At 45.3% G+C, this 144,179-nt stretch overlaps 1 protein-coding gene across 1 annotated transcript; it reads right to left on the reverse strand.

Annotated features, from left to right (window-relative positions):
- Window positions 1–15,408: 15,408 nt before the first annotated feature.
- Window positions 15,409–83,649, reverse strand: GALNT5 (polypeptide N-acetylgalactosaminyltransferase 5). The gene is made up of 10 exons (XM_063933700.1): window positions 81,658–83,649; window positions 37,134–37,300; window positions 35,393–35,512; window positions 34,490–34,625; window positions 32,046–32,165; window positions 28,168–28,285; window positions 25,640–25,963; window positions 22,269–22,349; window positions 19,574–19,735; window positions 15,409–16,530 (listed from the first exon to the last, which is right to left on the reverse strand). The coding sequence occupies exons 1-10, from the start codon at window positions 83,280–83,282 to the stop codon at window positions 16,390–16,392; spliced, it is 2,994 nt and encodes a 997-aa protein (XP_063789770.1). The 5' UTR covers window positions 83,283–83,649; the 3' UTR covers window positions 15,409–16,389.
- Between the last annotated feature and the right edge of the window lie 60,530 nt (window positions 83,650–144,179).

The following is a 144,179-nucleotide window of genomic DNA, read 5'->3' on the forward strand; positions in this document are numbered from 1 at the left end:
GGTGGTGTGGATGGAAATGGTAGTTTGTGGCCGAGAGCTGGGTAGGAAGGGGCTGCTGGTAGTCAGCAGCCCGGGGCTGAGCCATGGCCCGGTGATCCTCGGGATGAACGTACTCCGACATCTCGACCAGCTCTTGTTCCAGGAAAATGGGCCACAATATTGGAAGAATCTTGGAGTCCGGCGCCCTGTCCAGCAGGCTCTCCAACAAGTGGGGCGACGGGGGACCAGGGCCCTAGGGGCTATCGATGAGCACCTGGGTCTTTTGAAGGTCGGTCACCACCAGCGCCTGGAGCTGCCACCTCGCCAAGAGGTCCTGATCCCTCTGGAAGTACGGACTCATCAGAGCCTAAATGGCATGGAGGTGATGGTAGAGCCCACTGATGTGCTGAGGGTAGGGTCTGGAGTGATGGTGGCACGTACCGTGTCAGTGGTGACCGGGGGGAAGGTCTCCGTCCGCTTTTGTAATCTCACCGATCAGCTTTGCCGAGTCCCGGCTGGGACAGTCATTGCTCAGGTGGTGGCGATTCACGAGGATAGCATTCAGGGTATGCGAAAACTCTCCCTACAGCCGGAGGCTTCCGAGGCATGGGCATTGTCTGTTCAAGTGGAGGAGCAGGAGGGGGCCTGCCCTGAGTGGAACGGTACAATTATCCGTACGCAGATGGACGTGTCGCTGGAAGAGTGCGCGACCGGGGACGTAGCCAAGCTGGACCAGATGCTCTGGAATCGTCAGAAGGTGTTCTCCCGGCATGAGGAGGATTTCGGGTATACGGAGGACCTGCAGCATGAGATCCGCACTGGAGACGCCCCCCCGGTTCGGGAGCGGTATCGGCCGATACCGCCCCGGTTGTACCAAGAAGTAAAGAGCATGTTGCGTCAGATGCTGGACAACCACGTGATCCAGGAGAGCAAAAGTCCATGGGCTGCACCCATTGTCTTAGTCCGGAAGAAGGACGGGACTATCCGGTTCTGTGTGGATTACCGGAAGTTGAATAGTTGCACCGTCCGGGACGCTTACCCTCTCCCTAGGATCGAGGAGTCCCTAGCTGCACTGGGTAATGCAAAATTCTTTTCGACCCTGGACCTGGCCAGTGGGTACTGGCAAGTGCCGGTAGCTCCCCAGGATAGGGAGAAGACCGCATTCGTTACTCCCATGGGGTTGTTCGAATTTTGCCGCATGCCGTTTGGGTTGAACAATGCGCCCGCCACATTCCAGCGGATGATGGAAAGGTGCTTGGGAGACTTAAATTTTGAGGCTTTGCTGATTTACTTGGACGACATCATCGTGTTCGCCGCGACCTTGGAGGAACACTTTGCTCGACTCGACATGGTTCTTCAGCGGTTGGAGGAGTACGGCCTGAAACTCAAGCCCCGGAAGTGCCACCTGTTGAAACCCAGTTTGGAGTACCTCGGGCACGTGGTGTCACGCGATGGGGTGTACCCAACCCCCAGCAAGGTGGCGGCCGTCCAGGAATGGAAGGTGCCCACCACTGTCACGGAATTGCGGGCATTCCTGGGTTTGGTGGGGTACTACCGACGCTTCATCAAGGATTTCGCCCGGATTGCGGAACCCCTACATGCCTTGCTTCGAGGGATTGCGACCACGAAGAAAGCTGCCCTGGAGACTTGGGGAGAAGCGCAGAACCTGGCCTTTGACCGACTGAAGGAAAGTCTCACGGAAGCTCCGGTGTTGGGGTACGCAGATTTTGAGAAGCCCTTCGTTCTATACACAGATGGGAGTCTGCAGGGGTTGGGCGCGGTCTTGGCTCAGGTTCAGGATGGGCAGGAGCGGGTGATTGCTTACGGCAGTCGTAGCCTGCGAGAGACCGAAAGGAACCCAGACAACTACAGTTCCTTCAAGTTGGAATTGCTGGCAGTGGTGTGGGCCGTGACCGAGAAATTTGCGGAGTACTTGACCGCCGCTCACGTGGATATTTTTACGGATAACAACCCCTTGGCGTACCTGGAGACCGCCAAGTTAGGTGCCTTGGAGCAACGGTGGGTGGCCAGGTTGGCCAAGTTCTCCTACAAGATTCGCTATCGATCGGGGAAGAGTAATACCAACGCAGATGCCCTGTCTCGCTTTCCAGTGGAAACCCCCGGACCTGGTGGGGAAGAAGATGACTGCGGAGAAGAAATGCCGGATCTCACTCGTGTGCGACAGCCCGTGGGCGGAGAGTTGTGTTGACAGAACGCCCAGACTGCCTTACTTAGGTACACGGAGACGGACTGGGCACAGGAACAGCAGGCCGACGAAGGTTTGGACCTCATTCGACAGTGGGTACAGAGGGGTCATATGCCATCTCACCGGGAGCAGGATGGGCTGACCGGGTTCTGTAGGAAGGTGGTGCGTCGTTGGGACCAATTGCGGGTCTGCGCTGGTACCCTGCGGAGACAATGCTACTTGGAACAGGAAATGCGTACTGTTGAGCAGGTGGTCGTGCCAGAAGCCCGGGTGCGGTCAGTGGTGGAAGAGGCGCACGAGCAGGGGGCCCATTTGGGACCCTATAAAACATACCATTGGTTGAGACGCCAATATTTCGCCCCCCGGCTGCAAGCGGTCGTGGACCAGGTATGTCGCGAGTGCAGGAGGTGTGCGGTAGTTAAGCCGCAGGAACAGCATGTGCCCATCCAGACGATCCGGACCAGTCGGCCGCTGGAAATGCTGATGATCGACTACGTGTTGATCGGGGAGTCAGTAAGTGGACACCAGTATGCCCTGGTAATGACTGACCACTTCACTAAATTCACGGTAGTGGTCCCCACCCGAAACCAGACTGCGGAGTCAGCAACACGAGCGATCGTCGAACATTTCATTCGGCAGTACGGTTGTCCCGAGCGGATCCATTCGGATCAAGGGGCCTGTTTCCAGGGGCAGCTGATGGAACGCCTCTGCCAGCTTTATGGCGTTCAAAAGTCCCGCACAACACCTTACCACCCGCAGGGGAATGGCGCCTGCGAGAGATTTAACCGGACTCTGCTGCAGATGCTCCGCGTGTTGGAGCGAGCTGAGAAGCAGCGATGGCCCGAACATGTTCAGGAACTGGTCTGGACTTATAACAACAGAGTTCATCACACCACGGGATTTTCCCCTTTTTTTGTTGTTGTTCGGTCGACCAGGACGGGAGGCACACGACTTACAACTGTCCGGGACTGAGGAGGGAACGCCCCTCGCCCCGGCCGAATGGGTCGAGGACCATCGCCTACGGCTGAAGGCGGCACACGAGTTGGCTGGGAGGCTGATCGCAGACCACCAGCATCCACCTGTGAGGTCCCACGAGCCTGGGTCGCTGGCCGTGGGCCAGCGAGTGTTGGTGCGAGAGGTTCGCCCGGGTGGGAAACTGTCAGAACGGTGGGAAGTTACCCCATACCTTGTTCGCCGTCGCTTGGCCCCAGGTGGGCCAGTGTACCAAGTGGAGTCCACTGATGGGACGGGACGCCTGCGCACGTTACATCGGAGTAAACTGCGACCTTGTCCGTTCCTGGATCCGGTGAGCGGGGCTGAGTCCCCTGTAGCGGAGGACGGGGTGGGGGCCCCTGCCTGGGAAGCTCCGGCCCCTCTGTCAGATGAGGAATGGTGGTCGCCGGTCGAGGAGAATCAGCCGGAGGAGGCATCGGAGCCTCAACCCCCAGCCGATGTAGTTGCCTCCCCCCTACCAAGACGCTCTCTGCGTTCAAATAGGGGCGTCCCGGGCCCTCGCTACGCGGATCCGAACTTTGTATGGTCGGATTCTTGCTTTGTGGGGACCACAAAGGACAAAGGGGGGGGAAATGTGAAGGGGATTGCCCCCTTCTCCCCAACGTCGCGGCGGGCGGCGGCGCGACGGGCAAGTCCCAGTCTGGAGGGGCTTGCATCCGAAAGGATTCAAGCCCCTCCAATCACAGCGGCGACGGGAGAAGAGCTCCAGCGGAAGACAGCAGGTCCGGCGGCGGCAGAGCAGCGGAAGAAGACGTCGGCGGAGCAGAAGAAGACATCGGCGGTGCGGGAGAAGACGTCGGCGGAGCCAAGCAGGAAGGCAGAAGACGGCGTCTAGCGACGGAAGTCCGGCGGAGAGTGCTGCAGCGTGTGGAGAGCAAAAGAGCTAACGAAGCTCCCCGCTGCAGCCTCTCCCTCCGCGACAGGTAGGTGGCCCTGGGCCACCTCCACTTATTTATAAACCCTCCCTAGAGCACCAGGGACAGGCACTAGGCCTGCGGGGAGAGTCAGGCCCTGTCGGCCTGTGCGCCCAGTAGGCAGGCTCCGGCCTGTGCCCACACCAGGCCTCCGGCCTGTGCCCACACCAGGCCTCCGGCCTGTGCCCCTCACCCAGGCCTCCGGCCTGTGCCCCTCACCCAGGCCTCAGGCCTGCGCCCCTCACCCAGGCCTCAGGCCTGCGCCCCTCATCCAGGCCTCAGGCCTGCGCCCCTCACCCAGGCCTCAGGCCTGCGCCCCTCACCCAGGCCTCCGGCCTGCACCCCTCACCCAGGCCTCCGGCCTGCGCCCCTCATTCAGGCTCCTGCCTGCGCCCCCTCCGGCTGGAAGTGGGCTGTGCAGCAGCTCTTGAGGGATCAGTGGCTGTTGTTTGAAGCCGACCGGCCTCACGCGGTGTATGGCCCAGGGGATTGGAAGTGTGGAGTAACGTTCCCGTCCCACACGTCGCCATCCCCCGGCCGTCGGGAGTGGGCCATCGTCTGCTCCAGACCCCCGTCCTTCATTGCGAGCCAAAGGCACCGGCCGGTGTCCAACATCTGGAAGGTAGGACTGGTAAATCGGGGTAGACTGTTGGGCCGGGGAATTGTTCCACTGACTTGCCGGGTAGTGAACGTGATTAATTAGTCCGGTCTCTGTTTGATTGGGGTAGAACCAGTAGCCTCCAGTTTAAGTTAGTTTGTTTAGGCAGGCGTAGTTGGCTGTATCGTTGTTAGCCGTAGAGTAGCCTGCAGGTAGGGAGGCTGTTCTTCTTGCCCCAACAGGAGCGGAGAGGTGCGACAATCAAGGTGACCCGCAAGTTGGAAGTGAGTATCACCCTGTGCCTGTTTGTCTGTCATTCCCCCCCTGTATACCGGTCGGGAGGGTTTGCTCGCGGACGCGAGGACCCCCCTCTCACCACACAATGTGCGAGAGTGCGAGTGTGTGAGAGTTGGGTAGCTGAGGCCTATTGGCCAGTGATGACCTTCCGCCCAGCCGGTGAAGGTCGCGGCTACCCCTGACGTGTCCCGCACTCTAGGCGGAGGTCGGGCGTACGTCTCATCCGGCATATCCCTCTCTTTCCAGACCCCCGTCGTCCGCGGTGAGGTGGTGTTCGCGCTGGTGCCTGGTCCGGAGAGCGGAGTCCCTACGCATCTGGATATCGTCTGTGACGGCGTTGCACAGGTGGGTGAAGTGACGACACCTGCACAGCGGCAGGCAGTACATCCTTGTTAGGCCGCTCACACCTGTTCAATGTGATTGTGGGTGGCAAACTCCCTGGAGGCTAGATAGTGGATAATATAATAAAGCCAAGCCCACCTAAAAAAAAGCAAAAAGAAAAAGAAAATGCAATTGTAAAATCATCCAATTAGCAAAGTAAAATATATATATTTTTAATTTGGTTTAGTTACAGACTGAATTATGTGTTTCATGGCTGTTAAGCTTTCTCTCCTCAGCCAGAAGTAATGTGCATATTAAGTAACTAGTATGCAGTAATTGGTTATTAATAATATATCAACATAACACTGAATCTGTTAATATATTATTAACAATCAGTGCATAAGCAGCTGCCTACCCCAGATGCACTGCACAATCACTGAAGCTGAATAACTAGCTGAGCCAACTCCCAGAAGACTGAGTCCCTCCCTCCATGAGTCCAGCACTGGTCTGCCAGCACTGAGTCTCTGGCAACTCACTGATCATGTGCACTGTCTCTGCAATACATTCCAATACAAATGAGTCATGATTCATGTGCCGAGACACTGACTTGAGACACTCCACTGAACTGAGTCATGTGTCTCAACACAGTTCAGTGAATCACTTTGCCCATGACTATTCTGCAGCCTCCTCTTCCTCTTATCACTGCAGTTAGGTTATGTGGGGGGCTTGTCTGTTCTCTGGCTGAGTGACTGTGAGTGATGTGTCACCTAGCCATTGGAGCACAGCAGACGCTGCTGGGGGAATTCCAGCACTGGTCAGGAAACTCCTTGGCATTACAGGGCACTGGGCAGCTCAGCAGCTGTATTTACACAAACGGTGCTTGTCCGAGCCAAGACAGCCCCATAAGGACCAGACACCAGTCTGGTCCTGCATTTGCTCTGCCCCCCAATGATAGTGGGTGGAGCTCTAAATCACCAGAGATTTACCCGGGCCCCCACCAGGCCAGCCCTAATCTGACTATACAGTATCAGACATACTTGCCTACCTGACCCTCTCCATGAGGGAGAAAATGCTCTGTTCCTGGACTTTCCTGGTAATGTATGATTGCCATCACCTGTGGTGAAACACCTTTCTTATCAATTAACTAGCTCACCACAGGTGATGGCAATCATACATTACCAGGAAAGTCCAGGAACAGAGCATTTTCTCCCTCATGGAGAGGGTCAGGTAGGCAAGTATGGTATAGGACCACATATAACATACATACAACCAATCCTGGCATATATTGCTCTTGCCCTAGCATAATCTGCAATATACATAGTAAAAGGCCTATAAGGTAACTTGACGGTATTTAGAGAACCTGGTGTCTCTTAATTGTTTATTTAGTAATACTGGGAGAAGATATCCTTTAACTAAAGTAGTTGAAACTGCAATATACAGTCTACAGATTATGCTGCCTCTGGTAAAGAAATTATATATCTACTAAATATCATAGACCATTATTTTATTTTTTGCTGGTTTAATTGTTCAAATAAAGGTTAGAGCTTCCTACAGGACAGTACAGCAGTTATTGAAGATTACAGGTCTTTGAAAGCTAAAACCTTCTACAAAAAACAACATATACAGCTGACGAAAGATGGCAATTATCTCATGTCCTCCAGTAAGAAGAACCTTTCTTTTCTCACTATTAAAAATCAAAACTGCCCCTGTCTTTTGTGTTCCTTTTGTTCTCAAACAGAAATCATGCCTTCTCCGAGCTGCACTGAATGGACAATTCCGCCTTCTGGTAGCGGAACAATGACATCTTTGTTTGTATTAGAAGCTTGTTTACAGTATTTTGGTAGTGATGTGGCAGGCTATGGAAAATATGAGTGTGCTGTGCAGTGCACACTGCTATTATTCCTATCACTGTGTTCTAAAATTGCTTTACATTCATGAAAGCTGGTCCACTTGTAACTGCTAAAAACTAAATACAGAATTGCTGTAACCTATACTACCCACACTGTCAGCTTTTAAAGAACAATTTGTAAAAAGTTGTGTATATGAACATTGTTTCATAGACAAGTGAATCTAAAATATTTACATTTTCCTACATTGGTTGGGGATCCGGTCTGAAGGTCGACACTGTCTAGGTCGACAATGTTTAGGTCGACCACTATAGGTCGACAGTCACTAGGTCGACATGGATGGAAGGTCGACAGGGTTCTAAGTCGACATGTGCTAGGTCGACAGGTCTAAAGGTCGACATGAGTTTTTCACATTTTCTTTCTTTTTTTGAATTTTTTCATACTTAACGATCCACGTGGACTACGATTGGAACGGTAATCTGTGCCAAGCGAAGCGAAGGCACCATGCCCGAAGCATGGTGAGTGAAGCGAGCCATGCGAGGGGACGCGGTGCACTAATTTGGGATCCCGGTCACTCTACGAAGAAAACGACACTAAAAATAAACCTCATGTCGACCTTTAGACCTGTCGACCTAGCACATGTCGACCTAGAAACCCTGTCAACCTTCCATCCATGTTGACCTAGTGACTGTCGACCTATAGTGGTCGACCTAAACATTGTCGACCTAGATACTGTCTATTTGATGAACCACACACATTGGTTGTACGGGAACCTAACATCAGTGCTAATCAACATCCTGCACATGAGTAGACAGGCCACTATCTCCTAAAGAGATTTTGGTGAGTAGCTAATAAACTGATGATAATGACAGGGGACTATGGGGCAGATTCAATTGTTGCGCGCTCCCCCTGCTGGGTATATGTAGGAATGGGCGTCTGAGCTATTCAATTGTTTCTCTGATAGATGGACAATCACATCTGCACAGCAATCAAAATTTTTCTTGCAACCTCTGGAAGTGCAAGAAATAACGTGTTACCCTTTTTTTAACTCCTTTAGAGCAATGTTAAAATGAGCTGAATGGAAAATATCAAAAGAGGATCCAGAGATATTTGTAGTTGTTTACAAAGATACAAAATCTGACTAAAAAATAAGCAGAAAATAAAATAAAAGCAAAAATGTTATGTTAAATCTGTGGCACTCACAAAGCATTAAAGAGAGAGAAATAACATACAATGTGATCAAACATATATACGCTACTGTGTAGACAAAGTAAAGCACCAGAAACGTTGGATGGTTGCAGTCTCTTTAAAAAGCAACTAGTTAGAATTGATTTCAAAGCTGTCCTTGAGGCTGTATACCCTGACTAATACCCCTTTTCCACTAGCATGGCACGGGTCGCAGCCGTGTCGCCTGACACGGCTGCGACCCGTGCTACAGCCCCCTGCAGACAGCGCTCAAACCCGGCAATTGCCAAGTTGGTGACGCGCTAGTGACGCGGCAGGGGCGGCGCTGGGAGATCACATGATCTCCCAGGGCCGCCCTCCCTATGCAGGCGACACGGCTCCCGTTCACACTAGACAGCTAGCCGGGTTGAACACGCGTTCAACCCGGCTAGCTACCAGGGTAGGATTCCCGGATCACTTGATCCGGGAATTTGCCGGGGGACCCGTTTCCACTAGGGAAAAACACGGGTAAATGCGCGCCTCCGCGCATTTACCCGTGTTTAAAAAAGCTAGTGGAAAAGGGGTATGTTTGCATTATTTAGTGTTGTCATCCTGGAGGCACAGAAGCAATGTGGTGTTCCTGCAGAAGGCAAGCCATTAATTGACTCACATCCAGGGCAGTAGAGCGCCTCGATGGGCCCAGGTACTTTCAGGGGGTGTGGCCTAATCACAGGAGGCGTGGCCATGCAACTTTAAAAAAAAATACAGAAAAAATGGTATTTTAAGTGCCTCCCTGGCCACACTGCAGCCCAGCACTCAGCAGCGTGTGTTGGGATGAGGAGAAGAGCTGCAGCTGCTGCTGCCAGTTAAGGAGGGGCACTGTGCCCTCCCTGGGCCCTCCATCAGACCTGGGCCCGGGTAATTAGTACCTTCTTCCCCCCTCTCTCGGCGCCACTGCACACATCTGCTCACAATATGCCTCATTCAGTCTGCCAGTACTGGGCATACAGTCCCCGTCTGCTCTCAGTGGGCCAGATGTACTAAGCCTGAAAAGTGATAAATATCACTGTGATAAAGCACCAGCCAATCGGCTCCTAACTGTCATTTTTCAAACACAGCTTGTGACATGGCAGTTAGGAGCCGATTAGCTGGTGCTTTATCACAGTGATATTTATCACTTTTCAGGCTTAGTACATCTCCCCCCATGTGTGTTAATACTTAGATGGGAGACCACCTGGGAACACAGGGTACTGTAGTGTAAAGGCCCCACTGCATGGCAATATCATTGGGCCTAGTACTTGGCTACATATGACAATCATTGTGCATCGTTTTATAGATTAACTTTTTACCTGACACATCTCATCTCCCAGTCTTTATACTCTTTTATGGGTCCACAGTGCTATGCACACAATACTGTCCTACTTTTAAATTCTAATACACATTTGTATATCAAGTATACTACTTTCTTATTCTTACCTTTATTCAGACTCTCATAAGGAAGGGATACCCAGCCTCCCCTGTGCCTGTGCTGTTCTTTACTGACAGGGGTTATTGTGAAACACCATAGTGAAAGCAGATACAATTGATTTATCCTTCCTTCATCTGGAACTCCATTCCACCCTTGGTACTCTCACCCACCCATTCACTACCTTGGGTATATGGTTGGGCAACAGATACCAAATGAAATACAGTGGGTTCCTGGGTACACTCTTTTTTGCCATACTTTTCTACCATGCAGGGCGCCATGGCCATGTGTGAATCTACAGCAGGACTTTTTCAGGTATTACCAGGATTCTTGTCTTTTGGGAGACCCACTTGATTGGTTACTTAACCCTAACATGGATTTACTCCATGGGTCACCATACCCATAATTCGCCAGATTGCGATCATGTGATTATAATTGTATATATTCATTTTACCTTTCACCTCTTCACTTTATTAAAACAGCCAAATACAGTAATAATGTGATTTGTGTATATCTATTTATCCAGGACCATTGTAATCATTCAAAACTTGGCTGTGACATAGTCACATTTTATACACTCTATGGGTGGTATTCAAATGATATATCACGCCCAATCTCCTTTCTAAAGTGATCCCCATTATCGCGCATATCGCGCCCGTAGTAATCAGGTTTAGCTGCGTAAATGGTTGGGTGCCCTCTCTATACCGGGTGTAGCGAGCTGAAATGATTATACCACGCCCGTCAGGAGAAACAGAACGGGTGTGAAAGGGGGTGAAAAGAATTGAATACCGTCCTATGTGTGTATATGTATCGTATATTGATTTACTTGCTTTATGTGATGGTTAATGCTTGATTTTTAAAAATTATATTTGAGAACTATCTACATTTTGTAAGAGTGCCCCAACACCTTCTTTTCTCTTCACAATTTCCTTGTGCACCTCTTCCCTGGGGGAAAAAACAGCCCTTTGTTGAAAGCACCAGTAGGCCCCATAGACCAAATCAGTGGTTGAAGTGGGAATTTCAAAGTAGGGGTATGGAAAATTGAAGGTTGCAGTAGGTGGTTACATAGGGAGGGGGCAGGCACAGTAGGTGGCTATTCATTTTGTCCAAACAGCAAAAATGTGTTGATTTTAATTGTGTTCAGCGGTGCCGTAACTAGACATTTTAGCCCTGTGTGCAAAAAACAGCATCGGCGCCCCCCCATATACAAATAAGGGCCAGTGCGCATCGCAGGCGTGTGCCAAAAATATAGGGGCATGGCTTCATGGGGAAGGGGCGTGGCCACCAAGCTCCCTTTTACACATTACGGCAGGCAGCTCCCTTTTATACATTACGGCAGGCAGAGCCCCCTTTTACACAGTACGGCAGGCAGAGCTCACTTTTACACATTATGGAAGGCAGAGTCCCCCTTTTTTTATACATATGGCAGGCAGAGTTCCCTTTTTTACACATTAGGCAGGCAGTCCCCTATTTTACACATTAGGCAGGCAGAGTCCCTTATTTTACACATTAGGCAGGCAGAGTCCCCTATTTTACACATTATGGCAGGCAGTCCCCATTTAAAAAAAAAACCATTATGGCAGGCAATCCCCATTTAAAAAAAAAAAACATTATGGCAGGCAGTCCCTCTATTTACACATTATGGCAGGCAGTCCCTATAAAAAAATAAAATAAAACCATTATGGCAGGCAGTCCTCCTATTTACACATTATGGCAGGCAGTCCCCATTTAAAAAAAAAAACATTATGGCAGGCAGCCCCCCTATTTACACATCATGGCAGGTAGTCCCCATTTAAAAAAAATAAACATTATGGCAGGCAGTCCCCCTATTTACACATTATGGCCGACAGTCCCCCTATTTACACATTATGGCCGACAGTCCCCCTATTTACACATTATGGCAGGCAGTCCTCATTTAAAAAAACAAACAAAAACATTATGGCAGGCAGTCCCCCTATTTACACATTATGGCAGGCAGTCCCCATTTTTTGTTTTACACATTATGGCAGGCAATCCCCCTTTTATGGGAGGGAGAGAGAGAGAGAGAGAGAGAGAGAGAGAGAGAGAGAGAGAGAGAGACTCACCTGTGACCTGGCATCCATCTGCTGTGTTAATTAGGCAGGCTGGCTGCAGAGGGAGGCAGAGACCGAGGAGCTGGCTGCAGCGTTCCCGCGTCCCCTGCAGAGGTGGTGGCTCTGTCGGGAGACAGGCGGCACTGTGGCAGTGCTGGGGGGAATGCCGAATGAGGAGCTCACAGTCCTTCCAAAGTGGCAGCTCCGGCGGGCGGCGGATGAGAGGCAGCAGCGCTGTAGTGAGTAGTGACACGAGGCTGAAATGGCTGCGACCATGCTGGGGGGCGGGGGTGTGTGTTTGGGTGCTGCTGATGGTACGCCTTCAGTGCAAATGCGCTGTGGGCAAGGCACCATCGGCACACACCTAGTTACGGCTCTGGTGTTCAGTAATCTCAAACTCATGTATCTAACAAGGATGACAGGAATAGTAAGCATCCAACTACATAAACTGGATCTGTGTTAAGGGGGCTACACACTTAGTGATTTTTACTTATTTTTACAGATTAGACTGCTTAGAAATTAAGCACACATCGCTCCGTGTGTAGGTGTCAGCGACAGCGATGCGCAGTCCTGCGCTTCGCTATCGCCGGCTCTAGACTTGGCATGCATGCATGCCAAATCTAGGGGGTAATTCAGACTGAATCGCTGCAGCTGCAGTTAGTTTTTGGTGTTTCTCTTTTTCGTAGCCTCAAGTCTCAAACATTTCCTGTTTACAAGTATACATGTTTGAAGAGCAAACATCTGTCTGCACTTACTGCTCCATAACCTATAATTAGCAGTATAGCTGAAAATGTATTTGCCAGGAGACTGCTGAGAAAAGGCAAAAACACATCAAAACAAATCAATCATATAAGTATTAAACTAACAGGTACGGATGGTGTAATTGTTAGCATTACTGGCTCACAGCTCTAAGGTCATGGGTTTGATTCCCACCATGACCCGAACTGTGTGGCATTTGTATATTTGTATATTCTCCCCGTGCTTACAGTGGGTTTCCTCCAGGTACTTTGGTTTCCTTCCACAATCCAAAAATATACAGGTGTGCATGTAAATGGACATACTAGATGTACCATGTGGTTCTTATCTGTCATCTAATTCCATGTTTCTATGTAGATAAATGGTACAATCATGTTTGACAGTTGTAGCTATTTACATTTTTTCTCATATGTGGCGCAATGAGTTTGCATCACCTAGACCCAGCAGTGAAAGCAGTTTTATTAGATGAGCCACATGAGATGTGAGAGGGATTGTGCACTCAGAATTTGTACCCCAGCGTCAAACTGTGAACCAAAGTTTTTATTTGAAAGTTTTGAAAAGGCTGCTTCACAATTTGAGGAAAAAATGTCCAGATTTTTGGCAAACAGATGACTGGTTCTTCCATCATGATAACGCACCTGCCCAAAAATGACATGACACCTTTGCCTCACCCACTGCAACATTTTTTATTTCCTCGGATGAAAAGAGACCTTAAAGGAAAACGTTTTGCTGATACTGAAGAGGTGAAACAAAACCGGCAAAAGTACTAAAACGAAGATGAGTTTAAAAAATGTTTTGAGAAATGGAAAAAACATTTAGACAAATGTGTTGATTCAAGTGGAGAGAATTTTGAGGGTGTCTGAAGTTTCAAAATGTACAATTAATTTATTCATTAATCATGAATTCCTGTTTCTTTTGGGTACCCCTTGCATATCATTTATCACTTCAATAGGTAATAGTGACATCAGTCCAGGACTGGCCAACCTGCCAGATTGGCCAGGCCTGCATCAGTCGATCAACTAATTAGGAGCTAGCTTTAACACCATAAATCAATCAATTAATTCTTAATTAGGAACTAATGATAGATGCCTTTCAATTTATTAATCAATATGTTGCAATGCATTCTCACAAATATTGGTCAGCCCACAAAATGGCTGCCACCTCCAAGGTGACAGGGGAAATTTAAATTGGTTTCAGAACTGTGAAGGCCAAACTGTACAGATCATAGCTATGGCACTGTGTTTCTATATTAGATTAACAATAAGCAAGGCAGCTCCTCTTAGCCCTATAAATGTAATCCTACACTATTGTGAAAATTGTGTTTTTATCAACGTTATACAGAACGTTCATGACATAAATTCAAGCAAGTACAAATTCTGCTTATATAGTATATTTTCCCTTTTAAATAGGTTTTTCCTGCAAGTTAAAAGATAAAGGTCACATCAATAAAATCTAGTGCTAGTTCCTGGAAATGTATAGGGCTGACTTCTAAAGAGCTCTTTTAGATGGTCCAATAACTGAATAAACAGCAATCAGCACCCCCAGCAGCCCAAGATCCCTTTTAACCACTTCAGCAGTATAACATAAACAGCTGAGCTTGTTGTCTACTAACAGTTAAAAACTGTAAATTATTTTCCAGGGCCGCTTTGTTGCTTACCAGAAATGGAAAACAGTCTGGATGTACCTTGAGATACAGTACTATAAATATAATCATGACGTGTTTACTGTGCTGGTAGTGATGTGAATTTGTATACTTCTCTTTATAAATAGTAAATTGTATAGACCAAAGAAGAAAAAATAATAATAAAGAGATTTGGAACCATTGTCAGTGCTGTTATCAGTATTGACAAGTAATAATATTTGCAGGTATAAAAAAAACAATTCATAGTATTTAACAACTCAACCTGAGGAGTGATTGTGTCAGTGTCTTCTGTGAGCTATTGCTTTAGGTCAGTGCCAGATCTCCCACTAGGCACGTGCCTATGGGCAGCACCTGCTGGAGGCAGCGGGATGAAGGGGGGGGGGGGGGTCGCGGGACGTGGCGGGGGGTGGGGGAGGTAGGGGTCCTGCATCACAGGCTGCGGAGGGGGGTGTCGCCGGTGGGGGGATGTAGAGTGGTAGAGGGTACCTGCTGCCGGGTCCCATAACAGAGGCTTCCTAACTGGGGCGGAGCCAGAGACTGAGAGCGTATCAGCACACTAGCAGGAGCAGGTCTTGAAAGTGGCTCAGGAGGAAGCTGACAGATCTGTCGATGAAGGGGAAAGTGTGATGGTGGGGGCAGCCAACAATGTGGTGCCTAGGGGCGTCCTGACCATAAAATCCGCCACTGCTCCTGGTTCACCATTTTTGGGGAGCAGCAGCAAGCTATAGCGCTGCATTGTATTACTACTTGTTAGTTTCTGAAGAAAGGTACAAGTTCCATATTTTAGTGCTGATGCATTATGTCATGGTTCCTGGGCAACTCTAATGAACATGCGCGAGCTCCTGAATAACCATGAGATCTAATTGTAAAGGCTGGTATACACAGGAGAGATGTGTGCTGAGCGAACGGCTCATCATCGTCAGAGTAAGTGTAGCATCATCCTCAGAGTAAGCGTAGCATCATCCTTAGATGGCGCTATGTGATCAAGTGAGGAAAAGCTGGCTATAGCATCAGTGTTTTTTTACAGAAGCCAAAGGTGCCGTTGGAGGAATCCCTTTAATCCCTGAATTTGAATTATATTCCCAATCGTTAATATATATATATACCTAGAAAAAAACACAATGATGCCTCAGTTTAGTTTAAAAATGTACAATGCAACAAACATGCACATTAGGCTACAAGATCAGTAAATGAGGCTTCCGATCTTTCAGTTACTATATGTCCATTGTTTTTTTCATGTGTCCAAAAGGCATTCCCCACCTTTAAAGAAGTTGATTGTATTGTTTTGTACATGCCCTTCTGTAGGACTAATTTTGTCTATTCTTATTTAGCTATGTATTTCTAGCATCAGTCACAGTTATTTCTTTGTCTTGCCCTTGAATATGATGCAGAGCTGCTGTCTTGATACACTTGAAGCAAATGCAACATAAAAGATAAAGAGGAGATATGATGTATTCCAGGGCAACAGAAATAACAAATAAATGCTTTCCATTTAGTAAAAGTTGTATGAGTGAATAAAAAAGTAATCTCAATCCAGACCCTCCCTGAAAATGTTACATTTCCTTAACAACTTTGAGAATGCTATCACTTACAAAACACAAGTTATAGATAAATAAATAACTTCCTTGCAGCTACTTCAAGGAACATATAAACATTACCCTCAAATCCCCACTGTAACAAAATGTACCCTATAGCATAAAAATAAATCAATGAAAGTATGGCACCCCTCATTATTACTAAGTATTCACACCCTTAATATTGGTTTCATTTTTCATTCTAGAGACTATCCTGTAGTCTTATGTCAAAACGGAGTTCTTTTCTGTAATGAAAATTCTTATGTTTCCCTATTTTCCAAGTATAGTCCCCCCTTTTTCTATTGAAAATCTGTTATTGAAAATATATAATTGAAGTCTAAAAGTAGTATAGTACAGGGTAGATTTTATGACCTTTTTAAACCTGAGGTCACATGGTGTTCCACTTTTTAATTTCCCATTTCTGAGAAACCTAGTCTGAACTAAATGTAAAAAAACAAGCAAAGTCAGTCATTATCTTGGCCATGTGACTCTTATTCTGTGTTATAAGATATATAACTTTCCTCTGTGATAGCATTGTTTTCACTCAACAAAGTACTTCTCAAATTGCCATTTTTGTAGTTTATTTTCAGGCTTGCAAATATCTGTTCGTATTCTTCTGAGTGAAGGATCCACCTCCAGACATGTTGCCTGCTGAATGCTTTCTAGAACAAGGTGGTTTGCCTAGAACAGAAAAATAAACACAACGATTGGTAATAGTGAAGGAAAACAAAAAGTTAGATTCCGCATATCAGTAAGTCCTTCTAACAGGGAAGGTGGATAGACAGAAACTACGTATGCCTTATGCATCAGGCTTACTGACCTTCAGGCTGTCCTAAGAGAGTAGTAAGGTTGGTGTAATTTTTAGCATTACTGCCCCACAGCACTGAGGTCATGTATTTGATTCCTACCTTGGCCCTAACTGTGTGGAGTTTGTACATTCTCTCAGTACTTGCGTGGGTTTCCTCTGGCTACTCCGATTTCCTCCCACATTCCAAAGATATACTAATAGGTTAATTGGCTGCCAACAAAATTGATCCCATCATATAAGTGTGTGCGTGGGTTTAGTATGATTTACCGACGGTCATGATGCCGGCCGTGAGAATACCAACAACGGCACCCTGGCGGTTAGTATGCTGGCAGCGGGGTGAGTGCAAAGAGTCCCCTTGTGGGCTCGCTGCGGGCTCAGTGGCTTGCTGCACTGGCCAAAGGTTCTATTCCCATGCTATGGGTGTCGTGGAATATCCCGTTAGCCAGGTTTCCGGCTTTCGGTATTGTCAGCAGTCAGGATTCCGGCATCGGTATCCTGACTGCTGGGATCCCAACAGCCGGCAAATTAACTGCATACCCATGTGTGTGCACATGGGCGGACTAGATGGGCCAAGTGGTTCTTTCTTATATGCCATCAAATTCTGTGTCTCTATGTCCTCTCCCATATCCGAACCATAACCGTTCCACTGGTGTCTAATCCTATCCGGCCACTACCATAGCCTAACTCTAACCATCCCACTGGTGACTTTCCCTAACCGTCCCCTCCTGTAGCCTAACCCTAGCCGTCACCTCCAGTAGCCTAACCCTAGCCATCCCCTCCCGTAGCCTAACCTTAACTGTCCCCTCCCACAGCCTAATCCTAACCATCCCACCGGTGCCTAACCCTAACCGTCACCTCTCATAGCCTAACCCTAAACATACCCCAAGTGCCTAACCCTAAGAATTCCATGGGAGGTCACATGGTAGTGACATCATCAGAGGTCCTTTAGCCCACTTGGATCTAGCAATATGGTGCTGTGGGTAATGATGAGGGTTATGTCCATTACTAAACTCTCTCAGCCTATTTAATGAACCACTTCAGTACTCAGTCCTTGGCAGCATTAAAAAATCCCCCTGCTCTGATGGGAGATGTCCTTTGACTTAGCCACTTATTAAGGAGGGTTCTGTAACCAATATAAAGTTCCCAGACTGGCGCCTCTCCTTGGCCATAGAAACTTGTGATTGTACTATCATTTAGTGGTGTAAAACAGCAGTATTAAGACTAAGCTCCTTTAGAGGGACTATGACGTTAATATGGGAGTGATTGATCTCTTTCTAGTTTTAAAAGCACAGCTTTCATTATTCTAAATTTAGAGGCCCATTTATCAATGAGTGATAAAACTTGTTGTGAATGATAAAAGTTGTTGCATATGACAAATAGTGCTCCAGCCAATCAGCTTCCAGTTGTCATTTTTCAAACACATGACAGGGGCTGATTTTGCACCGGTAAACATTGTCAGTCCTGGCACAGGCCATGCTGTATCCTAACAATCAGATTCAGGAAGTGAAAGCAGTGTGTCTAACAAAGCACAGTACAGCAACCACCAGATTGGGCGCACAAGGCTGGAGAATGAGGAGAATCTTTGCAGCAGCCAGTTGTAGGGATAGTACAAAGTGTTGAAGCAGCACTGAAATCGAAAATTACTCAATCAAGTTGAGTACCAGGCCCTTTGCTACACAACTGCTGGATTGATAAATACGTTTTTGGCATATATCGGTGGGAGGGGGCCTGGACGCAACACCCTAGCTTCTTATAATAGGATGTGCTACCTTGCTGGGACTTAGAGGGTAATTCAGACTTGATTGTAGATGTGCTAAATTTAGCACATCCACGATCACTTTCACAGACATGCGGGTGGGACGCCCACCACAGGGCTAGTCCGCCCCGCATGTCTGGCTCTGCCCCCCACCCGCACAGGTACAAAAGCATCGCGCGGCGGCGGTGCTTTTGTACCTGTAGAGTAGCTCCATACCAGCGCAGCTCCTGGGCAGCCCAACGCCGCCCCCCCTCCCCCGGTGAAACGCCTCTGCCTTTTAACCATCTACAGCACAAGCATTAACCCCTGTATCACCTAGAAAGTGGAATAAGCAGATGCTGTATATAGAAAATCCACTTCAACCAGCCTGGAGGCTTTGCTCGCCATGCTTCGGGCAAGGTGCCTCGCTCTGCAACCCCTCAAAAAACTGTGTTGACCATATGTGTGTTGACCATTTGCACCTGTCAACATTTTGTACCTGTCGACCATAAGCTCTTTCGACCTTTTACATGTCGATCTATTGTTTTCATTGACCTTTTGACCATGTCGATCATTAGTGGTTACCTAATGACTGTTGACCTTTTCATGGTCGACACCGGCTCCTTCACCCACCACTTAGGAGACAATCATGACTCTTTCTCCAATGTTCAGCAGTAAAACATGCCTATGATATACATGTTGCGCTGGTGCTATAATATTTGCTACCAGTTTATATTTTAAATAAAAATGCAATGAAAAGAGAGAATGGAGCAGGGAAGATTAGTTTATGAGCATAGATAAACGGGGCGAGATTGTTGGTTGGGTCTCTTCCAGCGCAACTACCATACGCATAAACTGTGAGAGTGAGATACCAGCTGAACAGCTGTGCCAGAGCTGGGAAGGCAAAGGGTCCTCAGATGCCCGGTTCTACCAGAGCATTCAGCAGAAAGTCCAACAGGCAGTGTTTGCTCTGTTTATCTTAATTGAGCTTTTGCTAGACAGATTACACTTCAGGGTGAAGCTGGGCTGATTGCCACCCTCAGGGCTAGCAAAGAGGCGTTTACATGTAAAAACAAATACTCCACTCTAGATCGGCGAGTTTCATTTGTGGGAAATGTTCACTTACTACCTGCTCCGATATCTGTTTACACACAATATGGCGTTAAACGTTATTTACTTACCAGTGATGGCTGGAATGATGTCAAGGATTTATGTAACCACCGGAGTCCGTTGTTCGTATTGTCACACAATTGAACAGCTAGTTTGCCTTTCACATCCGTAGGTCCAATGCAGAGATCCTTCTGTTCAAGCAATCTTAACCATGTGAAATTAAACTGCTGGTTCTGTGGTAAAAATCACATGAAATACTGTATGTATTTACCAAGCAAACTAATCAGAGAGAAACTTTACTTTTAGAACCAATTGATGATATAGGGACAGGAAGGACTGACGAGACAATTGTTTATGTAATGAAATATACTATACGAAGGCCAGACCTGTAAATGTGGTCTCTACACTACAATAAGTACCACACTGCTCAATGTAACACTGAAAAGAGTGGAACCTTACAACGAATTGCCCTTGCTTTTGTCTCAGCCAGTAACAGTTTTTATTTGATGAAAGATACTGTATGAAGACAAAATCTTAAGATATGGGGGGTCATTCCGAGTTGATCGCAAGCTGCCGTTGTTCGCAGTGCAGCGATCAGGCTAAAAAGCGCAATTTCTGCACATGCGTATGGGCCGTAATGCACACGCGCGTCGTACGGGTACGAAGCCCGTTGTGATTGTGCACAGGTTGTAGCGAAGTTTTCAGTCACACTGACGGCCGCAAGAAGATTATCAGGAAGGGGGCGTTACTGGGTGTCAACTGACCGTTTTCAGTGAGTGCTTGCAAAAACACAGGCGTGTCTGAAAAAATGCAGGCGTGGCTGGGCGTTCGCTGGGCAGGTGTATGATGTCAAATCCGAACAGGAATAGGCTGAAGTGATCGCAAGTGCTGAGTAGGTTCAGAGCTACTCTGAAACTGCACAAACTTTTTTTGCAGAGCTCGGCTGCACATGCGTTCGCACTTCTACTAAGCTAAAAAACACTCCTCAGTGGGCGGCGGCATAGCGTTTGCAATTGTACGGCTGCTAAAACTAGCTAGCAAGCGACCAACTCGGAATGACCCCCATGGTTTCTGAAGTACAATACGTAGGGATATTTACAGAGAGGGACAGTTCCGAGGTTTAGTATGGCTTCCTGTTTACGTGTTCCCTGTTTTCGTGTTTTTTATTTTATTTTATGTTGTTCTGATTGTATGCTGTGTTTTAAATATAATGGTGGGCATACACAGGCAGATAAAATGGCTGTCAGACCAACAGACATTTTATCTGACACTGCAGATATCACAGTTCTACACTGAGATCGCTCACAGTGCATGTCACCTGATGTCGGCGCTCCGCCCTGGGGAGGAGAAATTTCCCCATTCCTTCCCATGTGAAATGTCCGCCGGTTGGGTGCGGTAGGCCATACACTGCCCAATGCAGACGACATGACACTTTCAACATGCTGGAAGAGCGGCCATGTCCAACCAATCTATATTACCGGATTGGTCGCCCGCATACACACTGCAATTATCTGGCTGATCCGCTGCTATTGAGGGGGATCAGCTAGGTAATTGTAGCGTGTATGCCCAGCATGAGAGAGGGAAGTCATTTCTGGAGGTGTCCTGTATTGCTGTATGTAAACATCATTATGCATATTTAATAAAATGGTGAAAAGTACACAAATGTGTATTAAATTATTACATTTCAAAATAAACAAAAATGTAAAATGTATTCCTACATGTCACAGAAATGCACATAGCACTATTCACTGTTATGGCTTACTGACTGGCTTAAAGAGCTGAAGGAATCCCAACTTTTAGATTTAAATACCAATTAAAAAGTGTATTCTAATAGTATACATGAATATATCAATTTCAGAGCATAATAATATGACAGGGTCATATAATGGTAAACTTAAAACTGGAATGGTCTGGACCCCGCAACTCCAGACTGGATTGGCTCGCTGCAGCAAACTCTGCCACTCTGGAGCTTGTAGTGTGTATCCCCATCCATCCCCATCCAAGGGGTGTCCCGTCTGGGGGATGCTGAGACAGGGAGGGAGAGATTACAGCCTTCCTGGATGGTCCGGACTGTTCTGGCTTTTACCCCATCCCTGGTCCATACGGGCAACTATCTCACAGTTTTCTTGGTGACAGCTGTCACAGACATCTCCCTGGTCGGTACACCCCACAGATGGGTATGCGCACTAGAAGCTCTAGAGTGGCAGAGTTTACTGCATGGAGCCAATCAGGCCCAACGCGTCGGGGTCTGTGTTTTACCCAATCAAATCAACATAAAAAGTTATAATCCCATGGTTATATAGAACCAGCTACCATATTCTCAAACATCTTTAGAGAACAAGGGTCAATGCTGTATTGTAGAACCCAAGGTTGCAAACAATGGTTCTACAATCACAGAGTAATCATCAGGCTACTAGAGGCTGCTAATGTTCATCCCCCTAGAGCTAAATAGTTAAACCACTGGTAAATCTAATTACAAAGATGGTCTAAAGTGGTGTGATAACATGGCAAGAGATGGAATGGACACAGCACTCTCCTGTGGCCTACTTCTGGTCTTCCTTTGTATTGGCCCAGTTTCTTCAGGGACCTGAGTAGTGCAGAGGGAGGTAGTGACAGCTGAGAAATTCCAGCATTCAGAGAGGAGGTTAAGGGAGCAGAGATTAATTATCTAAAACATTGTTTAATAGATGTCAGTAGTCTTTAAGGCACATTGTGTGTGATGGATTGGTGACATCATACGTTCCTATGTATTAGTTTATGCCATACCTGTTTACTGGCATCACAAGAGTCGAGGACTACAGTAGAGTTTTGCAAAGAAAGACATTTGCTCGATTCAGGGTTTATTATCTAAAATGAAAATAAAAAGTTAAAAGTTTAACATATATTACTTGTACTATATACAAAATATCTATGGTTTTATTTAGCAGAGAGTTTTAGAGCTTTCGTGTTTAAAAAGTTGTCCTCTGGTGCACTCTAGTGGTAATTACAGGAAGTAACTGCCAGCCATCTGCAGGAAAGTGTAAAAGATGATGGGCCAGGTGTCTAAAATATTGCACCAAATCGCACGTTTGTAACTTGCTATTTTTTACTAAAAATCACTCATGTAATAAGGTGCAAATTTTAAGGTTAAAATGGAATGCGCATGCAATTTTTGGTGATTTTTTAGTAAAGGAAACATGCGATTTTTAGTAATAAAAACATGCGGTTTTTGGTCATGTTTTTATTACTTAGTCAGAAGCATGCACAGATCAGTGTGATCCGTGCATGCTTCTGTATGGAACACTAAAGAAAGTGTTAAAAAAATAAAAAAACAACGTGCAGGTCCCCCCTAAAAGCATAACAAGCCCTGGGCTCTTTGAGCCGGTCCTGGTTGCAAAAATACGGGGAAAAAATTGACTGGGGTTCCCAGTATTTAAACACCCAGCACTGGACTCTTGGACCGGTCCTGGTTGCAAAAAATATGAGGGACAAAAGAAGTAGGGGTTCCCTGTATTTTTTAAATCAGCACCGAGCTCCTCTAGCACCTGACGGGTTGGTCGTCTCCGGACCAAGCACCGTGCCGGAGACGACCAACCCGTCAGGTCACTCGCAGGGATGCAGCCGAATTGTGTGAGTCGGGAGTAGGAGAACGCACGTCTGGCAGGCCCCGCCTCTACGCGTTTCGTAGTTACTTCGTCAGGAGGTTTGCAAACCTCCTGACGAAGTAACTACGAAACGCGTAGAGGCGGGGCCTGCCAGACGTGCGTTCTCCTACTCACGGCTCACACAATTCAGCTGCATCCCTGCAAGTGACCTGACGGGTTGGTCGTCTCCGGCACGGTGCTTGGTCCGGTCTCTGATGACAGCAGGTCTGGTGTGTTGCCTGGTTGATTCTGACATGTGTTAAAACTGGCCCAAATAGTGGGTCTCATAGGGTACGGGTCTCTCATTATTCATGAAATGTCCATTGTTACCCGTTGTTTGAAATAAATTTATCTACACTATGGGCGCGTTCTCCTGATTTTTCTTTCCAGTTACACTTGCTCATGGAGTCCTGAGCGGCTTTGGAGATCTGCAGCGGTGTTAGGCACACCAGTGCAACAGCACAGAGATTCATTTACTGTGAACTGAACACCTTTACCTAATCATCACCAGCGCACCTGTACACTTTCTCTCCAGCAAATATATATATATATATATATAGGGGCCTTCGGCTGTTGTTACTTCTATACATCACTTACTTCACTTGAGTCTTAAACCTGCATTATAATATAGGAAAGTATTCTGCTAGGGGTTTCCCTTCTCATAAAAGGAGCTCTGGGACAACTACATGGCATACAAGCAAAGTTCACTTTTTAAATGGCAGCAGAGTGAGTATGTGTAAGCAGGAGGGTCAATAACAAGCTGCATCTCTTGATCTCTTGACTGGTTCTCCAGCTCACATACTAACCCTCATACCTCCATCTCTCCCAAATTTCTGAGGTATCCGGATGAAAGAGAGACAATGTATTGGTCACCAGTCAACAAGTTGACACCAAATCGTTGACATGCATTTGGTTGATAGGTGCAGAAGGTTATTTATTATTTATTATTATTTATTAGCAGTTTCTTATATAGCGCAGCATATTCCGTTGCGTTTTACAATTAGAACAACAGTTATAGAACAAAACTGGGCAAAGACAGACAGACAGACAGAGGTAGGAAGGCCCTGCTCGCAAGCTTACAATCTATAGGGAAATAGGCATTGATACACAAGGATAGATGCTACCTGTTACATAATGGTTCCCCAGATTGCTAGGTTCTTAATGGGTTGTATGATATGATAACCCAGCAATGTTGGAAGACAAAATGTGAGGTTATGTGGACTGTACAGAGGGGATGTAACTGGATAGGGAAGCATTGAAGGTTATGTGTGTGGGTCTGAAATTTGGTAGGCTTGTCTGAAGAGATGAGTTTTCAGGGAACGTTTAACGGTTTGGAGACTAGAGGAGAGTCTTATTGTGCGTGGGAGTGCATTCCACAGAGTGGGTGAAGCCCGGGTAAAGTCCTGTAATTTTGAGTGGGAACAGGTAATACATGTGGATGAGAGACGCAGATCTTGTGCAGAGCGGAGAGGTCTGTTAGGGAGATATTTTGAGATGAGTGAGGAGATGTATGATGGTGCAGTTTGGTTAATAGCCTTGTATGTAAGTAAAAGTATTTTATATTTGACACGGTAGAATACCAGTAACCAATGGAGGGACTGACAGAGTGGATCAGCAGATGTAGAACGTCTGGCGAGGAAGATTAGCCTCGCAGCTGCATTATAATGGATTGAAGTGGTGAGAGCCTATGTCTGGGAAGACCAGTAAGGAGACTATTACAATAATCAATGCGGGAGATGAGGAGTGCATGGATTAGAGTTTTTGCAGTGTCTCGTGTAAGATAAGGGCGTATTTTGGATATGTTTTTAAGGTGCATGTAACATGATTTAGAGACAGATTGAATGTTGAAGGTTGACAGATGAAAGGTAGACGATGCTTAAGGCTAACAAATACAAATGGTCAAAAAGTTCAAATGGTCGACATGATAGTCGTCAACACCTAAATGGTCGACACGTGTGTTTTGGGTTTTCACATGTTTTCTCAACATTTGCTTGATTTACTGTCCACAGAGATAACTACTGGGAATTACTACCTGTGGAGAGTGAGGCGATGGTGGTCACATAACATGAAATATACAAAATAAATAAATAAATGTGTCGACCATTGTCATGTCGACATTTAGACCCTGTCAACCTTTTGTACATGTTGACCCTAAGCACTTTCGACCTTTTGTACCTGTCGACCTAATGCATTTCAATCATTTGGTGTCGACCTAATGACCATCGACCATAATATTGTCGATCCATTGATCAACACCCAATTTCTGGGAGGAGAAAACGTAGGAGCCCTGTGAAAATATCTGGATGGAGCAGGGCAAAGGGACACATATGTATATCAATGCTTTATCTGAAGATGGCATAGTTTCATTTCTGAATTTTATACTGGACAATATGAAAAAAAATCAGATGAGAAAAAAAACCACACATAATCAATAATAATATTAATAATTATAAAGCTCATTTTACACAACCACATAGAAACTAGCATTTACATTGAATTTGGACTGATACTTACAATTCCAGTAGCTCTGACCAGAGGGGCAGCCAGATCAGGATAGACATTGTCTATGTACCACTTAAAGCTTTTGCACTGGAGCCTCTTTCTAAGTTCCTTCTGCTCAGTCAGGTCACCAATGTTTGGAAGTTCCCGTAGGAGGTGAGCACCGTGACCGTAGAAAATCTCCTTATATTCATCCAACCAGACTTCTGCCACACGAACCAGGTTTCTCTCTACAGTTTTTACACGATCCTTAGGGAAGGAGTATGGGTTGTCATTCCTGAAGATGTGTCCCACTCTGGAGCAAGGGATGATCTCGATTTCTCCTCCACACATCCAAATCTAAAGAACAGACCATGCAAGATAAAAACTGTAACATTATGTAATATATTAAAAGTGTCCTTCATTTAGGTCCATGTTGCTCAGACCTGGAAAATCCGAAATGCAACCTTAGTAACTGCATAGTGCTGAGAAGTGTTTGTGCTCCACAGGCCACAGGCTATAAAACTACTTTCTGGTCACTATGATGTCCCACTGCCCTATATATCTCCTGCAAATGCTGCATGAATGTGTGTAAATATGAATTAATCCTTCTCTTTCATTTTTTTCTCCACATTCAGCCACTTACCCACATGTGTCAGTTCCATCTCTGGAATATTGCCGTAATTCAACCCTTCCTCTCCCAGGACTCTACCCAAACACTTGTCCACTCCCTTAACTATTATTTTGACTATAGCAACCTTCTTCTCTCAGCCTCTCTCCTCTTCAGTCCCTTCTTAACACTGCTGCTAGACAGATCTTTCTTTCACACCACTCTGTCTAATACAGTATGTCCACTGGCTGCCTATCCCATACAGAATCCCTTCCCTCACGTACACAGGTCTTATCCTCTTCCTCTTACATTATCAACCTTACCTGCCAGTACACTCCATCCCTCATCCTCTGGTCAACCGGTGTCTGCCAACTGTCTGCCTCACTGATTACCACCTCTCACTACTGCCTCTTTCAGAACATTCTATCAGAGGGGCATATTAAGGGAGGAATAAGCCTGTGTGCAGACTCTGTCTGGGCCCCCTCCTCTCTAGCCAACTGCACTGAAGACTCTAGGCCAGTGGTTCCCAAACTTTTTTGAATCACGGCGCCTTAGAGTATCAGAATTTTTATCACGACACCCCTAGGCCAAAAGTTTCATATTGGGAAATTTATAAAAAATATGAAATTAAGTAAATTATGTTTATATGTCATAGTTAGGTTCAGTTATGTGGTGAGGGACAAGATTTGCTTCTGTTTGTACACATATTTTATGATAGGCAGCCACAAGTACTAGTTTTGCCTATTACATGGGTAATAAATATTTTGAATTGATCCTGGACCACCAACCCGAGGCACCCCTGCAAGTGTCCCGTGGTACCCCAGGGTGCCATGGCACACAGTTTGGGAACCACTGCTCTAGGCACTAAGGTCACTAGGGGACCCTAGTGCTGTCCCAGAGTCTAGTGCGCATGTGCAGGTCTCTGGGAAAATGGCGCAGTGGACATTTTCCCAATGATTTTCCTACTGCATATAAGTGAAATGCCGGGAAAATGGGCACCGTGCCATTTTTCTGGTGATATCTGCAGCCTGCTGCTGCTGACAAGAGACTAAGTATTAAGAAAAATGGGTGGAGGGTGTGCGGTGTGGGACCCTGGGGACCATACACACCACACACACTGCACCCACTATAAATATGCCAGTGCTCTATCAGACTCTCCCCCGCCTCTATTACTTCACATACAGTATTCCCTCAAACTTCAGATTCACCCGATCCATTCTTTCCCTCTCACCTCCTTATTCTCCCTTATATCTCCTATATGCCTCCATTCTTTTCCCTCCCCTTTAGAATGTAAGCTCACATAAGCACGGCCTTCCCTAAACTTGTATTGTACTTTCCCCTTAAACTGGGTACACACTATATAACATATCAGATGATGTTGCAATTTTGCGGCGAATCTCAACAACCATTGTATACTGTGTACCCTCAAATCTACCCAATTTATTGTTTGATGAATTGTGTGATCACGTTGTCCCACTGGATGTCCTGCAGGTCCAATGGGATGATTACATGTCCGACACGGTGCTGTTACATGCAGTAGGTAATGATACATTGCGCAATTATACAGCTGATTGTGCGGTGCATGCGGCAGTGTGATATATGGTTACATTGCGTCGCTGGGTCGTATCATGATCAGGTGTGTACGAGCTTTAGTCTGATTAACCAAGCTGACAAGTATACATGTTACTATGCCTACACATGTACTTACATATATATATGTAATATTTTTACTTTATTTACCCTGTTTTGTATCATTTCTCTGTGTGGCACTGCAGAACTTTGTGGCGCTCCTATACATGAATGCTAATAATGAGATGCATTTCTATACCCAGTTTTACAATTAATAACACAATTTTTGGGGGTATTCAGGATAACATTAACTTAATAATACTTGAAACAGATGTCAAAATAAAAAAATTACAAATAAAAATCGTATATTTTTTTAAAGGAATACCTTAAATGATATTTCCATATTTTCTCCTCCCCAAACATCCAGACCAGGGTCATATGTACCAAGTTCATAGAAATATTTCTTATCAATGGAAAACAGTCCACCAGCCATAACTGGACACCTGAAACATTAACAAAATAAGTATAAAAGTACTTGTAGAAATGAATACTGGCCCTCATTCCGAGTTGTTCGCTCGGTATTTTTCATCGCATCGCAGTGAAAATCCGCTTAGTACGCATGCGCAATGTTCGCACTGCGACTGCGCCAAGTAACTTTACTATGATGAAAGTATTTTTACTCACGGCTTTTTCTTCGCTCCGGCGATCGTAATGTGATTGACAGGAAATGGGTGTTACTGGGCGGAAACACGGCGTTTCAGGGGCGTGTGGCTGAAAACGCTACCGTTTCCGGAAAAAACGCAGGAGTGGCCGGGGAAACGGTGGGAGTGCCTGGGCGAACGCTGGGTGTGTTTGTGACGTCAACCAGGAACGACAAGCACTGAACTGATCGCACAGGCAGAGTAAGTCTGGAGCTACTCTGAAACTGCTAAGTAGTTAGTAATCACAATATTGCGAATACATCGGTCGCAATTTTAAGAAGCTAAGATTCACTCCCAGTAGGCGGCGGCTTAGCGTGTGTAACTCTGCTAAATTCGCCTTGCGACCGATCAACTCGGAATGAGGGCCCCTGTGCAGTACATTATGCAAGTACAGTATGTATGAATTTTGTTTCATATACCAACCCGTATTACACGCCAATAGGCCATGCATACAGCAGCCTGCCCCATCCCTGTGCTGTTGTGCTGCCACTTTGCATTTTAGATGGAGATCTTGTTGTACAAGAGCAAATCAAGATGCATGACATGACTAAAGAGGAATTTGTGCTGCGCCTTGACAATCCTGCTCTATATAAATCACTTCCATAGGCTCGTTTAATATACAAGGGTGGTTCAATAAGTAAGATAACAAGATCTCTCACGTGAGTTATAAATATTGCCTATTACATTCTAATTTCCCACTAGGCCAGAGTTGGTAGACCACTGCTATTAGACAGTGCCTCATATCAATCATACTGTCCCAATATCAGCTGTAAGATGGTGGGACTGGGGGAAACATGGTCAAACATTGAGGTGCGTAGTGTGATCATGTTCCCCCAGCCCCACCAACTACCAGCTGATGTTGGGAGAGTATGACTGATATGAGGTGCAGTCTAATGGCCGTGAGGGGAAGCACTGGTCTACCTGCTCTAACCTGCCGGGTAATTAGAATGGAATAGAGAATATTACACATGTGAGAAGTCTTGTTACCTTTCTTGATGAACCACCTTCATATAATATTGGAACATACAAATGAAAATAAAAAATAAAATTGATGTGAGGTTCTTCACACAAAATATATAGACTCTCTGTCTAAATGGTTGGACCAGTCAACTGATTGTTCATGTAGGAAATTTACATTTTTCCTATGCTTCTGATTGGTTGGCTTGTCAGCCAATGAAATAGTCACACACTGAAAATCCCTGTCTCATTTATTTAGGGTGGTAGTCTGGAAAGAACAAATCTGCCAGCAAATATTAAATGCAAATAGCTGGATTGCTGGTCCTTTGCTGTATAAAAAAGTACACTTATTAGTAAGGCAGCGTAATTACACCATACTATCACTACACACCCCATGGTCATTCTGTTCAATGGTGGAGATCCAGCTCCACCCACGGAGCTTTCATCTTGTGCAGTTTGCTTTGGGTGGGGAGTGACCATCAGAAATAGACTAAAACAATATTTAAAAAGGTATGTAAAATTCTAACAAATTAATTGGGTTCCAAGTACAAATAGAACCTTGTGAAAGTAATATTAAACCTACCAAATTAAAAAGTGATAGGGTCCCTTCCATGAGTTGGTTGCAACCTAATATGCTCCAAATGACCTTTCTAGCTCAATGAAATATTCTTTCCTTTCTTAGAAACAGATTATACAGTAGGGCAGCGATGATGAGCACAGCTGCACACAGAAGTGTTTCTATTGTGCACATTGTAATTAGGCACATAATGCACCTGCTTGTAATCTCTATCACAGAGAATGCACCTCTATTTAAGCTATAAAGGTGTAGTTAGAGTACGAGTGAGATCATAATCCCTACATTACTGGTTCTGCAGTTTACACTCCGCTCCTCCACATCTCCATCCCACACCCTGTCCTCTATTTTCATGAAAGAAAAATAGATGGTGTGCTAACAGAAAAAGGAATATAAGCAGCATACATCCATTTCTGTGCTCCCCCTAAACAGTATGACCATAGGCGTATACCCAGTGGTTGGAGAAGGCTGGCGTACAGTGGTATGCAATATCGCCACTCAAGGGCGTAGCCAGAACTTTGTGGGCCCCATATCAACATTGTGAAGGGGCCCCTATCCCAAAGCTTCTAGAGTGACACTTCTCTGCAGCAGTTGTTAATTTTATGCCCTATAATAGTACCCTAGTTCCTTTTCTGAACCACAGTAGAGCCTTATTTAATGTTATGCCCCATAGTAGGGCCCTAGTTTCTTTTATGAATCACAGTAGTGCTTAAGTTCACCCTATGTCACATTTCAAAGCTGCCAGTACACATTATGCAGCACAGTACCCCCAATTCACATTATGATATTCTGTATAGTGCTCCCCATTCATATTGTGCCTCATTACAGTGCCTCGGTTCATATTATATAACATTAAAATGCCCTCCAGTTCATTTTATGCCACACTACAATGAGCAGGTCCAGGGACATACCTAGATATATTGCAGAACTTAAGGAAAAAGTTTTAAAGGACCCTTACATACCATCCAATGGTGAAAAATGTATATGACATGTAACTTTAACAGGGAAGTTGGGCCCCTATCAGCTCTGGGCCCCATAGCAGATGCACTGCCTGCACCTATGGTAGCTACGCCCTTGTAGCCACTTCTTCTATTGATTTGATTGCAAAACTAACAAATCCATTTGACTTACATTTTTCATATTACCACTTCTGAATTTGGTCTTTGGTCATGGCATGTGTATATTGGCAATCATTTTATACATCCATCAAATTTATGTATTTAGAACATGATTCTTGTTTCTTTTGGGTACCCCCTTGTATAACTGTGAAGCCTTTGACAAATTCAATTGTATCACTTCTCTGCCAAATGGATCACAGTATTGGACACAAGTGATGCCATCTCTAAGTACACCCATAATTGGATTTGCTTTTAGCCATTCGTGGGCCCAGTTGAAAGGTATCAGATAATGGCTCCCCAAAATCTGAATAGCACCAGGGCTAGGAACCTTGCCCTTAAAAATTGGAATAATACCAGATCTTGGAACCTTGAGGGTGTATTACCGACCATAGTAGTGTCATAAATATGCAGCATAATACAACAACAACAAATTTCTTGACATCTACATGGGTACACATTTTTCTGTGTCTTAGAACCACATTGTGCAAGTAACTCTCTTGCAACAAGGAGACCCTCTTCATCATATCCATGATTTAGTGTCTTCCTAGGACACCAGAGGGCTTTGGAATCATCTAGAGAGTACAAGTGGAGGTGTTGCCTATACAACCATTCAGATTCCACCTATCATTAATCTTGAACATTCTATAAAATAATAGCCAGAGTCTAATTGGTTGCTAATATGTTACACCACCACCACTTGTCCTCTGTAGTGGCTTTGATCATTTTCACCCCAAAATGCGAGCTCTTCCGTGTTTTCTTCCATTCTAGCTCCATTACTGATGAGTTTAATTATGCCCCCCCCCCCCCCCCCCCCCCCTCCTGTTCCACGCCTGGTGGGCATTTAGCAATCTGCAAAGATAGAAAGCTTGACAATGTATTTTGTGGGTAGAATATGAATGTGACACCTGATTACCTTATTGGGTCCATTTCTGTCATGTGGTTTTTCTGTAGTTCTTCTCTAGGGATCGGCTTCCAGCCAAAGTTCATCGGCCATGAAAATATACCTCTCTGGAAGTTGTCCACAGTCAGGTAGCTGGGATTAAAATCATTAAACGTAACAGCGTAAGAATCAGATAATCATGCACCCTCCAATATGAAATTGGATCAATACACTTTGACGCTGTGACTAAATGTATATACTTTATTTCTGTGGGACAGTAATATATATATTTTTTTAAACCCTGAATATGCTACATTAAATTATCAGAAGAAAATTGCAGGTATAGAGCAAAACTTTAATAGTTTATCATGGCATATGATAGAACAGACATAGTATGCAGCATTTAACTCCTTTAAAAGGACATTAAACACAAAGGTAGACTGTATGGGGCCTGATTCAAAGGTTGGAGCAAGCCAAATAAAGGGGAAATTTACTCCAGGGACACACCATATTGCATTGCAAAGGATGCTAATAGATTCATTTTTTGCATGCAGGGAAGCTCTCTGCACATTTTAAATCCACCCCACCTGCAGTGCAATATGGTTTTATTAATGTGCAAATTGCTTCTTACTTTAATCTGCTATTAACTCTGAATCAGGCCTTATTTTATTTTTATTTTCACTACCCACAGAAGAGGCAGCCATTTTTATGGAAGAAGTGAAAATAATGAGACTACAGACAGTGCTCCCAAGAGCAACCTTGTGTCCTAATGTGGCTACTTCTTAAGGGCTCTCCCCATAACTTGTGAAAGCATCCGTGACAGAAACTGATCATTAAGTCCATTTTTGGCAGTTATTTTGTGGGCTAAATACTGATTCATGCAAACACCAACTATCAGTTTATCATGATCTAATGATATCAGCCCATCAGCTAAGTTGTATAAACTAACTAGTGCATTGATTTTCAGTTCAGTATTGGGCAAAAGGACATACAGTAAGTTTCACCTAAAAGAGTGCACACAAAGTGGCCATATTTTCGCTTAAAAGCAGTAGCAGTTACAGAGGTGAGGTAGCGGCACAGTTCAAAATTCAAATAGGGGAGCCACACCAACTGCCAATAAGTCCCAGCAGGCAATGTTTGGCAGCGTCTGAAGTGGCAGTTGGTGTGGCTCCCCTATTTGAATTTGGGACTGTGCTGCAGCCACACCTCTGTAGCCGCCACTGGCAGGCTGAAGAGCGGGGAGAACCGCTTCAAACGTAAGTTTCTCTCTCTCTCTCTCACCCCCCCTCCTCCTCTGCCACCTGCCTAATGTATAAAATGGGGACTCTTGCCTGACGGAATGTGTAAAATGGGGCCCCCTGCCTGCCGCAAAGTGTAAAATTGGGACTCTGGCTGCCTAATGTGTAAAATGGGGACACTCGCCTGCCGTCATGTGTAAAATGGGGACACTCGTCTGCCGTCATGTGTAAAATGGGGACACTTGCCTGCCGTCATGTGTAAAATGGGTGCGTAATGTGTAAAATGGGGACTCTTGCCTGCCGTAATGTGTAAAATGGGGACACTTGCCTGCCATAATGTGTAAAATGGCAATTTAATGTATCAAGGGCATTGCGGTGTATGGCATAATATCACTTTTTTTCCTGTGGTCGCCGTGATCGATGCAAGGTCAAAAACTGGGGTGTAAGGTAATCTTTGAGGCCACGCACATTTTAATGAGACCACGCCCATTTTATCAAGGCCACACCCCCTTTCCGGGAGCATGCGCCTGAGGCGCACGCATACTTTTCTTTTTATACTATATAGGGGGGGGGGGCGCATTTTTTTTTATGTTAATAGGGGCGGGGGCGGGGAGGGCACATTTTTTAATCTCACACTGGGAGCCAAATTGGCTAGAAACAGCCCTGGAGAGACATGAGACCGAACAATGCAGAAGAGCTGAAGGCTGCTATTAAAGCATCCTGGTCTACCTTAACACCTTAGCAGTGCCACAGGCTGATAGAATCCATGCCACGACGCATTGAGGCAGTAATTCATGCAAAAGGGGCACAAACCAAGTACTGAGTACATATGCATGATTATACTTTTCAGAGGGACGACATTTCTGTATTTAAAATCCTTTTTTAAAAATTTTATTTAATATTCTAATTTTCTGAGATTTTGGTTTTGGGGTTATTTTAAGATGTAAGCCACAATCATCAAAATTATAACAAATAAAGGCTTGAAATATCTCACTTTGCATGTAATGAGTCTATATATTAAGCTGAATTATTGAAATACTGTAAATTAACTTTTGCACGATATTCTAATTTTCTGAGTTTCACCTGAATATGATAAATTGGAACTTTTATAGTGTTTGTGTTCGCTATGAAATATAAACAGAGGCTATGATAATTGTTATACAGACTCTTTACTATGGTTATATAATGATTTATCTTAGCTAGAAAATGCTAAAAAATTATAAATTAATGAAACATTACCTCATGTCATTACTATTAATCACTTCAATTACTGGACAAGCCACCTTCTTTCTGTTTATTCGAACTTGTTCCAGGAGAGGTTCAAGCCATCCAACATTACATTCTACATGTGAGTCCAAGAATGTCAAAACATCCCCTATAAGATTCATGGAAAGCTTTATTAGTCAAAGATAAACTTTAAGAGGGGCTAATGGAAAGGCAAATAGTTTAATGACCATTTAACTAATACACATAGCACACCATAGGTACAAACATGCATATATCAGAAAAAGTTAAACAAAACACACATGTAGAATTTAATAAGAGATATTGTATACTATATCTGGCATAATCTCCAATAACAATCTTAAGGGCCCCATACACTACAACGATATGTCTGAGGCTGAAGTCGGAGGCGATTTCCCTTGAACTCTCCCAAGAGCTTCCCTGGAGTGGTTCCATACGATTCCATACGATTTGGTACATTTTGCATGTGATTTATTATTTTGTTATTATTATTTATTACCAGTTATTTATATAGCGCACACATATTCGGGCAGCTCGGCGGCGGATCGGCCAGTGTGTAGGGCCTATTAGATTTGGGTGTGGTGTGTTCAATCTGCAATCTAATTTGCAGTGTAAAAATAAAGCAGCCAGTGTTTACCCTGCACAGAAATAAAATAACCCACCCAAATCTAACTCTCTCTGCACGTTATATCTGCCTCCCCTGCAGTGCACATGGTTTTGCCCAACTGATAACAAAATTCCTGCTGCGATCAACTTGGAATTACCCCCATTATACAGAAGGTTAGTAGGTACTGATCATATCCTTGGATTCTAGTGAAATACTAAACATTTCAGAGTAACGTTAGTCCACACAGGCTCCCAAAAATAGCTTACACAAAATAAAAGTGTTGTCATTACCTGTTGCAATATTTGCACCAGCAATCCTCGCTCGAATTAACCCATTTCTTTCCTTTAAATGTAGAACTCGGACCTTGGGAAATTTCAGTATGAACTTATCCAAGTCATCCTTGAGGTAGGCTGGATAAAGCAAGATACAAAATAGAATAAGAAAAACTTCCAGACTTATCACTGTCATCTTTGAGTGAAGACGACAATGACAATCTCATTTTCAACACTGCCACATATAATTTTCAAGTGATGCTTCAAAAAACATGTTTGTAGAAAGCAGAAAATGAATATAAAAGTGCATGTGGTGGGTGGCAAACCCTTTCACTAATAAAACACAAAGAATACACTATACTGGGGGAGATGTATCAAGCCTTGGAAACAGATAAAGTGCTGAAGTTGCCTATAGCAACTTCTAAAGCTGGGTACACACTGGCCAATATAACAGCTGTTCAATTGAATGTCCGATATATTGTGGGCATGACGGTGGGTGTGTACCCCTGATATGTCTGTGACCGACGTCCTTCACAGACATATTGCGTTGGCCCTGCAGCACAGCCAATGGCAGATATATCTATTCTGCAGACATATCAGCGCATCATGCTGTGTGCATGGGCAGTCAGCTGACCGCACGTACACTTTCTGCAGATCCCGCCAGTATGTAACAACACATGTAAATGCCCCCCCCCCCCCCCCCCAGTTCTGATGCCAGGCATGACACATCGGGGCGATGATTGGTGTCTAGGCACTTACCAATAGTCAGATAGTTTGGCGGATCAGCTGTACGGACGATCCGTCGTCCTAGTGTGTACCCGGCATAACTGCCATTTTTCTAGCTCAGTCTTTGAAATGATAGTTAGGAGCTGATTGGTTGCTCTCCATACCCTTGCTTATGTTTTTCCTATATTTTTGAAATGTATGTTATTCAGTAAGGGCCTATATATCGTGAGCCTGTCGGCGGATGTGTACTCCCAATACGCCTGCAAATGATGCCATTCACAGACATATCGCGTCGGCTCTTCAGATATATCAGCGCATCTGGCTGCGTGCATGGGCGGCCCACTGACTGTCCATACACTTGCTGCAGGGGGCTGACATCACAGCTGCATAACCTGACCGACACATCAAGCGGCCTATCGGTAAGTGTATGTAATTCATGGTTTGTGCATCTTTCTCTAAAGAGATATATAAAGCAGTGTAAACAGTGGATAAGTGGACGAGTATAGATGTTACCCATAGCCAGAGGAGTCACTCACCGCTTTTGTACCCGATGCGGCAGGGGCGTGGCTTTGCAGGGCGACCCATGGGAGGGGCGTGGCTTCACAGGAGGGGGCATGGCTAAGCATCCCGACCTGCATTTTCGTCACTCCGGGGGTCCGGGAGTTACGGCCTACCCCCGGAGACTGGCGTGTCTGCAGGGCACGCTACTACATGGTGATAGGAGCCAGGTTGCTGCATTTAATATTACAGTGCAGCACTCAGCTCCTGTCACTGAGCAGGAGCTGGTACTTTGGTGTCACCCCTCAGCGGATGACACCCGGGTGCGGGCCGCACCCCCCGCACCCACCTTGTGACGCTACTGCCCATAGCATTAACAACTAATGAACCAACCTATCTGTTAAAGAATATACTTGATAAATGCTACCTTGAAGCTAATTGGTTGCTACTGGCAACTTCACCACTGGTCCACTTCTTTGCACTGCTTTTTACATCTACCCCACAATTACAGATCTATGACATCTCATGAGATCACCTCTTGTGCTGAAGTCATCCACGAGAATGATCTCTTTAATAAGATGAGCTGGAGATCGGTTGAGGACACTGAAGACAGTGCGGATGAGTGTGGACCACACCTCGTCCACAAAACAAATGATAATGCTGGTATTCGGAAGGTCATCGTGGACAAGTTGATCTGAACACCTGAAATTAAAATATGATTGGTTTCTATGGGCAACACCACCATTTCTGTTTGCATCAGTTTACATAAATGAGACCAACATGTACATATCTATATATAAACTTATATCAACCATTAGGCTTTAGAATGAATAACAATAATTGCAATAAACACAAAAGTAAAATAGGTATACCCCTGACAGCAGGGGCGTATCTAGAGAGGTGGGGACTCATGTGCAGTCTCCGGGTGTGGGCCCCCTCCTCTCCCGTTCCGTAGCCGGCAACACTCTGTCTGAGCACTAGAGACTCCGGCACAGTGCCAGAGTCTACAGCGCATGTGCAAGTCTCCGAGAAAATGGCACAGCAGGCATTTTTTCAGAGACCTGCCCATGTGCTGCAGCTCTAGTGCTCAGACAGAGCTCTAAGAGTGCTGCTGCGGCTGCCGGCTACGGGACTTGGTAGAGGAGGGGACCCACACCCGGACACCAGAAAGGTAAGTATATAGAAAAAATGGGTGCAGTGTGTGCGATGTGGGCCCCCTCTGGGCCCAGGAGACCGTGTGCACCGCACACACTGCACCCATTATAGATACGCCAGTGCCTGACAGAGTTATTTAAAACTAGCAAAAAGCTAATTTATTGACTTCACTAATTAATTAACAACATGTCATACCTTATAATATTTTTTCAGGATAAATTGGGACAAAATAAACCCTGTTTTAATCCTTCCATGACACAAACCAAATTCCCACAGCGCATGCGCAGGACTTCGAAAAAATGGGTGCCGCACCATTTTTTCAGAGTCCTGTGCATGCGCTGTGGACTCTGGCACTGTGCCAGAGTCTCTAGTTCTCAGAGCGCTAACAGCACTGCCGGCTACGGGAGAGGAGGGGGCCACACACGGACACCGATGGACACCATAAAGGTAAGTATATGAGAAATGGGTGCAGCCATTATAGATTCGCCACTGCAGACAGCAATGTTAGTACCAATAATTGCAAAATCTCCCAAAATATATTGCTACTAATGCATACTTGCCAACTTCCTGGCTCCTCTCTGCGGGAGAGAGTAGCCAGGTCGGTTCAGCAAGGGTGTGTGTGTGTGTGTGTGTGTGTGTGTGTGTATATGTGTGGACGTTAAGCGGGCGTGGTGGCTGAGACACGTCATTTTAACCATCCAAGATTACCAGTATTCTATAGCGCGAGGGGGGAGGGGATGCTGGCTACAGTGACGCGATTCAGCAAGTGTGCTTTTAATCTGTAATGCAAACATGATACTATATTGATACTGACGATTGCTACCTTCACTCTGACTCTCTGGGCAACTCTGGTCCTTATACTGCACACCCTAAATCTAAACATAATGAGAGGTGTTACCATGTTGAGACTTGTAGTTCCACACAGAAAAAAGAGAAAATGCAGGTGCACACTCTAAATACTAAGCACTGCAAATTAGAATAGTTATAAAAAACTCTGCACTATAACATAGAGTAAATTTGAGCCATAGTCGCCTACCCATCCTACTGGGAGGCTCCCGTTATAACCATAAATCTCCTGCTGCCCTGCTTTGTCGGTCAATTCTCCCGGATTCTTCATATTCTGCATGGAGTGACACTAAAGGGCCCCATACACTAGAACGATAATGCCCAATTTCAGCCAATTTAGGACATTCGGGCCGATATATCGGGTGGAATCGGGCATTTTGGAGGTGTTTCCGATCCGATGCACATTCCCGTGAGGTTCGGATCAGCTCCCCTAGATCGTTAGTGCTGCACTCGTGATATGTCGGTTCCCGCAGGCATGGCTCTGATCGCATAAGATATATTGCATGCAAAATGTACCAAATCGTATGGAATCGTATGGAATCGTATGGAACCACTCCCGGGAGAGTTCAAGGGAAATCGCCTCCGACTTCAGCCTCAGACATATCGTTCTAGTGTATGGGGCCCTTAAGGAGTTTCTTTGCAAGAACAGTGATTTGCTGTAGCTGCTCAGGAGTCACTGCTGATGACTCTAATTATCCCCCCTTGTGGGAACCCCTGACACTTACAGGAGAGAGAGAGAGAGAGAGAGAGAGAGAGAGAGAGAGAGACAGCAGCACATGATCTTATCTTTGCTGGTGTGCATTGACCCATAGCCTCTGCTGCTGCTGTTATGGTAAGACTCTTTCTTTAATTAAACAAATTTGTTTAATACGAGTATCTGGTGTCTGTAATGATTTGGCTAATGCTGTAATGTTATGGGAAAATAGCAAATCCAATAAATATAGGTAGTGCCTATGCAGGCGTCCAGTGTTTACAATAAAATAATACCTAATACACCAAAATCACGATTACAGGACTTTCATCGGGCTGCACCCACTCTGTGGAATGCCCTACCACGCACAATAAGACTCTCATCTGGTCTCCAAACCTTCAAATACCTCTTTAGGCAAGCATATCAAATTCCAGAACCGCCCACATAACTTTCATAAACCTTCCTATCAAATTGCATTAACTCTGTACAGTCCACACATATCCTCACGTCTTCTCATTCTATGCAATAGATAGCACCTTTCCTTGTGTACAAATGCCTATTTCCCTATAGATTGTAAGCTTGCGAGCAGGGCCTTCCTACCTCTATGACTGTTTGTTATCACCCAGTTTGTTATTGTTATTTCAAATTGTAAAGCGCAACGGAATTTGCTGCGCTATATGAGAAACTGTTAATAAATAAATAAATAAAATCATAATTTACATATATGCTTAGGGACGACTTAACAAGGTCAAATTGCATTTGGAAATTATTGCATAGGCATCACATTTATCATGTATATTGTGCTTAGTGAGAAGAAAAGAAATATCTCAGCGCATAGTTGCAAACAAGAAACTCTGTGTTGTAGACAGCAGTATTAGTATCAATATTTGCAAAACTTCCCAAAATATATTGTTACTAATGTTATATAGAAATATCTCGCAACAGCAAGCATTTAAGCATAGCCATGCACATTTGTGAAACTAGACATGCCCCTTGGGCAGAGTATGAAACGCCCCCCTCGGAGGAGGGGCGCACTTCGCGCTGCACATCCTACTGTAATATCCCTGATTCAAGTTTCCAAAAGTAGGCAAGTATGGGCCCACCAACCATGACCAGGTGACCTCATCTTGTGGGTCCCTAACACTAAGGTTCAAGTCCAGTGCACAAGACCCACCCATGCCAGCACAAGCCAACCGCCCCAAGGCACCAGGTATTCCCATCATTGTAGATTTATACATAACAAACCTGTTATGTCACCTTTATATACAGCAGCTGCAAGGAGTTGCCTCACACAATAGGTGTGATTGGATGTATCACTTTACACTGAAGTCACAATGATATCACATGTGACAGATAAGGCTGTGGTTTTACGTGACACAAGCATGTAATGTGTCATGCTGGAAATATTTACCTGCTATATAAAAAGGTACGTGAAGAAAAAACACTAGGAACAATAGATGAAATTATATTGCAACTTACAATACACAATTACAAGGAACTGTAATCAGATTTGCAACAAGCTAGAGCTTTACCTGCACACATGTAATAATATGTAAACTAGTAAAGTATGAATATAAACGTTGCAGAAATGGAGAATGTATATAGTCAGAGCCAGTTTAAGGGGGGAAGCATGGTGCCTCGGGCCCTCCTCACTTAGGAGCCCCCTCCGGCTGGTCCACACCAATTCCCCAGCTCTGGCGCTGTTGTACAGGGACAATTCTGCTTATCTCCAACCTCCACCACCAGCCCATCAGCTGCTGTCGGAGGAGACTGGAAATGAGCAGAATAGGTTCCATGTGTGGGGAGTGGCAAACAGGTGGTACGGACAGGGGGAAGGAGTGACAAAGTGTCAAAACAGGCATTTTTAACATGGTTAATTTTCCTGATTCCCAAACGGATTGGCATTTATCGATGGCTGTCGATCGGCGGATCCAGATGGCAGATTGGTGTTTCTGGCACGATTGTGTAATTGCCTCATAGATGTATGAGGGCTATTAGAACCTGTGGTGGTAACCCTGCTAACCCTACTAGTGGTTGGATCTCTGGCATTCGCATTAATAGCCCAATTGAAACAGCCGATGTATCAATACATTTATGAAATGTTTGGAGTGACATGCACGCATGATTATACCAACGTGTTATCTTTGGTGAGATGACTGCATTCTGCATAATTCAGTGAACAATATGGACATTTTGAACAAAATAAACTTGTTGCAGCAAAGTCGCAATTGTTCCATTTTATTAGTGAGAAAAAAAATAGACTTACTTTAGTTTTTAGTTTGCCACATAAAAAAATGAGGATACACCCTTAATAAAATGTGTTTAGTGGCGCATGACCTGTGTTAAGCAAAACACAACGCTGTAGGATGTTAATTTTAGTTTATTGTTGTCATGCTAATGCTAGTAGCAATTTATAAAGCCAACAAAGACTAAACTAAACTAAATGATCCACGAATGCATAAGAACATAATGAAGACTTTATACTTCAGCACATATGTCTAATTCCTGTGCAGTGTTTAACTATGCGTCTTTTTTTAAAATATGCTAATAGGTGTCTCACGTTTCACTTTGTTTTGGGTCACGTTTCACTTGGTTGTATCTGAATCACCTGTTCCCATGTGATCTATTCAGCTTTCATGTCTTTAGGGATTGCCAATGCCATAGACTATCACACACAATCTTACTCAAAAACAAGATTGGAACAATGGGGGTAATTCTGAGTTGATCGCAGCAGCAAGTTTGGGCAAAACCATGTGCACTGCAGGTGGCGCAGATATAACATTTGCAGAGAGAGTTAGATTTGGGTGGGTTATTTTGTTTCTGTGCAGGGTAAATACTGGCTGCTTTATTTTTACACTGCAATTTAGATTTCAGTTTGAATACACCCCACCCAAATCTAACTCTCTCTGCACATGTTATATCTGCCCCCCCCTGCAGTGCACATGGTTTTGCCCAATTGCTAACAAACTTGCTGCTGCGATCAACTCAGAATTACCCCCAAAATGTACCAAGTGAAATACATTACACAGCGTTTTAGTTATAGTCAGAGCATTTTTCTGCTGGTACAGGGCCTGATTCATAGGTGGACGCAAATGCCGTTGCAGCTGCGATTTAGTATGCCGTGGTTGTGCGAAAATATGCAAATGTCACAGCCTTTCTCTGGAGGTGTCACAGATCTGTTGTTGTGTACAAAGACACAGGCTTCGGATGCACATCGGTCTATAAATGGCCTTCTGAGTAATCCTATGGTGCAGTCACAGGACTTGTTTGCGAACTTGCAGCACAGTTCACATGGCCATTAATATTATGCATTTACTAGAGATGAGCGGGTTCGGTTTCTTTGAATCCGAACCCGCACGAACTTCACTTTTTTTTTCACGGGTCCGAGCGACTCGGATCTTCCCGCCTTGCTCGGTTAACCCGAGCGCGCCCGAACGTCATCATGACGCTGTCGGATTCTCGCGAGACTCGGATTCTATATAAGGAGCCGCGCGTCGCCGCCATTTTCACACGTGCATTGAGATTGATAGGGAGAGGACGTGGCTGGCGTCCTCTCCATTAGAATAGATTAGAAGAGAGAGAGAGAGAGAGAGATTGTGCAGACAGAGTTTACCACAGTGACCAGTGCAGTTGTTGTTAAGTTAACTTTTATTTAATATATCCGTTCTCTGCTATATCCGTTCTCTGCCTGAAAAAAACGATACACAGCAGTCACACAGTGTGACTCAGTCTGTGTGCACTCAGCTCAGCCCAGTGTGCTGCACATCAATGTATAAAAGCTTATAATATTTGTGGGGGAGACTGGGGAGCACTGCAGGTTGTTATAGCAGGAGCCAGGAGTACATAATATTATATTAATTTAAAATTAAACAGTGCACACTTTTGCTGCAGGAGTGCCACTGCCAGTGTGACTAGTGGTGACCAGTGCCTGACCACCAGTATAGTAGTATATTGTTGTATACTATCTCTTTATCAACCAGTCTATATTAGCAGCAGACAGAGTACAGTGCGGTAGTTCACGGCTGTGGCTACCTCTGTGTCGGCAGTCGGCAGGCAGTCCGTCCATCCATAATTGTATTATAATATATACCACCTAACCGTGTTTTTTTTTTCATTCTTTATACCGTCATAGTGTCATACTAGTTGTTACGAGTATACTACTATCTCTTTATCAACCAGTGTACAGTGCGGTAGTTCACGGCTGTGGCTACCTCTGTGTCGGCAGTCGGCAGGCAGTCCGTCCATCCATAATTGTATTATAATATATACCACCTAACCGTGGTTTTTTTTTCATTCTTTATACCGTCATAGTGTCATACTAGTTGTTACGAGTATACTACTATCTCTTTATCAACCAGTGTACAGTGCGGTAGTTCACGGCTGTGGCTACCTCTGTGTCGGCAGTCGGCAGGCAGTCCGTCCATCCATAATTGTATTATAATATATACCACCTAACCGTGGTTTTTTTTTCATTCTTTATACCGTCATAGTCAGTCATACTAGTTGTTACGAGTATACTACTATCTCTTTATCAACCAGTGTACAGTGCGGTAGTTCACGGCTGTGGCTACCTCTGTGTCGGCACTCGGCAGGCAGTCCGTCCATCCATAATTGTATTATAATATATACCACCTAACCGTGGTTTTTTTTTCATTCTTTATACCGTCATAGTGTCATACTAGTTGTTACGAGTATACTACTATCTCTTTATCAACCAGTGTACAGTGCGGTAGTTCACGGCTGTGGCTACCTCTGTGTCGGCAGTCGGCAGGCAGTCCGTCCATCCATAATTGTATTATAATATATACCACCTAACCGTGGTTTTTTTTTCATTCTTTATACCGTCATAGTGTCATACTAGTTGTTACGAGTATACTACTATCTCTTTATCAACCAGTGTACAGTGCGGTAGTTCACGGCTGTGGCTACCTCTGTGTCGGAACTCGGCAGGCAGTCCGTCCATCCATAATTGTATTACAATATATACCACCTAACCGTGGTTTTTTTTTCATTCTTTATACCGTCATAGTCAGTCATACTAGTTGTTACGAGTATACTACTATCTCTTTATCAACCAGTGTACAGTGCGGTAGTTCACGGCTGTGGCTACCTCTGTGTCGGAACTCGGCAGGCAGTCCGTCCATCCATAATTGTATTATTATAATATATACCACCTAACCGTGGTTTTTTTTTCATTCTTTATACCGTCATAGTGTCATACTAGTTGTTACGAGTATACTACTATCTCTTTATCAACCAGTGTACAGTGCGGTAGTTCACGGCTGTGGCTACCTCTGTGTCGGCAGTCGGCAGGCAGTCCGTCCATCCATAATTGTATTATAATATATACCACCTAACCGTGGTTTTTTTTTCATTCTTTATACCGTCATAGTCAGTCATACTAGTTGTTACGAGTATACTACTATCTCTTTATCAACCAGTGTACAGTGCGGTAGTTCACGGCTGTGGCTACCTCTGTGTCGGAACTCGGCAGGCAGTCCGTCCATCCATAATTGTATTACAATATATACCACCTAACCGTGGTTTTTTTTTCATTCTTTATACCGTCATAGTCAGTCATACTAGTTGTTACGAGTATACTACTATCTCTTTATCAACCAGTGTACAGTGCGGTAGTTCACGGCTGTGGCTACCTCTGTGTCGGCACTCGGCAGGCAGTCCGTCCATCCATAATTGTATTACAATATATACCACCTAACCGTGGTTTTTTTATACCACCTAACCGTGGCAGTCCGTCCATAATTGTATACTAGTATCCAATCCATCCATCTCCATTGTTTACCTGAGGTGCCTTTTAGTTCTGCCTATAAAATATGGAGAACAAAAAAGTTGAGGTTCCAAAATTAGGGAAAGATCAAGATCCACTTCCACCTCGTGCTGAAGCTGCTGCCACTAGTCATGGCCGAGACGATGAAATGCCAGCAACGTCGTCTTCCAAGGCCGATGCCCAATGTCATAGTACAGAGCATGTCAAATCCAAAACACCAAATATCAGAAAAAAAAGGACTCCAAAACCTAAAATAAAATTGTCGGAGGAGAAGCGTAAACTTGCCAATATGCCATTTACCACACGGAGTGGCAAGGAACGGCTGAGGCCCTGGCCTATGTTCATGGCTAGTGGTTCAGCTTCACATGAGGATGGAAGCACTCAGCCTCTCGCTAGAAAACTGAAAAGACTCAAGCTGGCAAAAGCACCGCAAAGAACTGTGCGTTCTTTGAAATCCCAAATCCACAAGGAGAGTCCAATTGTGTCGGTTGCGATGCCTGACCTTCCCAACACTGGACGTGAAGAGCATGCGCCTTCCACTATTTGCATGCCCCCTGCAAGTGCTGGAAGGAGCACCCGCAGTCCAGTTCCTGATAGTCAGATTGAAGATGTCAGTGTTGAAGTACACCAGGATGAGGAGGATATGGGTGTTGCTGGCGCTGGGGAGGAAATTGACCAGAAGGATTCTGATGGTGAGGTGGTTTGTTTAAGTCAGGCACCCGGGGAGACACCTGTTGTCCGTGGGAGGAATATGGCCGTTGACATGCCAGGTGAAAATACCAAAAAAATCAGCTCTTCGGTGTGGAGGTATTTCACCAGAAATGCGGACAACAGGTGTCAAGCCGTGTGTTCCCTTTGTCAAGCTGTAATAAGTAGGGGTAAGGACGTTAACCACCTCGGAACATCCTCCCTTATACGTCACCTGCAGCGCATTCATAATAAGTCAGTGACAAGTTCAAAAACTTTGGGTGACAGCGGAAGCAGTCCACTGACCAGTAAATCCCTTCCTCTTGTAACCAAGCTCACGCAAACCACCCCACCAACTCCCTCAGTGTCAATTTCCTCCTTCCCCAGGAATGCCAATAGTCCTGCAGGCCATGTCACTGGCAAGTCTGACGAGTCCTCTCCTGCCTGGGATTCCTCCGATGCATCCTTGCGTGTAACGCCTACTGCTGCTGGCGCTGCTGTTGTTGCCGCTGGGAGTCGATGGTCATCCCAGAGGGGAAGTCGTAAGCCCACTTGTACTACTTCCAGTAAGCAATTGACTGTTCAACAGTCCTTTGCGAGGAAGATGAAATATCACAGCAGTCATCCTACTGCAAAGCGGATAACTGAGTCCTTGACAACTATGTTGGTGTTAGACGTGCGTCCGGTATCCGCCGTTAGTTCACAGGGAACTAGACAATTTATTGAGGCAGTGTGCCCCCGTTACCAAATACCATCTAGGTTCCACTTCTCTAGGCAGGCGATACCGAGAATGTACACGGACGTCAGAAAAAGACTCACCAGTGTCCTAAAAAATGCAGTTGTACCCAATGTCCACTTAACCACGGACATGTGGACAAGTGGAGCAGGGCAGGGTCAGGACTATATGACTGTGACAGCCCACTGGGTAGATGTATGGACTCCCGCCGCAAGAACAGCAGCGGCGGCACCAGTAGCAGCATCTCGCAAACGCCAACTCTTTCCTAGGCAGGCTACGCTTTGTATCACCGCTTTCCAGAATACGCACACAGCTGAAAACCTCTTACGGCAACTGAGGAAGATCATCGCGGAATGGCTTACCCCAATTGGACTCTCCTGTGGATTTGTGGCATCGGACAACGCCAGCAATATTGTGTGTGCATTAAATATGGGCAAATTCCAGCACGTCCCATGTTTTGCACATACCTTGAATTTGGTGGTGCAGAATTTTTAAAAAAACGACAGGGGCGTGCAAGAGATGCTGTCGGTGGCCAGAAAAATTGCGGGACACTTTCGGCGTACAGGCACCACGTACAGAAGACTGGAGCACCACCAAAAACTACTGAACCTGCCCTGCCATCATCTGAAGCAAGAAGTGGTAACGAGGTGGAATTCAACCCTCTATATGCTTCAGAGGTTGGAGGAGCAGCAAAAGGCCATTCAAGCCTATACAATTGAGCACGATATAGGAGATGGAATGCACCTGTCTCAAGTGCAGTGGAGAATGATTTCAACGTTGTGCAAGGTTCTGATGCCCTTTGAACTTGCCACACGTGAAGTCAGTTCAGACACTGCCAGCCTGAGTCAGGTCATTCCCCTCATCAGGCTTTTGCAGAAGAAGCTGGAGGCATTGAAGAAGGAGCTAACACGGAGCGATTCCGCTAGGCATGTGGGACTTGTGGATGCAGCCCTTAATTCGCTTAACAAGGATTCACGGGTGGTCAATCTGTTGAAATCAGAGCACTACATTTTGGCCACCGTGCTCGATCCTAGATTTAAAGCCTACCTTGGATCTCTCTTTCCGGCAGACACAGGTCTGCTGGGGTTGAAAGACCTGCTGGTGACAAAATTGTCAAGTCAAGCGGAACGCGACCTGTCAACATCTCCTCCTTCACATTCTCCCGCAACTGGGGGTGCGAGGAAAAGGCTCAGAATTCCGAGCCCACCCGCTGGCGGTGATGCAGGGCAGTCTGGAGCGACTGCTGATGCTGACATCTGGTCCGGACTGAAGGACCTGACAACGATTACGGACATGTCGTCTACTGTCACTGCATATGATTCTCTCAACATTGATAGAATGGTGGAGGATTATATGAGTGACCACATCCAAGTAGGCACGTCACACAGTCCGTACTTATACTGGCAGGAAAAAGAGGCAATTTGGAGGCCCTTGCACAAACTGGCTTTATTCTACCTAAGTTGCCCTCCCACAAGTGTGTACTCCGAAAGAGTGTTTAGTGCCGCCGCTCACCTTGTCAGCAATCGGCGTACGAGGTTACATCCAGAAAATGTGGAGAAGATGATGTTCATTAAAATGAATTATAATCAATTCCTCCGCGGAGACATTGACCAGCAGCAATTGCCTCTACAAAGTACACAGGGAGCTGAGATGGTGGATTCCAGTGGGGACGAATTGATAATCTGTGAGGAGGGGGATGTACACGGTGATATATCGGAGGGTGAAGATGAGGTGGACATCTTGCCTCTGTAGAGCCAGTTTGTGCAAGGAGAGATTAATTGCTTCTTTTTTGGGGGGGGTCCAAACCAACCCGTCATATCAGTCACAGTCGTGTGGCAGACCCTGTCACTGAAATGATGGGTTGGTTAAAGTGTGCATGTCCTGTTTTGTTTATACAACATAAGGGTGGGTGGGAGGGCCCAAGGATAATTCCATCTTGCACCTCTTTTTTCTTTTCTTTTTCTTTGCATCATGTGCTGATTGGGGAGGGTTTTTTGGAAGGGACATCCTGCGTGACACTGCAGTGCCACTCCTAGATGGGCCCGGTGTTTGTGTCGGCCACTAGGGTCGCTAATCTTACTCACACAGCTACCTCATTGCGCCTCTTTTTTTCTTTGCGTCATGTGCTGTTTGGGGAGGGTTTTTTGGAAGGGACATCCTGCGTGACACTGCAGTGCCACTCCTAGATGGGCCCGGTGTTTGTGTCGGCCACTAGGGTCGCTAATCTTACTCACACAGTCAGCTACCTCATTGCGCCTCTTTTTTTCTTTGCGTCATGTGCTGTTTGGGGAGGGTTTTTTGGAAGGGCCATCCTGCGTGACACTGCAGTGCCACTCCTAGATGGGCCGGGTGTTTGTGTCGGCCACTAGGGTCGCTAATCTTACTCACACAGCTACCTCATTGCGCCTCTTTTTTTCTTTGCGTCATGTGCTGTTTGGGGAGGGTTTTTTGGAAGGGCCATCCTGCGTGACACTGCAGTGCCACTCCTAGATGGGCCCGGTGTTTGTGTCGGCCACTAGGGTCGCTAATCTTACTCACACAGCTACCTCATTGCGCCTCTTTTTTTCTTTGCGTCATGTGCTGTTTGGGGAGGGTTTTTTGGAAGGGACATCCTGCGTGACACTGCAGTGCCACTCCTAGATGGGCCCGGTGTTTGTGTCGGCCACTAGGGTCGCTTATCTTACTCACACAGCGACCTCGGTGCAAATTTTAGGACTAAAAATAATATTGTGAGGTGTGAGGTATTCAGAATAGACTGAAAATGAGTGTAAATTATGGTTTTTGAGGTTAATAATACTTTGGGATCAAAATGACCCCCAAATTCTATGATTTAAGCTGTTTTTTAGTGTTTTTGGAAAAAAACACCCGAATCCAAAACACACCCGAATCCGACAAAAATAATTCGGTGAGGTTTTGCCAAAACGCGTTCGAACCCAAAACACGGCCGCGGAACCGAACCCAAAACCAAAACACAAAACCCGAAAAATTTCAGGCGCTCATCTCTAGCATTTACTGCTTGTTTTTATATCACGGAGAATTTGCATTAATGCTAAGAATTCTGAAATTAAGATAAGCCAACAAACTTGTGTGCGGGATGTTGTTTTGTGACCTGCAGTCAGGAGACAGCCGGCCACATAACCTCCCCCTATATCCCGCCCCCTCACAATCCCGACGGTCAGCATGCCGACCAGCAGGGACTATTCCTACTCGTGGGTGTCCACGACACCAATAGAGTGGGAATAGAACCCATGGCGACCAAGCCTGTAGCGTGGCGTGCACAGCAAGCCTGAAAGAGGGTTGTTACACTCGCCCCCTGCCGGCATTCCGGCGCCAGGATCCAGTGGTTGGGATGCCGACTGCCAGGATACCCGGCGCCGGTAACGTGATACGCACCCTTTTGGCCTAAAAACAATATTGTGAGGTGTGAGGTGTTCAGCATAGACTGGAAATGAGTGGAAATGAATGTTATTGAGGTTAATAATACCGTAGGATCAAAATTACCACCAAATTCTGTGATTTGGGGTACATTTACTAAGCAGTGATAAGAGCGGAGAAGTGAGCCAGTGGAGATATTTCCCCATCAACCAATCAGCAGCTCTGTATCATTTTATAGTATGCAAATTATAGATGTTACTTCAGTGCTGATTGGTTGATGGGGAAATATCTCCACTGGCTCACTTCTCTGCTCTTATCACTGCTTAGTAAATGTACCCCTATTGTATTTTTTTTAAAAATCATCCAATCCAAAACCAAAACCAAAACCCGAAAGGGTGGTTTTGGCAAAAGCAATCCAGATCCAAAACACGAGCGGGGATCCAGATCCAAAACCAAAACAGGAAAAGTACCTGCCACACATCTCTAGTAAATACTGCTTTTGCATGTAGCCCACAAACTTTAGACAGCTTTATTTTTACAGTGCAATTTAGATTTCAATTTGAACACACCCCAACCAAACCTAACCCTCTCTGCACATGTTACATCTGCCCCACCTGCAGTGCAACATGGTTTGCCCAGTTGCTTTTTTTTTTTTGCTTTACTTACGAACATGAACCAGGCACATAGTACAAAGTTTAAACTACTTGCCCACTCTTTCTAGAGGTAGACTCCCAAATCCCATTGTTTGGTGTAATTGTTTAATTCTTCTAACTACTGTAGTTCCAGAAACAGAGATAAAACATTTCAGAAACTGATAAAATAAGTAACTTTGTACTGAAAGCTACAATAAATCTTTTAACAAACTTTGAACTTAAAGTAATAGCATTTTTATTTATTTATTTTTTAGTACAATTAATTTTTATATACCAAAAAAGTACTAATGACATTTAGGGGGTTATTCAGGTTTGTTAGCAAACCAAAAAAAATGCACACTAATGGGCAAAACCATGTGCACTGCTGGTGGGGCAGATGTAACATGTGCAGAGAGATTTAGATTTGGGAGGGTTATATTGTTTCTGTGCATAGTAAATACTGGCTGCTTTATTTTTACACTGCAATTTAGATTTAGTTTGAACGCACCCACCCAAATCTAACTCTCTCTCAGCACATGTTACATCTGCCTCACCTGCACTGCACATGTTACATCTGCCTCATCTGCACTGCACATGGTTTTGCCCATAAGTATGCTTTTTTGGTTTGCTAATAAACCTGAATAACCCCCTTATTTATTTATTTATATATTTATACAAGACTAATTAATATAATAATACATAGATTTTCTATGTGAATGAGTATCCAGTGAAACCAGCCATACAAGTCTAAAGCCCAGTACCCACGGGCCGATGCAGGAGAGATGTGTGCTGAGCGAACCGCTCAGCACACATCTCTCCTGCCGCTCAGCACAGCGCGATCTGTGCTGAGCGTGCGGGGGGAGACGGGGGGGGGGGGGGGGGCGCTCACTTCACCCAGTGGGTGAAGTGAGTGACCCACTAGATTGGTCTGCATGCAGGCCAATCTAGCAGCAGCGATAGCGATGTGCGGGGCCGCGCATCGCTATCGCTGAGGGGGCTACACACGGAGGGATCATGCTGATATTCTAAGCAATCTAGTCAGATTGCTTAGAATATCGCTCCGTGAGTACCCCCCTTAATGCTGTTGCTGAAACCAATTATCAAGGGTGAAACATGCAGATGGCCAGATTAAATGAGACTGAGCCATTTGTGCCATCAGTTGGTACAGGCTATATTATTTCTAGCATCACTGGGGTGTACTGATAGAGTACTGCACAGAGACTGACAGGTGTCAAATGTGTTCATCTGCCAATTGCAATTACCAAGATCCCCAATAATTATCCGATTGTCATCTGGCCAAAGCCTTGACATTGAGGCTGCATTTAATTAAAACACTTAATAAATATTGCAAAATGCTTTCCACCCTTCTACATAATCATGATGATAATTAAGTTCTATTTATGACCAGGGTGAATGCAAATTTTTTTTTTAAAAGACAAATACAACTTTTTCAGAGTAAGAACTTCCATAGTATTCACTACTGTATTTAAAACTTTTTTCTACATTAGTGTAAAGGTGCATACACACTGGGCGCTTCTGCCCAGTGTGTATGATGAGCGATAATGTGAAAATCGCTAGCCGGAAAATCGCACAGTGCATACACACTGAGCGATTTTCACCCGGGCCAGCGATTTTCACGGGGGTAAACTACTTTCCACAGTAGGAGTCTGTGGAAAGTGGTTCACTCGGCTGGTAAAACAGGCCGATGGGCAACGGCCGAGATTTTGAGCTCAAAGTAGCTCAAAATGCCAAAAGTGAGCTACTTTGAGCTCAAAATCGCCTAGTGTGTATGGGTAGCTGGTCTCTAGCTCGACAGTAACTAGGTCGACAGTGCCTAGATCGACCACTAATGGTCGGCTGTAACTAGGTCGACAGGGTTTATAGGTCTACAGGGTTTATAGGTCGACAGGGTCTCTAGGTCAACAAGTTCTAGGTTGACAGGTCAAAAGGTCGACATGAGTTTTTCACATTTTTTTTATTGAACTTTCTCATACTTAATGAACCACGCGGACTACGATTGGGAATAGTAACCTGAAGCATGGCGAGCGAAGTGAGCCATGCGAGGGGACACGGTGCACTAATTGGGGTTCCAGGTCACTCTATGGAGAAAACGACACCCAGCAAACATACAAAAACTCATGTCGACCTTTTCACCTATTGACCTAGACCCTGTCGACCTACAGACCATGTCGACCTAGCATCCGTGTCGACCTAGTTACTGTCGACCAATAGTGATCGACCTAGGCACTGTCGACCTAGTTACTGTTGACCCTCCAGTCCATATCCCACTCGTGTGTATGCACCTTTACTGAAAGGCAGCTGATGCATGTGGCCATGTGCAATACTGCAGAGAGAAGCACAGTAAGGATTTCATCCAATAGGGTAACTTGACTTGCTTCATAGTTCTTCTGGAGAATATATGATGTTCCAGACTACAAGACTGTATTCCAAATAATATAGGGTGGGATGTGATATATTGTTGATTTTAACATATTTTAGAGGAATGGTAACTTTTTGTCTTTCATGAGTGTTGCAGGTGTTCAGTATAATAAATAGACAGACAGAAATGGACTACTCTAATTCCCTTATTTTGTATCTCCTAAAAGCATTCAGAAAACAGACAGCTTTCTTTTTCTACTAGTAAAATGTTGCTGAGTCAGGCTCCTCCTACTGTTTCACATACAAGTGCTGGAAAAGACAGGAAACACCAATAGAAAAGATAGGTTAACAGATACAAAAGGATTAATTGGAAATATCAAACATGAGATATCTGTAATTTACATATTCCACCAAAATGTACCGTATATACTCGAATATAAGTCGACCCGAATATAAGCCGAGGCACCTAATTTTACCACAAAAACCGGGGAAAACGTATTGACTCGAGTATAAGCCTAGGGTGGGAAATGCAGCTCTAGCCGTACACAGACCTCATAGTGCTAGATATGCCCCACAGTGCCAGATGTGCCAGATATGCCCCACAGTGCCAGATGTGCCAGATATGCCCACAGTGCCAGATGTGCCAGATATGCCCCACAGTGCCAGATATGCCCCACAGTGCCAGATGTGCCCCACAGTGCCAGATGTGCCAGATGTGCCCCACAGTGCCAGATATGCCCCACAGTGCCAGATGTGCCAGATATGCCCCACAGTGCTAGATACTTACCCTCCGTCGCTCCCACGCTGTCTTCTGAAGGAGGGACACGGAGAGCACAGCGCGCGGCTCTCCTGTGTCCCTCCTGCATCTCCGGCGGCAGCGGCGTGTGTTAAAGGAAGTGCCGGTTCGTGCACTTCCTTTAACACACACACGCCGCTGCTGCCGGAGATGCAGGAGGGACACAGGAGAGCCGCGCGCTGTGCTCTCAGTGTCCCTCATAACGCTGACTCGAGTATAAGCCGAGGTGGCTTTTTCAGCACAAAAAAAAAGTGCTGAAAAAGTCGGCTTATACTCGAGTATATACGGTAAATTAGTTATGCATAGTGTACTTTATCAAAAATCTGCTGCAAATAGCCCTAACTCCATTGTTACTGCTGTTTTGAATTCTAAATCAATCAGAGGAGGCTGAGTAACAAGGACATTATTCTGTAAGTGTCTCTCATTCACCTATTACCATATATATTATACCCTTTCACACCGCCACAAAAACCCGGGTTATTGCTGGTTTAACCTGAGTTGCGGCTCAGTGTGCAAGATTCCACAGAAAAATAACCTGGCTTCAGAGACCTAGGAATCCAACCTGGGTAGCAAGCAGGGTTGGACATGGGAAAGACCTGGGTTACGGTGCTGCGTGAATGAGTAACCCGTGTCATCCAATTAACACTCTATGGAGAGTCAGCTCGCCGGTGCTTGGAGATGATGTCACCTGCAAGCGCCGGCAGAGGAGAAGCCCTGCCAATAACTCAAGTCTGGCCTAGGCTGTATAGTGACCCAGGCTGGACCCGGGGTTTTGGTGTGTAAGGGGTATCACATACAGTGTCGGACTTGGATATGAAGGAGGCAGTTGCAAATGCAGGATCTCTGGAGGGGGGGTTCCAAGTTGATCTTAGAGCGTTTGTCACCAGCCCATGAAGGATGCATAATTAGCATGTAACAAGCTATAGTATGCCCCAAAGTACAATTTATGTAATACACTACTTTAGACATATGCAGGCCCAGGGGTGGATTGGGAGGGCTTGAGAGGGTGGAATTTATTGAGGGGAAGGGGAAGGGATACTCCCTCCTCAGGGCCTGATTCTGAGTTTGATGCAGATGTGGTTTTCCTTGCATCTTCAGCTGTAGCTGCGTAGGCAACTGTATGCTAATGCTGCTACAAAGACCTTCCCTGGGGTAAATACGTTCATATGAATGTGGAAGACTGAGACGCCCACTTTCAGTGTCTACTGATGCTGCAATCATGCTTTGTGCATCTTTATACTCCACCATCGGTCGCACTGTTGACGTATGTTACTGTGTCATTCATGTCTCTGTACGCTACCACTATCAGCAACATGCCTGGGGGCCTAATTCAGCATGGATTGCTATTCAGAGAAATTGCAAATCGAGCAATTATTGAATGATTGCGCATGTGTAGCATTCATTTTGCGCACGCGGAGGGAGGCATAGTTAGCAAGCAGATTTTTAATTAGACTGCTTTCCAACACCTAAAGTACTGTCCACTATACTCAAGTAGGCACAGGACATAGGGCCTAATTCAGACATGATCGCAGTAGCAAATTTGTTAGCTAATGGGCAAAACCATGTGCACTGCAGGGGGAGTGGGGGGGGGGGGCAGATATAACATGTGCAGAGAGAGTTAGATGTGGGTGGGGAGTGTTCAAACTGAAATCTAAATTACAGTGTAAAAATAAAGCAGCCAGTATTTACCCTGCACAGAAACAATATACCCCAGCCAAATGTATCTCTCTCTGTACATGTTATATCTGCCCCACCTGCAGTGAAACATGGTTTTGCCCATTAGCTAACAAATTTGCTGCTGCGATCAGATCTGAATTACGCCCTTAGGGGGTAATTCATACCTGATTGCTGCTGTGCATTTTCGCACAGCGGGCGATCAGATCTGAACTGCGCATGCACCGCAATGCGCAGGCGTGATGGACGGCTGCACAGGGGATCGGTGCCTAGCGACGGGATGGGGCGAAAATTCAGATCGCACGGGCGTTCGCAAGGTGATTGACAGGAAGAGGCCGTTTGTGGGTGGCAACTGACCGTTTTACAGGAGTGTCCGGAAAAACGCAGGCGGGAACGGCCGTTTTCAGGGAGGGTGTCTGATGTCAACTCCAGTCCCGATCAGCAGCAAACAAACGCATCGGCTGAGTAAGTCCTGGGCTGTGCAGAGACAGCATAAACTGATGTTTGTGCAGCTCTGCTGCAAAAGCGATCGCACACTTGCACACACCTTATACCCTCCCCCTGTAGGCAGCGACTATCTGATCGCAGGGCAGCAAAAAACGCAGTCCAGCGATCAGGTCTGAATTACCCCTTAGTCTGGAAGACTGCTGCAGTCAAGACAGGCTGCGGCCTGTGTATCCAGCCCAAGTGGTGTAAAGAAAGCCAGTCAGGCTGCAGGAGGCAGTCCAAGAACTCAGTGTGTTAAGAAGCCATTGGGGGCCAGCCCAGGAGGGCAATGTCTAAAGTTGTAGAAGATAGGGAAGACCACCAAACTCTGTGACTGAGCTTATGTTACTGTGAAGAAGCCTCACCACTGAGCTTTGAATGTGAGTAGGTTGGGAAGTAGGAGTTCATACCTGCAGGAGGCGGGAAAACCAGAGAAATGACACTGTATGCGAGTAGCTGTGGCAGCCAAGCCAAACCAGGCTGAAGCTAGTGCCCTGAATGGGGGCTAAGCTGTTTGTTGTTTTCGTTGAATTTATGCTGCCAGTAAAGCATTACTTTTATTGATTTACCTGAAAGCTGTGTTTGGATCCTGATTAAGCAACTAGACACTGAACCAATACACCCCTCTACCAACTTAATTATGGAGTGATACCAACCCTTAGGTGCATCCAATCAGGAATGTCGATGTCAATGTCACTAAATCCCTAAACCGATATTGGTTTTGCGCCATTCACTAGATACAATAAAAGCGGCTTAGGACACCCCAGAAACTTTGCCAGCTCAAGGCATTCCACAAAGCCAAGTCTATATTCAGCAATCTATAGAAATTAAATATATATTTGTTTATAAGAAAAGATCTATTAACCTATTATAGATCTATTAACCGTCTGAACAATGGTACTCTGGAGTTCGGGCTTCCACCCTACAGATAGGGGAGTGTGAAGTGTTTACATAAACTATTATAAGACTCTTTATGGAACAACTGTTATTTTGATACTGAACTTTGAAGTTAGTGCCCGCTACCACCCACTTATAATATATATTTATTTATTAACAGCTTCTGCTATATATATATATATATATATATATATTAGAGATGAGCGGGTTCAGTTCGTCGAGATCCGAACCCCCCCGAACTTCACGTGTTTTTCACGGGTCCGAGGCAGCCTCGGATCTTCCTGCCTTGCTCGGTTAACCCGAACGAGGCCGAACGTCATCATCCCACTGTCGGATTCTCGCGAGATTCGTATTCTATATAAAGAGCCGTGCGTTGCCGGTATTTTCACGGAGATTGAACGGAGAGGATGTGGCTACGTTCTCTGCCTGAAAAGCTCCATATCTGTGCTCAGTGTGCTGCAAATATCTGTGCTCAGTGTGCTGCAAATATCTGTGCTGAGTGTGCTGCAAATATCTACGTTCTCTGTCTGAAAAGCTCCATATCTGTGCTCAGTGTGCTGCAAATATCTATGTTCTCTGCCTGAAAAGCTCCATATCTGTGCTCAGTGTGCTGCAAATATCTGTGCTCAGTGTGCTGCATTGTGGTGACCACCAGTATAGTACAGTACAGTAGGCCATTGCTGTATCTTGCAGCTCCGTGTCAGACTCAGTTCTAGACAGTATCCTGATCATCAGTGCTCAATATCTGCTGCATTGTTGTGTGACCAGTATATACTATATATATTATATATAGTAGTACAGTGCAGCATTTTGGTGACCAACAGTATATAGTTGTACAGTACAGTAGGCCATTGCTGTATCTTGCAGCTGCGTGTCACTGCAAGTATCCATTCCATATCTGTGCTGCATTTTTGTGAGCAGTATATATAGTAGTACGGTGCAGCATTTTGGTGACCAACAGTATATAGTTGTACAGTACAGTAGGCCATTGTTGTATCTTGCAGCTCCGTGTCACTGCAAGTATCCATTCCATATCTGTGCTGCATTTTTGTGAGCAGTATATATAGTAGTACAGTGCAGCATTTTGGTGACCAACAGTATTTAGTTGTACAGTACAGTAGGCCGTTGCTGTATCTTGCAGCTCCGCGGTGTCACTTCAAGTATCCATATCTGTGCTGCATTGTTGTGAGCAGTATATAGTAGTACAGTGCAGCAGTATACTACAGTACAATAGTCCAGTGCTGTTCTCGCTGCTCAGTGTCAGTTCTCCGTAGTATCATCAGTGCTCAGTAAAATCAGTGCTCAGTATAATCAGTGATTGATCAGTATAATCAGTTCTCAGTATAATCAGTGCGCTGTTAGACGTGCGCCCGTTTTCTGCCATTAGTGCATTGGGATTTAGACAATTGATGAAGTTATTGTGTCCCTGGTACAAAATCCCATCTAGATTCCACTTCACTAGGCAGGCGATAGCGAGATTTTACCAATTAATATCAGTGATTTATAATTAATTATTAATTACAGTGATCTTGCCAAATGATTCCAGTGATTTTGTCATTTTCTTCCAGTGATTTGGACCAATAATACCATAGATTAGAACGAATAATTCCTGTGATTTTGTAATTTTCTTCCAGTGATTTGGACCAATAATACCATTGATTAGAACGAATAATTCCTGTGATTTTGTCATTTTCTTCCAGTGATTTGGACCAATAATACCATTGATTAGAACGAATAATTCCTATGATATTGAGGTGTTTGTGTCGCTTAGCTTAGCCGTCCAATGACCACAGTGCACCTCTTTTTCTCTTTTCTTTGCATCATGTGCTGTTTGGGGCCAATTTGTTTAAGTGCCATCCTGTCTGACACTGCAGTGCCACTCCTAGATGGGCCAGGTGTTTGTACCAACCTCTTGGGTCACTTAGCTTAGTCATCCAGCGACCTCGGTGCAAATTTTAGGAATAAAAATAGTATTGTGAGGTGTGAGGTGTTCAGAATAGACTGGAAATGAGTGGAAATTATGGTTATTGAGGTTAATAATACTATAGGATCAAAATGACCCACAAATTCTATGATTTAAGCTGTTTTTGAGGGGTTTTTGAGAAAAAACACCCGAATCCAAAACACACCCGAATTCGACAAAAAAATTTCAGGGAGGCTTTGCCGAAACGCGTCCGAATCCAAAACACAGCCGTGGAACCAAAACCAAAACACAAAACCCGAAATATTTCCGGTGCACGTCTTTAATATATATATACATATATATATATATATATACACACACACACACACACACACACACACACACACACACACACACACACACACACACACACACACACACTTGCGGATGTGCCCAGTTTCACCCACTTAAGATTCAAATTTTGAAAAGTCCCTGCTTAGTGGGAAGCTGCAAATAATAACTGTCACAGTTTGCAGACCACCCAGCAGGTCACATGTTCCATGTCACCTAACAATTGCACAGGGAGAGTTCACCGATGACCAACTCTCACTCTCCCAGAGCACAATGGTAATGAGTGCAATATCATCAGCAACAGGACCCGGCGGCAGGGCCAACATCGGCGAGTCCACACACACTCGCTGATGCTGGCAGCGACGAGCGACAGCATGGAAGGGCGGGGGTGGGGGAAAAGGGGCCATGCTGTATTCGGCAGCATGGCCCTCGAAGGTGATGTTGCCCGTTGGACCTTAGTGCGGGGCTGTCGGAGAAAGTTGCTGAGAATGCACGGGGTGCGCACCGTCAGCAACATAGTGCATACACACTAGACGATATCGCAAAAGAGGTGTTGCAATCGGGCATTGTGTGTACCTGGCTTTAGGACAAACACATGCTGGTAGGTCAATAGCTTTCTGACAATAATAAACCCTTGAGTTAGAGATGTGCTTACATCATATAGGGAATATAGATGCAATGATAATGTGTTTGAATATACTGATGGTGAAGATCTAAAGAAACCATTATAGGAACATAGGGTTTTATATGCAGGTCATTTGTGGACTATATGCATTACCAAACTGATGGAATAGAATAACAAATGTGTATACAGTTCAATTGTTTTCTTTTCTCTGAGGGTACCTACTGTTGGGAGTCCAGCAGAAGAATATTGTATAAATAGAGAACAGCGCTTGGGAGTCATACTTTTTATTGTATTTACAGCTCATACATGTCTTTATTGGCTTGGGTATGTGCAGTGCTTAAGAAAGAAGAATCCGCTGTAGCTACAAATGACCTATTTGCCAGGTGTCAGAGATCATATCGATGTAGAGGTAGGCTTACAAAGGATCTCCAGTTTACGTCAGCTGGGCAGCTGATTTTTGTTTTCTTATCACAGCAATAAAATCAAATCATAGCCCTCACAGTACCTTGGGCCTAATTCATGTTTGTACGCAATGTAAAATTATCACGTAACGCAGCGATCATCAGCAGATGCGATTGCAATGCGCATGGGCCAAGGTGCCGCTGCAATCTCGCTCGCAATGAGGATTTCTTAGCAGAGTGATTCAAAGGAAGTTACCATTTGGATGTGTTAACAGGGAGTTTACGAAGTGCTTGTTAGTGCTTGTTAATTAGTGCTTGCTAGTGCTTTGTTAAAATGCAGGATGGTCATGGCCATTTTTGGGGCGTGTATCTGCCATCAGATGTGAGTTTGTGCGTGCAAAAACATGGCGCCTGTGCTGCTACTGCTATGGTCAGTCTGCGTAGCAACAGACCAACCCTTAGCACCGATGTTCCCCGTTTTTGCGTATAGACTGCGACTGTGTATGCACTTGTGAATTAGTTTTAAATAGCTCCGGTGGGCATCTCCTTTCATTCCTGGGCAGCAGCAGCACTTAGTAACTTTAGCAGTTCCATTGCCTAGAAATCGCAGTTGTATTTGCATACAAACATGAATTAGGCCCTATGATAAATAGGGACATTATTGGCTCTGCTTTTTATAGGGTAAAAACGGGTGTGTTTGCTGGAGATAGGGTTTCATACTATATATAAAGAGATTACCACTGGCTATAGCAGTGTGCTAAGATTTGTCTATTCTCTCTAGTGAAAACTGCTTATTATAGAATGTAAGAACAGGCTCAGGAAACCTGCCCAACTTGACTAGCTTGTTCACACATCCCCAGATCCCCTGAGCAGGGCTGGCGTCGGGGGGTGGGGGTGGGGCTGTCAAAAGGGACAACTGTACCGGGCCCCAATGATCAGAGGGGCCCCAAGGATATACCACTTTGTGCCCGGCGGGGATGTGAGCCGTCTTGTCCAAATAGGGCAGTGTATATAAATATGCAGCTGTGTCCTGCTGACAATACGAAATGAAAATATTGAAACGTTGAGCTACAAATTCTTTGCTTCGTGTGATTTCTAAACAGCTTCTAAACTGCTGCATACTTTATTTATTAATCTTGTGAAGGCACCAGCGCAGCGACGCTTCTAAGTTTGGAGTACCAGACCCTGGACAAGATAGATAGATAGATAGATAGATATATAGATAGATAGTGTCACGATCCGGGTATCTGGACGCCATTTCTTACCCATCAGATGCCTCCTAAGGCTGGCTCAGCGCTCCAGGACCGGATCCCATCTGTTATCCTGATGTGTACATTCCTGTATCCTCTCCTGTCACTCTGGGACGCTGTCACAGTAAACGCCATATTACACCTGGCATGGCGTCTCCCGCGGCCTCCGCCGCCGTCCCTGAACTTCTGCATGCAGAGTGTCTGAGTGGCGATTACGTCAGCCGCGGCCTCCGCTGTGTCCGCGTGGTTGGATGTGCATCTGTCAGTCTGGCGCCTCCTGTCTCCGGTGGCCGGCGCCGCCATTACTGTTTTCATTACCACATGGATTACAAACCAAACTTCCCTCCAAGTGTCTGCATGGGCGCAGCCATCTTGGATTCTGTCAGCTGATCATTTCCACCAATCTGTTCTCAGTATTGATAATCTGCATAATTGCCTAGCCAATCCCTTCCTTGCTGCAGGTATAAATACACTGTGCCTGAGCAAGGAAGGCGTCAGTGCTTTGGTTGTCAAACCTAGTTCCTGTTTGTCTCTCTCCTGTGATTGTCTTCCAGGTTCCAGCTCCTGTCTCAAGACTTCCACCATAGAGACCCGCACCAGCATTCCACCTGCGGTGTAGCCTGACTCTCCAATCCATTGTGGATTCATCTGTTTCCAGCTACAACATTACCTGCTTCCAGCTCAGCTTCCAGCAGAGTACAGCTTCCCTTAAAGGGCCGGTGTCCTTTCTACACTTTACCACTCTCCACCGGTATTATTATTTCTCCGCTCTCAAGTTCTACATTTCAGTTCATATTTCATCGCTCCCAAGTTCATTTATTATTTAACTGGTTCCAGCCAGTATCCACTCCGTGCTAACAACAGTCTGGTTCCAGCCAGTATCCACAGCAGCTGTTTTATCTTCAGCAACCCAGCTTTTCCTGGAACACCAGCTGGCACAATCCTGGGTTATCTCCATTGCTACAGTCGGGCCTGGTAAGGACTTTCCATCTAGAAGATCATAAGAACTATCTCACACTACCAGTGCCCTGTGGCTCCTGCCATCCTGTAGTACCCAGGAACTGTATTTATTCTTTGCTGACTTTTACGTTTTCTTTTACTGCTGCTGTGTTGCGGAGTTGTCATAATAAACATCATTGACTTTTATCCAAGTTGTCGTGGTCACGCCTTCGGGCAGTTATTATTCATGTTACTTACATGTCCAGGGGTCTGATACAACCTCCCAGGTTCCGGTACATCTCAGCCCCTACAACTGAGGCTGCCTCCCGTCAGCTCAGGCCCTCAGTTGTGACAGTAAGCACTGACCTAATGAATCCAGCCGGAGACCAGGATCAAGCGGCCAGGCCGATGCAAGAACTGGCAGCCCGACTAGAACATCAGGAGGCTGCACAGGGCCACATCATCCGCTGTCTCCAGGATCTCTCTACTCGGCTGGATGGGATTCAGACAACTCTCCGTGGATCAGGCGCGTCTGGTGCGTCAACCACAGTGACTCCAGCTATAACCCCACCCACCTTACCCATTTCTGCTCCACGTCTTCATCTTCCAACGCCAGCAAAATTTGACGGATCTCCAAGATTCTGCAGGGGATTTCTCAACCAGTGTGAGATTCAGTTTGAGCTACAACCTGGCAATTTTCCCAGTGACCGTACAAAAATTGCCTACATTATTTCTCTTCTCAGTGGCTCAGCCCTTGATTGGGCATCACCGTTATGGGAGAGGTCCGACACCCTGCTATCTTCCTACACTGCCTTCGTGTCAACATTCAGGCGCATCTTCGACGAGCCAGGCCGGGTAACCTCAGCTTCATCCGAGATTCTCCGTTTACGCCAGGGGTCACGTACTGTAGGACAATATCTGATACAGTTCCAGATCCTGGCATCCGAACTGGCATGGAACGACGAGGCCCTGTATGCTGCATTCTGGCATGGCTTATCTGAGCGTATTAAAGATGAGTTAGCTACCAGAGACTTACCTTCTAAGTTAGATGAGCTAATCTCACTCTGCACGAAAGTTGATTTACATTTCAGAGAGAGAGCAACTGAGCGTGGAAGATCATCTACTCCAAAATCTTCTGCTCCTCCTCCTCGTCAACTGTCACCATCTAAAGATGAGCCCATGCAACTTGGCCGTTCCCGTTTAACTCCTGCTGAGCGCCGAAGACGTCTCTCCGAGTTTCTCTGTCTCTATTGTGCAGCTCCGTCTCACACCATTAATGCCTGTCCCAAACGTCCGGGAAACTCCAAATCCTAGCTCGCCAAGGAGAGGGCCGGCTAGGAGTAATGATCTCCTCTCCATCTCCTCAAGATTGTAATCTCCCAGTCTCGCTTCAAGTTGCTCAACGTTATCGGAACGTCATTGCCCTCCTTGATTCCGGAGCAGCTGGGAACTTTATTACTGAAGCCTATGTTAAACGGTGGTCCCTACCCACCGAGAGACTTCCTTCGTCCATTTCTCTAACTGCCGTGGATGGCAGCAAAATTTTTGATGCAGTTATTTCTTTAAGGACTCTACCAGTTCGTCTGAGAGTGGGAGTTCTTCATTCCGAACTTATTTCTTTTTTAGTGATTCCAAGAGCCACACATCCTGTGGTCCTGGGCCTTCCATGGCTCCGTCTTCACAATCCTACAATTGATTGGACGACTACGCAAATCCTGGCATGGGGTTCCTCCTGTGCTGAGACATGTTTGTTTAAAGTATTGCCTGTCTGTTCTTCCTCCCCCAGGTCGTCTGATGTTCCACCTCCTCCATATCAAGATTTCACGGATGTGTTCAGTAAAGCTTCTGCTGATATCCTTCCTCCTCATAGAAAAAGGGACTGTCCGATTGATCTCGTTCCAGGGAAGGTTCCACCTCGAGGCCGAACTTATCCGTTGTCTCTGCCTGAGACGCATTCTATGGAGGAATATATTAAAGAGAACCTAGCAAAGGGGTTCATTCGACCTTCTTCTTCTCCAGCCGGCGCAGGCTTCTTTTTTGTAAAAAAGAAAGATGGTGGTCTGCGGCCGTGCATCGACTACAGAGGTTTGAACGACATTACCATCAAGAACCGTTATCCTTTACCCCTGATTACTGAGCTCTTTGACAGAGTTAGCGGAGCTACCATCTTTACAAAGCTGGACTTGCGAGGTGCATACAATCTCATCCGGATCCGTGAGGGTGACGAGTGGAAGACCGCCTTTAACACCCGTGACGGACATTATGAGTACCTCGTCATGCCCTTCGGATTGAGCAATGCTCCAGCTGTCTTCCAGCATTTTGTCAATGAGATCTTCAGAGACATTCTATACCGTCATGTCGTGGTCTATCTAGACGATATCCTCATTTTTGCCAACGATTTAGAGGAACATCGTTTTTGGGTTAAAGAGGTTCTGTCCCGTCTCCGTGTCAATCATCTCTATTGCAAATTAGAAAAATGCGTCTTTGAAGTCAAGTCCATTCCGTTTCTAGGGTACATTGTGTCCGGTTCCGGACTAGAGATGGATCCTGAGAAACTACAAGCAATCCAAAATTGGCCGGTACCCTTAACCCTCAAAGGGGTCCAGAGGTTCTTAGGGTTCGCCAACTATTACCGAAAGTTTATACGAGACTTTTCCACCATTGTGGCGCCTATTACTGCTTTCACTAAGAAGGGTGCTAACCCGTCCAAGTGGTCTGAAGAAGCCATGCAAGCATTTCATCTTTTAAAACAAAGGTTCATCTCTGCGCCTGTTCTGAAACAGCCTGACATCGACTCTCCTTTCATCTTAGAGGTGGATGCCTCCTCCGTTGGAGTAGGAGCGGTGTTATCTCAGAGGGCTAAAGATGGCCATTTACACCCTTGCCGTTTCTTCTCCCGGAAGTTCTCCCCAGCTGAGCGCAACTATGCCATTGGCGACCAGGAGTTGCTAGCCATCAAGCTCGCTCTAGAAGAGTGGAGGTATCTGTTGGAGGGAGCTTCTCATTCAATCACCATACTTACAGACCACAAGAACCTTTTATACCTGAAGGGCGCACAATGTCTCAACCCTCGTCAGGCCAGATGGGCACTTTTCTTTTCCAGGTTCGACTTTAAACTCCAGTTCTGTCCGGGCTCTCAGAATCGCAAGGCCGATGCCCTTTCCCGCTCATGGGAGCAAGAAAATGAGTCAGAGTCTTCAGACAAGCATCCTATTATAAATCCGTTGGCATTCTCCACGGTAGGGATGGACTCTATGCCCCCATCAGGGAAAAGTTTTGTGAAGCCGATGCTAAGGAAGAAGCTCATGCATTGGGCCCATGCTTCCCGTTTTGCCGGACATACAGGTATCCAAAAAACCCTGGAGTTTATCTCTAGGTCCTATTGGTGGCCAACTCTGAAAAAGGACGTCTTGGAGTTTATTGCATCTTGCCCAAAGTGTGCCCAACTTAAAGTATCCCGCCAGTCGCCTGCGGGGCAACTGGTTCCACTATCCGTTCCCCGTCGACCATGGACCCACTTGTCGATGGATTTCATTACAGACTTACCCATGTGCAACAAGTTCAATACCATCTGGGTGGTAGTTGACCGGTTCACCAAGATGGCACACTTCATTCCTCTCACCGGTCTTCCGTCAGCTTCCAAGTTGGCTCAAGTATTCATACAAGAGATCTTCCGACTCCACGGTCTTCCTGAAGAAATTATCTCAGATCGAGGAGTTCAATTCACAGCCAAATTCTGGCGAAGTTTATGTCAAGTCCTCCAAGTCAAGCTAAAGTTTTCCACGGCTTACCATCCTCAGACCAATGGTCAAACCGAGAGGGTGAATCAGGACTTGGAGGCCTTCCTCCGCATCTATGTGTCCTCCTCTCAAGATGACTGGGTTCAATTACTTCCCTGGGCCGAGTTCTGTCATAACAACCAGTATCATTCTTCATCTGCTTCAACACCATTCTTCACTAACTTTGGATTCCACCCTAAAGTCCCTGAGTTCCAACCGCTTCCAGCAACTTCTGTTCCCGCAGTGGATATCACCTTGCATCAGTTTGCCAATATCTGGAAGAGCGTACGATCAGCTCTGCTCAAGGCATCGTTCAGGTACAAGAAGTTTGCGGATAAGAAGCGTCGAGCAGTTCCTGCTCTCAAGGTGGGTGATCGGGTATGGTTATCCACGAAGAATTTGAGGTTAAGAGTTCCCAGTATGAAGTTTGCACCTCGCTATATCGGTCCTTTCAAGATTGAACAAGTCATCAATCCTGTTGCTTACAGACTCCAGTTGCCTCCCTTCTTAAAAATACCCAGGACATTCCATGTTTCCCTGTTGAAACCGCTGATCTTGAATCGGTTTCATTCCTCACTTCCTCCAACTCCGAAAGTCCAAACTCAACGAGGCGTTGAGTATGAAGTGGCCAAGATCCTGGACTCACGTCACCGTTACGGTCAACTACAATATCTTATTGACTGGAAGGGTTATGGTCCTGAGGAACGTTCCTGGACCAATGCTTCTGATGTCCATGCTCCTGCCTTGGTCCGGAGATTCCATTCCAAGTTTCCTCAAAAGCCAAAGAAGTGTCCTGGGGCCACTCCTAAAGGGGGGGGTGCTGTCACGATCCGGGTATCTGGACGCCATTTCTTACCCATCAGATGCCTCCTAAGGCTGGCTCAGCGCTCCAGGACCGGATCCCATCTGTTATCCTGATGTGTACATTCCTGTATCCTCTCCTGTCACTCTGGGACGCTGTCACAGTAAACGCCATATTACACCTGGCATGGCGTCTCCCGCGGCCTCCGCCGCCGTCCCTGAACTTCTGCATGCAGAGTGTCTGAGTGGCGATTACGTCAGCCGCGGCCTCCGCTGTGTCCGCGTGGTTGGATGTGCATCTGTCAGTCTGGCGCCTCCTGTCTCCGGTGGCCGGCGCCGCCATTACTGTTTTCATTACCACATGGATTACAAACCAAACTTCCCTCCAAGTGTCTGCATGGGCGCAGCCATCTTGGATTCTGTCAGCTGATCATTTCCACCAATCTGTTCTCAGTATTGATAATCTGCATAATTGCCTAGCCAATCCCTTCCTTGCTGCAGGTATAAATACACTGTGCCTGAGCAAGGAAGGCGTCAGTGCTTTGGTTGTCAAACCTAGTTCCTGTTTGTCTCTCTCCTGTGATTGTCTTCCAGGTTCCAGCTCCTGTCTCAAGACTTCCACCATAGAGACCCGCACCAGCATTCCACCTGCGGTGTAGCCTGACTCTCCAATCCATTGTGGATTCATCTGTTTCCAGCTACAACATTACCTGCTTCCAGCTCAGCTTCCAGCAGAGTACAGCTTCCCTTAAAGGGCCGGTGTCCTTTCTACACTTTACCACTCTCCACCGGTATTATTATTTCTCCGCTCTCAAGTTCTACATTTCAGTTCATATTTCATCGCTCCCAAGTTCATTTATTATTTAACTGGTTCCAGCCAGTATCCACTCCGTGCTAACAACAGTCTGGTTCCAGCCAGTATCCACAGCAGCTGTTTTATCTTCAGCAACCCAGCTTTTCCTGGAACACCAGCTGGCACAATCCTGGGTTATCTCCATTGCTACAGTCGGGCCTGGTAAGGACTTTCCATCTAGAAGATCATAAGAACTATCTCACACTACCAGTGCCCTGTGGCTCCTGCCATCCTGTAGTACCCAGGAACTGTATTTATTCTTTGCTGACTTTTACGTTTTCTTTTACTGCTGCTGTGTTGCGGAGTTGTCATAATAAACATCATTGACTTTTATCCAAGTTGTCGTGGTCACGCCTTCGGGCAGTTATTATTCATGTTACTTACATGTCCAGGGGTCTGATACAACCTCCCAGGTTCCGGTACATCTCAGCCCCTACAACTGAGGCTGCCTCCCGTCAGCTCAGGCCCTCAGTTGTGACAGATAGATAGATAGATAGATAGATAGATAGCTAGATAGATAGATCATAATCTGGGGGACCCCTGAGATCAAGTTCCCGGGCTCCTAGATTTCTGTTGCCGGCCCTGCCCCTGAGACTGGCCTGGCAATCTGAAGAAAAGAGAGTACCCGAAGGTAATTGGGCGCTTTAGGTGTGAGATGCTTCGTCGAGCTGCAGTCACAAGAGAAAGAGGAGAGTCACTCCCGTAAGTTAAGCACAAAAAAAGAGGGTTTTTTTTGTGACTGCGCTAGGTTTTGATGATCACAACACTAATGTATATTTCAATAAAACAGATTTATTCCTAAAATAGCACAATAGTTATACGTAAGGTATTAGATAAAATATGCACATATAACAAGTATTAAATAATACAGTTATTAAAATATAAAATTAACATGTAGAAGGACTACCCAATTCGCCAGGTGTTATATTAGGACTCAGTGGAGATATATGCAGTGACCGTTCCTGATATGTTTCCCCTATATTAGCACAGTCCAGCTTATATAATAGTCTCAGAATTTTAGGCAATGTCCAATGGATGGACTTGTTACCGTTAGAGGGTAATGTGCTCCAGAGTCTGTAGTGGAGAGCTCCTCATGCATTACGGTGTATGCTGTCCTTTAAGCGACGATTGCCATTTGCAGTCCGAGAATAAAGCAAGACGTCTGGACGAAGCTTCGGGGAATGGTTCGGTCCTCCTTAGAGTCACTCCTGGCAGGGGTCCCTGGTAGCACCTGACGCGTTTCGCTGCAACCAACTGGCAGCTTTCTCAAAGGTATGTGCAGTCTAAAGCATAAGGGGTTTATATACCACCTCTAATATGGTGGCTAATTAGCCCCTTAGAACACATGAGTGCAATTACATGACCACATTTAAGGCTAGATACATAAAATCATAATAATCTTGAGAGCTGAGACAGACCTACTTCAAGTGACATGTGTTAAATAACAAATGTGTAAATTATTTGTAAAAACGAGTGGTTTCAAAAGGTTTTTCTTAATATGGGAATAGATGAATAAGGGCAAACAGGAAGTGTACAAGCGGACTTTAGCCAATGGCTATGTTTGTTGTGAATCCTGTTGCCTGGGGGACAAGGTTATTAGCTTCCCTTATAGGTTGGGGAAGAGATAGAGACGAGAACCGGAGTTGTATAGTAACATTCTATTCCGGTCACGTGACTCGTCACGTGATCGGAGTTTTTCTTCTACTATGTCCGCAACATACGGCGGAGTATAGAGGCGGTTGCTAAGCAACTGGCATTAAGGTGGGGAAACAATTGCGAGACGGGACTGTGGTTACGATGTTCTGTTTACTTCCGGTCACGTGACTAATGTCACGTGATCGGGATATGTTAGTATTGAATACACAGCATACGACAGAGTGTAGAAACGGTTGTTAGGCGACCTGATAGTCACTTTATATTAACCCGGGCACATATTGACTGGCTAATCATGTTTAAGGCCTTAATTTATGTATGATAGTAAGCGTAATTATATCCCGATCCGTGGGTCCCTGTGAGCGTTACTTCCGCCCTCCAATGCATTGGGGGCATAGTACTTCCGCCAACCAAGGAACCAGAGAAGGGGATAACAACCACGTTTGGTATGTTTATTGGTCCCTATTAAGCAAGGGTCTATATCTATCAAATATGTTTAGAAATTTGGCCCCTCACTATAGGATTTTGATAAAAACAATATATGCAATAGTAATTAGCTAAATTATAGTTTACTAATCTATGTAAGAACTCAATCTCTCCTTCTTCCATTTGATGTGATAATCCACTATCTAAAATATCTGTTACTAAAATTTATTACTTTGTTCATAGCCCTAATATTGGCCGTGAGGGGCCAAATTTCTAAACATATTTGATAGATATAGACCCTTGCTTAATAGGGACCAATAAACATACCAAACGTGGTTGTTATCCCCTTCTCTGGTTCCTTGGTTGGCGGAAGTACTATGCCCCCAATGCATTGGAGGGCGGAAGTAACGCTCACAGGGACCCACGGATCGGGATATAATTACGCTTACTATCATACATAAATTAAGGCCTTAAACATGATTAGCCAGTCAATATGTGCCCGGGTTAATATAAAGTGACTATCAGGTCGCCTAACAACCGTTTCTACACTCTGTCGTATGCTGTGTATTCAATACTAACATATCCCGATCACGTGACATTAGTCACGTGACCGGAAGTAAACAGAACATCGTAACCACAGTCCCATCTCGCAATTGTTTCCCCACCTTAATGCCAGTTGCTTAGCAACCGCCTCTATACTCCGCCGTATGTTGCGGACATAGTAGAAGAAAAACTCCGATCACGTGACGAGTCACGTGACCGGAATAGAATGTTACTATACAACTCCGGTTCTCGTCTCTATCTCTTCCCCAACCTATAAGGGAAGCTAATAACCTTGTCCCCCAGGCAACAGGATTCACAACAAACATAGCCATTGGCTAAAGTCCGCTTGTACACTTCCTGTTTGCCCTTATTCATCTATTCACATATTAAGAAAAACCTTTTGAAACCACTCGTTTTTACAAATAATTTACACATTTGTTATTTAACACATGTCACTTGAAGTAGGTCTGTCTCAGCTCTCAAGATTATTATGATTTTATGTATCTAGCCTTAAATGTGGTCATGTAATTGCACTCATGTGTTCTAAGGGGCTAATTAGCCACCATATTAGAGGTGGTATATAAACCCCTTATGCTTTAGACTGCACATACCTTTGAGAAAGCTGCCAGTTGGTTGCAGCGAAACGCGTCAGGTGCTACCAGGGACCCCTGCCAGGAGTGACTCTAAGGAGGACCGAACCATTCCCCGAAGCTTCGTCCAGACGTCTTGCTTTATTCTCGGACTGCAAATGGCAATCGTCGCTTAAAGGACAGCATACACCGTAATGCATGAGGAGCTCTCCACTACAGACTCTGGAGCACATTACCCTCTAACGGTAACAAGTCCATCCATTGGACATTGCCTAAAATTCTGAGACTATTATATAAGCTGGACTGTGCTAATATAGGGGAAACATATCAGGAACGGTCACTGCATATATCTCCACTGAGTCCTAATATAACACCTGGCGAATTGGGTAGTCCTTCTACATGTTAATTTTATATTTTAATAACTGTATTATTTAATACTTGTTATATGTGCATATTTTATCTAATACCTTACGTATAACTATTGTGCTATTTTAGGACTAAATCTGTTTTATTGAAATATACATTAGTGGCCTGGCAATCTACTGAGTTAACTCTTGCAACTCTTGACCAGGAGATATGGTTATTAGGTCGACACCACTTAGGTCGACAGTCATTAGGTTGACCACTATTGGTCGACATGCATTAGGTCGACAGGGTCACTAGGTCGACTTGGTCATTAGGTCGACTTGGTCATTAGGTCGACATGGTCAAAAGGTCGACATGAGTTTTTTAAAAAATATTTTTTTTTTTACTTTTCCATACTTTACGATCCACGTGGACTACGATTGGGAATAGTAACCTGTGCCGCTCGCCATGCGAGGGGACACTGTGCACTAATTGGGGTTCCCCGTCACTTTATGAAGAAAACGACACCAAAAAAACTAAAAAAAAAAACTCACGTTGACATTTCGACCTGTCGACCTAGTACATGTCGACCCAATGACCATGTCGACCTAGTGACCCTGTCAACCTAATGCATATCAACCAATAGTGGTCAACCTAATGACTGTCGACCTAAGTTGTGTTGACCTAACGACCCATACCGCTTGACCAGGAACATCCATGGAGAGCATCACTAAGCTACAGCACCTTGGCGGGGTTTTAATTATGCTTTTCTGCCCAAAGCCAAACCACCATCTTCTTCTACCCATTTTCTCAGCCCTGTGGCATCAATTGCAACCTTGCTAAATACAATTAAAAGGTTAATCGGCCACTCAAAAGCTTTGGGCGATTTTCAATTCAGCTTGGTCCACAAACGCAGGCTGCCCTGTTTCTTGTCATACTTTATTCAGCATGCAACAGACGCAGTGTCACCTGTTCAACAGAAGAGTCTCCCTAGAAATAGTATCACAACTTGCAAGAATTCCAAACATCATCATATACATATTCAACGCTGGAGAATATTAGTTAAATAATACCTTGAAATATTAATAGCAGGAGTTACATAATCATATATACTTACAAAATAACACAACCCATCACATTCAAGGCAGCATTCATCCTTAAAATCCCTAATACAGGTATATCAATATATAAGATCTTTCAATAGCTTAGCAGAAGCAAGTATCTTGTGGGCTTACCACTGTTGTTATATGACAACTCCCAGTACGGTTTTAGGCATAGTACAGTAGTTGGGAGCTAGAAAATACAACATGCTTCAGGTTGCCAATACTAATATTATTTCATGTTTACTGTATACTCGCTATGTCACACTCTGCTTTAACTGGTGATTGATATGTGCAGGCTGGCATACTGAAAGAGCAAAAACAAACACATAACAACAATGAGCCACAACTGCGGCAAATAAGGCTGCAGTAACGAATGCCAAAAGAGTGCTAGCAGCAACAATCCAACACTGGACTGAGGCAGGAGAGTAGCTCTTCAATGAAGGGTCCCCAAAAATTCACCACTGAGATAAGGGGATTCTGTAAAGAGTTTAGTATGGGTAGAATTATTCTTTATAAGTTGGCACACAGACAGTTATCATGCACATGCACTGCGTAGTAGTACTGATTCTGTAGTTTCAAACCATGTTAACATGGTTTCTCATTTATAACTTCCGTTTGGAAACTCTGTAAGCTGCTCGGCCTATGGGGGTCATTCCAACTTGATCGCACGCTGCCGTTTTTCGCAGCGCAGCGATCAGGTCACTACTGCGCATGCACCACAATGTGCAGGTGCGCCGTACGGGCACAAAGCGGATCGTTGCAGGGCGATGGATTTACTGAAGAATCCATTCACACAGCCAATCGCAAGAAGATTGACAGGAAGAAGGAATTTATGGGTGTCAACTGACCGTTTTCAGCGAGTGGTTGGAAAAAGGCAGGCGTGTCCATGTCCAATCGTTTGCAGGGCGGGTGTCTGACGTCTATTCCGGGACCAGACAGGCTGAAGTGATCGCAGCGGCTGAATAAGTTCAGACCTACTCAGAAACTGCACAAACTTTTTTGTACCGCTCGGCTGCACATGCGTTCGCACACTTGCAAAGCTAAAATACACTCCCCAGTGGGAGGCGACTATGCGTTTGCACGGCTGCAAAAAGTAGCTAGCGAGAGATCAACTCGGAATGACCACCTATATTGGGCACAGGATCATCGAATGCTGAAATGCCTTCCACACCCCTGTAGCCTATGGGCTACAGCAGGGGTAGGCAACCTGCATCACTCCAGCTACACATGTCTGCATGGGTTCAGTATGATTCGCTCATGGACAGGATGCCGACTGTCAGTATACCGACAGTGGCATCCTGTCCATCATAATCCCGACAGGCCACCAATCAGCCCCCTAACTCTCCTCTGCCCCCTACCCTAACCTTCCACCGTGGGTGCCTAACCCTACCCCCCCCCCCTTTCCCCAGTGGTGCCTAACCCTCCCCGCTTGGTCCCTAACCCTCCCTTCCCCGCTGCCTAAACCTAACACTGCCCGATTGATTCCTAACCCTAACCTCCCCTTCTATGTGGCTAAGCCTAGCCCTCCATCCCCGCTACCTAACCCTAACACTAACACTGCCCGATTGATTCCTAACCCTAACCTCCAATTCTATGTGGCTCACTCCCCGCTCCCTAACCCTAATCTTCCCGGCCCTGCACTCTAACCCTAAACCCCCTTTCTCCTGCCTAAAAAACCTAACCACTCGCCACGGCAGAATGCCAGTGCGTCCCGCTGTGAGGATGATCGGGGTGCTGGCTGTTGGTAATGTGACGCTGGCATCGGTATCTAGACGCCGGGATTGCACCCTACTTCGGGGTCCCGGCGTCGGTACACTCACCGCCAGGATCCCATCTGTCGGGAAGCTAATTGCTTTCCCTCTGCATGCCCTGCCACAGTTTTGCTGTTAGGGTATTCTGGGATGAGTAGTTCCACAGCAGCTAGAGTGCCATAGGTTGCTTACCCCAGGTTACAGGATCGCTGAGAGAATCTGACACAGCACAATGGCCATGCATGTACATTAGGCATTCCACTCCATACCCAGAAGAAAAGTGACAGTTGGCCAGATCTACGAACTGGAAAATGCAGTCAAAAGCCTGAAAATTGCTGTTTTTGCAGGACTCACTGCATATCCGATATGTACAGACCTTCGCAAAGCAAAACTTTCCAGAGCTTGTACCCAACATGCAAGGCCATCTATAGATGGTATTGCCTAATAGGAGCCTAGGGCTTCTTTACGCCTTATTCCCTGAGAAGGATCCCTCCAGTGTCTCCCACAGCTGACGTCTGTGCATATGCAGAAGGACTCCCGGGTCATTGACCCTGAAGTCCTCTCCTCACAAAGGACAGCTGTTACTTGACCCTGTCGACCTTTTGTACTGTTTAACTTTTTCATGTCGACCTTTTGACCCTGTCAACCTAATGTCTGTCTAACATATGGTGTCTATCTATTGACTGTCTAACTAGACACTGTCTCTCTATCATCCGGATACCATTATTGGGAGAGCTGTCCGTTGCAATTTTAATCACAATTGCACATGCATATGGCGTTACATGTAATTGCACATTCACAATACGACGTGTGATACATCCCGTCCAGTGTATTTACGGAATGTGCTCTTATTGGAGAGACATTTGAGAAATGTCATACTAAAATAATATCTTATTGCCGTGATATGCAGTGATAAAGAATTATATTTAAAATAGGAAATGTCATAATGGGACCCATTTATCAACGAGTGATAAAACTTATTGCGTATGATAAATGGTGCTCCAGCCAATCAGCTCAAACTGTCATTTTTCAAACACATGACAGTTAGGAGCTGAAAACATAACAGTTAGAAGCTGATTGGCTGGCACAACAATTTATCACACACAACGAGTTGTATCACTCACAATGAGTTTTACCACTTGTCGATAAATGGACACCAATATTTGTAAATCAGCCTCTTGAACTTGTACCGTTGCTGCAGTTTAAAATTAAGCAGGGTAGTGTCGGATTCTATTATTATTGTTACAGCAGGTTATTATTATTATTATTATTAATATAATAATAATATTATTATTATTATAGGTAAAGTTAATGGGGCTAGCCTATAACTCATATGTTATATCTTCTTTCAAACACAATAATAGTAAAAATGTAAACAATGACCACAAAATATTAAAATACTAATATTAAGTAATGTGGCTTTCTACAGAGAATACAGTTAATCTTGTCTGATACAGTCACTGCGTCAAATCTCCTCCCAGCATATAATTAGGATATATAAATAGACATGACACAGAAACAATAGAAGTAGGCCACTAAGGCGATTGTGCTTTATTACACCTACAGTACCTAATGGATCTCATGTATAGCTCGGAATTAGCTGCACGTATGTCAGGCAGGGTGTTCTAGAAAAAGCAGACATATATTTCTATTTTATTGTCCCGTAATAATGCTGCTGTATCTCCATAAGTGGCTGTGGAAAAAACTAAAACAAGGGTTGTTTTCATTGTCAGTGGTGTGACTTGTTTTATATTATAATATAATGCTAAACAAAACGTCAACAGATTATTGCATATTGGGTGAAAGTGGTATCATATGATACTATAACTAAATGAACACATTCTGAAACCTTTTCTCAGGCACCTCACTCCTGCATGTTAGGGGCAGGGCATACTTGCCTACTCTACCGGATCCTGTGGGAGACACCCGATTGTTAGGGTAGTTGCCCGTAGCCCCGGGAAGATTGGGCATCACTCCCGCATCCGAATGTGGAGTTTAATATAGGGAATCCCAGGGTTCCTCAAGGAAGGAAGGTGGGGGGGGGGGGCTACTGACATAGTTCTTTGTAAATGCATCATTTTGGCCCTACCGCTATGCAAATACGTACTAATGCCAGTTATTTTTCCGCAAGGCGGTTGGGCTTAGTGACGCGAGTAGCCCATTTGGGGCATGGCCAGTAGCGAGGGACTGACAGTGTATAGTCACGGTGATATCAGGTGTCTGCCCGGAGAATAGGCAACTGTAATGCCCTCTAGAGAAGTTAAATGAGACCTGGGACTCTGTGACTGGCAATAGAGGTCACGCGGACAGACTAGCAAGCTGTGCTACCGGAGGAGGTGTGACTGAGTGGCATTCACCATCTTTCCCACACATGAGAGGTGGAGGACTTCAGAGACAGATCCTTGGGTTGCCTGGACAGAGAATTCCGGCCAGTGGACTGGGGAAGGGGGGTGGGGGGTGGGGGGGGTGGGGTGGCCAGGAGAGGCCAGGTGTATGGTGTCCCAGAGCAGTGTGCCTAAATTATGTTAGTGGGTGAGGTGGAGGTGAGTATGTGTCACACATATTAGAAGAGAGGAGAATCCTGTTACTAAAGACTGCATTAGCCAGTAAGGGGATATGGCTGCTGGAAGGCAGCATGGCTGGCTACCATGTTCGAGAAGATCCTAAACAGCAGAACAACCCCATAGAGGGATGGGGAGAGCTGTGGGGGTGTGGTATGGAAGGTAGATAGTAACTAGGTCGACAGTGCCTAGGTCGACCACTATTGGTCGACAATAACGAGGTCGATCAGGGTCTCTAGGTCGACAGGGTCTTTAGGTCGACATAGTCTAGGTCGACAGGTCAAAAGGTCGACATGAGTTTTTTATGGGGGGTTTGTGTCGTTTTCTTCGTAGAGTGACCGGGAACCCAAATTAGTGCACCATGTCCTCTCGCATGCTTCGGGCAATGTGCCTCGCTCCGCTACCGCTGCGCTCGGCACAGGTTACCATTCACAATTGTAGTCAACGTGGATCGTAACGTATGAAAAGGTTCAAAAAAGAAGATTTTTTTAAAAAAACTCATGTCGACCTTTTGACCTGTCGACCTAGAAAAAGTCGACCTAGAGTCCCTGTTGACCTAGAAACCCTGTCGAACTAGTTACTGTCGACCAATAGTGGTCGGCCTAGATAGTGTCGACCTAGTTACTGGCGACCTAGAGACCGGATCCCCAGCTGTGGGTGCTGTGTGCAATCTGTGTGTATTAAGAAGTAACATTACTAACAGAAATGTAGGTGTGTTGAGGCATCATTTTTTGAGTAAACATTGCTGACAGAAATATATGTGCGCTGTGGCGCCATCTTAAAATTAACTATGGGGCACATTTATCAATGACTGATATTCTTGTTATCGCACTGCATTACCACGCTACATCACTTATGTCCACACCTGCAACAGACGTTGATGTAAAATTTGCATGTAAGGGGATTTAGGGGCCCTTAACAATAATTGCATTTGCAATGCGATCTTGGCACAATATTATTTGTATTGTATTGCAGGTTATGATTACACAGCCCAAATGTATGAAGGCGCGCATGCATGGACAGGAAGAGTCCTTCTCTGCAATGTGTTTACTTCAGTGCCGGGACTCCTGCACACGTGCAGTCTATTGACCATGCATGCATGTGGCCATTGCTGGGGAGGGTTCCGTAGGCTGATGATGTGCACATTTAATAGTTATAGAGCTGGCACCATTATGTGAACCGGCTAGTGATATTGACCTGACTACAAGAGCCACTGGCGAGGCTGTCAGAGAGCTCTGCTGCTACTCCTCCGACTACATGTTGTGGGAGTTTCATATAAAGGAGCTCTGCATTGCAGAGCAAGGAAATTCTTGTGTGAGGGATAATAATAATTCATTAAGGGGGTGCAAAGTAGATAGGTGGTTATTACTTTTCAAAATTTTCACAATAATGATCCTTTAAGAATTTTACCCTTTTATCCCTGAATCATTGTGACACATCTAGCCTGGCATGATGCATCATGGTACATAAATAAATGTGTCCTGCAGTCTGAAGCAAATAAACTGCACATCACCAGGATGGATGTAACATAACAGACATAGATTGTTTTTGCTGAAACAATGGGGGTAATTCCAAGATGATCGCAGCAGGATTTTTTTTAGCAATTGGGCAAAACCATGTGCACTGCAGGGGAGGCAGATATAACATGTGCAGAAAGAGTTAGATTTGGGTGGGTTATTTTGTTTCTGTGCAGGGTAAATACTGGCTGCTTTATTTTTACACTGCAAATTAGATTGCAGATTGAACACACCCCACCCAAATCTAACTCTCTCTGCACATGTTATATCTGCCTCCCCTGCAGTGCATATGGTTTTGCCCAATTGCTAAAAAAAATCCTGCTGCGATCAACTTGGAATTACCCCCAATATCCAGTCAATTGTAGAAAAGGATTACCCCCACCAGATTGTGAGTGCTGTGTTGCCTGCAAAAGCAGTCTGAATTTTGAAGTGCTTGCTCTAATATGATGTAAAGCTAGAGACAGCATCCATTGACAACTGGATGCATAAATGTGTCAGCATACTAGTAATATAGTCACTATTAATCACTATGCTAAGGTGTTCGACCTAGTAATGGAGCACTTTAAAGATAATGAGTTGGTGAAGTCAGGAGTCCCCGACTTTCCAGAAGCAAAGAAGAAAAGGCCCAATGGATTAGAACTAAGGGGTCTATTTACTAAGCCTTGGTTGGAGATAAAGTCACTTGAGATAAAGTACCAGCCAGTCGGCTCCTAACTGACATGTCACAGGCTGCGTTTAAAAAATGGCAGTTAGGAGCCGATTGGCTGGTACTTTATCTCCATCCAAGGCTTAGCAAATAGACCCCTAAACTGTTAACATAACTGTGCCCAGTGGCAGAGTGGCGGTTACATGTATATGGTGTGATCAACATACTGCAATAGTTGTTTTTCTACATTAAACATGCTCCATCTGTATGGGATACACAGTAATCCCCACCTGCTGCTACTCTCAATTTAGCTGCGGAAAAGTCTTTGGACTAGATATAATAACAATTGTAAAACAGACAAGTGTTGGTGTTGCCCATAGCAACAGATCAGATTCTGTCTATCATTTTCTAGAATGCAATAGAGAAATGACCAAAATATGGTTGCTATGGGAAACACCATTACTTTTCATTTTCAGAAACTTTGATAAATCTACCCCTTTGTCTGAAATACTCCTTTATTATACATTGCTACTTAGTAAGTAGCATACATAACAAGACAATTGATAACATGGGATACGGTCGTTAGGTCGACACAACTTAGGTCGACAGTCATTAGGTCGACCACTGAAGGTTGACATTGGCATTAGATCGACATGCACTAGGTTGACATGGGCAAAAGGTCGACATGAGTTTTTCCCTTTTTTTGTACTTTTTCATACTTTACGATCCACGTGGACTATAATTGGGAACGGTAACCTGTGCCAAGCGCAGCGAGGCATCTTGCCCGAAGTGGGGGGACACGGTGCACCAATTGGGGTTCCCCGTCACTTTACGAAGAAAACGACACCAAAAAAGTCCAAAAAATCATGTCGACATTTTCACATGTCGACCTACTACATGTCGACCTAATGCCCATGTCGACCTAGTGCATGTCGACCTAATACCCATGTCGACCTTCAGTGGATGACCTAATGACTGTTGACCTAAGTTGTGTCCACCCAACGACCCATACCCGATAACATGCATCTCATTACTATTAAATAAACAAGGATGTTGTTCAGGGAGTAACCTTTATAAGGGGATCCGGTCTCTAGGTCGACAGTAACTAGGTCAGAGCCGGCCCTAACCAATATGATGCCCTAGGCAAGATTTTGGCTGGTGCCCCCTAGCACCACCGCTGATTCCACCTCTGACCTTGCACCTCTTTCCCAGCACCATCACCCCTCACCCGTAGCAGTCCTTATTTTGGTGTTTGTACCCCCTATATTTTAAATAGGAACAGTTTGTACATTTGGCGCACAGCCCAAAAAGGGGTGTGTTTTTGCTGGCAACGGGCATGACCACACAATAGTAACCCCAATTCCAATTACGCCACACAGTACTGCAACTTTATTCACATTTGATCATGCGATAGTGTCCATAATTCATATTACATCCCACAGTAGTATCACTTTACCTTAAACGTTACTCCTCACAGTAGAGCCCCTTATTCACAATACATCACACTGAATTGCTCCTTATTCCCATTACACCACATTCTATTGCTCTTTATTCACATTAGACGACACAGTAGTGCCTTTTCTATAGGCAACGCCACATAGTAGAGCACCTTATACACATAATGCCACACATTAGTAATGCATTTATACACATAATTCCCCTTACACATATGAGACACATTATTAATGTCCTTATAAACATAATGCGCCTTACACATTATGACAACCTTTATTAATGCCCTTTTACACATAATGTCCCTTACACATATGCTGCACATTATTAATGCCCTTATACACATAATGACACACATAGTGCCCCCTACACATTTGCTGCACATTATTAGTGCCACTATACACATAACAACACACATACAGTAGTACCCTTTTACACATATGCCGCAGATTATTAATGCCCTTATACACATAATGACACGCATAGTGCCCCTTACACATATTCCAAACACTACTGCACAACCAACCCAATCACATGCACACAGCAATCGCACTGCCACTAACACTGTGACCTCTGCCTCTGCTTGGATACAGATGTGTCCTCATAAATCTTGCCTCAATGCTACCGCCTGGCACCTTTTTTGAATCAAAATGCATCTTATTTGCATTGCTATGTGGCTAGGATGCACAAGCAGCTTCTACGGATTAAAATGATATGCAGCATGCCTATATACTGTGTGAGACCGCGGCTGTATCTGCATATGAAATGCTACACACAGAATATAGGCATGCTGTATATCATTTTAATCAGCAGAAGCTGCTGATGCCCCTAGGCATATCAAATGCCCTAGGCAATTGCCTAGTTTGCCTATACCTATGGCCGGCTCTGAACTAGGTCAACCACTATTGGTCGACAGTAACTAGGTCAACAAGGGTCTATAGGTTGACTGGGTCTCTAGGTCGACATGTTCTAGGTCGACAGGTCAAAAGGTCAACATGAGTTTTTTACAATTTTTTTCTTTTTTGACCTTTTTCATACTTAACGATCCACGCGGACTACGACTGGGAATTGTAACCTGTGCCAAGCGCAGAGGTAGTGGAGCAAGGCACCTTGCCCGAAGCATGGCGAGCGAAGCGAACCGTGCGAGGGGACACGGTGAACTAATTGGGGTTCCCGGTCACTGTACAGAGAAAACAACACCAAAAAACCATGAAAAACTCATGTTGACCTTTTGACCTGTCGACCTAGAGACCTTGTAGACCTAGTTACTGTTGACCAATAGTGGTCGACCTAGTTACTGTCAACCTAATTACTGTCGACCTTGCATACCACACCCCTTTATAAGTGAGGACTATCTCAGCAAATCATTAATAGCTGCCACAGGAGATGTAGTCTACAAGGATTGTAAGTAACAGAAACAGATCTTACCCTTTAGGCCTGGTGTCCTCGATAGCTCGGTCCAGCGGGATCAGGTCACTCAGATAGACGTTAAAATTTCCTTCATTCCATCTTCTCTTCGCTTCTTGCTCCTTGTCTTTAGGGACCACCACAGACCTCCCAAGCTGCCCAGGAGCTCTCAAGTCTCTAGGACTCATAGTTGCATCAACAGTTAAAACTTTGTGCCTCCTGGGGACATCTGATGCATTCCCTTTACCCTGCTTGTTTCCTTCATCCGTTTTAATAGGATGACCAGAGTCTGCATTCACCAGTTTACTTGTAATGTTCTGTCTTATGCTGCTGACACTTTTGTTTCCCTTAATCTCAGAGATTCCTAAAAACCCTTGTTTAAAACTGAGCAGTGGGTTAGAAATTTTAACTTTGGCAACAATATCGGTAATGGGCAATGTAGGGTATATAGAAGCATTCAGTTTTTTAACTGTCACATTCAACAAATCATGTACCTTGGTCTCACTGACGGATACATTACTATTAGCTGCTACAAGTTTATTTACATTGGCAGGCAATTTTTCAGTCAAATTCAACTTATTGACTAAAACAACATTTTCAAGAGGTAGTTCATTAAGATGCTGTTTTTCTAAATCTTTCAGATTTTCTCTTGACCCTTTTAGTTTTAAAGTGACAATGAATGGACCCTTAATTTCCTTTCCCTCTTTATCCTTGGGTTCTGCTTCATCTTTAGGGGCCCCTGCAGGATTCAGATCCTGTGCTCCTTTATAGACCTCTTCATCTTTGGGCTTCACTGCATTTTTTGAGCCCCCTGCTTCCTTGGACTCCACTGCAACTTTAAAGTCCCCCGATTTCTTGGACTCTAGTACATCTTTAGAGGCCCCTGTGTCTTTATGCTCTACCCCTGCACCTTCAAGTTTCACCCCTGCATTCTTACTCTTAAAGTCCCCTACTTTCTTGAACTCCAGCACATCTATGGGCTCTACCCCTGCACCTTCAAGCTTTACCCCTGTATCCTTACTATTAAAGTCCCCCGCGCCTACAATTTCTTCTGGATTATGCACCTTCCCAACCCCTAGAATAAATGTATTTGTATGTAGTCCAATAACCAGCCTATCATCTGCGGCAGCAGGTGTATTCAGGGGAAGTTTAGACATATATGATTTTACCACAAGCAGGTTTGTCACATTTAAAACGTCCAATTTATCCTTTTTGCCCTGAGCCCTGAAGTGGGGAGTGAGGGATCTGGCTGCTGGTATGCCCAATGGTGAAAGTGTCTTTTTAAAAAGAAATGGTTTTATAGTCCTCTTTCTCTTCCCAACCTTTATTTTAAAATCACTGTCAAGTGCATTCCCTGGAGGTGCGAGTTCATCTTCTGGGGGGTGAAATATGCCTTTTAGTTTAGTAGTGTCATGATTTCCCAGAGGGTACCACTTACTGTCCATATTCCTCCTTCCTGGGGACTTCCAGGCTCCAAAGCCAACTCTCTCCCTCCGGACCAGCTCCTCTTTCTGGTGTTTGCTATTAATGTCACTGAAAGAGAACCTCAGTGCTGCCATGTCAAAGATCAGCCAGATGACAGAGGCGATGAATATAAATGCCAGGGCCCTGCCACTGCCACGAAAGTACTTCCTTACCCTGTGCATCCTCAGTGCAATTCCTGGGACTTGTCTTCCAGCCTCTGCAGCACATGGGGAACAGTCCTGCTGCTGCTGTTGCCTGGCTCACTCCTGCCTGCGTGGCATTTCTAGTGTCCCTCCTGTCCTCCTCTTCTCCTGGCACTTCTGCACCTAGCTGGGATAAACTTCAGAGCCCCACAGCAGCACCATCATCTCCTCTTCTGATCACATCCCATATCCTGCTGATTGGAGACACTTCAGTCGGCAAATGTAGTAAAGCAGACGTGTATATTCCCCACCCAGTCTCCTTATAGCTTGTATGGAAACTTGAGAAGCCGCCACATATGAGGAAATTGTGTTGGTGTGTGAGCCAGCAGTGAGAGTGCAGCCCTCACCTTGTTCTGGGTGTGTAACTCCTTCCTTGCTGGAGAAGACGCGGAGGATATACTAAGCTGTTGCTACATAAAGATCAGACCTAAAATCCAACACACCTATATACACTGTAAACTTTCTTGTTTGTGCATATACTGCCTTGTAGCCAAACTGTTGAACAATCTGTAAGATCTAAGTGTTTATCTGATTGAGTGTCCAGAATGTGTTTATTTACATTGCAGTAATACTTGTGAGTGTTCCTCTAATGCTTTATGCTACACAGCTGCATGTTTTTACAGTCTTAAGTTTCCTAGGAAGGTATATATGTTTTTACAGTCTGAAGTTTCCGAGGAAGCTATTATGGATACCCAGTTTCGGTGTGGATGAAGGACACACTTTATCTTACGTTAGTGACAATTTCACCTGGTCTGCACCTATTTATTTATCCCACTTATTTTCTAATTGCAGTAACCTCACTTTAGTTACACAGACTAGCGCAGACAACTAGTTATACAGTTTGGTTTTTATAAATAAATATACATGTGAATGATACTGTGTAACAAATGATACTTTATAATTAACTTCTTTTGTCCCATATATAGCTGTATAGTAAGAGCTCCCATGTTGCCCTGTTTTTTTTCCAGAAAGTCCCCTCTTTTTCACCTACAAATTTTAACTCATACTGTATACATGTTATTGTAATTTAATGCCCATAAGAACCCAAATTATCAGGACAACTTGAAATAGGTAGAGATGAGCGGGTTCGGTTCGTCGAGATCCGAACCCCCCCGAACTTCACTTGGTTTACACGGGTCCGAGTCAGACTCAGTTCTTCCCGCCTTACACGCAAAACCCGAACGGGGGAAAACGTCATCATCCCGCTGTCGGATCCTCGCGAGATTCGATTCCATATAAAGAGCCGCGCGTCGCCGCCATTTTCACTTGTGCATTGTCGAGATAGTGAGAGGACTACGGCTACGTTCTCTGCCTGAATAGCCCAATATCAGCAAATCTCAGCTCAATATCTGTGCTCAGTATCAGTGCTGCATTGTGTAGACCAGTATATGGTATTACAGTACAGTAGTCCAGTGCTGTTCTCGCTGCCCAGTGTCAGTTCTATTATCCTGAACAGTGCACAGTTTATCTGTGCTCATTATTATCATTGCTGCATTGTGGTGACCACTGACCAGTATATGGTAGTACAGTACAGTAGTCCAGTGCTGTTCTCGCTGCCCAGTGTCAGTTCTATTATCCTGAACAGTGCTCAATATCTGTGCTCATTATTATCAGTGCTGCATTGTGGTGTGACCAGTATATGGTATTACAGTACAGTAGTCCAGTGCTGTTCTCGCTGCCCAGTGTCAGTTCTATTATCCTGAACATTGCACAGTGTATCTGTGCTCATTATTATCATTGCTGCATTATGGTGACCACTGACCAGTATATGGTAGTACAGTACAGTAGTCCAGTGCTGTTCTCGCTGCCCAGTGTCAGTTCTATTATCCTGAACAGTGCACAGTGTATCTGTGCTCATTATTATCAGTGCTGCATTGTGGTGTGACCAGTATATGGTATTGCAGTACAGTAGTCCAGTGCTGTTCTCGCCGCCCAGTGTCAGTTCTATTTTCCTGAACAGTGCACAGTGTATCTGTGCTCATTATTATCATTGCTGCATTGTGGTGACCACTGACCAGTATATGGTAGTACAGTACAGTAGTCCAGTGCTGTTCTCGCTGCCCAGTGTCAGTTCTGTTATCCTGAACAGTGCACAGTGTATCTGTGCTCATTATTATCAGTGCTGCATTGTGGTGTGACCAGTATATGGTATTACAGTACAGTAGTCCAGTGCTGTTCTCGCTGCCCAGTGTCAGTTCTATTATCCTGAACAGTGCACAGTTTATCTGTGCTCATTATTATCATTGCTGCATTGTGGTGACCACTGACCAGTATATGGTAGTACAGTACAGTAGTCCAGTGCTGTTCTCGCTGCCCAGTGTCAGTTCTATTATCCTGAACAGTGCTCAATATCTGTGCTCATTATTATCAGTGCTGCATTGTGGTGTGACCAGTATATGGTATTACAGTACAGTAGTCCAGTGCTGTTCTCGCTGCCCAGTGTCAGTTCTATTATCCTGAACATTGCACAGTGTATCTGTGCTCATTATTATCATTGCTGCATTATGGTGACCACTGACCAGTATATGGTAGTACAGTACAGTAGTCCAGTGCTGTTCTCGCTGCCCAGTGTCAGTTCTATTATCCTGAACAGTGCACAGTGTATCTGTGCTCATTATTATCAGTGCTGCATTGTGGTGTGACCAGTATATGGTATTGCAGTACAGTAGTCCAGTGCTGTTCTCGCCGCCCAGTGTCAGTTCTATTTTCCTGAACAGTGCACAGTGTATCTGTGCTCATTATTATCATTGCTGCATTGTGGTGACCACTGACCAGTATATGGTAGTACAGTACAGTAGTCCAGTGCTGTTCTCGCTGCCCAGTGTCAGTTCTGTTATCCTGAACAGTGCACAGTGTATCTGTGCTCATTATTATCAGTGCTGCATTGTGGTGTGACCAGTATATGGTAGTACAGTACAGTAGTCCAGTGCTGTTCTCGCTGCCCAGTGTCAGTTCTATTATCCTGAACAGTACACAGTTTATCTGTGCTCATTATTATCATTGCTGCATTGTGGTGACCACTGACCAGTATATGGTAGTACAGTACAGTAGTCCAGTGCTGTTCTCGCTGCCCAGTGTCAGTTCTATTATCCTGAACAGTGCTCAATATCTGTGCTCATTATTATCAGTGCTGCATTGTGGTGTGACCAGTATATGGTATTACAGTACAGTAGTCCAGTGCTGTTCTCGCTGCCCAGTGTCAGTTCTATTATCCTGAACATTGCACAGTGTATCTGTGCTCATTATTATCATTGCTGCATTATGGTGACCACTGACCAGTATATGGTAGTACAGTACAGTAGTCCAGTGCTGTTCTCGCTGCCCAGTGTCAGTTCTATTATCCTGAACAGTGCACAGCGTATCTGTGCTCATTATTATCATTGCTGCATTGTGGTGACCACTGACCAGTATATGGTAGTACAGTACAGTAGTCCAGTGCTGTTCTCGCTGCCCAGTGTCAGTTCTATTATCCTGAACAGTGCACAGTGTATCTGTGCTCATTATTATCAGTGCTGCATTGTGGTGTGACCAGTATATGGTATTGCAGTACAGTAGTCCAGTGCTGTTCTCGCCGCCCAGTGTCAGTTCTATTTTCCTGAACAGTGCACAGTGTATCTGTGCTCATTATTATCATTGCTGCATTGTGGTGACCACTGACCAGTATATGGTAGTACAGTACAGTAGTCCAGTGCTGTTCTCGCTGCCCAGTGTCAGTTCTGTTATCCTGAACAGTGCACAGTGTATCTGTGCTCATTATTATCAGTGCTGCATTGTGGTGTGACCAGTATATGGTATTACAGTTCAGTAGTCCAGTGCTGTTCTCGCTGCCCAGTGTCAGTTCTATTATCCTGAACAGTGCACAGCGTATCTGTGCTCATTATTATCATTGCTGCATTGTGGTGACCACTGACCAGTATATGGTAGTACAGTACAGTAGTCCAGTGCTGTTCTCGCTGCCCAGTGTCAGTTCTATTATCCTGAACAGTGCTCAATATCTGTGCACATTATTATCAGTGCTGCATTGTGGTGACTAATAGTCCAGTGTCTTGTGCTGCATCTTGCTGCTGTAGGCTGCTGTGGTAGTGTCCTGTCACTGTGCATAGGTCATCATCATTTCAGTCACAGTGGTATCTGGTATCTATCTAGTGGTATCTAATTCCAGACATTACCACCGTCTAATTCCAGATATATTACTGGCATATAATTCCACACATTAAAAATTGGAGAACAAAAATGTGGAGGGTAAAATAGGGAAAGATCAAGATGCACTTCCACCTAGTGCTGAAGCTGCTGCCACTAGTCATGGCAGTGACGATGAAATGCCATCAACGTCGTCTGCCAAGGCCGATGCCCAATGTCATAGTAGAGAGCATGTAAAATCCAAAAAACAAAAGTTCAGTAAAATGACCCAAAAATCTAAATTAAAAGCGTCTGAGGAGAAGCGTAAACTTGCCAATATGCCATTTACGACACGGAGTGGCAACGAACGGCTAAGGCCCTCTCCTATGTTCCTCATGACTAGTGGGTCAGCTTCACATGAGGATGGAAGCACTCATCCTCCCGCTAGAAAAATGAAAAGAGTTAAGCTGGCAAAAGCACAGCAAAGAACTGTGCGTTCTTCTAAATCACAAATCCCCAAGGAGAGTCCAATTGTATCGGTTGCGATGCCTGACCTTCCCAACACTGGATGGGAAGAGGTGGCTCCTTCCACCATTTGCACGCCCCCTGCAAGTGCTGGAAGGAGCACCCACAGTACAGATCCTGATATTCAAATTGAAGATGTCACTGTTGAAGTACACTAGGATGAGGATATGGGTGTTGCTGGCGCTGAGGAGGAAATTGACCAGGAGGAATCTGGTGGAGAGGCACCCCGGGGAGACACCTGTTGTCCGTGGGATGAATAAGGCCATTGACAATACCAAAAACATCACCTCTTCGGTGTGGAATTATTTCAACAGAAATGCGGACAAATGCGGACAACTGGTGTCAAGCCGTGTGTTGCCTTTATCAAGCTGTAATAAGTAGGTGTAAGGACGTTAACCACCTAGGAACATCCTCCCTTATATGTCACCTGGAGCGCATTTATCAGAAGTCATTGACAAGTTCAAAAACTTTGGGTGACAGCGGTAGCAGTCCACTGACAGTGACAACTAAATCCCTTCTTCCTCTTGTACCCAAGCTCCTGCAAACCACACCACCAACTCCCTCAGTGTCAATTTCCTCCTTAGACAGAAACGCCAATAGTCCTGCAGGCCATGTCACTGGCAAGTCTGACGGGTCCTCTCCTAACTGGGATTCCTCCGATGGATCCTTGAGTGTAACGCTTACTGCTGCTGGCGCTGCTGTTGTTGCTGCTGGGAGTCAATCGTCATCCCAGAGGGGAAGACGGAAGACCACTTGTACTGCTTCCAGTAAGCAATTGACTGTCCAACAGTCCTTTGCGAGGAAGATGAAATATCACAGCAGTCATCCTGTTGCAAAGCGGATAACTCAGGCCTTGACAACTGTGTTGGTATTAGACGTGCGTCCGGTATCCGCCGTTAGTTCACAGGGGCTTAGAGAATTTCTTGAGGTAGTGTGTCCCCGGTACCAAATCCCATCTAGGTTCCACTTCTCTAGGCAGGCGATACCAAAAATGTACACAGACGTCAGAAAAAGAGTCACCAGTGTCCTAAAAAATGCAGTTGTACCCAATGTCCACTTAACCACGGACATGTGGACAAGTGGAGCAGGGCAGACTAAGGACTATATGACTGTGACAGCCCACTGGGTAGATGTATTGTCTACCGCAGCAACAACAGCGGCGACACCAGTAGCAGCATCTCGCAAACGCCAACTTGTTCCTAGGCAGGCTACGCTTTGTATCACCGCTTTCCATAAGAGGCACACAGCTGACAACCTCTTACGGAAACTGAGGAACATCATCGCAGATTGGTTTACTCCAATTGGACTCTCCTCTGGATTTGTGACATTGGACAACGCCAACAATATTGTGCGTGCATTACATGTGGGCAAATTACAGCACATCCCATGTTTTGCACATACAGGTTGAGTATCCCATATCCAAATATCCGAAATACGGAATATTCCGAAATACGGACTTTTTTGAGTGAGAGTGAGATAGTGAAACTTTTGTTTTTTGATGGCTCAATGTACACAAACCTTGTTTAATACACAAAGTTATTAAAAATATTGTATTAAATGACCTTCAGGCTGTGAGTATAAGGTGTATAAGAAACATAAATGAATTGTGTGAATGTAAACACACTTTGTTTAATGCACAAAGTTATAAAAAATATTGGCTAAAATTACCTTCAGGCTGTGTGTATACGGTGTATATGAAACATAAATACATTCTGTGCTTAGACTTGGGTTCCATCACCATGATATCTCATTATGGTATGCAATTATTCCAAAATACGGAAAAATCCCATATCCAAAATACCTCTGGTCCCAAGCATTTTGGATAAGGGATACTCAACCTGTACAATGAATTTGATGGAGCAGATTTTTTTTTAAAATGACAGGGGCATGCAAGAGATGCTGTCGGTGGCCCGAAGAATTGCGGGCCACTTTCGGCATTCAGCCACCGCGTGCCGTAAACTGGAGCACCAGCAAACACTCCTGAACATGCACCGCCATCAGCTGAAGCAAGAGGTGGTAACGAGGTGGAATTCAACCCTCTATATGCTTCAGAGGAAGGAGGATCAGCAAAAGGCCATTCAAGCCTATACATCTGCCTACTATATAGGCAAAGGAGGGGGAATGCACCTGACTCAAGCGCAGTGGAGAATGATTTCAACATTGTGCAAGGTTCTGCAACCCTTTGAACTTACCATACGTGAAGTCAGTTCAGACACTGCCAGCCTGAGTCAGGTCATTCCCCTCATCAGGCTTTTACAGAAGCAGCTGGAGAAGGAGGAGCTAAAACGGAGCGATTCCGCTAGGCATGTGGGACTTGTGGATGGAGCCCTTCATTTGCTTAACCAGGAATCACGGGTGGTCAATCTGTTGAAATCAGAGCACTACATTTTGGCCACCGTGCTCGATCCTAGGTTTAAAGCCTATGTTGTATCTTTCTTTCCGGCAGACACAAGTCTGCAGAGGTTCAAAGACCTGCTGGTGAGACACTTGTCAAGTCAAGCGGAACGTGACCCACCAACAGCTCTTCCTTCATTTTCTACCGCCACTGGAGCAGCCAGGAAAAGGATAAAATTTCCAAAACCACCCGCTGGCGGTGATGCAGGGCAGTCAGGAGCGAAAACTGACATCTGGTCAGGACTGAAGGACCTGCCAGCGATTACTGACATGTCGTCAACTGTCACTGCATATGATTCTGTCACCATTGAAAGAATGGTGGAGGATTATATGAGTGACCGCATCCAAGTAGGCATGTCAGACATATACTGGCAGGAAAAAGGGGAAATTTGGAGGCCCTTGCACAAACTGGCTTTAATTTACCTAATTGCCCCCCCCCCCTCCAGTGTGTACTCCGAAAGAGTGTTTAGTGCAGCCGCTCACCTTGTCAGCGATCGGCGTACGAGGTTACTTCCACAAAATGTGGAGAAGATGATGTTCATCAAAATGAATTATAATCAATTCCTCCGTGGAGACATTTACCAGCAATTGCCTCCAGAAAGTACACAGGGGCCTGTGATGGTGGATTCCAGTGGGGACGAATTAATACTCTTTGAGGAGGGGGATGTACACAGTGAAAGGGTGAGGAATTGGACGATGAGGAGGTGCCTCTGTAGAGCCAGCTTGTGCAAGGAGAGATTGCTTCTTTTTTGGTGGGGGCCCAAATCAACCAGTCATGTCAGCCACAGTCGTGTGGCAGACCCTGTCGCTGAAATGATGGGTTTGTTATAGTGTGCATGTCCTGTTTATATAACATAAGGGTGGGTGGGAGGGCCCAAGGACAATTCCATCTTGCACCTCTTTTTTATTTATTTATCTTTGCATCATGTGATGTTTGGGGCCAATTTTTTTAAATGCCATACTGTCTGACACTGCAATAGCATTCCTAGATGGGCCAGGTGTTTGTGCTGGCCACTTGTGTCGCTTAACTTAGTCATCCAGCGACCTCGGTGCAACTTTTAGGACTAAAAATAATATTGTGAGGTGTTCAGAATAGACTGGAAATGATTGAAAATTATGGTTATTGAGGTTAATAATACTATGGGATCAAAATTACCTCCAAATTCTATGATTTAAGCTGTTTTTGAGGGTTTTTTTTTTTTTTAAAAACACCCGAATCCAAAACACACCTGAGTCCGACAAAAAATTTTAAGGGAGGTTTTGCCAAAACGCGTCCGAATACAAAACACGGCTTCGGAACCGAATCCAAAACCAAAACATAAAACCCGAAAAATGTCCGGTGCACATCTCAAGAAATAGGTTACTGAAGCTATAGGACCTTGTTTAAGGCAAAGTGGTCTATTCATCAAACAGGCCCAGAAAAGAAATTTTCTATAGCAGCTCTTTGTGGCAGTAGAAAGTATACTTTGGGACTATTTAACCCCTTTGCTGGTGAGGCTTTTCTCAGTCATGTACTGCGTTCATATTTTGTTTTTGCGCTCATCACATTTCATCATTAATATTATATAACTATTTTTTATGCAGTACCCACATTCATTACTATTTTTTTTTTTTGTTAAAAATCAATGCAGTTTCTGAAAATATCATTAGTCTTTTTGCTATTTCTAACATATCAAATGTAACCATAATTGGCAAAAAAGGTGATGCATTTCTGGATGTCGGCTGTTGGTGTTCCAGCGTTGGTCTCTCAAGTGCGCTGGAACACCGACTGCCAACATCCCAAAGGTAAGTGTCGTGGTAACTGTTATGGTTAGGACCCAGGGAGAGGGGAGGGCTAGGGTTAGGCACTAGGGTTGAGATAGGGAGTAGAGTAAAGGACTCCGGGGGGATGGGGGGAGGGAATTAGGCACTGGGTGGGTTAGCCCTAGCCACCACAGCCTGAGAGATAGCACTAGCCACCACCCCTGGAGGGTCAGCCCTAGCCGCCACCCCCCAAGGGTTGGGGTAGGGTGGGAGTGGGGGTCGGGATGCCAGTGTCAGTCATGTATGTATGTATGTATGTGTATATATATATATATATATACAGGTTGAGTATCCCATATCCAAATATCCGAAATACGGAATATTCCGAAATACGGACTTTTTTGAGTGAGAGTGAGATAGTGAAACTTTTGTTTTTTGATGGCTCAATGTACACAAACTTTGTTTAATACACAAAGTTATTAAAAATATTGTATTAAATGACCTTCAGGCTGTGTGTATAAGGTGTATATGAAATATAAATGATTTGTGTGAATGTACACACACTTTGTTTAATGCACAAAGTTATAAAAAATATTGGCTAAAATGACCTTCAGGCTGTGTGTATAATGTGTATATGAAACATAAATGCATTCTGTGCTTAGACTTAGGTCCCATCACCATGATATCTCATTATGGTATGCAATTATTCCAAAATACGGAAAAATCCCATATCCAAAATACCTCTGGTCCCAAGCATTTTGGATAAGGGATACTCAACCTGTATATACATTATACATACATACATACATACATACATATACACACACATACATACCACAAATACTTGTAAATAATACTGTATAACAAATGATACTTTCTAGGTCTAGCTTTGGCATTAATAAAACTCTCCAAAGTAAAAAGAAGCATTATTCTACACTGAGGTTTTTGCAACATATTCTGCACCTGAAAATGTTATAAACACACACACCATGCTTGCCTACCTGACCCTCTCCATGAGGGAGAAAATGCTCTGCTCCTGGACTTTCCTGGTAATGTATGATTGCCATCACTTGTGGTGAGCTAGTTAATTGATAAGAAAGGTGTTTCACCACAGGTGATGGCAATCATACATTACCAGGAAAGTCCAGGAACAGAGCATTTTCTCCCTCATGGAGAGGGTCAGGTAGGCAAGTATGGCACGCCCACACACACACACACACACACACACACACACACACACACACACACACACACACACACACACACACACACAATAAAAGTTCATGCGCAATCCTAAAAAAGTATTAAGTCCATATATTAAATCCACTTTTTACGTCTCCAGCAATTGCTGCTCCCTTCTTTACCCTTCCTCAACAGTTTTTGGTATCACTATAGTAACATGTACAAAAGGGGGTGCAGATAATGTAATGACATTTTTAAAAGCACTCAGTTTTACTTCAAAGTTAAACGTACATTAAAAATGTATGTAAGGAGGATTAATGAGAAGTGCTATTTAAATGGCCCTCCAATGCGACTAGCCACGCCCACTGATGAAGGCTAGCACCTAGAGATGGCTACTGACTCACTGTCTCAACACAGTGACTCGAATCATCAGGAAGTATGAATGATTCGAGTCACTCACTGTTTAATGAGTCGAGACAGCTGCAGCAGTAGCTTCTCTCAGCCAGAGGGAGGGAACTCAGTGTGTCCTTCAGTCAGTGTGTTCTGCTGAGTGTCTTTAGCTGTGATTGGCCAGAGGCTATACCAGGTGACACCCAGTGGCAGGGGGGAGGGAGCAGTCACGACTCACCAGTCAGTGAGTGCTGTGCTGCTGTGCCTGATCCATTTCATGAATCATGATTCATCCTGAGTCTACCTGTGAGTTGAGACAGTTGTACACTGTGTAGACTCAGTGACTCAGTGGATGAATCTGATTCATTATTTATTTATTATTATTTATTAACAGTATCTTATATAGCGCAGCATATTCCGTTGCGCTTTACAATTAGAACAACAGTAATAGTACAAAACTGGGTAAAAACAGACAGACATAGAGGTAGGGAGGGCCTGCTCGCAAGCTTACAATCTGTAGGGAAATAGGCAAAGATACACAAGGATTGATGCTACCTATTGCATAATGGTCCACCAGATTGCTAGGTTCTTAATGGGTTGTATGATGATACCCCATAAAGTTGGCCAAGTGTCAGGAGGGTGTGAGACTAAAGAAAGACAAGATATGTGATGTTATGAATACTCTACAGAGGATGTAATTAGATAGGGAAGCACTGAAGGTTATGTTGGTGGGTCTGGAATAGGATAGGCTTGTCTGAATAGGTGAGTTTTCAGGGAACGTTTAAAGGTTTGGAGACTAGAGGCGAATCTCATTGTGCGTGGGAGGGCATTCCACAGAGTGGGTGAAGCCCGGATAAAGTCCTGTAATTTTGAGTGTGAACAAGTAATGCGTGTGGATGAGAGACGTAGATCTTGTGCAGAGCGGAGAGGTTGGTAGGGAGATATTTTGAGATGAGTGAAGAGATGTATGTTGGTGCAGTTTGGTTAATAGCCTTGTATGTGAGTAAAAGTATTTTATATTTAATACGGTAGAATATTCATGCAGCATAAGCCTGCAGGAGGTGGAGCCCCTGTGGTACAGTGCTCTCAACTCACTGTTCCTGCTCAATGTGATTGTGGGTGGCAAACTCCATGGAGGCTAAATAGTGGATAATATAATAAATCCAAGGCCACCTAAAAAAAAGCCCACCTAAAATCATCCAATTAGCAAAGTATGCAAAGTAAAAAAAAATGTTTTTATTTGGTTTAGTTACAGACTGAATGATGTGTTTCATGGCTGTTAAGCTTTCTCTCCTCAACCAGAAGTAATGTGCATATTCTGTAACTAGTATGCAATAATGGTTATTTATGATATATCAATATAACAGTGAATCTATGTTAATACATTATTAACAATCAGTGCCTAAGCAGCTGCCTCCCCCAGATGCACTGCACAATCACTGCAGCTGAATAACTCCCTCCATGAGTCCAGCACTGATCCTCCAGCACTGGCAACTCACTGATTCATGTGCAGTCTCTGCAATACATTAAAATACAAATGAGTCATGACTCATGTGTCGAGACACTGACTCGAGACACTTCACTGAACTGAGTCATGTGTCTCAACTCAGTTCAGTTTATCACTTTGCCCATGACTACTAGCACCGAAACGCATTTAGGGAGAGAGACACGGAGCTGCTGTTACAGCCTGTACAAGTCTGCATGGTGTCGGGACCGGAAGCTGGGAGACGCGAGCCGGCACACGGAGGTGAGAGAGTGGGTGATCTAAAGCCAGAGCACTGAGAGGAGGAGATCCGGGATCGCTATTGCCGCATGCTCATTGTTGTGCTCTGCCTGGGTGACGACTTTTGTGATAAACTGCTTATAATCTTTTTAATGTACGTTTAACTTTGAAGTAAAATTGAGTGCTTTTAAAAACGTCATTATACTATCTTCGCCCCCTATTGTTCTTGTTACATATATATATATTTATTTATTTATTTCTATTTCTTTGTGCCTCTATTTCACCATCTCATTTTAAATGCTAAGGGGGAACTCATATTAGCGTGGGTAAAAACAGGAGGTAACCTATTTAATTGCACTCCCAATGTCTCCTGATAGCCTTGTTAATGCCCGTTAAGTACCTTGTTAACCTTAACTGACAATATGTTCCCCAAAAACCAACTCAGAAATTGTCTTTTTTTTCTGGAGATTTGCGCATTCGCATTAAGGAAATCTCTGGGAAAATGTCTGCAACTCCATTTTCCCGGAGATCTGCACATGCGTACTAAACTCTGGTACAGCGCTAGGGTCCCTAGTGACCCTAGTGCCCAGAGTCTACAGCGCTGCTGACTAGAGAGGATTGGGCCCAGACGGTGTCTGTGCATGGGCTTCCTCCTCTCTAGAAGTGCCCTTGACCATACCCCTAGCGTTCGGATTCTGCAACCACTCATTTTGTGTCATCTCTTTTAGGGGCATTCTATTCCACCCAGGGTAATCCAACGTAGTGCACCCACCATGGCTGCCTAATCTGGTACCTTTAATGGGTAGGAGTACATGACCTGTGGAAGTTATCACTCAAAATGAGTGCATTAACCCTGTAGTATGCTTATTGTGCCATCTAGGTTTCTGCTATTTTTAATAATTTCTATGTGGTTTTCTTTTTTTCTGTACTTATCAAATGGTTGTAAAATGTAGTGTACCATGTTTCTGATGTTTGTAAAGCGACTTTGAGTCCTATGGGAGAAAAGCGCTATAGAAACAAATTATTATTATTATATTATTAATGAGTGAATTAGGTGAAGAACATGTATTTAAAAATATCCAAAATGATTTTATTAAAAACATTTATATTTTATTTTTGTAAAACATTGTTTTTTTTGAACCATTAGAACATTGGGAACATTGTGACTTTCATGTTCCCAGTGGCACAGACACCAGGTACACACTGGGGTAGCTGGGTGGGTTAAATTACATTTCCCCAGGGGCTGCTATTGCTACAGCCAATGGGTGGGCGGGGGGGGGGGGGGGTCCTGCTGTGCTTACTTATCAGCAGTGATCAACAGCATGGCAAACACTGGGGGAGGGTACAAGGAAGCAGAGAGACTGGAAGGGGTTCCTCTGAGAGCGGCAGCTGCGGGAAGTTTCTCTTCCCTGCAGCTGCACACACTGTGTATCTGACTGGTTGCATTGCAAAGGTGTCTTTCCTTTGCATGCGCTGTGGAGACAAATGGTATATGTGCTCCCTTGCTGACGGATCCATCCTACTGTTGCAGCTCTGCAAACCTTCTGTGTGTTGGAGAGGCAGCTACCAGCACCCAACCATTTCTTGTAAGCATTTCCCACACCTCACTCCATGCAGCCCAATCCCGCTCTGCAAGCTCAGGCACAAACAGGGTGACAAGCTCCAGAGAGGAACCTGTCTTTTGGCCACCCTTTTTGCTCCGGGATCCGACGCTGGACCCTAATTTCTGCTTATATATTTAGGGGGACATGTACTAAGAAGTGATAAAAGTGTAGAAGTGAGCCAGTGAAGAAGTTGTCCAAGGCAACCAATCAGCACTTATGTAACATTTATAATTTGCATACTATAAACATATTATACAGAGCAGCTGATTGGTAGCCATGGGCAGCTTCTCCACTTGCTCACTTCTCCACTTTTATCACTGCTTAGTACATGTCCCCCTGACTCATATACCTGATGAATGGAATTGTTCCACCATAAAATATTATGGAGCTTTCCACTATGTCATTGGGCGGGACATGAAAATAAAATTAAAAAAGAAGTATTGGAGCAAAAAGGGACAGATAAGAGTTTAGCTATAGCCCTTCTCCTACATACATGTATAATCTAACAATCTTGTTTTTGGTTTAAGGGAATGGGAAAATAACAGTAGAATGACATTTTACTTTTTATGAATTCCCATGGGCATAAAGGGCGTGGCCAGTCAGATTGTGGGTGTGTTTTATTGCATGGCCAGTTTTGCACCATTTTTTTTATTCTGAATTTATGGAAAACTGTAAATGTTAATTTGCAGATACAGAATCCACAAATTCTAGAGAGTTGAGGAAAATAGGTCACGACCCTAATCTGTTGGAAGCATTTCCAGATGTGACCACACTATACTCCTTTCACAACACAACATTCAACATTCACTTTGGTCAACTGATATTTAAGGCTGTTTCTGACTACTGGTGGAGAAAGATTATAGTTTGTGGTCAGCATTTGTCATTGCAAATGCATATGATATCAATGTGTAGTATCTTGAGTTACAAGATTTTGTCGCTTTAAACCTGCATACAGCAAAATTGCTGCACAATCAGTGACATGGATGGGCTAGCACCAAAGCTGATGCAGCTGGAGCCCCAGGCCAATCTCTGAAATCAGAAATGCACATGATAAACACATTTATTTTGTGGCAGTTTGTGAGTAGATCCACAGAAACAGCTGCAGTGTATAAGATAAAGCATGCTCTTTAGGATTACTAGAAAAAAATCTGAGTTTGATGTATACTGTAGTTCTGTCACATTTTCATAATAAAATTTATTAAAATAAAATAATATGTACTTATTTCTTATACACTCTGTTGCAATCAATTTTTGGACTGAACCAAGTGTTCAGGGCCGGTTCTACGCCTTTTTGCGCCCCGGGCGGGTAGTAGGGGCATGGCTTCATACAGGGGGCGTGGTCAGTTACGCCCCCTGTACAGTAGTAGCGCCGCTGAAATGCTGTGCGGTGCGCGATGACGTCATCGCGCACCGCACAGTAAAGGTCCTCTCCACGAAGGGAAACCAGACGCAACACGTCTAGTTCCCTTCACAGCGGGACGCACTTCACAGCGGGACGCAGCGGCAGCGGAACACAGTGGGCAGCAGGGGGCACAGCAGTAGCGGATCTTGCCATGGTGCGGCACCCTCCGGATGGCACCGGCGCCCTCCGGAAGGCGGCGCCCCGGGCAAAAGTCCTGCTTGCCCGTGGCAAGATCCGCTACTGCATGTGTTAATACGGTACCTATCAGTTTACTTGGAAGAAGTGACATTACTGAGAAATCCAGCTTACTCATCAGTGATGTCACCAGTTCCTAGTGAATTCATAAATTATAATAGTGAATAAGATTGCAGTGATTTGAAGATCTGAGTGTCATGTAAATTGACTACAATTATACTCTAAAGGGCCCCATACACTACAGCGACATGCATAGGCGTGCACAGCACATTTTATAAGGGGGTGCACAACTGGAGTGGCGTGCCTCGCTCTGCCTACCAGGCATGCCTAGCACCATATATTAGCAGTCAGAGAGAAAGAGGGAGAAAAAGAGAGAGGCGAGAGAGAGGGTTAAGAGAGAGGGCCAGGGTACAGAGAGAGAGGGTAGAGAGAGAGGGGACACAGATGGCACTGTATAGCTCGTTCTGCCCCCGTACCTCCTAGTACAAGCATCACTGTGTGTGTCCCTTCAGTATAAGAGGCACTAGGAACCTGAGGCAGCGGCGGGTCCCCCTTTCAGTACCGGCAGCAGCGGTTCCCCTCTTCTGGTTTCTGTTGGATTGTGACGTCGGGCAACAGCATCAGAGAGGAGAAGAAAAGGTGAGAGGAGGGACTGGATCACCTCCTCCCGCTAGTACTGCGTTGACAGTGCTACTGTATGCCCCTTCAATGCACCACTTTGCTGCAGGTCCCTGCTTAAAAATATATATATATATAAAAAGTGGCACAAACCACATGGGGTGGGAAAGGGCCAGTTTGCATCCTCCCCATTCCTGGATCATACAGTGCCTCCAGTCACCCCACACACACATTGCCCCCTCCAGTCACCACTCTTCACCCCCATACACACACACACACACACACACACACACACACACACACACACACACATACATATATATATATATATATATATATATATATATATATAGACACACACATACATACAGTGGTCGAGGTAGAAATTTTGAAGTGGGGGTATGGAAAAGTGAAGGCGGAAATTCTCCAGAAAAGGGGGTGTGGACACTCAAAAGGGGGTGTGTCCTTCAGTGTAGTTTACCACCCCATATAACCCTTATACATCACAATAGTAGGACCCATTATACTATCTAGTACTGTTCCCCTTTTCACATTATACCACACGGTATGAATCGAAATTCACATTATACCACACGGTATGAGCCAAAATTCCCATTATAGCACACGGTATGAGCCAAAATTCACATTATAGCACATGGTATGAATCGAAATTCACATTATAGCACACGGTATGAGCCGAAATTCACATTATAGCACACGGTATGAATCGAAATTCACATTATACCACACGGTATGAGCCGAAATTCACATTATAACACACAGTATGAGCCGAAATTCACATTATAGCACACGGTATGAGCCAAAATTTACATTATACCACAGGGTATGAGCCGAAATTCACATTATAGCACACGGTATGAGTCAAAATTCACATTATAGCACACGGTATGAGCCGAAATTCACATAATAGCACACGGTATAAACCGAAATTCACATTATACCCCATGGTATGAGCCGAAATTCACATTATAGCACACAGTATGAGCCGAAATTCACATTATAGCACACAGTATGAGCAAAAATTCACATTATAGTACACAGTATAAGCCGAAATTCACATTATGTCACATGGAATGAGACAAAATTCAGGGAGAGTGACAGCATGGACATAGTGACAGGGAGAGTGACAGAGGGAGAGGGACAGCAAGAGCATACAGTAGGGACTAGGGAGAGAAAAAGGCAGCAGGGTAAAATTAACTATTTAGCTGTGGCAGAGGCTGTGGACTGCGGTGCGGTGGATGAGGAGGCCGCGTGGCCGCTCCTGATTGGCTGCCAGTTTGAGAGAGCTCTGTTACCAGCGGATGCGGCGGCGGGGATCTTCAGCCAGTGCTCGAAGTGCCGTTATTCCATACCGGTGTATACCAGCCACTTTGAGTACTACATATATATATATATATATATATATATATATATATATATATCCAGAAAGTCCACACTCACTGCTTCAATTTGCAACCTGGGTGGTGCTCCATAAGAGATTCACAAGAAATCCAGAAATATATCCAAAAAAGATACAGGCACTCACCACTTCCTTGATAATGAAAACTTTATTGGTGTGTCTCACATAGAGACAATTAACATCATGTCAGCAAAAGGTGTCGACGTTTCGGCTCCATCTGAGCCTTTTTCAAGACTAATAAGATTATATCAGGTTCTCACCCAGCAGCCCATGACACACATCAAACCCTGGAGCACTTTTATAGCAGAGGCATATCACAAACCCCGCCCATCAATCATCCAACAGGAAGTAACAAAAACACTGGTATTAGAGTGTTTAAAGTGTTTAATCGAGAATATGTGTACAGCCAATCGAATGTCCCATGACATCAAAGAGTTACACAACATGTAGACATAACCACAACTGTTTAAAACCAAAGAAACAACGGATAGCGGCTAATAACCGCGCTACCGGAAGTGCTGTGCATTCCATTGCCAGTGGAACGCACACGTCCATCCGGCGGAAGTGGATTAGCGGACGTGACGTGCGCTCCACTGTGTATGTGGCCGGAAGTGTAAATAGCATAGGACGGCTGTACGTCGTCGCTAAGCAACCCGGCTGACGCCAATATGTACGATCACATGACCGACAAGAGCACATAAGTGAATATGATCATAAAATATGTGTAGTAAGGCGCGCAAGCACGGAAATCATTCGTAGATGTATTGAACATAGGGCAGGGGCTCCATAATAGTCCTGAGTGCGGAACAAGCATTAACCACACTAAACATCTCTTAGTTTGATTCCAGTAGATAACAAGTAATTATCACATAATAATTCATATTTACTGTTGACAAAACTTCATTCCTAAGGTAAAAGCTTGTTAACCGCCCATCACTAGCCAAAAGAACCACAAATTCTCGCCTTTGTAAGTATATGTAGAATAATTCATAATGACTTATACAACTTAGCTGAGAAATGTATAGTAGGAGTTTAAAACACATAATATGTATATATATGGAACCCAGGACTTAATGGAGACCGTATTGGGTGTGTGATATTGCCTCTGCCACTAGGTGAACCAGAGTGATCACCAACACAAAAGACAAGAAAATCACAAATAAGACAACACACATGTTTGTAGATATACATTATGAAAAATGCAAATATTAAAAAAAGTCTAGTCATAGCCCTATCCAAGAAAAATATTGAATGGATTTGCCTCATTTAGGCCTCGTGGTGTCAGAGTGTCCAGCTCGTATATCCATTTAGCCTCTCGTTGTCGTAACTGCCTCTCCCAGTCACCCCCACGTGGAGGTTTTGGTACATGATCAATCAACATGCACTTTAAACTAGAAATTGAGTGCCCCCCTACTTGCAAAGTGTTGTGCTACTGGTTTGTCAGACACCTTTGAGACCAATGCAGCTCGAATCGATGTGCAATGATTAGCCATTCTGTCACAGAAGTTTCTAGTTGTCATGCCAACATAATAGTACCCATAGGGACAGATAATGATATAGATTACATGATCCATGGTACAATGTAATCGGTGACGGATTTTGATTTGTTGACCACTATGTGGATGTGCAAAGCTTGCACCAGTCATCATCGACCGACACGTAGTACAATTAGGGCACCGATAGCAACCTTTCTTGGTATCTGTAAGCCAGGTCTTACTAGTGGTAGATGGTTGCAAAGTCGGACGCATTAGCATCTGTCGTAAATTCTTACCACGTCTGTAGGTACAGAGAGGTGGTTGATGGCCTAACCCTTTGAAGACTGGGTCAGTGGCAATAATTGGCCAATGTTTACGTAAGACATGTTCAGAATGTGATGAAGCCACATCAAATGTAGTCGTGAAGATCATTCTATTGGCTACTCGCTTGGCACGATGACTGTGGCTAGAGTGGGAGTACCTGTATCTTGCTTTAAGCAAACATCTTTCGACAGTTCTCCTCGAATAGCCGCGTTCGTAAAACCTTTCGGCCATCGCCTTAATCTGTATCTCAGTGTCCTCATTCAAGGTGTTATTTCGGAGCACACGCATAAATTGTGATATGGGAAGACTCTCTTTTAGATGGACAGGGTGGTGACTGGAGGCATGAAGCAGCGTGTTTCTGTCGGTCTCTTTTCTATAGAGGGTTGAGGCAAGTTTACCGTTGTGTCGAAAAAGAGACACATCCAAAAAATTCACTCTATCACGATTGATGTGATATGTGAAGCGGATAGGGCTATCTAGACTATGTAAATAATCAATCATCTCATAGAACTCTGTGTCGGTCCCTAGCCAAATGATAAAAACATTGTCAATATAACAAACAAAAAATAGACACTTGGATCCAAATCTCGGTATGATGTTATTGGATTCATACTTGTGCATGTACAAATTGGCATATGATGGGGCCAGGTTTGACCCCATCGCAGTGCCACTGCACTGCATAAAGAAATCCTTGCCATAGGCAAAATGATTTTTGTTTAATACTAAGCTAGCAAGCTCCAACAGGAATTCAGACGGTGGACCATCGTGTGGACCTGTGATCAAAGCTTCATGCATGGCCTCTAGGCCCTCTGTGTGCGGTATGACTGTATATAAGGACTGAATGTCTAGAGTTATTAACCAGGCATCTTCAGGTATGATGCCAATGGAATCAATCTTATCAAGCTGGTCTGCCGTATCCCTAATATAACTTGGCATCCTGGATACAAGTGGTTGAAGAAATGAATCGATAAAGATTGCCAATGGCTGTAAGACAGAGCCCATTGCCGAGATAATTGGGCGACCCAGGGGATCAATCATAGACTTGTGTATTTTAGGTAGCGTGTAGATGATTGGACATACTGGACTATCCACTGTCAAATAGCCAGATGCTGTAGGTGCCATTACCATGTGGCCTTACACTGGGAATTTAACCCAGATATATTTGTAATTATTTATGGGGTGGGTGTGGGGTGCGGTGGCCCCTGTGTCGGTATGGCTGGGCTGCTTCAGGTCGGCACACCCTAACACTTTATTAACACTTATTATTTTTCCTATCACTTTGTATATATTATTTTAATCACACCACTTACATAGCACTTCTGTGCTTCTTATTAACCCCTATTAATTCTCACCTGTGTGCTGACCTGGGGTGGCCGACCTGTGCCGACATCGTGGGGTCCTGCACCCCAGGCCCATACCTAGTATTAGGGACCCCCAGTGACGGAGAAGCCTTGTCGATCGGCCTGGGGGCTTAACCCTATATCTGCAGATATACGCAACTAAGATCTCCGTATTATCTGACTATTATTATGTAGTAATATTATTCACTCGGTGTGCATTAGGGAACACAGTTTTTTTCCTACACAGAATTACCCCTCCCCTTTTAGCACCTGAGTGACATTACAATCTGATTGAGCAGCTTTCCACTTTGTGTATTTAATACTAAGCTAGCAAGCTCCAACAGGAATTCAGACGGTGGACCATCGTGTGGACCTGTGATCAAAGCTTCACGCATGGCCTCTAGGCCCTCTGTGTGCGGTATGACTGTATATAAGGACTGAATGTCTAGAGTTATTAACCAGGCATCTTCAGGTATGATGCCAATGGAATCAATCTTATCAAGCTGGTCTGCCGTATCCCTAATATAACTTGGCATCCTGGATACAAGTGGTTGAAGAAATGAATCGATAAAGATTGCCAATGGCTGTAAGACAGAGCCCATTGCCGAGATAATTGGGCGACCCAGGGGATCAATCATAGACTTGTGTATTTTAGGTAGCGTGTAGATGATTGGACATACTGGACTATCCACTGTCAAATAGCCAACTATTTTTTGGTCCAACCATCCACACGCCAAAGCCTGATTGATGGTGATATCCACCAAGGTTGCTATCGGTGCCCTAATTGTACTACGTGTCGGTCGATGATGACTGGTGCAAGCTTTGCACATCCACATAGTGGTCAACAAATCAAAATCCATCACCGATTACATTGTACCATGGACCATGTAATCTATATCATTATCTGTCCCTGTGGGTACTATTATGTTGGCATGACAACTAGAAACTTCCGTGACAGAATGGCTAATCATCGCACATCAATTCGAGCTGCATTGGTCTCAAAGGTGTCTGACAAACCAGTAGCACAGCACTTTGCAAGTAGGGGGCACTCAATTTCTAGTTTGAAGTGCATGTTGATTGATCATGTACCAAAACCTCCACGTGGGGGTGACTGGGAGAGGCAGTTACGACAACGAGAGGCTAAATGGATATACGAGCTGGACACTCTGACACCACGAGGCCTAAATGAGGCAAATCCATTCAATATTTTTCTTGGATAGGGCTATGACTAGACTTTTTTTAATATTTGCATTTTTCATAATGTATATCTACAAACATGTGTGTTGTCTTATTTGTGATTTTCTTGTCTTTTGTATTGGTGATCACTCTGGTTCACCTAGTGGCAGAGGCAATATCACACACCCAATACGGTCTCCATTAAGTCCTGGGTTCCATATATATACATATTATGTGTTTTAAACTCCTACTACACATTTCTCAGCTAAGTTGTATAAGTCATTATGAATTATTCTACATATACTTACAAAGGCGAGAATTTGTGGTTCTTTTGGCTAGTGATGGGTGGTTAACAAGCTTTTACCTTAGGAATGAAGTTTTGTCAACAGTAAATATGAATTATTATGTGATAATAATTACTTGTTATCTACTGGAATCAAACTAAGAGATGTTTAGTGTGGTTAATGTTTGTTCCGCACTCAGGACTATTATGGAGCCCCTGCCCTATGTTCAATACATCTACGAATGATTTCCGTGCTTGCGCGCCTTACTACACATATTTTATGATCATATTCACTTATGTGCTCTTGTCGGTCATGTGATTGTACATATTGGCGTCAGCCGGTTTGCTTAGTGACGACGTACAGCCGTCCTATGCCATTTACACTTCCGGCCACATACACAGTGGAGCGCACGTCACGTCCGCTAATCCACTTCCGCCGGATGGACGTGTGCGTTCCACTGGCAATGGAACGCACAGCACTTCCGGTAGCGCGGTTATTAGCCGCTATCTGTTGTTTCTTTGGTTTTAAACAGTTGTGGTTATGTCTACATGTTGTGTAACTCTTTGATGTCATGGGACATTCGATTGGCTGTACACATATTCTCGATTAAACACTTTAAACACTCTAATACCAGTGTTTTTGTTACTTCCTGTTGGATGATTGATGGGCAGGGTTTGTGATATGCCTCTGCTATAAAAGTGCTCCAGGGTTTGATGTGTGTCATGGGCTGCTGGGTGAGAACCTGATATAATCTTATTAGTCTTGAAAAAGGCTCAGATGGAGCCGAAACGTCGACACCTTTTGCTGACATGCTGTTAATTGTCTCTATGTGAGACACACCAATAAAGTTTTCATCATTAAGGAAGTGGTGAGTGCCTGTATCTTTTTTGGATATATATATATATATATACACACACACACATATATATATATATATATATATATATACATATTAGCTGAGCCAAGCAATCAGTAGTTTACTGAGTGCACTAATAGATTGTAGGTGCACTCGGTAAACTTCGGGTTGCCTGGCCCAGCTAATATAATACATTATATATATATATATATATACTGTATATATATGTATGTATATATATATCTATATATATAAATTTATGTATGTATATATATATATATATATATATTTATGTATGTATGTATATATAGATATACATATATATATATATATATATGTATATATATATATATGTAAATGTTTGGCACTTCCGTGGACTGTATAAAACACCATGCTCCGGTGACCGACCTAGAAGAACTGTATATACAAAGGACCAGCTGGACGGCACTCACAGAGGCTGAATGAGGAAAATAGCTGACAGCTCACAAGCTTGTGAGCGGTCAGTTATTTTCCTCATTCAGCCTCTGTGAGTGCCGTCCAGCTGGTTCTTTGTATATATATATATATATATATATATATATATATATATATCATAAAGTAACAACCCTTTGTTTATACTGAATTCTATCCCCCCCACAGACTCTCACAGACTGGAGAGAGACTGAGCGCGGGCGGGACTCGGAGCCGGGAGACCAGCACAGGGTGGCCAGGCAGCCAGCGAGGCAGTCACACTCTGTGAGTGACTATGAGGCTGCCGCTGACCGGCGGCGTAGTGGGAGGGGATGTATCCGCCGGGCAGCAATGCAAGTGATCTGATCATTGCTATCTGTGTGCTGCTGTAGTAGCACTGCTACAACAGCAGCACACAGACCGCGATGATCGGATCGCAGGCGTGACGTGCGGGGGGTGCCGGACATTAGGGGTGCCTGTGCGCACAAGGCACCCCACGTGCGCACGCCTATGGCGACATGTCGGAGGCTAAAGTTGGATGCGATTTTCCTTGAACCGCCGGCAGCTTCTCGAGCGGCAGGATCGCATACGATACATCGTATGCGGTCCTTTTGCATACGATGTATCATATGCGATCCCAGCCATGCCTGCGGGATCCGACATATCACGAGGGCAGCACTAATGACCTAGGGGCTCCGATCCGATGGTCACGGGAACGCGCATCGGATCGGATGTAAAACACATCCGATTTACCACTTTTCATCTGATTTATCGTCCAGAAAGCTCGAAATCGGATGAAATAGGGCATTATCATATTAGTGTATGGGGCCCTTTACTGCGTGTACGGTGATTGTCAGACTGTGGCATGAAGGGCACACATTGGAGTAATGCAGTGGTAGGGGCTCATGCTTAAGGGGTTTGGCAAGGGGAGTGGGACGTGGGGGTTCCAGCCACTACAGAAACTTGATCAACCATTTGTGAGGAGTCTGAGGACATAACCAGCAGAGAACATGGCATCTACTGTGCATGGTCCGGGTCCCTCATAAATATATATAGTCAGGGGTTAGAGTGGCCCGGAGATGACGCAGTGCCATCATCGCTTGTCAATGCTCCTGCTGCGTGAAGAATATGTTGAGAGAAGACAGGACCCATGGGGACGCTGGCACCTGGAGCGCAAGACTGAGCAGAGGTAGAAAAAATATGGATGAGTGGGGGATGCCACACAAGGGAAAATGCGCAGCAAAGGGGGCACATGAGGGAAGATGTGCACTGTGTGAGGAGCTATAAACTGTGTTAGTCAGGGGAGAGAGATGTGTGGGGCATAGGCTGTGCCAGTGGGGAGGAGTGCTGTGTGGGGTAAAAGCTGTGTCAGTAAGGTGGAAAAGCTGTGTGGGGAATAAACAGTGTCAGTCAGGGAAGAGAGCTGTGTGAGGTATAAGCTGTGTCAGTCAGGAGGGAGAGCTGTGTGGAGTTTAAGCAGTGGGGGAAAGCTGTGTGGGGGATTGTAAAGATATGAGACCGAGGGTAAAACTGTTTTTATGGCGTTTCAATCTTTATAGTGCTTAAAGTAGAGATGAGCGGGTTCGGTTCCTCGGAATCCGAACCCGCCCGAACTTCAGGTTTTTTTACACGGGTCCGAGCGACTCGGATCTTCCCGCTTTGCTCGGTTGACCCGAGCGCGCCCGAACGTCATCATCCCGCTGTCGGATTCTCGCGAGGCTCGGATTCTATCGCGAGACTCGGATTCTATATAAGGAGCCGCGCGTCGCCGCCATTTTCACACGTGCATTGAGATTCATAGGGAGAGGACGTGGCTGGCGTCCTCTCCGTTTATAGAGAAGAGAGTGAGACAGTAGAGAGAGACACAGTAGTAATTTTGGGGAGCATTAGGAGGAGTACTAGTAGTTACTTGCTGAAGTGATAGATAGTGTGACTGTATTATCTGACTTGTGGGGGAGACACTGACAGTGGGGAGCAGTTAGAGTCTGAGAGCAGGACTCAGGAGTACATATAACGTACAGTGCACACTTTTGCTGCCAGAGTGCCACACTGCCATTGTGACCACACTGACCACCAGTATAATATATATTGTGATTGTCTGCTTAGAAGTACTACTTGCAAGTTGCTGATAGTGTGACCAGTGACCTGATCACCAGTTAATAATCACCACCAGTGAGTTTAATATATATATATATATATATATATATATATATAATTGTATATAATATATATATAATATTGTATACCACCTACCCGTGGTTTTTTTTTTTCTTTCTTCTTTATACATACTACTATAGTAGCTTACTGTAGCAGTCTGCGGTGCTGCTGAGCTGACAGTGTCCAGCAGGTCCGTCATCAGTCATTACATAATAAATATATGTACCTGTCCGGCTGCAGTACTAGTGATATTATATATATATATTGATTTCATCTCATTATCATCCAGTCTATATTAGCAGCAGACACAGTACGGTAGTCCACGGCTGTAGCTACCTCTGTGTCGGCAGTCGCTCGTCCATCCATAATTGTATACCACCTACCCGTGGTTTTTTCTTTCTTTCTTCTTTATACATACTACTATAGTAGCTTACTGTAGCAGTCTGCGGTGCTGCTGAGCTGACAGTGTCCAGCAGGTCCATCATCAGTCATTACATAATAAATATATATACCTGTCCGGCTGCAGTACTAGTGATATTATATATATATATATATTGATTTCATCTCATTATCATCCAGTCTATATTAGCAGCAGACACAGTACGGTAGTCCACGGCTGTAGCTACCTCTGTGTCGGCAGTCGCTCGTCCATCCATAATTGTATACCACCTACCCGTGGTTTTTTTTTTTCTTTCTTCTTTATACATACTACTATAGTAGCTTACTGTAGCAGTCTGCGGTGCTGCTGAGCTGACAGTGTCCAGCAGGTCCGTCATCAGTCATTACATAATAAATATATATACCTGTCCGGCTGCAGTACTAGTGATATTATATATATATATATATATTGATTTCATCTCATTATCATCCAGTCTATATTAGCAGCAGACACAGTACGGTAGTCCACGGCTGTAGCTACCTCTGTGTCGGCAGTCGCTCGTCCATCCATAATTGTATACCACCTACCCGTGGTTTTTTTTTCTTTCTTCTTTATACATACTACTATAGTAGCTTACTGTAGCAGTCTGCGGTGCTGCTGAGCTGACAGTGTCCAGCAGGTCCGTCATCAGTCATTACATAATAAATATATCTACCTGTCCGGCTGCAGTACTAGTGTGATATAATATATATTGATTTCATCTCATTATCATCCAGTCTATATTAGCAGCAGACACAGTACGGTAGTCCACGGCTGTAGCTACCTCTGTGTCGGCAGTCGCTCGTCCATCCATAATTGTATACCACCTACCCGTGGTTTTTTTTCTTTCTTTCTTCTTTATACATACTACTATAGTAGCTTACTGTAGCAGTCTGCGGTGCTGCTGAGCTGACAGTGTCCAGCAGGTCCGTCATCAGTCATTACATAATAAATATATATACCTGTCCGGCTGCAGTACTAGTGATATTATATATATATATATTGATTTCATCTCATTATCATCCAGTCTATATTAGCAGCAGACACAGTACGGTAGTCCACGGCTGTAGCTACCTCTGTGTCGGCAGTCGCTCGTCCATCCATAATTGTATACCACCTACCCGTGTTTTTTTTTTCTTTCTTCTTTATACATACTACTATAGTAGCTTACTGTAGCAGTCTGCGGTGCTGCTGAGCTGACAGTGTCCAGCAGGTCCGTCATCAGTCATTACATAATAAATATATATACCTGTCCGGCTGCAGTACTAGTGATATTATATATATATATATATTGATTTCATCTCATTATCATCCAGTCTATATTAGCAGCAGACACAGTACGGTAGTCCACGGGTGTAGCTACCTCTGTGTCGGCAGTCGCTCGTCCATCCATAATTGTATACCACCTACCCGTAGTTTTTTTTTTCTTTCTTCTTTATACATACTACTATAGTAGCTTACTGTAGCAGTCTGCGGTGCTGCTGAGCTGACAGTGTCCAGCAGGTCCGTCATCAGTCATTACATAATAAATATATCTACCTGTCCGGCTGCAGTACTAGTGTGATATAATATATATTGATTTCATCTCATTATCATCCAGTCTATATTAGCAGCAGACACAGTACGGTAGTCCACGGCTGTAGCTACCTCTGTGTCTTTTAGTTGTGCCTATTAAAATATGGAGAACAAAAATGTTGAGGTTCCAAAATTAGGGAAAGATCAAGATCCACTTCCACCTCGTGCTGAAGCTGCTGCCACTAGTCATGGCCGAGACGATGAAATGCCAGCAACGTCGTCTGCCAAGGCCGATGCCCAATGTCATAGTACAGAGCATGTAAAATCCAAAACACCAAATATCAGTAAAAAAAGGACTCCAAAATCTAAAATAAAATTGTCGGAGGAGAAGCGTAAACTTGCCAATATGCCATTTACCACACGGAGTGGCCAGGAACGGCTGAGGCCCTGGCCTATGTTCATGGCTAGTGGTTCAGCTTCACATGAGGATGGAAGAACTCAGCCTCTCGCTAGAAAACTGAAAAGACTCAAGCTGGCAAAAGCACCGCAAAGAACTGTGCGTTCTTCGAAATCCCAAATCCACAAGGAGAGTCCAATTGTGTCGGTTGCGATGCCTGACCTTCCCAACACTGGACGTGAAGAGCATGCGCCTTCCACCATTTGCACGCCCCCTGCAAGTGCTGGAAGGAGCACCCGCAGTCCAGTTCCTGATAGTCAGATTGAAGATGTCAGTGTTGAAGTACACCAGGATGAGGAGGATATGGGTGTTGCTGGCGCTGGGGAGGAAATTGACAAGGAGGATTCTGATGGTGAGGTGGTTTGTTTAAGTCAGGCACCCGGGGAGACACCTGTTGTCCGTGGGAGGAATAGGGCCGTTGACATGCCTGGTGAAAATACCAAAAAAATCAGCTCTTCGGTGTGGAAGTATTTCAACAGAAATGTGGACAACATTTGTCAAGCCGTGTGTTGCCTTTGTCAAGCTGTAATAAGTAGGGGTAAGGACGTTAACCACCTCGGAACATCCTCCCTTATACGTCACCTGCAGCGCATTCATAATAAGTCAGTGACAAGTTCAAAAACTTTGGGCGACAGCGGAAGCAGTCCACTGACCAGTAAATCCCTTCCTCTTGTAACCAAGCTCACGCAAACCACCACACCAACTCCCTCAGTGTCAATTTCCTCCTTCCCCAGGAATGCCAATAGTCCTGCAGGCCATGTCACTGGCAATTCTGACGAGTCCTCTCCTGCCTGGGATTCCTCTGATGCATCCTTGCGTGTAACGCCTACTGCTGCTGGCGCTGCTGTTGTTGCCGCTGGGAGTCGATGGTCATCCCAGAGGGGAAGTCGTAAGCCCACTTTTACTACTTCCACCAAGCAATTGACTGTCCAACAGTCCTTTGCGAGGAAGATGAAATATCACAGCAGTCATCCTGTTGCAAAGCGGATAACTGAGGCCTTGACAACTATGTTGGTGTTAGACGTGAGTCCGGTATCCGCCGTTAGTTCACAGGGAACTAGGCAATTTCTTGAGGTAGTGTGCCCCCGTTACCAAATGCCATCTAGGTTCCACTTCTCTAGGCAGGCGATACCGAGAATGTACACGGACGTCAGAAAAAGACTCACCAGTGTCCTAAAAAATGCAGTTGTACCCAATGTCCACTTAACCACGGACATGTGGACAAGTGGAGCAGGGCAGGGTCAGGACTATATGACTGTGACAGCCCACTGGGTAGATGTATGGACTCCCGCCGCAAGAACAGCAGCGGCGGCACCAGTAGCAGCATCTCGCAAACGCCAACTCTTTCCTAGGCAGGCTACGCTTTGTATCACCGGTTTCCAGAATACGCACACAGCTGAAAACCTCTTACGGCAACTGAGGAAGATCATCGCGGAATGGCTTACCCCAATTGGACTCTCCTGTGGATTTGTGGCATCGGACAACGCCAGCAATATTGTGTGTGCATTAAATATGGGCAAATTCCAGCACGTCCCATGTTTTGCACATACCTTGAATTTGGTGGTGCAGAATTATTTAAAAAACGAGAGGGGCGTGCAAGAGATGCTGTCGGTGGCCAGAAGAATTGCGGGACACTTTCGGCGTACAGGCACCACGTACAGAAGACTGGAGCACCACCAAAAACGCCTGAACCTGCCCTGCCATCATCTGAAGCAAGAAGTGGTAACGAGGTGGAATTCAACCCTCTATATGCTTCAGAGGTTGGAGGAGCAGCAAAAGGCCATTCAAGCCTATACAATTGAGCACGATATAGGAGGTGGAATGTACCTGTCTCAAGCGCAGTGGAGAATGATTTCAACGTTGTGCAAGGTTCTGCAACCTTTTGAACTTGCCACACGTGAAGTCAGTTCAGACACTGCCAGCCTGAGTCAGGTCATTCCCCTCATCAGGCTTTTGCAGAAGAAGCTGGAGGCATTGAAGGAGGAGCTAAAACAGAGCGATTCCGCTAGGCATGTGGGACTTGTGGATGGAGCCCTTAATTCGCTTAACAAGGATTCACGGGTGGTCAATCTGTTGAAATCAGAGCACTACATTTTGGCCACCGTGCTCGATCCTAGATTTAAAACCTACCTTGGATCTCTCTTTCCGGCAGACACAAGTCTGCTGGGGTTCAAAGAACTGCTGGTGAGAAAATTGTCAAGTCAAGCGGAACGCGACCTGTCAACATCTCCTCCTTCACATTCTCCCGCAACTGGGGGTGCGAGGAAAAGGCTCAGAATTCCGAGCCCACCCGCTGGCGGTGATGCAGGGCAGTCTGGAGCGACTGCTGATGCTGACATCTGGTCCGGACTGAAGGACCTGACAACGATTACGGACATGTCGTCTACTGTCACTGCATATGATTCTCTCACCATTGAAAGAATGGTGGAGGATTATATGAGTGACCGCATCCAAGTAGGCACGTCAGACAGTCCGTACTTATACTGGCAGGAAAAAGAGGCAATTTGGAGGCCCTTGCACAAACTGGCTTTATTCTACCTAAGTTTCCCTCCCACAAGTGTGTACTCCGAAAGAGTGTTTAGTGCCGCCGCTCACCTTGTCAGCAATCGGCGTACGAGGTTACTTCCAGAAAATGTGGAGAAGATGATGTTCATTAAAATGAATTATAATCAATTCCTCCGTGGAGACATTGACCAGCAGCAATTGCCTCCACAAAGTACACAGGGAGCTGAGATGGTGGATTCCAGTGGGGACGAATTGATAATCTGTGAGGAGCGGGATGTACACGGTGATATATCGGAGGATGATGATGAGGTGGACATCTTGCCTCTGTAGAGCCAGTTTGTGCAAGGAGAGATTAATTGCTTCTTTTTCGGTGGGGGTCCAAACCAACCCGTCATTTCAGTCACAGTCGTGTGGCAGACCCTGTCACTGAAATGATGGGTTGGTTAAAGTGTGCATGTCCTGTTTATACAACATAAGGGTGGGTGGGAGGGCCCAAGGACAATTCCATCTTGCACCTCTTTTTTCTTTCATTTTTCTTTGCGTCATGTGCTGTTTGGGGAGTGTTTTTTGGAAGGGCCATCCTGTGTGACACTGCAGTGCCACTCCTAGATGGGCCAGGTGTTTGTGTCGGCCACTAGGGTCGCTTATCTTACTCACACAGCTACCTCATTGCGCCTCTTTTTTTCTTCTTTGCGTCATGTGCTGTTTGGGGAGTGTTTTTTGGAAGGGCCATCCTGCGTGACACTGCAGTGCCACTCCTAGATGGGCCAGGTGTTTGTGTCGGCCACTAGGGTCGCTTAGCTTACTCACACAGCTACCTCATTGCGCCTCTTTTTTTCTTCTTTGCGTCATGTGCTGTTTGGGGAGTGTTTTTTGGAAGGGCCATCCTGCGTGACACTGCAGTGCCACTCCTAGATGGGCCAGGTGTTTGTGTCGGCCACTAGGGTCGCTTAGCTTACTCACACAGCTACCTCATTGCGCCTCTTTTTTTCTTCTTTGCGTCATGTGCTGTTTGGGGAGTGTTTTTTGGAAGGGCCATCCTGCGTGACACTGCAGTGCCACTCCTAGATGGGCCAGGTGTTTGTGTCGGCCACTAGGGTCGCTTATCTTACTCACACATCTACCTCATTGCGCCTCTTTTTTTCTTCTTTGCGTCATGTGCTGTTTGGAGAGTGTTTTTTGGAAGGGCCATCCTGCGTGACACTGCAGTGCCACTCCTAGATGGGCCAGGTGTTTGTGTCGGCAACTAGGGTCGCTTATCTTACTCACACAGCTACCTCATTGCGCCTCTTTTTTCTTCTTTGCGTCATGTGCTGTTTGGGGAGTGTTTTTTGGAAGGGTCATCCTGCGTGACACTGCAGTGCCACTCCTAGATGGGCCAGGTGTTTGTGTCGGCCACTAGGGTCGCTTAGCTTACTCACACAGCTACCTCATTACGCCTCTTTTTTTCTTTGCGTCATGTGCTGTTTGGGGAGTGTTTTTTGGAAGGGCCATCCTGCGTGACACTGCAGTGCCACTCCTAGATGGGCCAGGTGTTTGTGTCGGCCACTAGGGTCGCTTAGCTTAGTCATCCAGCGACCTTGGTGCAAATTTTAGGACTAAAAATAATATTGTGAGGTGTGAGGTATTCAGAATAGACTGAAAATGAGTGGAACTTATGGTTTTTGAGGTTAATAATACTTTGGGATCAAAATGACCCCCAAATTCTATGATTTAAGCTGTTTTTTAGGGTTTTTTGAAAAAAACACCCGAATCCAAAACACACCCGAATCCGACAAAAAAAATTCGGTGAGGTTTTGCCAAAACGCGGTCGAACCCAAAACACGGCCGCGGAACCGAACCCAAAACCAAAACACAAAACCTGAAAAATTTCAAGTGCACATCCCTATTTTAAAGTACTTTTTATTCCTTTTGTTCCATTATCTATCTGGCTTGTGTCACTATTACGCCATGTGTGTGTTCATTCGTTAGCCTATATATTCTGTACTATAATCTTACTCAGGTAAATACAGGTGGGCTGTGACCTGGCACATAGTACCAGAGGCGGATTGGCCATAGGGCTTACAGGCAAGATTCCCGGTGGGCCGACGCACCAGTGGGGCCTGTTTTGTTTGAGGACATGTGGTCCTTTTTATAGACATAATGAATAAGATGCAAAATAATTTGCATATATGAAAATTACTTTGCCACTTAGCCTGTGATTGCAGATGATCTAGTGTATGCTCTGTCTGCCTGCTTGGCTGACATATAAGATTGAGTGAATAGTGATTGGGATACAGTTGGTGTAATAAGCAAGAAAATATATCTTTCTAAAGAATTATATAGTTTCCTAAATTCTGAAGGTGTATCATATAATGTGCTCATGATATTTAATTTTATTTCTTTTTAACTTCCCCCTTGATGCTGGACAAGCCCACTATATGGAAAGTCTTGGGGGGAGGGTGCTGCTGCCATGGCCCATGGCTAGACCTTACACCTCTGGTGCTGCCTATGTGGGGCCACTAGTACAAACTTTTCCAGGGCCGCGTTTTGATCCCAATCCGTCCCTGCCTAGTACTGTCATGTTATGCTATTGTAGGAGGATGCCAGTCTGTGTATAAGGTTACAATTATCATGGATAATCCTGTGTAAGCCATCTATGATCCTTATATGGTCACACAGGAAATAAACATGAGGACCAGGTAATGTCTCTCTGAAGATGCTCCTCCACAGGGGACAATCAGGACCTAAACCAATTTCTCATACGTCCTAGAGGATGCTGGGGTCACATCAAGAACCATGGGGTATAATAAACGGGATCCGTAAGAGACATGGGCACTTTAAGACTTTGAAAGGGTGTGAACTGGCTCTTCCCTCTATGCCCCTCCTCCAGACTCCAGTTTAGAACTGTGCCCAGTGAGACTGGATGCACTCTGAGAAGCTCTACTGAGTTTCTCTGAAAATACTTATGTTAGGTTTTTTATTTTCAGGGAGATCTGCTGGCAACAGTCTCCCTGCTTCGTGGGACTTAGGGGAGAGAAGTTAGACCTACTTCTAGTGAGTTTAAAGGCTCTGCTTCTTGGCTACAGGACACCATTAGCTCCTGAGGGTCTGATCGCTAGGTACGCCTAGATGCTTGTTCCCAGAGCCGGCCGTCACCCCCCTTGCAGAGTAGGAAGTCAGAAGACAGGTGAGTAAAAGAAGCAAAGAAGACATCAGTGATGGCACGCTGCGCGCCATGCTCCCACACACAGAGGCACGCAGGGCGTGGGGGGGGGGCGCCCTGGGCAGCATATAGATCTCCATATGGGACTGGCAACAGGGGACATAGTGCCAGGGCACTGTCCTAACCCCCGCCAGTATAAAGATTTGTTTAAAAATAGCGGGACTGAAGCGTGCCATTATGGGGGCGGAGCTTAGCCCTCACAGCTCACACAGCCCAGCGCCATTTTCTCTACACAGGCTGCAGAGACGCTGGTCCTTCCTCTCACTGCTGAACAAGTATCAGGGTGCAAAACGGGGGGGGGGCACAGTTATTTTGGTGCAATATAAGTTTATTATAGAAGCGCTGCAGGTCTAGGACATTCTGTAGTGTTTCAGAACCGGGATTGAGCGCTGGGGTGTGGGCTGGCAAACTCCCTCTGTGTCTCTCTGACACGCTTTACGGTGGGTCTGTCCCTTATATGCCCAGTGTGTCTGTGGGTGTTTGGTACACCTGTGTCGGCATGTCTGAGGCTGAGTGCTCTTCCCAGGAGGAGACTGTATTAGGGACACAAACGGCTGTGGGAGTGACCCTGTCGGCACCGCCGACCCCTGATTGGGTAAATGTGTTGAATGCTTTGAATGCTAATGTGGCTCTGATAAATAAGAGATTGGATAAATCTGAATCTCAGAACCAGGCATGTAAGAAATCTGTGGAGGATGTGTTGTTACAAGTCCAGACCCCCTCGGGGTCACAAAAACGTTCATTTGCCCAGCTGGCAGACACGGATACCGACACGGACACTGACTCCAGTGTCGACTATAGTAATGCCAGATTAGATCCAAAACTGGCAAAGAGCATTCAGTACATGATTGTGGCGAAAAAAGACGTGTTACATATCACTGAGGACCCTACTGTTCCCGATAAAAGGGTCTGTATGTATAAGGGAAAGAAACCTGAGGTAACGTTTCCTCCCTCTCATGAACTGAACACTCTTTTTGAAAAGGTTTGGGAGAATCCTGACAAAAAGTTTCAGATTCCCAAAAGGATTCCAGTGGCATATCCGTTTCCCTCTGGGGATAGGGAAAAGTGGGAGTCATCCCCCATTGTGGACAAAGCTCTATCACGGCTGTCCAAAAAGGTGGCTCTTCCGTCCCCTGACACGGCAGCCCTAAAGGATCCTGCGGATCGTAGGCAGGAAAATACATTGAAATCCATTTATGTCACCACAGGTACGCTGCTCAGACCAGCCATTGCATCTGCGTGGGTGATTAGTGCTATCGAAAAATGGGCAGATAACTTGTCATCTGCTATAGATACCCTGGATAGGGATAGCATTCTTTTAACACTAGGTTATATCAGGGATGCTGCAGTCTACCTAAAGGAAGCTGCGAGGGATATTGACCTTTTGGGATCAAAGGCCAATGCCATGGCAGTCTCAGCTAGGAGAGCATTGTGGATTCATCAATGGAATGCTGAGGCTGACTCTAAGAGAAATATGGAGTCTCTACCGGATAAAGGTGGTGTCTTGTTTGGTGACGGCCTCGCTGATTTGGTATCTATGTCTACCGCGGGTAAGTCATCGTTTTTACCTTATGTTCCTGCACCACAAAAGAAAGCACAGCACTATCAGATGCAGTCCTTTTGGCCCAATAAATACAGAAAAGGCTGAGGTTCTTCCTTCCTTGCTACTAGAGGAAGGGGAAAGGGTAAAAGATCACCGGCCGTGGCTGGTTCCCAGGAGCAGAAGTCCTCTCCGGCTTCTGCCAAATCCACCGCATGATGCTGGTGCTCCTCTGCGGGAGTCCACACCGGTGGGGGCACGTCTCAAACTCTTCAGTCAGTTCTGGGCTCGTTCGGCCATAGACCTATGGGTTTTAGAAATAGTGTCCCAGGGGTACAAACTGGAGTTTCAGGACGTTCCCCCTCGCCGATTTTTCAAATCGGCCTTACCAGCTTCTCTTCCGGACAGGGAGGTGGTATGCGACGCAATACAAAAATTGTGTCAAAATCAATTCATTATCAGGGTTCCCCCGTCGCAACAGGGAGAAGGCTTTTATTCGAGCCTGTTCGTGGTCTCGAAGCCAGACGGCTCAGTCAGACCAATCCTCAACCTCAAATCCCTCAATTCCTACCTGAGAAAATTCAAATTCAAGATGGAAACTCTCCGGGCAGTGATCTCCAGTATGGAGGAGGGGGATTTTATGGTGTCGGTAGACATAAAGGATGCCTACTTACATGTTCCCATTTATCCTCCGCATCAGGCTTACCTGAGGTTTGCAGTTCAGGATTGTCATTACCAATTTCAGACGTTGCCGTTTGGTCTGTCCACGGCTCCGAGGGTTTTCACCAAAGTAATGGCAGAAATGATGGTTCTCCTGCGCAAGCAAGGAGTCACAATTATCCCGTACTTGGACGATCTCCTGATAAAGGCGAGATCCAGGGACCAATTACTGCAGGATATTACGCTCTCCCTGACAATTCTGCAACAACATGGTTGGCTCCTAAACTTGCCAAAATCACAGTTTGTTCCGACGACACGGCTGTCGTTTTTGGGAATGATTCTGGACACAGAATTACAGAGAGTTTTTCTTCCAGTGGAAAAGGCGCTGGAAATTCAGAACCTGGTCAAACAAATTCTGAAACCAGCAAGAGTGTCTATCCATCAATGCACTCGGTTGCTGGGGAAGATGGTGGCGGCCTACGAGGCCATTCAGTTTGGCAGATTCCATGCCAGAGTGTTTCAGTGGGACCTGTTGGACAAGTGGTCCGGATCCCACCTGCACATGCACCAAAGAATAATCCTGTCTTCCAAGACCAGAATCTTACTCCTGTGGTGGCTGCACAGCTCGCACCTCCTAGAGGGGCGCAGGTTCGGGATCCAGGACTGGATCCTAGTAACCACGGATGCGAGTCTCCGAGGCTGGGGAGCAGTCACACAGGGGGAAAACTTCCAGGGAAGATGGTCAAGCCAGGAAATTTGTCTACACATAAACATTCTGGAGTTAAGGGCCATTTACAATGGCCTTCTTCAAGTGGAACATCTTCTTCGCAATCTGCCCGTCTTGGTCCAGTTGGACAATATAACAGCTGTAGCCTACATAAACCGCCAGGGCGGAACAAAGAGCAGAGCGGCAATGGCAGAGGCCACAAAAGTTCTCCGCTGGGCGGAAAGGCATACAAGCGCTCTGTCAGCGATCTTCATTCCAGGAGTGGACAACTGGGAAGCAGACTTCCTCAGCAGACACACTCTCCATCCAGGAGAGTGGGGTCTTCATCAAGAGGTCTTTGCAGAAGTGACAAGTCTTTGGGGAATTCCTCAAATAGACATGATGGCGTCTCGCCTCAACAAGAAACCTCAGAGATATTGTTCCAGGTCGAGGGACCCTCAAGCTATAGCAGTGGACGCCCTAGTGACACCATGGGTGTTTCAGTCGGTGTATGTGTTCCCTCCGCTTCCACTCTTTCCAAAAGTGTTAAAGATCATAAGAAAAACAAAGGTTCAAGCAATCCTCATTGTTCCAGACTGGCCAAGGAGGGCTTGGTATCCAGACCTTCAGGAATTACTCATAGGAGATCCCTGGCCTCTTCCTCTAAGAGAGGATCTGTTACAACAGGGGCCGTGCGTGTACCAAGACTTACCGCGGCTACGTTTGACGGCTTGGCGGTAGAACGCTGGATCCTAGCCCGAAAGGGTATTCCCAGTGAAGTCATTCCCACACTTCTTCAGGCCAGGAAAGATGTAACGTCTGTACATTACCACCGTATTTGGAGAAAATATGTGTCTTGGTGTGAATCCAAGAAGGCTCCTACGGAAGAATTTCAGTTAGGACGTTTTCTCCATTTTCTACAAGCTGGTGTGGATGCAGGCCTAAAGTTGGGCTCAATTAAAGTACAAATTTCAGCATTATCGGTTTTCTTTCAAAAACAATTGGCCGCCCTTCCAGAAGTTCAGACTTTCGTGAAATGCGTGTTGCACATCCAACCTCCCTTTGTGGCCCCAGTGGCACCATGGGATCTTAACGTGGTGTTGCAGTTCATTCAATCTAATTGGTTTGAACCTTTACAGGAGGTGGAGTTGAAATTCGCCACTTGGAAAGTGGTCATGCTGTTGGCCTTGGCATCTGCAAGGCGGGTGTCTGAATTAGCGGCTTTGTCTCACAAGAGCCCTTATTTGATCTTCCATGAAGATAGAGCGGAGTTGAGGACTCGTCAGCAATTTCTTCCGAAAGTGGTTTCATCGTTCCACATGAACCAACCTATTGTGGTGCCAGTGGCTACTGACGCCTTGGTGGAATCAAAGTTTCTCGATGTGGTCAGAGCTTTGAGAATTTATGTCGCCAGAACGGCTCAGATTAGGAAAACGGAGGCTCTGTTTGTCCTGTATGCTTCCAACAAGATCGGGGCTCCTGCTTCCAAGCAGACTATTGCGCGCTGGATCTGTAATATGATTCAGCATGCTTATTCTACGGCTGGTTTGCCGATACCGAAATCAGTGAAGGCCCATTCTACCAGAAAGGTGGGCTCGTCCTGGGCGGCTGCCCGGGGGGTCTCGGCATTACAACTTTGCCGAGCAGCTATGTGGTCGGGTTCAAACACCTTTGCGAAGTTTTACAAGTTTGATACCCTGGCCGATGAGGACCTCTTGTTTGGTCAATCGGTGTTGCAGAGTCATCCGCACTCTCCCGCCCGTTATAGAGCTTTGGTATAACCCCATGGTTCTTGATGTGACCCCAGCATCCTTTAGGACATATGAGAAAATAGGATTTTCATACCTACCGGTAAATCCTTTTCTTTTAGTCTGTAGAGGATGCTGGGCGCCCGTCCCAGTGCGTACTGTATCTGCAGTTCTTAGTTATGATTTCACACATGATGTGTTACGTTTATAGTCAGCCTGTTGCTGACGTTGTTCATGCCGTTGACTTGCGTTATGTTGAATGCCACGTTGTACGGCGTTCTTGAGGTGTGAGCTGGTATGTATCTCACCTTAGTTTAACAATAAATCCTTTTCCTCGAAATGTCCGTCTCCCTGGGCACAGTTCCTATAACTGGAGTCTGGAGGAGGGGCATAGAGGGAGGAGCCAGTTCACACCCTTTCAAAGTCTTAAAGTGCCCATGTCTCCTGCGGATCCCGTCTATACCCCATGGTTCTTGATGTGACCCCAGCATTCTCTACGGACTAAGAGAAAAGGATTTACCGGTAGGTATTAAAATCCTATTTTCCCTGTCATTGTTCCTTCTGTTTACTTTCCTCTGTTAAATCCTGGTCTCTCATAGACAATTCGGAGCCTGACCCAGCATGTGGTCAGCAGGAGAAAGCCAGCTGTGGGAGGGAGTAGGGAAATACCTGAGGTGGGATCCCACCAATCAGGAACCTGCGTCTCCTCCCCAGGTGAGCGCGGCATGATGGGCATTTGGAAGGTTTTAAAAGAGGTTGTGCAGGTCAGCTCTGCATGTTAGTTGCAGGACTCTGGCTAAGGGGTGATTCTCTGCCAGGGTACCTTGTGGAACGCATCACCAGTGCTGTGTGGACTTATATGTATTTACTACTGCATAGACTAATCTGCTATCACTGCTGTGTGGACCTGTTTATCTGGAACTTCTGTGTGGAATTGCTGATGACCTAAAACCTCTACTGGGACTTACTATCTGGACAGCTACCTGTGTATTGTTTCTGGGCTATATTTACTTGTATTTCCTGTGTATTATCTATTCCTGTGGGGAGTGAGAAATAAACTATCACTTTGGTTTCATCGGCTCGGTGTCTGAGTGATTAGAAGAACCCCGTATCCTCACATGATAAATAAGAATTTACTTACCGATAATTCTATTTCTCATAGTCCGTAGTGGATGCTGGGGACTCCGAAAGGACCATGGGGAATAGCGGCTCCGCAGGAGACTGGGCACAAAAGTAAAAGCTTTAGGACTACCTGGTGTGCACTGGCTCCTCCCCCTATGACCCTCCTCCAAGCCTCAGTTAGGATACTGTGCCCGGACGAGCGTACACAATAAGGAAGGATTTTGAATCCCGGGTAAGACTCATACCAGCCACACCAATCACACCGTACAACTTGTGATTTGAACCCAGTTAACAGCATGATAACAGAGGAGCCTCTGAAAAGATGGCTCACAACAATAATAACCCGATTTTTGTAACAATAACTATGTACAAGTAAGTATTGCAGACAATCCGCACTTGGGATGGGCGCCCAGCATCCACTACGGACTATGAGAAATAGAATTATCGGTAAGTAAATTCTTATTTTCTCTAACGTCCTAGTGGATGCTGGGGACTCCGAAAGGACCAAGGGGATTATACCAAAGCTCCCAAACGGGCGGGAGAGTGCGGATGACTCTGCAGCACCGAATGAGAGAACTCCAGGTCCTCCTCAGCCAGGGTATCAAATTTGGAGAATTTTGCAAACGTATTTGCCCCTGACCAAGTAGCTGCTCGGCAAAGTTGTAAAGCCGAGACCCCTCGGGCAGCCGCCCAAGATGAGCCCACCTTCCTTGTGGAATGGGCTTTTACAGATTTTGGCTGTGGCAGGCCTGCCACAGAATGTGCAAGCTGAATTGTACTACAAATCCAACGAGCAATCGTCTGCTTAGAAGCAGGAGCACCCAGCTTGTTGGGTGCATACAGGATAAACAGCGAGTCAGATTTTCTGACTCCAGCCGTCCTGGAAACATATATTTTCAGGGCCCTGACTACGTCCAGCAACTTGGAATCTTCCAAGTCCCTAGTAGCCGCAGGCACCACAATAGGCTGGTTTAAGTGAAATGCTGAAACCACCTTCGGGAGAAATTGAGGACGAGTCCTCAATTCTGCCCTGTCCGTATGAAAAATTAGGTAAGGGCTTTTATAGGATAAAGCCGCCAATTCTGATACACGCCTGGCTGAAGCCAGGGCTAACAGCATTACCACTTTCCATGTGAGATATTTTAAGTCCACAGTGGTGAGTGGTTCAAACCAATGTGATTTTAGGAATCCCAAAACTACATTGAGATCCCAAGGTGCCACTGGAGGCACAAAAGGAGGCTGTATATGCAGTACCCCCTTGACAAACGTCTGAACTTCAGGAACTGAAGCTAGTTCTTTTTGGAAGAATATTGACAGGGCCGAAATTTGAACCTTAATGGACCCTAATTTGAGGCCCATAGACAGTCCTGTTTGCAGGAATTGCAGGAATCGACCCAGTTGAAATTCCTCTGTAGGGGCCTTCCTGGCCTCACACCACGCAACATATTTACGCCAAATACGGTGATAATGTTGCACAGTTACATCCTTCCTGGCTTTTATCAGGGTAGGGATGACTTCATCTGGAATGCCTTTTTCCTTCAGAATCCGGCGTTCAACCGCCATGCCGTCAAACGCAGCCGCGGTAAGTCTTGGAACAGACATGGTCCCTGCTGGAGCAGGTCCTTTCTTAGAGGTAGAGGCCACGGGTCTTCCGTGAGCATCTCTTGAATTTCCGGGTACCAAGTCCTTCTTGGCCAATCCGGAGCCACGAGTATAGTCTTTACACCTCTCCTTCTTATGATTCTCAGTACCTTGGGTATGAGAGGCAGAGGAGGGAACACATATACTGACTGGTACACCCACGGTGTTACCAGAGCATCCACAGCTATTGCCTGAGGGTCCCTTGACCTGGCGCAATATCTGTCCAGTTTTTTGTTGAGGCAGGACGCCATCATGTCCACCTTTGGTTTTTCCCAACGGTTCACAATCATGTGGAAGACTTCTGGGTGAAGTCCCCACTCCCCCGGGTGAAGATCGTGTCTGCTGAGGAAGTCTGCTTCCCAGTTGTCCACTCCCGGAATGAACACTGCTGACAGTGCTATCACATGATTTTCCGCCCAGCGAAGAATCCTTGCAACTTCCATCATTGCCCTCCTGCTTCTTGTGCCGCCCTGTCTGTTTACGTGGGCGACTGCCGTGATGTTGTCCGACTGGATCAACACCGGCTGACCCTGAAGCAGAGGCCTTGCCTGACTTAGGGCATTGTAAATGGCCCTTAGTTCCAGGATATTTATGTGAAGTGACGTTTCCATGCTTGACCACAAGCCCTGGAAATTTTTTCCCTGTGTGACTGCTCCCCAGCCTCTCAGGCTGGCATCCGTGGTCACCAGGACCCAATCCTGAATGCCGAATCTGCGGCCCTCTAGGAGATGAGCACTCTGTAACCACCACAGGAGAGACACCCTTGTCCTTGGAGACAGGGTTATCCACTGATGCATTTGAAGATGCGATCCGGACCATTTGTCCAGCAGATCCCACTGAAAAGTTCTTGCATGGAATCTGCCGAATGGATTCGCTTCGTAAGAAGCCACCATCTTTCCCAGGACCCTTGTGCATTGATGCACTGACACTTGGCCTGGTCTTAGGAGGTTCCTGACTAGGTCGGATAACTCCCTGGCTTTCTCCTCCGGGAGAAACACCTTTTTCTGTACTGTGTCCAGAATCATCCCTAGGAACAGCAGACGTGTCGTCGGAATCAGCTGCGATTTTGGAATATTTAGAATCCATCCGTGCTGTCGTAGTACTACTTGAGATAGTGCTACTCCGACCTCTAACTGTTCTCTGGACCTTGCCCTTATCAGGAGATCGTCCAAGTAAGGGATAATTAAGACGCCTTTTCTTCGAAGAAGAATCATCATTTCGGCCATTACCTTGGTAAAGACCCGGGGTGCCGTGGACAATCCAAACGGCAGCGTCTGAAACTGATAGTGACAGTTCTGTACCACAAACCTGAGGTACCCTTGGTGAGAAGGGCAAATTGGGACATGGAGGTAAGCATCCTTGATGTCCAGAGACACCATATAGTCCCCTTCTTCCAGGTTCGCTATCACTGCTCTGAGTGACTCCATCTTGAACTTGAACCTTTTTATGTAAGTGTTCAAGGATTTCAGATTTAAAATGGGTCTCACCGAGCCGTCCAGCTTCGGTACCACAAACAGCGTGGAATAATACCCCTTTCCCTGTTGTAGGAGGGGTACCTTGATTATCACCTGCTGGGAATACAGCTTGTGAATGGCTTCCAATACCGCCTCCCTGTCGGGGGGAGACGTTGGTAAAGCAGACTTCAGGAACCGGCGAGGGGGAGACGTCTCGAATTCCAATTTGTACCCCTGAGATACTACCTGCAGGATCCAGGGGTCCACTTGCGAGTGAGCCCACTGCGCGTTGAAATTCTTGAGACGGGCCCCCACCGTGCCTGAGTCCGCTTGTAAGGCCCCAGCGTCATGCTGAGGACTTGGCAGAAGCGGGGGAGGGCTTCTGTTCGTGGGAAGAGGCTGTCTGCTGCAGTCTTTTTCCCCTTCCTCTGCCCCGGGGCAGATATGAGTGGCCTTTTGCCCGCTTGCCCTTATGGGGACGAAAGGACTGAGCCTGAAAAGACGGTATCTTTTTCTGCTGAGAGGTGACCTGGGGTAAAAAGGTGGATTTCCCAGCCGTTGCCGTGGCCACCAGGTCCGATAGACCGACCCCAAATAACTCCTCCCCTTTATACGGCAATACTTCCATATGCCGTTTGGAATCCGCATCACCTGACCACTGTCGCGTCCATAACCCTCTTCTGGCAGAAATGGACATCGCACTTACTCTTGATGCCAGAGTGCAAATATCTCTCTGTGCATCACGCATATATAGAAATGCATCCTTTAAATGCTCTATAGTCAATAATATATTGTCCCTGTCCAGGGTATCAATATTTTCAGTCAGGGAATCCGACCAAGCCACCCCAGCACTGCACATCCAGGCTGAGGCGATTGCTGGTCGCAGTATAATACCAGTATGTGTGTATATACTTTTTAGGATATTTTCCAGCTTCCTATCAGCTGGTTCCTTGAGGGCGGCCGTATCAGGAGACGGTAACGCCACTTGTTTTGATAAGCGTGTGAGCGCCTTATCTACCCTAGGGGGTGTTTCCCAACGTGCCCTAACCTCTGGCGGGAAAGGGTATAATGCCAATAATTTTTTAGAAATTAGCAGTTTTTTATCGGGGGAAACCCACGCTTCATCACACACCTCATTTAATTCATCTGATTCAGGAAAAACTACGGGTAGTTTTTTCACACCCCACATAATACCCTTTTTTGTGGTACTTGTAGTATCAGAAATGTTCAAAACCTCCTTCATTGCCGTGATCATGTAACGTGTGGCCCTACTGGAAAATACGTTTGTTTCCTCACCGTCGACACTGGAGTCAGTGTCCGTGTCAGAGTCTGTATCGACCTGAGGTAACGGGCGTTTTATAGCCCCTGACGGTGTTTGAGACGCCTGTACAGGTATTAACTGATTTGCCCTGCTGTCTCATGTCGTCAACAGTCTTTTGTAAAGTGCTGACACTATCACGTAATTCTTTCCATAAGACCATCCAGTCAGGTGTCGACTCCCTAGGGGGTGACATCACTAACACAGGCAATTGCTCCGCCTCCACACCATTTTCCTCCTCATACATGTCGACACAACGTACCGACACACAGCACACAGACAGGGAATGCTAGAGGACAGGACCCCACTAGCCCTTTGGGAGACAGAGGGAGAGTTTGCCAGCACACACCAGAGCGCTATATATGTATAGGGATAACCTTATATAAGTGTTTTTCCCTGATATAGCTGCTGTATATATTTATCTGCCAAATTAGTGCCCCCCCTCTCTTGTTTTACCCTGTTTCTGTAGTGCAGGACTGCAGGGGAGAGTCAGGGAGCCTTCCTCCAACGGAGCTGTGAGGAAAAAATGGCGCCAGTGTGCTGAGCAGATAGGCTCCGCCCCCTTCTCGGCGGCCTTTCTCCCGCTTTTTTAAGGAAAAATTGGCAGGGGTTAAATGCATCCATATAGCCCAGGAGCTATATGTGATGTATTTTTTGCCAAAAAAGGTATTTTTATTGCGTCTCAGGGCGCCCCCCCCAGCGCCCTGCACCCTCAGTGACCGGAGTGTGAAGTGTGCTGAGAGCAATGGCGCACAGCTGCGGTGCTGTGCGCTACCTTATTGAAGACAGGACGTCTTCTGCCGCCGATTTTCCGGACCTCTTCAGTCTTCTGGCTCTGTATAGGGGGCCGGCGGCGCGGCTCTGGGACTCATCCATGGCTGGGCCTGTGATCGTCCCTCTGGAGTTAATGTCCAGTAGCCTAAGAAGCCCAATCCACTCTGCACGCAGGTGAGTTCGCTTCTTCTCCCCTTAGTCCCTCGGTGCAGTGAGCCTGTTGCCAGCAGGTCTCACTGAAAATAAAAAACCTACTTTAAACTTTTACTCTAAGCAGCTCAGGAGAGCCACCTAGATTGCACCCTTCTCGTTCGGGCACAAAAATCTAACTGGAGGAGGAGGGTCATAGGGGGAGGAGCCAGTGCACACCAGGTAGTCCTAAAGCTTTTACTTTTGTGCCCAGTCTCCTGCGGAACCGCTATTCCCCATGGTCCTTTCGGAGTCCCCAGCATCCACTAGGACGTTAGAGAAAACTGTGTTAGTCAGGGGAGAGAGATGTGTGGGGTTTAAGCTGTGACAGTTGGGAGGAGTGCTGTGTGGGGTATAAGCTGTGTCAGTAAGGTGGAAAAGCTGTGTGGGGGATAAACAGTGTCAGTCAGGGGAGAGAGCTGTGTGGGGTATAAGCTGTGTCAGTCAGAAGGGAGAGCTGTGTGGAGTTTAAGCAGTGTCAGGGGGAAAGCTGTGTGGGGGATAAACTGTGTTAGTCAGGGTAGAGAGATGTGTGGGGTCTAGGCTCTGCCAGTTGGGAGGAGAGCAGTGTGGGGTATAGGATGTGTCACTCAGGGGAAAAGCTGTGTGGGGTATAACTTATGTCAGTCAGGGGGGAGAGCAGTGTGGGGTATAACTTGTTTCAGTAAGGGGTGGAGAGCAGTGTGGGGATAAGCTGTGTTAGTCAGGGAGGAAAGCTGTGTGGGATATAGGCTGTGCCAGTCGGGTGTGTGTGTGGGTGGGAGCTGTGTGGAGTATAGGCCATGGCAGCCAGGAGAGAAAGCTGTGTGGGGTATAAGTTGTGTCAGTCAGGGAGGAGAGCAGTGTGCAGTATAGGCTGTGTCAGTTAGGGGAGAGAGATGTGTGGGGTATAGGCTGTGCCAGTCAGGGGGGAGAGCTGTGTGGGATATAAGCTGTGTCAGTCAGGGGGGGGGGGAGAGCTGTGTGGGGTGTAGGCTGTGCCAGTCAGGGGGGAGAGCTGTGTGAGATATAAGCTGTGTCAGTCAGGGGGAAAAGCTGTGTGGGGATAAGCTGTGCCAGTCAGGGGGAAAAGCTGTGTGGGGATAAGCAGTGTTAGTCAGTGGAGAGAGCTGTGTGAGGTATAGGCTGTGTCAGTCAGGGGAGAGAGCTGTGTGATGAATAAGATGTGCCAGGATGGAGAGCCGACCCCTGTTGTCCAGCCTAGATCTGACCTGCACATAGTACAAGTCTAGCCAGATTGCAGAGATGTTTGATAGGCTGTATGATCCAGTTACATAGCAATGTTTGCCTAGGGACGGTGGGATGTGTGAGTGTAGAAAGATAAAACATGTAAAGTTGTGTGGGGATTGTGTAAAAAGTAATAGAGCAGAATAACTTATGGAGGTAATGGTGGTTTTGCAATATGGTAAGGTGCCTGAAGAGGTGAGTCCTAAGGGAACGCCTAAAGGTTTGGAGACTAGAGGAAAATCTTGTGATTGGGAGGGCATTGCACAGAGTAAATGCTGCACAAAAAAAAAGTCCTAACCATGACTGGGAGAAGGTAATTCGTGTGTATGAGAGACACAGATCTTGTGCATAACAGAAGGGTGAGCTGGGAGATATTGGGCGGGATGTATTAAGCGGAAAATGCGGTAAACCCCCTGTTTACCGCATTTTCCTGATGTACTATCCTCTGGCCGGCAGGTCAGCGCCGTGGCGGGGTTCGCCAGCTTTAGCTGGCGATAGTCCATAGAAGCCTATGGGCTTCTCTCCGCGGCGCTGTGTGAGGGATCCGATCGGATCACTCCCAGCATGCCTTGCGGCCACCCCCCGTCACCCTGCGCATGCGCAGACTGACTCCTGGGGCCGAATCCCGGAAGTCAGGCTGCCGCTGTGCATCGCAGAGGACAGCTCTTATCGGAAGAGCTGTCCTCCGCAATGCTGATCGCATATGTTAGTACATATGCGATCAGCATCGTGGCGCAGGGCGGCGATGGGCGGCGATGTACATTAGTACATCCCGCCCATTGTAAGAGAAGCGATGTATGTTGTTGTAGTTTTGTTAATAGAATTACAGTATGTGTCATTAGAAGTATTTTATATGTACATTGGTAAAATACTGATTGTTTTGCAAGTTGGGCAAGAAGGGGAGGGGCTATGGGAATGTCATCCGAAAGATGGACAAGAAGGGGAGGGGTTAGGAACATGGCACCCTAGGAACATGGCACCCACAGGGTAGGGGGTGAGTTCCACAACCTCTCCAAGACCACTTTAAGCACTGTATATACAGTAGTCAGTATTTATAGGGCATGCAGTATAATGTATCAGATTTTGATAACAGCAATTCCCTGTAGTGAATACACCAGGGGTGGATTGGCCATAGGGCTCACCAGGAAGATTCCTGGTAGGCCGACATAGCTACACGATATGTTATACCTCCTGTGCTGCCCATGTCAGGCCACTTCTACAAAATTTGACAGGGCCACTTTTAGTTCCCAATCCTCCCCTGGTCTCAGACACGCAACAAAAGACACAAGGAAGGCCGCAACCTCATACAATCAGGCCCCATGAGGAGGGATCCCAACCCCCTCAACAGACCCCACCCCCTCATCAGACCGCCCCCCCATTAGGGCGGCTTCCATAAATTTCCCAGGCTGGTTTTCCATCCCAATCCACCCCTGTAATACACCATAGTCCTGGGAATGCAGTATAATGTAATATATGCATAATAAGAAAGCTAAAATAAGAGTGCACTCGCCAGGATCTTTTCAGTTAGATTTTTGTGTTACTCACAACCTTAACACAGCATAACAAGTCAACGTTTCGGCCAGACAGAAGACAGAACCACCAACACAGGAAAGGAGAATCAAATACTGTGGTGGTGGTTCTGTCTTGAGGAAGGCCAGTGTCTGGCAGAAATGTTGACCTGTTATGCTGTGTTAAGGTTGTGAGTAATACAAAAATCTAATTGAAAAGACCCTGGAGAGTGCACTGTTATTTTATAAATTCTGAAAATTATTGTATTTCCCTACTGGAGTTACATGAGTATGCACCCCAGTCTGAGGGGAGTTTAAGGAAAATGTATGGGTGCCGAATTCCTATAGATTTTATATATATATACTGTGTATATATATATATATATATATATATATATATATGTGTATATATATACACGTTGAGTATCCCTTATCCAAAATGCTTGGGACCAGAGGTATTTTGGATATCGGATTTTTCCGTATTTTGGAATAATTGCATACCATAATGAGATATAATGGTGATGGGACCCGAGTCTAAGCACAGAATGCATTTATGTTTCATATACACCTTATACACACAGCCTGAAGGTCATTTTAGCCAATATTTTTAAAAACTTTGTGCTTTAAACAAAGTGTGTGTACATTCACACAATTCATTTATGTTTCATATACACCTTATACACACAGCCTGAAGGTCATGTAATACAATATTTTTAATAACTTTGTGTATTAAACAAAGTTTGTGTACATTGAGCCATCAGAAAACAAAGGTTTCACTATCTCCCTCTCACTCAAAAAATTCCGTATTTCAGAATATTCCGTATTTCGAAATATTTGGATATGGGATACTCAACCTGTATATGTGTGTATATATATATATATATATATATATATATATATAAAACTCTTCATCCTATATATGGGGTGTTCTGGTGGTTGAACATATACTCATTTCAGGTAGATATATTATTGCCTTGTCACTAGAGATGAGCGCCGGAAATTTTTCGGGTTTTGTGTTTTGGTTTTGGGTTCGGTTCCGCGGCCGTGTTTTGGGTTCGACCGCGTTTTGGCAAAACCTCACCGAATTTTTTTTGTCGGATTCGGGTGTGTTTTGGATTCGGGTGTTTTTTTCAAAAAACCCTAAAAAACAGCTTAAATCATAGAATTTGGGGGTCATTTTGATCCCAAAGTATTATTAACCTCAAAAACCATAATTTACACTCATTTTCAGTCTATTCTGAATACCTCACACCTCACAATATTATTTTTAGTCCTAAAATTTGCACCGAGGTCGCTGTGTGAGTAAGATAAGCGACCCTAGTGGCCGACACAAACACCGGGCCCATCTAGGAGTGGCACTGCAGTGTCACGCAGGATGTCCCTTCCAAAAAACCCTCCCCAAACAGCACATGACGCAAAGAAAAAAAGAGGCGCAATGAGGTAGCTGTGTGAGTAAGATAAGCGACCCTAGTGGCCGACACAAACACCGGGCCCATCTAGGAGTGGCACTGCAGTGTCACGCAGGATGTCCCTTCCAAAAAACCCTCCCCAAACAGCACATGACGCAAAGAAAAAAAGAGGCGCAATGAGGTAGCTGACTGTGTGAGTAAGATAAGCGACCCTAGTGGCCGACACAAACACCGGGCCCATCTAGGAGTGGCACTGCAGTGTCACGCAGGATGGCCCTTCCAAAAAACCCTCCCCAAACAGCACATGACGCAAAGAAAAAAAGAGGCGCAATGAGGTAGCTGACTGTGTGAGTAAGATAAGCGACCCTAGTGGCCGACACAAACACCGGGCCCATCTAGGAGTGGCACTGCAGTGTCACGCAGGATGGCCCTTCCAAAAAACCCTCCCCAAACAGCACATGACGCAAAGAAAAAAAGAGGCGCAATGAGGTAGCTGACTGTGTGAGTAAGATAAGCGACCCTAGTGGCCGACACAAACACCGGGCCCATCTAGGAGTGGCACTGCAGTGTCACGCAGGATGGCCCTTCCAAAAAACCCTCCCCAAACAGCACATGACGCAAAGAAAAAAAGAGGCGCAATGAGGTAGCTGACTGTGTGAGTAAGATAAGCGACCCTAGTGGCCGACACAAACACCGGGCCCATCTAGGAGTGGCACTGCAGTGTCACGCAGGATGGCCCTTCCAAAAAACCCTCCCCAAACAGCACATGACGCAAAGAAAAATAAAAGAAAAAAGAGGTGCAAGATGGAATTGTCCTTGGGCCCTCCCACCCACCCTTATGTTGTATAAACAGGACATGCACACTTTAACCAACCCATCATTTCAGTGACAGGGTCTGCCACACGACTGTGACTGATATGACGGGTTGGTTTGGACCCCCCCCCAAAAAAGAAGCAATTAATCTCTCCTTGCACAAACTGGCTCTACAGAGGCAAGATGTCCACCTCATCATCATCCTCCGATATATCACCGTGTACATCCCCCTCCTCACAGATTATCAATTCGTCCCCACTGGAATCCACCATCTCAGCTCCCTGTGTACTTTGTGGAGGCAATTGCTGCTGGTCAATGTCTCCGCGGAGGAATTGATTATAATTCATTTTAATGAACATCATCTTCTCCACATTTTCTGGATGTAACCTCGTACGCCGATTGCTGACAAGGTGAGCGGCGGCACTAAACACTCTTTCGGAGTACACACTTGTGGGAGGGCAACTTAGGTAGAATAAAGCCAGTTTGTGCAAGGGCCTCCAAATTGCCTCTTTTTCCTGCCAGTATAAGTACGGACTGTGTGACGTGCCTACTTGGATGCGGTCACTCATATAATCCTCCACCATTCTTTCAATGTTGAGAGAATCATATGCAGTGACAGTAGACGACATGTCCGTAATCGTTGTCAGGTCCTTCAGTCCGGACCAGATGTCAGCATCAGCAGTCGCTCCAGACTGCCCTGCATCACCGCCAGCGGGTGGGCTCGGAATTCTGAGCCTTTTCCTCGCACCCCCAGTTGCGGGAGAATGTGAAGGAGGAGATGTTGACAGGTCGCGTTCCGCTTGACTTGACAATTTTCTCACCAGCAGGTCTTTCAACCCCAGCAGACTTGTGTCTGCCGGAAAGAGAGATCCAAGGTAGGTTTTAAATCTAGGATCGAGCACGGTGGCCAAAATGTAGTGCTCTGATTTCAACAGATTGACCACCCGTGAATCCTTGTTAAGCGAATTAAGGGCTCCATCCACAAGTCCCACATGCCTAGCGGAATCGCTCCGTGTTAGCTCCTCCTTCAATGTCTCCAGCTTCTTCTGCAAAAGCCTGATGAGGGGAATGACCTGACTCAGGCTGGCAGTGTCTGAACTGACTTCACGTGTGGCAAGTTCAAAGGGCATCAGAACCTTGCACAACGTTGAAATCATTCTCCACTGCACTTGAGACAGGTGCATTCCACCTCCTATATCGTGCTCAATTGTATAGGCTTGAATGGCCTTTTGCTGCTCCTCCAACCTCTGAAGCATATAGAGGGTTGAATTCCACCTCGTTACCACTTCTTGCTTCAGATGATGGCAGGGCAGGTTCAGTAGTTTTTGGTGGTGCTCCAGTCTTCTGTACGTGGTGCCTGTACGCCGAAAGTGTCCCACAATTCTTCTGGCCACCAACAGCATTTCTTGCACGCCCCTGTCGTTTTTTAAAAAATTCTGCACCACCAAATTCAAGGTATGTGCAAAACATGGGACGTGCTGGAATTTGCCCATATTTAATGCACACACAATATTGCTGGCGTTGTCCGATGCCACAAATCCACAGGAGAGTCCAATTGGGGTAAGCCATTCTGCGATGATCTTCCTCAGTTGCCGTAAGAGGTTTTTAGCTGTGTGCGTATTCTGGAAAGCGGTGATACAAAGCGTAGCCTGCCTAGGAAAGAGTTGGCGTTTGCGAGATGCTGCTACTGGTGCCGCCGCTGCTGTTCTTGCGGCGGGAGTCCATACATCTACCCAGTGGGCTGTCACAGTCATATAGTCCTGACCCTGCCCTGCTCCACTTGTCCACATGTCCGTGGTTAAGTGGACATTGGGTACAACTGCATTTTTTAGGACACTGGTGTGATATTTCATCTTCCTCGCAAAGGACTGTTGGACAGTCAATTGCTTGGTGGAAGTAGTAAAAGTGGGCTTACGACTTCCCCTCTGGGATGACCATCGACTCCCAGCAGCAACAACAGCAGCGCCAGCAGCAGTAGGCGTTACACGCAAGGATGCATCGGAGGAATCCCAGGCAGGAGAGGACTCGTCAGAATTGCCAGTGACATGGCCTGCAGGACTATTGGCATTCCTGGGGAAGGAGGAAATTGACACTGAGGGAGTTGGTGGGGTGGTTTGCGTGAGCTTGGTTACAAGAGGAAGGGATTTACTGGTCAGTGGACTGCTTCCGCTGTCGCCCAAAGTTTTTGAACTTGTCACTGACTTATTATGAATGCGCTGCAGGTGACGTATAAGGGAGGATGTTCCGAGGTGGTTAACGTCCTTACCCCTACTTATTACAGCTTGACAAAGGGAACACACGGCTTGACAAATGTTGTCCGCATTTCTGGTGAAATACTTCCACACCGAAGAGCTGATTTTTTTGGTATTTTCACCAGGCATGTCAACGGCCATATTCCTCCCACGGACAACAGGTGTCTCCCCGGGTGCCTGACTTAAACAAACCACCTCACCATCAGAATCCTCCTAGTCAATTTCCTCCCCAGCGCCAGCAACACCCATATCCTCCTCATCCTGGTGTACTTCAACACTGACATCTTCAATCTGACTATCAGGAACTGGACTGCGGGTGCTCCTTCCAGCACTTGCAGGGGGCGTGCAAATGGTGGAAGGCGCATGCTCTTCACGTCCAGTGTTGGGAAGGTCAGGCATCGCAACCGACACAATTGGACTCTCCTTGTGGATTTGGGATTTCGAAGAACGCACAGTTCTTTGCGGTGCTTTTGCCAGCTTGAGTCTTTTCAGTTTTCTAGCGAGAGGCTGAGTGCTTCCATCCTCATGTGAAGCTGAACCACTAGCCATGAACATAGGCCAGGGCCTCAGCCGTTCCTTGCCACTCCGTGTGGTAAATGGCATATTGGCAAGTTTACGCTTCTCCTCCGACAATTTTATTTTAGGTTTTGGAGTCCTTTTTTTACTGATATTTGGTGTTTTGGATTTGACATGCTCTGTACTATGACATTGGGCATCGGCCTTGGCAGACGACGTTGCTGGCATTTCATCGTCTCGGCCATGACTAGTGGCAGCAGCTTCAGCACGAGGTGGAAGTGGATCTTGATCTTTCCCTAATTTTGGAACCTCAACATTTTTGTTCTCCATATTTTAATAGGCACAACTAAAAGGCACCTCAGGTAAGCAATGGAGATGGATGGATACTAGTATACAATTATGGATGGACTGCCGAGTGCCGACACAGAGGTAGCTACAGCCGTGGACTATTGTACTGTACTGTGTCTGCTGCTAATATAGACTGGATGATAATGAGATGTAGTATGTATGTATAAAGAAGAAAGAAAAAAAAACCACGGGTAGGTGGTATACAATTATGGATGGACTGCCGAGTGCCGACACAGAGGTAGCTACAGCCGTGGACTACTGTACTGTGTCTGCTGCTAATATAGACTGGATGATAATGAGATGTAGTATGTATAAAGAAGAAAGAAAAAAAAACCACGGGTAGGTGGTATACAATTATGGATGGACTGCCGAGTGCCGACACAGAGGTAGCTACAGCCGTAGACTACCGTACTGTGTCTGCTGCTAATATAGGCCCTCATTCCGAGTTGTTCGCTCGGAGATTTTCATCGCATCGCAGTGAGAATTCTCTTAGTGCGCATGCGCAATGTTCGCACTGCGACTGCGCCAAGTAACTTTACTATGAAGAAAGTAAGTTTACTCACGGCTTTTTCATCGCTCCGACGTTCGCATTGTGATTGACAGGAAATGGGTGTTACTGGGCGGATGCACGGCGTTTTAGGGGCGTGTGGCTGGAAACGCTACCGTTTCCGGAGAAAACGCAGGAGTGGCCGGGGAAACGGTGGGTGTGCCTGGGCGAACGCTGGGTGTGTTTATGACGTCAGCCAGGACCGAAAAGCACTGAACTGATCGCACAGGCAGAGTAAGTCTGAAGCTACTCAAAAACTGCTAACTCGTTTGTAATCGCAATATTGCGCATACATCGGTCGCACATTTAAGAAGCTAAGATTCACTCCCAGTAGGCGGCGGCTTAGCGTGTGTAACTCTGCTACATTCGCCTTGCGAGCGATCAACTCGGAATGAGGGCCATAGACTGGTTGATAATGAGATGTAGTATGTATAAAGAAGAAAGAAAAAAAAACCACGGGTAGGTGGTATACAATTATGGACGGACTGCCGAGTGCCGACACAGAGGTAGCTACAGCCGTGGACTACCGTACTGTGTCTGCTGCTAATATAGACTGGTTGATAATGAGATGTAGTATGTATAAAGAAGAAAGAAAAAAAAAAACCACGGGTAGGTGGTATACAATTATGGATGGACTGCCGAGTGCCGACACAGAGGTAGCTACAGCCGTGGACTACTGTACTGTGTCTGCTGCTAATATAGACTGGTTGATAAAGAGATTTAGTATGTATGTATAAAGAAGAAAGAAAAAAAAACCACGGGTAGGTGGTATACAATTATGGACGGACTGCCGAGTGCCGACACAGAGGTAGCTACAGCCGTGGACTACCGTACTGTACTGTGTCTGCTGCTAATATAGACTGGTTGATAAAGAGATGTAGTATGTATGTATAAAGAAGAAAGAAAAAAAAACCACGGGTAGGTGGTATACAATTATGGATGGACTGCCGAGTGCCGACACAGAGGTAGCTACAGCCGTGGACTACTGTACTGTGTCTGCTGCTAATATAGACTGGTTGATAAAGAGATGTAGTATGTATGTATAAAGAAGAAAGAAAAAAAAACCACGGGTAGGTGGTATACAATTATGGATGGACTGCCGAGTGCCGACACAGAGGTAGCTACAGCCGTGAACTACCGTACTGTGTCTGCTGCGACTGGATGATAAATAATGATATAAAAAATATATATATATCACTACTGCAGCCGGACAGGTATATATTATATAATGACGGACCTGCTGGACACTGTCTGTCAGCAGAATGAGTTTTTTATAGAATAAAAAAAAAAACACTACACAAGTCACACGACGAGTGTTTAACTTTTTCAGGCAATCACAATATAGTATACTACTAACTATACTGGTGGTCAGTGTGGTCAGGTCACTGGTCAGTCACACTGGCAGTGGCACTCCTGCAGCAAAAGTGTGCACTGTTTAATTTTAATAATATGTACTCCTGGCTCCTGCTATAACCTATAACTGGCACTGCTCCCCAGTCTCCCCCACAATCATAAGCTGTGTGAGCACAGTCAGATATATACATAGATGATGCAGCACACTGGGCTGAGCAGTGCACACAGATATGGTATGTGACTGAGTCACTGTGTATCGTTTTTTTTCAGGCAGAGAACGGATTATATTAAATAAAACTGCACTGTCTGGTGGTCACTGTGGTCAGTCACTACTAAACTCTGCACTCTCTACAGTACTCCTAAGCTCCAGTAAATCAAGTGTCTCTGTCTCAAATCAATCTCACTCTCTCTCTTCTAATCTAAATGGAGAGGACGCCAGCCACGTCCTCTCCCTATCAATCTCAATGCACGTGTGAAAATGGCGGCGACGCGCGGCTCCTTATATAGAATCCGAGTCTCGCGAGAATCCGACAGCGTCATGATGACGTTTGGGCGCGCTCGGGTTAACCGAGCAAGGCGGGAAGATCCGAGTCGCTCGGACCCGTGAAAAAAAACATGAAGTTCGGGCGGGTTCGGATTCCGAGGAACCGAACCCGCTCATCTCTACTTGTCACTAGGTTTAATAATGTATTTTGCTATTGATTACTTGTTTATTTTACTATGGTGCTTTGGAAGCATTTCATGTTAGTGACAAGAGTGAAGATATAATATGGTACGTGTGCACAGTATGTTTTTAATATATGTGTTGTGGTTTAAATTTACACCTGGCCGAATTGCTCTGTGTCATGCTCTGAGTGCAGGTGTTGTTGCCTGATTGCTTAGCGTGTGTCCAGATCTCAACTCCAGATGCCGCCCCGTGCTATGACCCGTACTCCGGATGTCACCTTCCGGATGTGTGGTTGCGTTGTGTTATTGGGCGGGCGTCCTGTGCATGTGACGGCCAGCGTGATGACACCGTAGTAATAATAATAATAATAATAATAATGATAATAATATACTTTATTTGTCATTAACAAGACAGCAACGAGATGTCAATTAAATACAATGTGAACATTTCGCGCAAAAGAATATACAGTAAAACCATACTTCATTTATACAAGATTTAGCACTAAGCCTGGTGATCATTTAACATCCGGACGGCTGTTGGAAAGAAACTGTTCGACATACGGTTTGTGTGAGCACGAACACTCCTAAAACGTTTTAGGGATGGCAATCTTTCAAAGACCAAACAATTTGGATGACTTTCATCAGCCAGTATACACCTAGCTTTCCTTAGCACTCTTTTCTCATAAGAGTCCTTCAAACAGGGCAGAGACACCCCAATAATCTTACTAGCAGTTTTGACCACGCGTTCAAGGGCAATACGTTCCGCTACAGTACAGTTCCCAAACCATACTATAATCCCATATGTCAAAACACTCTCTATAATACTTTGATAAAACCTAACTAGAGTGCTCGTACTCAAACAGACAGCCCTAAGCCTCCTTAAGAAGAAAGGGCGCTGCTGCACCTTCTTAATCAAAAAATTACAATTTAAGGACCAAGTTAGATCATTTACAATGCGCATGTCCAAAAAATTAAATGAAGCCACCTCCTCAATTGGCTTTTCATAAAAAAATACAGGAAGTAATGGTCTATTACTACAACGTCTAAAATCAACAACCATTTCCTTTGTTTTGGATGTATTTAAAATCAATTTACTTTACTCCATTCCTGTAAATGTAGAATTTCACATCTATAAGATATCTCATCGTTTCCATTTATCAGACCAACAATCGCTAAATCGTCTGCAAATTTCAACACTTTAACAGAATCAGAAACTGAAAAACAATCATACGTAAATAATTAATATAATAGGCTCAAAACACACCTCACCAGACACAGATTTACCTAGCTTAACTACTTGAGGCCTATCGGTCAAGAAGTTTAAGATCCAATTACACGTAAAACCATTTAAGCCCAGGTTAAAAGCTTAAATACCAAAGATGCCGGTACAATAGTATTAAACGCAGAACTAAAATCCACAAATAAAATTCTCACGGAAGTCCCTTTCTTTTCTAAATGGTTCTGTGCCTGATGTAAAACAGTGAAAGCTGTATCTTCCGGAGACCGATTCTGCCGATAGGCAAATTGAAAAGGATCGAAATTTGCGGGGAAATGAGATTTGATATATTTTAACATCAATCGCTCAAAACATTTTATAACTAATGATGTTAGCGCAATAGGCCGATAATCGTCTAGACATTTGGGCGTGACCTTTTTTGGTACAAGGATAATTTCTGTAACCTTAAAACAATTTGGTATTTTACAGACCTGTAAAGAGAAATTAAATAATACCATAAAAATCCCCGCTAATTGATTACTAACTACCCTTTCTAAGGATTTTACCTTGAATCCCATTCGGGCCAGCAGATTTACCCATACTGACACCTCTAAGACACTTCAAGACATCCTGTTCATCCAATACTACCGGGGCTTCACCAGATCTAATCTCAACAGCATGGCAGCCTGACCGGGATGTTTGGAGGTGTGGTCGGAGATGGCAGTACGCTACTTCTGGTTGATGTCACTGCAAAGAGCCCTGGCGTCCCAGAAGTCCAGGACAACATGTGTCTGTGGAGCAGTGACTGGGCCAATGGCGGTTTATAACAACAGGTGAGCACAGTTGTCACTGATTGTTAATGCATTTAATAGGCATCAATGGCAGTGTTAGAGTGATTCTCCCCTGAAGACGGCGGATGCCAAAACGGCCGTTGGGAGCTGTGGCTGGGTTAGAATTTATCCCCAGTGAACCGACCCATTGGATATGTGAGATCCTTTTGATATGCCTTGTAAACCATGTGCTATGCCCTATATTGCTGATGTTTTGCACATATTTTGCACATATGTCTCGGAAGACATTAAATATTTAAGTGGAAACATTTATGGAGAGCTGGTCTTGTCTGCATCATAGTCCCTGCTGGAGCCTCATGCTGAGGATATAATAATTATATATATATATATATATATATATATATTAGTGATGAGCGGGTTCGGTTCCTCGGGATCCGAACCCCCCCGAACTTCACTCATTTTTGCACGGTTCCGAGCAGACTCAGATCCTCCCGCCTTGCTCGGTTAACCCGAGCGCGCCTGAATGTCATCATCCCGCTGTTGGATTCTCACAAGATTCGTATTCTATATAAGGAGCCGCGCGTCGCCGCCATTTTTCACTCGTGCATTGGAGATGATAGTGAGAGGACGTGGCTGGCGTTCTCTCAGTTTCTGTGTTCAGTGTGCTGCAAATATCTGTGCTCAGTGTGCTGCAAATATCTGTGCTCAATGTGCTGCAAATATCTGTGCTCAGTGTGCTGCAAATATCTACGTTCTCTGCCTGAAAAACGCTCCATATCTGTGCTCAGTGTGCTTTATTGTGGGGACTGGGCACCAGTATTATATAGTAGGAGGACAGTGCAGAGTTTTGCTGACCAGTGACCACCAGTATTATACGTTCTCTGCCTGAAAAACGCTCCATATCTGTGCTGCATTGTAGTATATAGTAGGAGGACAGTGCAGAATTTTGCTGACCAGTGACCACCAGAATTATATCAGTACAGTACAGTAGTCCACTGCTCTAGCTACCTTTGTGTCGTCAAGTATACTATCCATCCATACCTGTGGTGCATTTAAGTTTTTGTGCGCAGTATATATATAGTAGTAGGACAGTGCATAATTTTGCTGACCACCAGTATATAATATATAGCAGTACGGTACAGTAGGTCACTGCTCTACCTACCTCTGTGTCGTCAAGTATACTATCCATTCATACCTGTGGTGCATTTAAGTTTTTGTGCGCAGTATATATATACAGTAGTAGGACAGTGCATAATTTTGCTGACCACCAGTATATAATATATATATACAGTATATATAGCAGTACGGTATAGTAGGCCACTGCTCTACCTACCTCTATGTCGTCAAGTATACTATCCATCCAAGTTTTTGTGCGCAGTATATATATAGTAGTAGGACAGTGCATAATTTTGCTGACCACCAGTATATAATATATAGCAGTACGGTACAGTAGGCCACTGCTCTACCTACCTCTGTGTCGTCAAGTATACTATCTATCCATACCTGTGGTGCATTTAAGTTTTTGTGTGCAATATATATATACAGTAGTAGGACAGTGCATAATTTTGCTAATCACCAGTATATAATATATAGCAGTATGGTACAGTAGGCCACTGCTCTACCTACCTCTGTGTTGTCAAGTATACTATCCATCCATACCTGTGGTGCATTTAAGTTTTTGTGCACAGTATATATATAGTAGTAGGACAGTGCATAATTTTGCTGACCACCAGTATATAATATATAGCAGTACAGTACAGTAGACCACTGCTCTACCTACCTCTGTGTCGTCAAGTATACTATCCATCCATACCTGTGGTGCATTTAAGTTTTTGTGCGCAGTATATATATAGTAGTAGGACAGTGCATAATTTTGCTGACCACCAGTGTATAATATATAGCAGTACGGTACTGTAGGCCACTGCTCTACCTACCTCTGTGTCGTCAAGTATACTATCCATCCATACCTGTGGTGCATTTAAGTTGTTGTGCGCAGCATATATATATATACAGTAGTAGGACAGTGCATAATTTTGCTGAACACCAGTATATATTATATAGCAGTATAGTAATCATATACAATTCCATCTTGCACCTCTTTTTTCTTTCATTTTTCTTTGCATCATGTGCTGTTTGGGGACTATTTTTTGAACTGCCATCCTGTCTGACACTGCAGTGCCACTCCTAGATGGGCCAGGTGTTTGTGTCGGCCACTTGGGTCGCTTAGCTTAGTCACACAGCTACCTCATTGCGCCTCTTTTTTTCTTTGCATCATGTGCTGTTTGGGGACTATTTTTTTAATCTGCCATCCTGTCTGACACTGCAGTGCCACTCCTAGATGGGCAAGGTGTTTGTGTCGGCCACTTGGGTCGCTTAGCTTAGCCATCCAGCGACCTTGGTGCACCTTGGTGCAGTATATATATAGTAGTAGGACAGTGCATTATTTTGCTGACCACCAGTATATAATATATAGCAGTACGGTACAGTAGGCCACTGCTCTACCTACCTCTGTGTCGTCAAGTATACTTTCGATCCATACCTGTGGTGCATTTAAGTTTTTGTGCGCAGTATATATATACAGTAGTAGGACAGTGCATAATTTTGCTGACCACCAGTATATAATATATAGCAGTACGGTACAGTAGGCCACTGCTCTACCTACCTCTGTGTCATCAAGTATACTATCCATCCATACCTGTGGTGCATTTAAGTTTTTGTGCACAGTATATATATAGTAGTAGGACAGTGCATAATTTTGCTGACCACCAGTATATAATATATAGCAGTACGGTACTGTAGGCCACTGCTCTACCTACCTCTGTGTCATCAAGTATACTATCCATCCATACCTGTGGTGCATTTAAGTTTTTGTGCGCAGTATATATATACAGTAGTAGGACAGTGCATAATTTTGCTGACCACCAGTATATAATACAGTATATAGCAGTACGGTACAGTAGGCCACTGCTCTACCTACCTCTGTGTCGTCAAGTACACTATCCATCCATACCTGTGGTGCATTTAAGTTTTTGTGCGCAGTATATATATACAGTAGTAGGACAGTGCATAATTTTGCTGACCACCAGTATATAATATATAGCAGTATGGTACAGTAGGCCACTGCTCTACCTACCTCTGTGTCGTCAAGTATACTATCCATCCATACCTGTGGTGCATTTAAGTTTTTGTGCGCAGTATATATATACAGTAGTAGGACAGTGCATAATTCTGCTGACCACCAGTATATAATATATAGCAGTACGGTACAGTAGGCCACTGCTCTACCTACCTCTGTGTCGTCAAGTATACTATCCATCCATACCTGTGGTGCATTTAAGTTTTTGTGCGCAGTATATATATAGTAGTAGGACAGTGCATAATTTTGCTGACCACCAGTATATAATATATAGCAGTACGGTACAGTAGGCCACTGCTCTACCTACCTCTGTGTCGTCAAGTATACTATCCATCCATACCTGTGGTGCATTTAAGTTTTTGTGCGCAGTATATATATACAGTAGTAGGACAGTGCATAATTTTGCTGACCACCAGTATATAATACAGTATATAGCAGTACGGTACAGTAGGCCACTGCTCTACC

This window comes from Pseudophryne corroboree, chromosome 7 (genome assembly GCF_028390025.1).
Source record: "Pseudophryne corroboree isolate aPseCor3 chromosome 7, aPseCor3.hap2, whole genome shotgun sequence".
In the NCBI taxonomy this organism is placed as follows: Eukaryota; Metazoa; Chordata; class Amphibia; order Anura; family Myobatrachidae; genus Pseudophryne; species Pseudophryne corroboree.

Excerpts from the sequence above, each read along its gene's own strand:
- GALNT5 (XM_063933700.1), bottom strand. The coding sequence starts at position 83,282 with ATGCACAGGGTAAGGAAGTACTTTCGTGGCAGTGGCAGGGCCCTGGCA. Across the intron at positions 22,350-25,639 it reads TGGTCAGAGCTACTGGAATT|ATAATAAACCCTGAATCGAG; the intron begins GTAAGTATCAGT and ends TTTTCATTTTAG. Across the intron at positions 19,736-22,268 it reads CTTGTGATGCCAGTAAACAG|AACCAGCAGTTTAATTTCAC; the intron begins GTATGGCATAAA and ends TTTTTACCACAG.